Source organism: Peromyscus maniculatus, chromosome 3, assembly GCF_049852395.1.
Source record: "Peromyscus maniculatus bairdii isolate BWxNUB_F1_BW_parent chromosome 3, HU_Pman_BW_mat_3.1, whole genome shotgun sequence".
NCBI classification, from domain to species: Eukaryota; Metazoa; Chordata; class Mammalia; order Rodentia; family Cricetidae; genus Peromyscus; species Peromyscus maniculatus.
The window spans coordinates 163,410,166-163,554,344 of record NC_134854.1 but is presented as its reverse complement, the minus strand read 5'-3'; the positions used below and the strand labels follow the sequence as shown (position 1 = coordinate 163,554,344).

Genomic DNA, 144,179 nt, shown 5'->3' with positions numbered 1-144,179 from the left:
CTAGCCTCCAATTTACTGTGTAGCCAAAGATGGACCTTGAACTCCTGGTCCTCCTATTTCCTCTGTTCAGGTCAGACTGGGTATTGTTAATGTTCTCAGAACACTTAGCAGTGTCATTTCCTTCCCACCCAGGGAGGTATGTGCTAGCCTTCCTGAATCCTCTCCCCAGCTCAACCTCTCCCCTTGCTAGGTCCTCATTAATTAAAACTTGCCCTTTAAAATACGGCTCAGTCTTTGCTTCTCTGAGGAAGTGATTTTTTTGTCACCATCAACCCCCAACTGGGTGAGATATGCTATTATAGTATTTTTACATCAGTTTTAATTGTTTGTAGACCTATTTCAACAATTATTTGTGCAATTGGTATTTAACTGGTAGTTGCATGTCTGTAACTTCTGCTAGAATGAAAATTAAATGATAATTTAGATATCCACTTTATTTCCACGGGTACAATTTCTATAAGGTGTGTGAAGTCATGAATAATAAATAAACTAGATAAATAAATAGAATTACTCCTTTTGACTATAGACAAGAGATATGTCATGCCTCCTGTGAATTTTATGTTATTTAAATGTTTTATAGGGGTCAGAAAGATGGCTTAGTAAACAGAAATGCATGCTATGCAAGACTTACAACCTGAGTTTAGCCATGTAAAAAAGCTAGATGCAGCAGCACACATCTATAATCCCAGACCAGTGCAGTGAGATGGGAACAGAGACAGGAGAGTCTCCAGAAGCTCATGGGCCACCTATGCTGAGCTACACAGCAGAAACAAGGCACCCTGACTCAAGGAAAGGAAGCTAGGAAAGGGGCTGGAAAGATGGCTCAGCAGCTAAGACCCTTGCTGTTCTTACACAGTATTCAGGTTCAGTTCCAGCATCCAGCTGGCAGCTCTCAACCATCGATAACTCTGTTCCAAGGGGGCTCTTCTAGGCTTCGATGAGGGCTGAAACTTTGTGTTATTTGATGCTATATCCTGACCGGCACCTGGAACATGGCAAATTCACAATGAATATTTGTTAAATTAGTAACAAATTAACAAATTAGTAACAAATTTGTTAAATTAGGGACAAATAGGGAATGCTCAGTGCCATTTTGCATATGACAGAAATGAGTATGAAGGAGAGGCTAGAGAGATGTCTCAGAGGTTAAGAGCACTGGCGCTCTTCTAGAAGATTCTCAGCACCTACATGGCAGCTAAAACTCTCTGTAACTCCAGTTCCAAGGGATTCTGGCTTCTGAGGGCAAAACACACATCTGATGCACAAAAATACATGCAGGCAAAACATCCATCCACACAACATAAAAATAAACAAATGCTTTTAAAAGATTATGAATGTCTCCTTGCTGTATGATCTGTAATTTACTGAAACCTGTGTCAAACCTAGGGCTTTGTGGTCTACAGCATGCATCTTTGTGCACAGACAAGAACTCACACTTCCTCAAAAGGCCTTAAGTAGAAATGTCCAATAGATCAGACTGAGTTTGCTCATTCTAGTGTGATTTGAGGTTGCTAGGATTGCAAAATGAGAACTCTGAACAAAGCCTCCAGCCTTTACTGAGAGACCAAGCTGGAACTCAGTCAGCAAGGCCCTGTTCCTTCATTTCACAAACAGATTAGAGGATGGTGGAGGAGAGTCCATTGGGAACTTGAGTTGAAGATGACAGACTGGAGGTCGAGGGAAGAGTGAAAGTTGGTGAGGAAACAGCCTTACTGCTAGATTGCTCTTGGTTACAGGACGGTGCTGAGATACTGTCCATGAGTGCCTCACGGTCACTTCTCACCTTTGAAGGATTTCTCACAGGCTGGACTCTGGATCGCCTACATCAGAAGCAATTGATGAATCACAAATTCATAGCTCAAACCTATAAATATTCTCTTTAAGACTTATTTCACTGTATTTATGTGTGTCTGTACACCTGCCCAAAGAGACCAAAAGGGAGTACTGGATCCCCTGGAGCTGGAGTTACAAAGGTTTGTGAGCCATTCAACATGGATGCTGGCATCTGAAGACCACTCCTCATGACTGAACAGCATGCTCTCTGAATCACTGATCCATCTTCCCAGGCCCTAAATATACTTTTTTAACAAGCATCTTAGCTTATTTTCTGCATCTGAAAGTCTGATCACAACTGGCTTTAAATTAGGATAATTACCATATCAACATGGTTCCTCCAAATATTAAAGAACAGAAAAGACAGGACTGATGTAAACATTCCTAGCCCAGGGCCAATGTGGTTAAGAAAACAAAATTAATGGACTTGCATATCTATGTGTGATTTTTGTATGCACACAGCTGAACACAAGCAGGATAATATTCCCTAAAACGTTCCCTTTTTTTTTTTCTTTCCTCTCCATTCATCATGAAATCTCCTATAAGAACAGTAGGAATAAACTTTAAATATCTGCAAGTTGGTTATCTACAGTGTTAAAGATAACAAATAAGCCTGTTTCATTACTAATTAGTAAGCAAATGGAAACAAGGTTTATTTTTAACTTTTGTGACATGGAGGTGTGTGGTTTGATTTCATTTTATTACATTACTCAGGACATGGGATGACCAATTCCTAGAAAGAATTAAGCTGAAACTATATTATGTTGTGCAAATACTAACGCCTGCTTTGTGAAGGTTCTGAGAGAATTTTTTTTTTTTAGGTTTTTCCAGACAGGGTTTCTCTGTGTAGCTTTGTGCCTTTCCTGGATCTCGCTCTGTAGACCAGGCTGGCCTCGAACTCACAGAGATCCGCCTCGCTCTGCCTCTTGAGTGCTGGGATTAAAGGCATACGCCACCACTGCCCGGCTCTGAGAGAACTTAAGGTAACATGGAAAAAGTTCCCAGTCCATTGCCATAAGACCTGTAGAAACTCCAGAATAGGAGCTGCTTCGCCTCAGTTGTGAAAACACACACATCTATGCTGGAACATATAACAGAGGGCAAAGCTTTGGGGTTTCTACTGTTGCGTTGTGTTACATTGTTTTTAATATCCTAATGGAGAGTTCATTTGGGTTCCTGATTTCAGGGTATGGTTCCCTGCAGTGAGGAAGGTGTGATGCTGAGTGGCTGACAGGAACGTGTGGCCACTTGCTCACATTTCTGTGGATCAAGAAGAGAAAGATGAGCACAGCTGCTCGGCTGCCACCTTTTCTTTAGTCTAGGACTCGGCCCATGGGATGGTGCCACTCACATTCAGGGTGAGTCCACCCCCTCCCCATTTACTCTCTCTAGAAGCATCCTCATAGTTACCCTCATAGTTACCCAAGGTGTGCTTCACTGATGCCATTGGTTAATCCAGCTAGGTTGGCAGTGAAGTTAGTCAGCACACTCTCCAAGGAGCAGAGCTGTGGCTGACTCCAGATCTCCCCTTGGCCTCTTCCTCCTGAGGTGTCGTCAGCTCTTCAAACATGTCTTGATTGACTCCTTTCCTTATGTGGATGCCAAGCCTGCCTTCAGGAGAGTAGCCTGTAGCTACTCACCAATCACCAGAAAAGAGCATTGGATTCCAAGGTATTTCAAGAAAGTTAATCTCATTTTTTTTAATAATAAATAATGTCACAGGAAACTTTCCTAAAAGATGACTTTCCTATTTCTTAAAAGTCTCGATTTCATCCTTAAATTAAGCCAGGACTCAAGGGCTACCCACCTGGGTGGTGTGGGCTGGGGAGATGGTTCAGCAGTAAAGAGCACTTGCTGCTCTTGCAGAGGACCAGAGATTGATTCCCAGCACCCACACTGTAGCTCATAACCACATATGATTCCATTTCCAAGGGATCTGACACCTTCTTCTGGCCTGAAGGGTACCAGGCATATACATGGTACACATATATAAATACAGACAAAACAGTCATAAATATAAAATAAAAATAAAGATTTTTGAAAAGTAACCACACTGGCCATACCTCCTGTGTGTGTAATAGGAGGAAACCAGCCCTGGCTGACATAAATACGAAGCAGATACTTTTCTTAATTGTTTTATTACATTTATTTATTTGTTGGGGCAGTGGCACATGCTACAACATGTATGTGGAGATCAGAGGACAATTTGAGGAGAGTGGTTCTCTCCTTCCTCCATGTGGGGCCCAGGTACTGAACTCAGCTCGCCAGTTTGGGCCGAAGGTGCCTTCACCCTCTGAGATGCTTTTGGATGAGTGTACAGTAAGGCAAGACTGTGTCTTCCCAGAACAGTGGAGGGAGGATAGAAATCAATTTATTAGCAATTGGCTCACTAAATAGTCAGGAGGTTCTTTATTAGTCTGTGTAATCTGTCACAATCAAGGGAATTAAAGACAACAGGTGGGCAAGTACCCAAAGGGAAGGTAGGAGTGTGTTTCCACAGTGACATCAATCATCACTCTGTAACTGGCTCTTGGGATCTGGGTGCAAGTTTCTGGGTTCTTGGCCTCTTACTCAAAGGGTAAGAAAGAAGAAGGGCTCACACAGATCTGGAAAAGTAGCATGATAATTTGGAGAAAAGCGGTAGAGCAGGTTATAGAAGGATGCACTGTCAGGACAGACAGGACTGACAGCAGGCCAATGGATGAGGATGTTCAAGGGTCCCGGGTCACAGCTTTGGGGTCTCTTTTTATGGGGCCTGAAAGAAGGGGCGCTACTTAATAAGTGGTGCAGCTTTTGCTTCTCAGCTTTGACTGGATCGTAATTTGCTTTTCCTACTGTACATGTCTTTTCCCATAATGCATCTGGTTTTGATCATATCCATACCCAATGATGGTCCACTGCTGTGCCTTCACTATATGATGCCATGGTACCATGATACCATGACAGGCTTCCTACATACAGAGCTGAGGACCACCAACCGCACAAGCAAGCTATTCCCTCTAGCAGATCCTAGCTCTGTGTCCCACCCTCTGCTGTTTGGGAAGGAGGCTGCTGCACACCTGTATTTCTCAAGCGTCTTCCCAACAGATCAGCTGCCTCCGCTCACTCACCTCAAGGCCATTGATTCGCTAGATTCTGGTTGCTGGTTGAATTGGTTGAGGCACAGCATTCCTGTCTGGATTCCTACTGCAGAAGCTACTTGCATGGTCTTGACTGATGTGTGATTGGGAGATCTTTCTTGCCGCCCTATGTCATCTTACTGTACAGTTTTGTAGAATGCACCAGACGCTTTCTGATGCTGGAACAGCCCCGGAGAGCAGCCACAGTGGCACTGAATATTAGGTTTGGTGTTGTACCCATAATCTGCGAATGCTAGCTCTCACATCTTCTGCCACTCAAAATAAATGGCATGGAGGAGCACTGAGCCCATAAACGACATGGCCACTGATTCTAGAAGCCAAGCCTTATTTCACTTTATACAAATAATAATAATAACAACAATAACAATAACAATCTTACATTTCTGTATCCTGGGACTGGCCAGAAAGCTCAGTCAGTAAAGTGCTTGCCTTACAGGATCCTAAATTTGATCCCCAGACCCCAGATTTTATAAAAGCTGGGCACTGGGGTATGCTTTTATAGCCCCAATGCTGGGAAGGCAGAGGCAAGCAGGTCCCTGGGGTTCACTGGCCAGACAGCCTCACTTACTTGATATGTTCCACACCAATGAGACCCCCATCTCAAAAAGAAAGGTAGAGAAGGAGGGAAGAATGTCACCCAAGGTTGTGCTCTACACACATGTGCACACATGAACATGTGTACCCACACACATGGACATACACATACAGAAGAAAACTTTGACATCTTCCTATTCTCGGTACAACTGGCCTTTGAACTGATTATCTCAGAAGCATCTATTAAATGTTTGGTACAAGCATTCAAACCTGTTTGAATACCTGGACAAGCCCTGGGTGTCCCAAGATGAAAAAAGAATATGTCTGTACCCCCAGAAGCTCACACACAAAGAGAAGAGAAGTCGAGTGTGATTGAAAATAGACCCATCTATCTCTTCTAAACACCCCGGAGCTGTCTCGGGAATCCCTTGATATTGCGATGTTCTTTTATGAGTCTTTTTTTTTTTCAAATCTATTTTTACCACCTGCTTGTCTTCTTCTTTCCCAGTCAAAGTTAATTGCTTTGCAGTTGCTTTCTAAAGAACACCCAAAAGCGTTTTACTGCAACGATCAAACTTCCTAAGCGCAGTGGCATTTTTTTTTTTTCTTAAAATGCTGGGTACCTCTAGTTCTAGGCACTTGAAAACCCAACGAAGTCAAAACCTTCCCTGGGGAATTAAAATAATACATCAACAGCACCACACCTAGGTTGAACCAAAAGCCTGAAGACTGGCAGAGTGGTGGAGCTCTCAGTTACAAAGAGACACAATATTGAAGAGAAAGGAGGTAAGCTTTGAAGGAAATAGACGAGAATGGATTTAAACTTGAAACTTTCCAACTATGTGACATTAGGAAAGTTTCTGATGCCTCTGAAATTTATTTTTCTTTTTCTTTTCTTTTCTATTTCATCACTGGGAATTGAGCCTAAGCGAGCACTGTTCCGATGATCCACAGCCCTAATTTTCTGATGTCAAAGTGTGTACATAAAAATGTCCCATGCCCTCTGTGATACAGGGACTAGAAAAAAATGTTTGTGACATGTCTCACACTTAATGGGCTCTTTATATTTGTAGGTATTGCTAAATTATTCCTAGCTCAATTACTTCTAGAAATTACATTATTAACTACAAGTTGGATAATTACACACCAATAAATTAGCCAATTTTAAAATCTGGTTAAATAATGAAAATCTAGGGTAGAATAGTTTTGTTCTTTCAAATAAATAGCTTTTCCTGCTCTATATACTTAAATACAGAAAGAGAAAAGACATCAAGTTGGGTGCTTAGGGGAGTGGGGGAGGAGCTGGGAGGAGGGGAGGGGGAGGAGCAGGGAGGAGGGGGGAGCTGGGAGGAGGGGGATGGTAGGGGAGGTGGGAGGAGGGGTTGGGGGAGGAGTTGGGAGGAGGGGGTGGGGGAGGAGCTGGGAGGGGGACGACTATGATAAAAATATACTGTCTGAACAAATTGAACTTATATATGATTGTTTAGCCTCCTTTTATCATTACTGGAAGGCTCTCAGTCACACTGAGGCTGTCCTAGAAAGAACAAAGTCACCCACCCAGCCTCTCACAGATGAGTCTGCCCTGCCTGGGTTCTGTCCTTCCTTCCTTTTCCACTCAGTACTTATGCTACAAGGCTCTCTTCTCCCTGTGCTCCCACCATGAGGAGGAACTGTGGCTACCATGTGAGGGAACACTAGTCTTGTGCCAGTCAGCGGCCTGTCACTCAACAAGGACGGTAGAGAGAACGGAGGCTGCTTGTGGCTCTCGGTTGGGGTCGATCCAACTAGATCTCTGTTCCTGTTGCCTTTAGTTCAGAGACAAGGCTGCACACTGCAGAGAGGAGCGAGGTCGGGAAGGGAAAGCCCATCCTGGTTAGGGTAAGTCACCATTGACCCAAAGCACGCCCACTAGGTCGCACCTCTTGAAGGCTCCACCAGCCTCCAACAGCGCTGAACTGGAGAACCAAGCCTCTACCACAGGGGCCTGTGGGGGACAGGCCAGACCCAATGCACAACAGTCAGGGGCTAGGGAGAGGCTGTCTGCAGCGGGAAGGCTTCTGTTGCCTAATCTCAATTTTCCACATTCCCTTTACATTATCAAGAACTGTTGTTTTTTTGTTTTTTTTCAATCACAGATTATAGAATTACTGTGAGATACGATGAAACTTTGAATACTAATGAGACTATAATCCTTTGAGTTTAAGATCTTGCAGAATCCAGGACTGCTCTTCAGAATCCTGAGTCTAAATGACTGAATGATTGATTGAGTCATGATACATGAGAAGGCTGAAAAGCTCAACAAAACGACAGACTTAACTGTTTCTAGGGGCTGAGAAAGGCACTCACTGCCTCTCTTGCAGAGGATTAGAATCCAGTACTCACCACCCAGTCAAGAGGGTCACAACTACCTGGAACTCCAACCCCAAGAGAATAAAACACATTCTTCTGGCCCCTGAGGGCACTGTACACAAGTAAACATGCATACACACACACACACACACACACACACACACACACACACACACACATATATATATATTTTCCAAAATTAACAGAAATAAAATTAAAATGTTAAAAATTAAAGAGCAATGAAGGAGAACCTGGTTTCAAAGTCTAGCGTTCACATACATGCATGTGCATGGCCTGTGGTACCTGCATACACAAACATGCATCATACATGCAAATTTAATAGTACAATAAAATGTATTATCACAATAAAAATGTGAGATATATATCAATAGAGTGAACCATTATGGAACAGCTCATACTTCTTGGGAGTTTTGATCAGACTTGTAAGTAGGAGATAAAAAAGTGGATAGATGGACAGACAGAAAGGGGAAACACCGAATTTTAACAACAGTGCCAAAGACATTTCAAAATAAGAGACTGATAGAAGAAAAAGCAGAGACTCAGTGGCAAAGTTCTGAATGACATCAACCTTCCCTGTCTGTCTAGACTGAGAAGTTTGTTCAGCACAGTATTTTCTCACAGCCTCCCTGCCCAGCCAACATCACACCACAGGAAGGATCCTGTATCTAGGAAGAGCTCAGCCTAGCCCTTTGGCCTGTCCCTGGTAGCATCCAACAGCCTGTTTGTCATTGGCTAAACCATGAGCCACCACCACTCCATGGATGATTAATAAGGAAAACTGAAAGAATTAATGAATTTCACAAATCAAATGCATTGTGTTTTCCAGAAATGCATTATTTATAACAAAAAAATCAATTAGTACAACTCATTCCTTGTACTATATTTACAGAATACCTCAAGAGCTACAGCTGAAAATAATGGGTATCACCCTAAAGCATGGAAGGCCTGTGAGTTTCCAAATGCCCTCTTGTAAACCAAGCTAATTATTGCAACAAACCTGCTTTAATTGATTTTATTTATTTATGTGCCTGCTTTAACTGCATTACCCTCACAGTACTCACTTTTGTAGCACTGTGTGGTAAGATAAAATATAAGCTGCCTGCCAAGAGCAAATGCTTGCTGGGTGGTTGCAGCCATTTTTGTTGATGAGACTGGTAACTTGACTTGCTCAGCTAATGATCTCATCTCTCTGAAGGAAGAAGAAGTAGTAGAGACACGGGAGCTGGAGTCAGGCGGGGGTTAAGAAGTGAAGCCAGGGCTGGGGAAACGGCTGCGTCAGGAAAGTGCTTGCCATGCAAACATGAGGACCTGAGGTCAAGTCCCAGGCCCATAGGAAAAGCTGGGTGTGGTGAGTGAACCTGGAATGCCAACACTGGGGAGGCTAGGGGACATAGGTGGATCGTAGGCCAGCTTCCGGTCAGCCTAACTGGCAAGCTCCATTCTCAGTAAAAGATGTTGTTTCAAAAAATAAGATGGAGGACAATTAAGGAAGACATTCAATGTGGATTTCTGGACACATAAATGAGCACGCATTATACAGACACAGGAGTAAAGCTGGATGAAGAAAGGAAGATGTTTGGAAGGAATCGATACTTTCAGTCTGGGGATAGAGTTATAGGGTAGAACACTGGGATAGACTGTGTAAGGCACAGGGTTGCAACCCCAACATAAAAAGGAGGAAAGAAGGAAGACAGTCGGGGAGAAAATAAAACCATGTTTATCTTGGGAGATGCTGTGGCCACTAAGAAAAAGATCAAGTCCTAAGAAAGGTGATTTCAAGTAAGATCAATAAACGGATTTCTCTGGAACTCTGGAACGGGAAATGGCTCAAGAGAGAAAGACTTTGGCTGGCAAATTCTGCCACACAGTTGTCAAATAATCCCACTGAGAAAGAGGAGAAAGTAGACACATTTCCACAGGCAAATGGCATGAAGCTGAAGGAAGAGCACCAGGCAGGCTAAAATCCAAAAATAAGACCAAGTTTCTAAACACACTAACAAGTGACAAAAAGAGTTTTGTGTGTGACCACAGCAAATGAAGACACTAGGAAGAAGAGATACATGGTCCTGGGCCACTGAAAGTGCAGAAATGACAGAAACTCTGGGATGAGCACTCTGTACATGTTTATTTCCTGTGAAGCTGATACTGATAAGCCAAAGATGAAAGGATGAAACTCAGAGGTGGACCAAGAGACCAAGATTAGGTGAATCCTGCTCAAAAATGGTAGCCTCTGTTCTGATCAAGTATATCCCATTTTAACATCCACAAAGAAGGGACCATGAAAGGAAGTGACTGGACCTCAATGGAATTTGTGCCAAGGAAGCTCCTGGAGAAGAGAAGGTATTAGGAGTGAGAGAGGAGCTAATATTGACTTAACACACTTTAAAGATGAAGCGTGGGACAGGGTGAGTTTCATTAATTAAACTCAAAGTTCTGTGTTGATTCTGGGCAAGGAAGGAATTGAGAAAAAAAAATCAAACGATCTATTTGGAGCCAGCATGGATTTGTGATAACAATTCAAGCCAGACCTAACTCATTTTCTCTCTTGATAAAATTACTAGAGCGGGAGACAAGAAAAATGCTGAGGACATATGTGTCTGAATTTCAGCTAGGCATTTGACAGGCTCTCTCTTTACCCTTGCAGAGAGTACAGTATTTCCCAAATTGGTATCTGTGAAGAACAGACTTCCACAAGATATTCATAGGTGTGCAAGGAATACACACAAATACATTGGGAAAGGAGTTAAACAAGATGTAAATCTGTCTCAGCATTTTGAAGCACTGTGGCTCTCCAAAAAGACAACACAGTGCACAGCACCTCACAAACTTTTTTAAACATAGCATCAACTTTTGCTTAGGAACATGTACTAATATCTTCTAGAAAATTCTGAGAAATGCTTCATTGGGATAAGAAATACGTACTGAATAACACGAGCAGTGGAACTCTTCCTCATTGTCAGACCTATCAAACTCATAAACGGAGTGCTGACCTGAAGAGAAGTCTCCAGTGGGGTACCACAGTCCTTAATTATGCCTTTAACATCATCATTATTGAGTTATTTGAAGAATCGATGGCCTTTTCCAAACTATGTGTACTGTAGAATGAGAAAAGATGGAACCTGGGGAGATGGGTCAGCAGCTAAGGCCTCTTCCTTCTCTTCCAGAGGACCCAAGTTCTTTGATGTGTGAGGAGGTAGCTGAGCAAGCCAGAGGGAGCCCAGGCCACCCGCCTAGGAATGGTACCACCCAGAGTAGGCTGGGCCCTCCTGCATCAATTTGCAATCAAGAAAATTCCCCCAAAGACATAAGCCAATCTGATGGAGGCAATTCCTCAACCAAAGTTTCCTCTTCCCAGGTGGGCCAAGTTGACAAACAAGATCAGCCATCAGAATCTTCAATTTATAATTTCAGATTCAACAACAGGTTTTTTACATTTCAACTTTATACTTCAGATAGAAAAATGATTCTCCCAGCACAATGCAAATTTTAGTTCACTTTTATTTTTATTTTATGTGTGAGTGCCTGTATGTGTGTGTGTGCACCACCTGTATGCCTGGCGCTCCCAGAGGCCAGAAAGAGGGAACTAAGAAAGAATTGTGGGCCACACAGTGTGGGTGCTGGGAACTGAAGCACAGTCCTCTGCAGGAGCAGTGAGTGTTCTTAACTCCTGAGTCATCTCTTCCAGCCCCACATCAACAAGTTTTAAAAGGAATAGAGCAAGCTAACCGGAAAAGTGAATAAATGGATTGAACTTGATGAACTGACTACATCATGCACAATTACATCACATTTCAAAACAACCAAAAGAGCCGGGTTATCTACCATAAAGAACAATGGCGGACAGCCATGACTAACAGGAGTGCCAAGAGGATAAGCCCTCTGTGGAGCGCTTTCCTGCCTCTCACAGGTGTGGAGACCAGCCTTCCTCAGAGGCCCCAACGAGCAACTCTGAGGCTAAGGTGTAGAGAAGTGAGAAAACCAAGGAGACTGCAGTAGAGGTGAGATTGTCGGAGGACAACATCTAAAGAGCACAGATCCAGAGTGGAGAGCGCATTTAAGGAGAAGAGACAGCCGGGACTCACAGTGCTGGGGTTGTGGGAGAACAGACATCTCATATGCTGGCGGTGGGAGTATAAACTGATATAGCATTTCTAGACAGGAATGTGGCAAGAAGATGCCTTAAAAATATCCATTCTCTTCTTCAATCCAGTAATTCCACTTCTGGAACTTCTCCTAAGGAAACAGTAAGTGTGCGAACAGAGATTTCTCCCCAGGATGATGCACCATGTCACTGCTTTTAATGAGAAACAAATTGTTTCAGTAAATTATGACTAAAAATACTCAAATGCAATGCAGTCTGTAAAAATGACACAGTAAATATGTCTACGCACATGCAAAGATATTCCCAATATTTTCTGAGTAAAACCGAAAGCAAGTTTGTTCTGAGAAAAACATGTAGAAATATATGCATCTGACGACAAATGACAGCTCATCTAAGAAGGGGTGACGAATCAACATGACTTTCTTCCTTTGCAATTCTCTATATGTTCAGATGCTATGACAGGAGCTCTGTACATACAGAATGGTCAAGAGCCAGCTCTGGGGCCAGCGCAGAGCTCAAAATCTCACATCAACTGTCACTTTCCAAGTGACTTACCTCCTCATCTATCAGATAGGGATAAAAGCAGCAGTTACCCGGGACAGCAGGACGTATCGAGTCGCTTGCTGTCACGCCTGATGCCCTGAGTTCAACTGCAGGACCAACTTGGACCTACATGATAAGAGGAGAAAACTGATTTCCACAAGTTGTCCTCTAATGTCACACGTGCAGCGTGGCACATATGTGCCCCACACACACACATAAATAAATGTATTTTAAAACATATCCATCTCATAAGGATGCCATGAAAAGTAGATGAATCACTTTATGAAGTAAAGCATGTGAACAGCACGGAAAACAGTTACCTGGACTCTGGCGATTACCATAAGGAATCAGTAACTCTAGAAGTTACTTTTCTATTGTTGTGATTAACCCACTATGACCAAGGAAACATATAGAAAAAAAGGGTCTACTTGAGCTTATGCTTACAAAGGGCTAAGAATCCATCACAGCAGGCAAGCAGCAGGCATGGTGGCTGGATTAGCAAGCTGAGAGCTAGCTCACATCTCAAACTGCACGAAGGAGCCAGAGAGAGACTAGGGAAGGCAAGGGGCTTTGAAACCTCAATGCCGGTTCCCAGTGACACTCTTCTTCCAGGAAAGCCACACTTCCTAGCCCTTCCCGAACATTGCCATCAACTGGAGACCGAGTGTTCAAACACCCCAGTCTATGGGGGCCATTCTCACTCAAACCACCACAGTAACTATTGCTGCTTTCATAATATTAAACAAATTCAGCAAAAATAATTTGTCAACCAAATCCTTTCAGCACACAACAGCCTCAGCTCTGACAGCAGGACAGGTATTCTGTGTTTGTGTATCCATTAAAGTAAATTTCATTTCAATTTTAGAAAGAAAAAACACAGTCCACTTTCTTACCAAGAGCTGGTACAGACGGGCACACCGTCACTTCGTCTCAGAAAGCACCTGTTTGTCGTGTTGGCATCTGGTTTGGAGGTATTTTATAGCCATCCAGCTATTATTAGGCAATCATTTCTAAGCCAAAAACAGCAAGCTTAAGATAACATAATAAGAGGTATAAAACTATGATGAAATTGAAGGAAGAAAATATTTTAAACTCAAAAGTAGTGGGAAAATGACAGAAGGTTGCATGTAGTCATGAAACTGTTCACTTGGGTTATAAGCAAAAGATTTCAGAAAAAAGAAAAAGTCATATGACCTTTCGAGAATGCCTGATGCATTCAGTATATGGTCAGCAGCATCAGCGGAGATGAGATTGGGTAAGGTCAGTGAACGGACGCCCAAGGGATAGGTATGAGAAGCTGCAGGGCCAGAACCTCATGGTACTTCCTACGACTGGTTACTTGTTGGAGAACATAAGCAGTTAACTGTGGCAGTGTGCACTGGGTATAAAACCTGTCATGGTCCATAAGTGAGTCCACTAGTCGAAGCCTTTAAGTTGGCCGATTTCCCGTGGACTGGAGAGTTAGGAAAAATGTTTCAGGAGCATGAAGATGTTCCCTCTACATTATGCACAGATTCAGGTAAATTGCTTTCAAGAGCTTCCAGGTTTTGTGATGGAGACAAACTCATCTATGTGAGGATAGTGTGTGTGACAGGCCACGCACAGGAAGACTAGAACATCTTGTTTCAATCCTTCAAAGTGATGTTTATGGGAATGCCCTAGGGATGACATGCTCTTACAAACAGCATCATGGCTTTGCTGTTGATGATGAAGCTAGTTCTCAGAGGCGGGAGATATGGCTCCATGGTTAAGAGTACTGGTTGCTCTTCCAGAGGTCACAAATTCAATTCTAAGCATGTACATGGCATTTTACAACTGCCTGTAACTCCAGTTCCTAGGGATCCAATGCCCTCTCCTGGCCTCAGTGGGCATTGCATGTATGTGGTGTACATACATAAATACATGCAAGCAAGACACACGTATACAGAAAATGATTTAATCTTTTTAATAAAACTTATTCTAAAGCCTGTTGTATTTCTCATGTGTGGAGTAGTTTATGTTGCTCTGTCACTGGGCACAGGAATGGCTTATATGCAAGGTGAACTTCCACACGTCAGTGAGTTGCCCAGAAAGTTTGGATAAAGTGAACATAAAACACTGAGAGTCACACCAGGCACAGACACACAGAGTTACATTAGAGGAGGAGAATGGTTCCTAGGACTGAAGAGTCAGGGGAGGTGTATTAACTGTCCTAGCAAATCAATACAAAGATGAAATGCCAAAAAGGGAGAACCCATCCAATGGATGTCTAGCCAGAGTTACTGAGGCCAAGGATGGTAGGGTGCATCCTCACATCGTCAAGGAAAAAGGGGTGAGACAGAATGAGTCCAAGGATTTTTATCTCACACACAAGGACAACACTAATATAAAGAAGGATATTATCTCACTGTCTTGGGCCAAATCCACTGATCACGCCACCCAGGCATCCCAGCGCTTAAGACATAGCAGTGGGAAGAGGGAGAGTTCAAGGCCATCCTTGGCTACATAGGTCAGCCTGAGGCTATGAGAGACTGTCTCAAAAGCCAACCAACAAACACATATGATCCATCAACTCTTCCCTTTCTGATGACTCTCTGTGAGCTACCTTCCTTGGCCTGTCTCCTTCAGAGAGACAAGATGAAGGCCACTGTTGATGTCCTGTAATTGTATATAGTTAAACTGACTGGTGACTATTTTGTTTTCTGCCATCTTTGCAACACAGAAAAATTATTGTGAGCCCTATTTTCATACATATAAAGCCATGCTTCATTGCATTTTTAATTAGCATGATTTTCTTCTATTTATTATTACTACATGTGAAGTATGTGTGTGCATGCTCTTTGTAGGTATTTCTGCCACGGCATGAGTGTGGAGTCAGTTTTCTCCTCGCACTTTTAAGTGGGTTCCATGGATTGAAGTCAGGTCACCATGCCTGCACAGTGAATTATCCACTGAGTCATCTCACCATGCCCAACTAACATTTTATACACCAGTCTCTTAAACGTGATTGTGAGTCATCCCTGAAGGCTCCAAATGCAGTTTTCTTATATAAGCAATGTAAGCCCAAGGAGGTGCCTAGCATTGGGCAGAAGTAACTCAAACAGTCCCCTCTGTCATCGGGGTTTGCTGTAGGCAAATGTTCTACATGTTTACTAGCAGTAATTAGAGGGTTCTCTCTTTATTCAGCGGCGCTCATTTGGAGATTTTCTGGAGGATTTGTGAACTGAAGAGGAACCAGAAGGAAGCAACAAATATGATATTCTGAGTGACTGCTTAATTCTAGAAACTTTGGTACAAGGGCAAAGTGGTAGGAACAGCAGAACAAAATGACCCTAGACATCCCTGAGTCAAGGCTACATTCCACCTGCGACCTGTGTTAGGGTTAGCTTCAGTTAGATGCACAAAAGAGCGGACTGCATGTATTCAGATTCTGTGCCTCACGCACAGCATGTGCTGCATGTCTGCGACCAGTACTAGTCATTGGGAAGCCACTGTGTGGGTGACACAATGGTCTCATTCATGTCAAATCCTCCCCCAGAAACCTGCATCTGTCCCAGCAACTCTGAATGACCTGGTCTGCGCATGTAAGCTTAGCTTTCATCCTGTCCTCAGAGTCCCTGGGATGCCACCTATGATCTGTTCAAGAACCAACCCTCTCATTAAAGTCAGATTTTTAAAAAATTTTACTACAAGAATGTAAGTAGGCAGCTAATGCTCCTCCAGAGGCCCGCAGCAAGGAAGTAGTTAAAACGATTAAAAACACAAAACGCTATGCAGAGCTGTGTACAATTAACCAGAATTCAAATCTACACCTTGTTCCAATCCCAGCCGTTTATCAGATAAAAATAGTCTTCTACAAGAATGTCATGATTAATGAGGTGAGACTCCAGCTAATTACTGTTTCCTCCAGAAGTAATTAGGTTGGCATCGCTAATCAAGATGAATGAACACTCTGACCCGCTTTTTTAAATGTAAAACTCAGAGCTCCGGCTGCAGCCACATCATTTAGTTCAGGCAATGTAGTCTTTATTAGGCTTGTAGTTTGATTAAATTCTTTTGTTACACTAGGCCTTCCACACATGAACACATGAATGCGGTGATGTTCAAAGAGTTTTTCACCCTTAATTAAAGATCGCAAAGCCTTGTTCCATTCACAGGGCAATACATGGGACAGGTCTAAATTGATAGCTTTTAAGTAGAGAATAAGGGAAGGCGCTTTCATGCTTTCCCAGCTGAGAGAAGTACCCACCTAGCCCTCCTAACCCCCCCAGCCCTCCCATCCCTCCTAACACGCCCCCCCCCAGAACAGCACTTGTTACTGTGGAGAAATGAGTGGAAAATAACTTTACTATGTTTTATTAAAAAGCTTTCTCACTTCATCACAGGCCCTCTTAAGAAATGCAAGGCATGGGTCTGGACTTTTTTTTAATGAATTTTGTATAAGGGAAGGAGGAAACACGGTAGATTCAATCCCATCAATAAAGCACTCCACAGCGTGGACCAGAGGTGCCTTTAAAATCAGACCGTGTTGCCGACGTCTCCTGCCATTGACATGAGCGTGAGTTATACCCATTCCCAACCAGTGGTGACAGTGAAGGGAAAACATTTGTTTCCAGGATGTGGTTATGTTTTGTTTTCTGTTGAGCAAAGAAACTAACTCAGTTAGCGCTTAAATTTATCCAATCAACTCTCAACACGATCATGTATCAATCTCTCACAGAACATGTCAGTGTCTTCGCCCCCAAATTCGATAGCCAGAGGCTAAAGCAGGTCTTGGCAAATTCATCCTCCCCTCACACTTAATAGGTTTCCGTCTCCCCCTCGCCCTCTTCTCCTTTGCCGACTGCTATCCGTTTTCTGTTTCCTCTGTGTTTCTCTGTAGCTACTCCACAGGAGTGGGACCATCCTCTCTACCCGTCCTCTGCCAGTTGGTTTATGTTTCCACTTGCCAGGTTGGGAAATCCTATTTTTATACCCTCTACTTAATTATATTCCCAGTCTAGAATGTGCTGTCTCCTCTATGATTGATGTGCTTGGACCGCCCGCTGTTTTGTTTTTTCCCGAAACTCTGCATACAGGAGGATAAAATCATCTTAAATTTTGACACCTTGCCTAGGTTTAGGAGTCTGCTTCCTTTTCGGGGGCTTTTCCCTGTTGTAGAATTTCATAAATGGCTTTGGCATTAGTGATTCAATTTTTTTTTTAAATCATCTTCATTTAGAAAGATAGGAACACAGCCGACCTCCAGGTCTATCTACCCTGCGTGGGCTCCTAAGGTACTGCTGACCAACCACAAAAGTCAGCCAGTCTAAGTACGGGACACAGGGGGTGGAAAAAAATGGGCCACAGAGGCACGCTGTTCCAGCAGAAAGCCCAGACACCAATGCCCACAGCACAGGGACAGGTAACTGTGTCAGGACACGGCCCGCTGCTCCAGGGTGATTGTCAGGTTGTCATTATGCACGGCACTTGGTTCTCTTTCTCAACCTTCCAGTTGGGCTTAGAATCCGTCCGTGTTCCATGTCATTTACTTTACCCCATCATTATTCTACACCAGGCTGCCTTTCTTAAATGTGGCTCCCTCGCATCGCTGGGGAGCGTTAGATTTTTGTCCTAGGATGAATTAAATAGCTCCCAAGCTTTTTTAGACTGTCTCTCGGGTTCTCTCTTTTCCTTGGTGCCTGTCTGTTTAGTACAAGGATCGCTCCTGTTCTGCCTGATAAACCCAAGCTGGTATCTTGTGCTTTCTGCCATGTGTTATGTAATTAAAACATGTAGTTCTTTCTTGGTCTTCTAAACACTTCTGGCACCATAAGAGCTGCTAAGACTCAGGGCAGTACAGGACTCCATCTAAGGCTCTTGACCTTAATCTAGCCTTTTAACGTTACACAGGTTCTTGATTTTTATTACATCGCCCTGAGAACTAAGGGTAGGCTCTCAGAGTTGAGACACAATGTCACAGACATGTAATATCTAGTCCTAAGACTCCATTCATATGCGACTGAATTATGCTTCCTTAAAAAAAAAATCTTAGATGAATTTCTTTTTTTGGCAAGTGATGAAGAAAATCTCTTTCAGTGCCCTGCTCCCTGCTAACCTAATAGCTGAGCTTCCACAGAACAATCATAGCTACATCTTAAACATTTAGTAGCATGTTATCAATAAAGCAAGTCGCTGTTTCTTCTTGCACCTGTTTTAGTTAATATTGTGTTTAATTGTTATGACTTCTTCTGCATGCCATACTTTTACACAGTCTGATAGATATTGCACAATAATAGTTAATTAATCCAATCTTGTCCAGCCACCCCTTTCTCACTTCCTTGTTCATTTGTTTCTCTGTGGTGATACTTTATCTGTGTCCCCCAATAAAGTTTATCTGAGGATCAGAGGACAGAACCAGCCACTATAGTAAACATAGAGGTCAGGCAATGGGTAGCACACACCTTTAATCCAATCACTTGGGAGGCAGGGATCCATCTGGATCTCTGTGAGTCCAAGGCCACATTGGGAACAGAGCCAGGCATGGTGGTACATGCCTTAAATTCCAACACTAGTTAAACATAAAGGTCTGGAGGTCTGTACAGACAGATAGGAAGTGGCACAGCTGGGCAGGAAGAGGAAGTGATGTAGCTGGGCAAAGAGAGAAAATGAGTTAGCAGAACAGAAAGGAATATAGGATATATAGGAAGTAGGTCTCTTTGGAGACTGAAGATCGGTAAGGTGAGGTTGGTTATGGCTTGTCCTATTCCTCTGATCTTTCAGAATCTAACCCAATATCTGGCTTCATGTTTTTTACTAATAAGAACTTTTTAAGATTCATGTTACATTTCTCCAAATTTGGGTACCTTACCCAGGACTACATCTTTTTTACTTGATTTTATTCTAATTTAAAGGGATGGTTTTCCTGTAATTATTTTTAATAAAGCTCACTTTTGCTAAGTTAATAAATGGCATGGCAGTATACACCTGTAATCACAACACTTGGGAAGTAGAGTTGACACAGTTGAGAGTTCAAGGTCACACTCGGCTATACAGCAAGTTTGAGACTAGCCTGGGCTACATGAGGCCTGTCTCAAAAAACAACAAAAAAAGACTTTCATGAATGTAACTAGAGTTTTTCTCTCCAGCTCCTGCCAGGCCCACGGTCAGGACAAATCTCTCTCACCCACTAGTCCCCAACCAAGAAAATACACAGAGACTTACATTGTTTATAAACTGTGTGGCCACAGCAGGCTTCTTGTATCTAGTTCTTATATATTAAATTAACCCATATCTATTAGGCTATAAGTTGCCACGTGGCTCGTGGCTTACCGGTACCTTACATCTCATTTTCCATTGCTGCGGCTGGCAGAGTCTCTCTGACTCAGCCTTCCTGTTCCCAGAATTCTCTTCTCTGCTTGTCCCACCTATACTTCCTGCCTGGCTACTGGCCAATCAGCATTTTATTTATACAGAGCAATATCCACATCACTTCCCCTTTTCTTTTTTTTTCAAAAAGGAAGGTTTTAACTTTCACATGTAATATGCTTTGTATTGCTTATTACAATATAAAGCATGTTACAGGTATACCACATAATCCTACAGGTCAAGCAGTTATAGAAAGATCAAACAGAACTCTGAAGGATATGCTAAATAAACAGAAAGGGGGGCTGGAGAGATGGCTCAGAGGTTAAGAACACTGACTGCTCTTCCAGAGGTCCGGAGTTCAATTCCCAGCAACCACACGTTGGCTCACAACCACCTGTAATGATATCTGGCGCCCTCTTCTGGCCTGCAGACATACATGCAGGCAGAACATTGTATGTATAATAAACAAATAAATCTTTAAAAAAAAAAAAAAAAAAAAAAAAATAAACAGAAAGGGGTAACAAAACCCCCCAGAAATAAACTGCATAATGCTCTATTATCTTTGAATTTTCTCAGTGCTAATGAGAAAGGAACAATAGCTGCAGAGAGACATTGGATAATAGAAAAAAAACTACAGAATTAAATCAGCCTATATACTTTAAGGATGTGCTGACCTCAGAATGGAAACCAAGATATGTGTTACATTGAGGACAAGGTTTTGCTTTTGTTTCTACAGGAGAAGATAAGCTGTGAATACCATCAAAACTGATAAAGTTTCGATTTGAACAAGAGAAACATCTTAATTAGAGGAGGTGATAGTTCATCAACCAGCATGACCATCCAATTTAAACTAACTTACACCATTAATACCTGCCTTTTCATTTAATCAGATATAACTTGCCAAAAGGGAACCTCCCCAAAATTAGTCTTGGGGAAAGGTTTTTGTTTTTGTCTTTTAGGAGAATGAATGCTAAGGAATCTGAAGAACACTGGACAAATGAGACAACTGAAGAAAAAGGACAAATCATCTGTTCCAAGAAAAAGAGTAAAATGGCCTATTGGTATATCATCTACAAAATTTCATAAGTCTTCCTAAATGTTTGTTTCTGCTCTTCTCTAAAGAAATTTAACACTATTGGTCTTCTTGTAGTCCCAGTTCAATTAAAATTTAAAGCTGGCTTTAGAGTTGGAGAATGGCTCTCTCCATCTTTAAACTCACGCATGTTGTTAAAAGGAAAATGCAAACTCCCTGTATCATGCCAGAAGAAAGAGCCATCTTCTGATATGGGACAGGAGAAAAACCAAATTAATTAAGGGACTATTCTATTACTACTAATCTCAATTCTTTGATTCTATTCTGATTCTTTAAACTTTTCTTAAAGTATGAATTTTATATCAAAGTTTACAAGATTTATATATATATATACATATATATATACATACACATTTTAAACTTTGTTAAGATATGAATGGTCATATAGAGTACTAACTAATTCTAGAAAAAAAGGCCTCAATTAGCTGCCCATACATGTCTTTGTGTTTGAGTCTCTTACCAGTTTTCTGCAGGAAATCACGGCCAGGCCTAACATCAACTGAAGTCTCCAGGAAAAAGATGGGGCCCCACAATAACAATAATTCCACATGGACAATAATAATATCACTAAGCTGACAAACATCATCTATGGATCAGCTTTGGACTACAAAGTGCTCAGAGCAATTTTGAGAGGGCTAGCTGAGATGATCCAGTTTCAAAGATTACTTGAATAAAGACTTGAGATAAACCCTGAACTTTGGCATTTTGCACAGACTGGATAATGAAAAATATAGTTACCTTTCCTAGAATTTGACAATTAACCCAAAATTTTTATTTTCAGAATAAGGATACCTTCACCCATACCCAGCAGGAAGCAATTTTAAGAATACAATGCCCACATTCCCAAAGAGGTGGTGTGGGGCAGGTGGTTTTTTGGTCTTTTAATGGGTTTTGGGTCTGGGATAATTTTCATTGTTTAGGAGGGTTGGTTACAAGTTGTTGTTAAGGGTTAGGAAAAGGGCTAAGCAAAGGAGATTAGATTTAAGGTTGTTTTAAAAAAAAAGAAAAAGATAATTACTAGTTTTAAATACTTTACATTAGATTGGATTGTTTTATATTGTATACAAATTATATATATTGAGATTGATATTATTAGAAAATGTCATACATATATTTCTAATCTTGTTCAAGATATTGTACTTATACTGTTCATTTAACAATGTAATGCAATTTGCTGATCCTTGAATGCTATCATTACCAACTATTAGGATATAAAGAAATGAAAGTTAGTAGTTAGACATTACAATCAAACTTGTAGTTATATTAGTTTTCAAGATTGAGCAGATATATTTTAGATAGACAGGTCATCTTCAAACCCTTCAGAGATCTACAGAATATGGCATTTAAAATGTTTTAATAACTTACAAATTTTTTCCTTTATTTATGACTATAAGACATGTCAGCTCCTGGCAGTACCAATCTACTTCAGAGAAAATATGGGCATTGAAGAAACTGCATATGGAGTTAACTTTCATTGTGGCAAACGTTAGCCACTGGACAACAAAGTATCCTCGAATCGACTGCTGACAAACAGGACAAAATGAACAGACAGGACATGAAACAAAGGACTACTGCCGATTTTTGCCAAAACAAGTGTGGTTGTGGCTTTAACAAAAGGCATCTTCTGAGGCCAGGACAAAATGGCACCATCCCTGAAGTGGCCTTCGCAATCCGGAAAAGGTACAGTGCCCTTTTCTTCAAAGGCAACTGAATAGGCAGTGGGCCGATGGCTTCTGATGTGCAATGGGACAGCAGCTGAAACAGTTATTCTTGAAGAGTAACTAAGCTCACACCTCCCAATGGTAGACTGGCATTTAATAGAGGGATGTGGAGAAGAATGGGATGCCAAGATGAAGCCACACACACACAGCCAAGAAGAATGGGCAGCTGAATTCAAAAAACATCAACAATTTCCAGAACTTGAAATCCTGAATCATGACATGACACTAGTAGAATTCAGGTGTTTCTGGTACATGGACTGCTCTCACCCAATGTGAGGTCAAACTGTTGACCTTGTGTACATCCTACTTCACAAATGAGTCTGTCAGATACACTAAGCCTATAGGCTGAAGATGATGCCCCAACACTGCGGAGAAACCTCGGGTGACTGCCAAGGTAGCTGGCTGTTTCTGTCAACTCACATTTTTTTTGGAAGCTGCTTGCATGCACTTCCTGTTTTTATTTTTTATTAGGTAATATTTCCTTTGTGGGTCTCTGAGGGAGTTGAAGATTAGTTAGAGTTGAAAATTAGATAGTTATAGTTAAATTTAGTTATAGTTTTCCTTGTTAAGAATTTTAGAAAAGAAACTCACTAAAGAGTAAGTGTATAAATTTGAAAGACGTTATAAGATAGTTCTGTTAGTAATATAAGTTAGGATAGAAAGTGAATCAGATACACTTTGGACTTACCAAAATAGGATAGATAATGGAATTATTTTCTCTGAATTTGTCAAATGCAAATGGACTAGACATTGTTTAGGTATTTATTGCTTATATATATGGTATATAGTTATTGTACTTTTGTATATAGCTTTTCTTATATTAGTTATAACTTTTTTTTCTTTTTTCTTTTTATTAAAATAGAAAAGGGGAAATATGGTGATATTTTATTTGTACTGAAATGTGATTTTATTTGTATGTTAATAAATAAAGTTGTCTGGGGGTCAGAGCTAATAGCAAGCCATAGCAGAAGCTGGGCGGTGGTGGTGCACGCTTTTAATCCAGATCACATGACAGGCAGATCTCGGTGTGTTCAAGGATACAGCCAGCATGGAGACACACGCCTTTAATCTCAGTACCAACCAAAGAAGACCTGGAGGCCTGTATAGACAGGCAGTGACAAGGAGATCATGTGGTTGGGTTTACAACCAATGAGAAGGCAGAACAGAAAGTCAATAAAAGGACAGACACACAGGAAGTAGGTCTCTTTCTCAGGGGAAGAACAGCAGTGGCAGTGAGGGGTAAGAAGGAGGTTTTAAGTGTCAGCTCTTAGCTACTGCTCTGACCTCTTGGGCTTTTACCTCTGTATTTGGCTCTGTGTTTCTTATTTAATAAGACTGTTCATCTACACATGAATAATAATAGATAACAGCTAAGCTTACAAGTCATGAGACTATAAGGCAACAGCAACAACTTAGAATCCTTCTCATACATTCTTACTTGAAAGATAAACTGCAGATGGACAAATGGGAGTGATTTCAGTAAAATCTGAGAAAGAGCTTTGCATAGGACCAGACTACCACAGCCACGGTGTGAACACAGGACCAGACTACCACAGCCACGGTGTGAACACAGGACCAGACTACCACAGCCACGGGGTGAACACAGGACCAGACTACCACAGCCACGGGGTGAACACAGGACCAGACTACCACAGCCACGGGGTGAACACAGGACCAGACTACCACAGCCACGGGGTGAACACAGGACCAGACTACCACAGCCACGGGGTGAACACAGGACCAGACTACCACAGCCACGGTGTGAACCCCAGCAGGGGCTCCTGCAGTGAGGCCAGGCACCTATCCAAAGAGAGGTAGACTCCATGTTGAGTTAGGTGACTGTCTGCACTGGGTCTACAAGAACCAGGCCCAGTGGCAAGAGGTTCAGGGACCATGGATATTTGGAAACTTCCTGAACAGTCATTTCTAACCCAGGGCCAGCTACTGTTGAACTGAAACCTGTGAAAAGAAGGTGGCAATCCGTGAGCAGATACCCAGGGAGGCCTGTCACCAAGCAAGACTCAAGAGAAAGGTCCAACTGTCTGGAAGAAGCTTCAAGACCAAATCAAAGAAGAGCATCCAGTCACTGAAGAATGCAGAAGAGCTATAATGCAACATGCAGAAGAGCAGCATGCAGAAGTGTGGTGATATTTTGTTTGTGGTTGAACAAAGCTTGCCTGGAGAGCCAAGTGCAGAGCCAGCCACTAGTTAAACCATAGAGGCCACTAGTTAAACCATAGAGGCTACTAGTTAATCCAGCACTTGAGATCTCATGCCTTTGATCCTAGCACTAGGGAGGATGAGACAGGAAGGGATATGGCTAGGTGGAGTGAGGAATATAAGGTGGGTGAAGACAGGAACTGGGCCCGTGTCAGGCTGAGCAGTTGGTGAGGTGAGAGGTGGCTGCGGCTTGCTCCTTTATCTCTCTGACCTTTCAGCATTTACCCCAACATCTGGCTTCGGGTTTTTATTATTAAGACCAATCAGGATTAGAGCTACACAGAAGAGCCATGATGCTTTGGAGCAGCAGCAAGCACAGGGAGTGTACGCCCACAGTGTATATGGCAGAGAAAAAAAAAACCAACTCACAGAGCAGGCGGGGGAACAGAATAGGGCAGGAGACAGACAGAAAGCTGTGGGACATGGGGAGAGAAGGAACCCCTGACCCTGTCAAACCATGCCTGCTGTGAAGACCGCCAGTGGAAAGTCAACACTCCTCATGTGTACAGATGTGTTAATGCACAGATGTTAAAGCAACAATGAGCCTGCTGAAGAGCAGCGTGCAGATGACCTTCCATAGGGCCTCACTCCTTCTCCAGGCTTCACCTAAGAATCTCAGCTAAAACAGTTACCTTAGGTTACAGTAAGATACCTACCTGCCTGTGTCCCTATGAACTAGTTTACCTTACAGATTGTAACCCTGTCAGATGCACCTCAGAATCATGGTGACCTCATTCAGGGTTTCTTGGCATCCCTTTAAAGAGGAGAACTTCAAAACATACTAAAACATTACATGTGACTATTATGAACATCAAAAACAGTGAGCTATTTGTCCCTAGAAGAGCCAGTGCCCACACTTAAGAATGTCTTGTTCTCTGTGATACCCTGGCTCTCGGACATGTCTTAATTTCTGAGAAAGTCTCTTTTTCTTACTCTCTACACTTATATCCTTCATTAAACCCCACTCTGCTTCATAGAGTGGCTCATTGTGAAATTCTTTTCTGCCTCAAAGCCAGGAATCCCAGGTTATTGCAAGACAAGATACCTGAACATTTGTGGGGCCTCCTCAGGTTGGTGTCAGTGACAGTGGAGAGTCTTGCCTCTTGCCTTATCCCTCAAAATGCTGACAGAAACATCACCACAAGTCACCTGCTTTAATAAGCCTGAAAAGTACTGAAAAATAACAAGAACACCGAGCTGGGGAGGCCAGGCAGGGATTCAAAATCAGAGTTCTCAACCTTCCTAATGCTGTGACCCTTTAACACAGTTCCTCATGTTGTGATGACCCCTTCCCAGCTATAAAATTTTTTATTGCTACTTCATGATTGTAATTTTGCTACTGTTATGAATCATAAATATCTGTGTTTTGCAGTGGTCTTAGGTGACTCCTGTGAAAGGGTTACTTGACCCCCAAAGGGGTCTCAACCCACAAGTTGAGAACCATTGTTCTAGAAGGACCTTACTGCTGTGCCAATTCCCGACCCACAGTTTTATCTGAGAACAATGCCAGAGGCAAGAATTAGAGGCTAGAACCTCTGCGGCCAGCCCAGATCCACAAAGGAGATGAGATGAACTGGTTGGTGCCTCCTACCTGTAATTCACACACTTGAAGAAGCTAGATTGCTCCAAGTTAGAGGCTGACCTGGGCTACATAGCAAGTTCCAGGACAGCCAGAGATACATGGTGAAATCCTGTCTTAACAAAAAGAGGAATGTACAAAGAAAATATGTAATAGCTCATACTATTGATTCATAATAAGTATATGGATACTTCGATTCCAAGAAACATTTTTGAGCAGGGAGAGATACTTCTTGGGTAAAAGGTGATCTAAGGGAGCCAGACATAATAGCACATGCCTTTAATCCCAGCACTCAAGAGACAGAGGCAGGCAGATCTCGGAGTTTGAGGCCATCCTGGTCTACAAAGTGAGTTCCAGGACAATCAGGGCTATACAAAGAAACCCTGTCTCAAAACAAACAAACAAATAATAACCAAGCAATCTAAGGAATCTAGGCCAGCATATATCAACATTTTGTTCCATGGATCACTATTCTCATAAAACCACAGTCCTTGTCAAATGAATATATATGGTCAAATGCCTTAACACTTAAACCACTAAGCCAGGTGGCAGTGGTACACGCCTTTAATCCCAGCACTTGGGAGACAGAGCTTGGCGGATCTCTGTGAGTTTGAAGCCAGCCTGGTCTACAGAGCGAGCTCCAGGACAGGTACCAAAACTACACAGAGAAACCTGTCTCGAAAAACAAACAAGAAAACAAACAAACAAAAAAAAAAAAACTTAAACCCCTAGAGCTGGAGGCCCTCAGCAGTTCAGAGCACCAGCTGCTCTGCCAGAGGACTGGTATTTAATACCCAGCACCCACTTGGTGGCTCACAACCATCTGCAGCTTTAGTTCCAGTGGATCGGAAGCCCTCTTCTGGCCTCCACTGACACCGGGCACCCAAGTGATGACAAAAAAGGTTTTTTAATTTAAAAAAAAATTACCTTAAACTATCGTCACCATCTCAGAGATTCACAAATCCTTCCATGCATACTTGGTTAAATGTTTTTTATTTAAATCATTCAACATTATATCCTTTATAGCTATAATTTTCACTTGGATAAAACATCTGTGTTAGGCTGGAGTGATGGCCAGCTGCCGAGGATTTGCTCCTCTTCCAGAGAAAGAGAATCCAGTTCTCGGCACCCACTTCCCAGCAGTCATTTCGTTAATGCCCGTGTTGGGCTTCCCAGGGCTTCGACTATGGGGGAACACAGCTCTCCATGCTGCCCATCATTTTGTCAGAAGTCATCTGATTTTTCTTCATTACACCAATTAGACATTGTTGCTGTTGTTGTTTACTCGTGGAACATTTGAATCCAGTTTCAGAATTTTTCCCAAAATGTATTTCGACAAACATAAACATCCCACTTCTGTAGACACCGGCCATCCTAGTCACCTTTTTGAATGATGCTCAGTAAGCAGGTGAGAACCAGGAGACGCCATATGCAAGGGCACCTGAAACCTGGCAGTGGGCAGGTGGCACAACATGTTGCAGCCCCCCTCTTTCTGCTTCACAGAAAATGGATTCATTTATGTTGGGGACAAAATTCTACTTTCCCAGATCTTGAAGAAGAGGAAAAATTTGTTAGAGTATGCATTAAATACCAGTCACTGTATCTACACAGCACAGTGGTTCATGCCTGCAAGCCTCTGGAGGCTAAGACATGAGACTGTCACTCATTGAGTAATCTATGTAGCCCAGGCTGGACCTTATCTCAAAAAAAAAAACACACACAAAATGCAGGTTGAAGATGTAACTCAGGGGCTAGCACTTGCTGAGCATGGGTGCAGGTTCAGTCCCTAGCACCGGGTAAAGTAGAGTGTGATGGTGCATGCCCATAATCCAAGCAATCAGGAGAAGAAAGCAGAAGAAACACAAGTTTAAGGTTATCCTGGGATACACAGCATGTCAGCACTCAGCGTGGACACAGGAGACCCTGTCGTTCATGAATGAATGAGTGAAGGAAAATATTAAAATTTAGCAGCTTAAATACGTATTTATTAAATCCTTGTTTCTATGGCTGAGGGATTCAAAAGAGTTTGTTGAGTGATGTGGCTCAGGGTCTCTCAGGGAAATCCGGGAAAGACATCACTGGGCTGCAAACACCTACATACATAACTAGAAGTTCTGTATCAGGTGACCCATACACATGCCTGTGACCAAAGGACTTCTGGTCTTTTCCTCTTTGGCGACTGAAGTATCCTGACAACATGGCTGTGGCTTCTCACAAGTCATTTGAAAGAAAACAACAGCTTTAGATCTTGTTCTGCTGATTACACAGAAGGAAGACATGTTGTCCAGCTCACACACAAAGAGAAGGGGAGTCACCTGTGCCCCTTAAGGCAAAGGACAGTAGAAAAGATGTGTGGACATTTTTTTTAATTGTCACTAAAGCTGGGGGGGTGGCTCACGTCTTTAATCCAGCACTAGAGAGGCAGAGGCAGGCGGATCTCTGTGAATTTGAGCCCAGCCTAGTTACAGAGCAAGTTCCAGAAGAGCCAGGGCTGTTAAACAAAGAAACTCTGTCTCAAAAACAAACAAAAAAAAAATCACTAAAACTCTAAAACTCTCCATTTACCCACCTAAGGAATAACAAGTTAAATGCCAGGGCAAATTTGGAGATTTTTTTCCAAATTTATTTAATAATGGATCATGACAGTGTTATGAATATCATTCATACCTTTGGGCCTAGAGAAAAATACTGAAAATATGTGTATAGGTAAAAAGATCACTATTATTTTGCAGTATCATATTGAAACATTGTCAAAGAAGTCTGTGCAAGATTTATTTAATTTCTTAGGTGAATATATTGCTTTTGAATTATTACTTAATGTTCATTTTAGACCTAAATATACAAATCAACTCATGTATTTGTAAAAGACGATTTCTAGCCAATAGAAATTACTTTTCTCTTTAAAAAACTAAATTTTAAAGATTTTATTTCTCTGTAAGATGTGCCTGTTTCTCATTAGCCCTGTTGAGATTTTTTTATTTTGTTTTGGATTATTTTAATTGTGTGTGTTAGGACAAGCATATGGGTGCAATACCATAAGGAGCCAGAAGAGGGCATCAGACCCCCCCCTCTGGAGCTGGAGTTCAGGTTGCCAGCCACCTGATGAGGATGCTGGGAACTGAACCTAGATCCTCTGCAAGAACCCCAAGTGTTCTTAACTGCTGAGCCACCTCTGAAGCCCCTTACTTTATGTTTTAAGAGTGCCAAGGTCTAAAAAGCATGCTTAAATATCTTGTGAGGTTTCTCCCTGTGAGATCCATCAGCTGGAACCTGTGATACCGCACTGTCCAAGAGAAACATCTTATAAGATCTTCCCTAACGCAAACATCTTTTGGGATCCATCTCCTTTTTACCTCAGGCTGAAACCTTTCCTTCACTGGTTTCCTGTTTCTCATGCGTGGTTGTCTGGGACTTCCCCAGAGGTGAGTCCTACACAGGAGCCTGGCCTCTAACAAACATCCAGTTTTGTAGAACGTACATTTGGAGACTGCTGTCAACATAACAACGCCCCATGCTTTGGGGTCGGAGACAACAGGAGATCTAGATTATTTGACTATTCGGCTGTTTGTTTTTATATTTATCAGTTATACTCGCTTAGGAAAAACTTGATGCCCTCTAGAAAAAAGAAAAGTCTTGGCAGTTGGGACTGGTGGGGTTTTGTAGTTTTGTTTGAGGCCTCTGTTTGTAGACACCAAATTGAAGCTATGAGCTTTCTAAGTGTCTCTGTTTTATAATGGGAACAAACATTTTATTTTTCTTTTATTGTGTGAACATTAAAACTTTTTAAATTTAATTTTATTTTATTTTACAGTATAATTTAGTTTTACACATCAGCCATGGATTCCCTTGTTCTCCCCCTCCCACCACCCTCCCCAAACATGAAAACTTTTTTAAATTTTTTAACATTTATTTTATGTGTGTGTGTCACATGAATACCCACTGAGCTTCTTGCCAGCCCCAAGATAGCTTTTATACTTTTAGACACAAAACTAACATTAAATTGAGTTAATCAGAATAATAATTCTTAGAAACTACATAATTTCAATATATGTACATTTGAGCTGGGCATTGGTGTTGCATGTCTTTAATCCCAGCACTCGGGAGAGCTCCAGCTGCCTCTGCCTCTCAAGTGCTGGGATTAAAGGCGTGCACCACCACAACCAACAACATAGGCACATTTTTTGCTGAATGTCTTAATTTCTTTCCTACTGCTGTGACAAAACACCATGACCAAGATAACTTATAAAAGAAAACATTTAATTTGGGGCTCACAGTTCCAGAAGGTGAGTCCTTGATCATTATGGTGAGAAGCAGGCAGGCAAGCACGGTGCTGGAGCAGTAGCTGATAGGTTACATCTGATCCACAAATACCAAGTAGAGAGCTAACTAGGAATGGAATGAGCTTTTAAACCTCAAAGCTCGTCCCCAGTGACACACCTCCCCCAATAAGACATTTCCTAACCTTTCCCCAACAGCTCCACCAACGAGGAACCACTTATTCAAACACAGGAGACTACGGAGGCCATTCTCATTCAAACCACCACACTGAGGTTGGTCTTGATCTCATAGGTCCAAGTGACTCTCCCACCTCAGTTTCCCAAGTAGCTGGAGTTATAGGTTAAGCATCATCGCACCTTGATATGTACCTGTCCATCACAGAGAGGCTCTGAATTCTGCTGAACATATTAATCCGTGCTGCTTTAAGAATTAAAAGGGTGTTTGGTTACAGAAATCACACGTGCTCAGGTTTTTCATATGTGACAGATGCTTCACATTCTCCTGCCACCAAATGTCCCCCAATTGGTAGAAGGTAGTTTTGATCAGATACAAAGTGGTCCACACTGTTCTTGGACAATATGACAAGCAGAAATACATATGCAAGAAAATGGGATATGTGGGGGAAAAAAGAGCACCTTCATTTTAAAAATAAAGTGACTTGCTTTGGTGTCTGGAAAGCAAAGCTCACGGATTACAGAAAGCCATGGGCAGCAAGCAGGATCCACTCAGATCTTGAACACCACATTATCATACATTGGCAAGAGGAAAGGACGCAGGTGAATGCACTCCCATAAACAGCGGACTGGAGAACAAAGCCTGCAGAGAAGGCTGGACTCGGGCCATCATTCACAGTACAGGGCTCAGAATGACTTCTCCTGTCAGGATGGATCACTCCTCTTTAGAGTAAGTAATCTGATCTTAAGAAATAATTTTTTAAAAGATATCCTTTACACTTCCTGTTATCTACCCAGGAAATAGGAAGTCTGCATCTTATGAAAAATGACTTTCTCTAGGGCAGGCAAGATGGATCAGCCAGTAGTGACACTTGTCACCAATGCTGGCATGACAGCCTGAGTTCAGTCCCCAGAACCCACATGGTGGAAGAGAACCAACTCCTAAAAGCTGTCCTTTCACCTCCATATGTGCACTTACACACACACACACACACACACACACACACACACACACACAGACATACACACACAGACATACACACGCACACACACATACACACAAACACACACACACATACACACATACATACACATACACAGACATACACACACACACATATACGTACACACATGCACACAAACACATACACACATACACACACACATACACACACTCACACACACATACATACATATACACACACATACACAAGTAAATATTTAAAAATGGATAACTTTCTGTTTTATGTGCTGATTATTTTAATTTAAAAACAGAACTGGCAACCTTAGAAGACTGACAATAGGAACTATCCAGTCTGGAAGGAAACAGAAGGAAAGGCTGGGGAAGAACGGACAAAGTCTGTGAGACAACATGCCAGTGTCTAAGGTGTGAAACTGGAGAGCCAGAGGCTAGACAGAGGCCTAACTGCAGAAAACCTCACCACCACTACGGCTCATTGTATGCCAACTAGACCAGTTCATTCAGCCTACACCTTGATCCATTAATGGGAATGTGCGATGTCAAGATACACTGTAACTTTCTAAGACTTAATTTAATCATGTGTTTGGGGGTGTGGTGTGGTGTTTGTGTGTGTGTGAGAGAGAGAGACAGAGACCAAGAGAGACCCACAGAGTCCAGAAGAAAGCGTTGGATCCAATAGAGTGAGAACTACAAATGGTTGTGAGCCCCCCGACATGGGTGCTGGAACCAACCCAAGACCTCTTTCAACACAGGAGCTGCTTTTAACCCTGAGCCGCCTTTGCCGCCGCCTTTGCCGCCTTTGCCGCCTTTGCCGCCGCCGCCGCCGCAGCCGTTTTTTATTTCACATCTATGTACATGTTTTGCCTATGTGTTGTCTGTGTACCACTAGCACGCCTGGTGCCCATGGAGGCCAGAAGAGTGTCATGTCTCTCGGAACTGGAGTTACGAATGGTCATGAGACACCGTGTGAATGCTGAGAATCAAACCTGGGTCCTCTAAAAGAAGAGCCAGTGCTCTTAACCTCCGAGCCATCTCTCTAGCCTGTTTTTGTTGACATAATATTTGTACATACTTATGAGAAAGAGAATTGTAGCATGAATCTTAAAAGGTCTTATCAATAAAAACAAACCCGGAGCCAGGTATTGGGGTGAACGCTGAAAGATCAGAGAAACAGAGCAAGCCAAAGCCACCTCACCTTGCCAGTTCCTCGGCTGATCCTGTTTCCTCAGACTGGAAGTGTCCTCATCTGAATGGATCTCAGCTGAACTGCTGCTCAGAAGCCTACAAGCTTAACCAGCTCTAGTTCCTGATCCTAACGCCTTATATACCTTTCTGCCATCACTTCCTGGGATTAAAGGCGTGAGTCACCATGCCTGGCTGTTTCCAGTGTGGCTTTGAACTCACAGCGATCCAGACAGATCTCTGCCTCCGGAATTCTAGGATTAAAGGTGTGTGTGCCACCATTTTCTGGCCTCTATATCTAGTGGCTATTCTGTTCTCTGACCCCAGATAAGTTTATTAGGGTGCACAATATATTGGGGGACATAATGTTACCACATTGAATAATGTTTTGATTCATGTCAACATCCAGTATTGATCAACATAGAGTAATTAGCATATGTAACACTTCATAAAAATATTCAAAGTCCTCTCATGATATATGAAATACTGCTGTTTGTAGTGGGTAGCTATTCCAGCTTGGATCTGGAAGTTCCAACCCCCATTGAGACTCTGGCAACTGTCACGCCTACGAGGCAGGGCCAAGGGAGGCGTCTGGAGACCCAAGACCTGGATGGGCAAGCGCTCTCTCTGTTCCTGGACCCTAGACGGTGGAGGTTGACTGAGGAGAGCTCCAGAGAACACTGCTGGACTGCGATACACCTTCCCCAGACCCCCGCAATCTATCTATTCCTTCATTTGTAAGTCACCCACTAAATAAATCTTCCTTTTAACTACGTGGAGTGGCCTTTATAATTTCACCAATACCTGTTGACTATACCACAGACACCTGAGCACATTCTAAGATTTTAGCAATCAAGAATAATCTTGGGCTGGATGGCAGCTCATGCCTGTAAGCCCAGAACTTAGGGAATGAACAGGAGAACCATTGTGAGTTCAAGAATAGCCTGGTCTACACAGTAAATTTCAGGTTAGCCTGAGCTAGAATGGGACCCTTCAAAAAACTGAATAATTTGTATTAACTGAAGGATACCATTAAGAAAAAATTTATCCAAAACTTGAAAATAAAGCAACAGAGAGACCACTGACCATTTTCAATGTCATCCTGAAGCATTTGCTAGCAGGTCTGTCCGAAGTCTGCCTGGTCTTCCCCATGGTGTACTCAGCTTAACTTTCAACTCACTGTTGACCATGAGTCAGGCTCTGATGGACTTACTACCTCACTAAATTAGTCAACAGTGACCCAGATGACTTCTTCGGTCCCTGTTCATTTCATATTTGCATAAGTCAACTTTCTAATGTTTTGAAATATGGAATTTTTTTGACAGGGTGAAATCACTAAAATTCAGTTTGTGAAAAGCGTCATATGAAGCCGTAGCTATAAGTAGAGACTGATAGCCTCTTCTCCAAACTGCTATTTTGTATGTTTTCAGAGGCTGATCAACCTAGCCTTGGACAGTTTCATGGAGTCAACTATTTCATGAGGCAAAGCCTAGATGCATAGGATTAAATGCTACCTTATAAATCTTTAAAATCAATTTGAAAACTGACCAGAAGCCACTGCACTTTGCCCCAAAGGGGATGGAGGGGGGCATGCTGAGTAAGCAGGTCAACATTCTTCTCCAAATTGACCTGCTAGGTCAGCATGAGGGCAGCTCCAAGTCCTGTGGACCAAGGACTTTGACAGTCAGTGAGGGTCGAAGCCAGCACCACCTACAGTACAGAAGTCAGAGCACCAAAACCCACGGAGTCTGTGAGTGGGGACACCATTATACCGGCAGGTCCAGGGAAATGGTGATGCCAGGCTGTGGTCACACATGCACGCACGGATGTGTGCACACACACACACACACACAATTTCGAAAGCAACTCTAAGGAAAGAGAAGTGCCGCTGATTCCCATGGGTAAAGTCAGCTGGAGATGGCAATACTGCAGGACATCTGTACACTGTGTGAGGATGCATTGCTGTGATTGGTGTTATAAAAAGCTGAACGGCCAATAGGTAGTCAGGAGATATAGTCAGGACTTCCAGACAGAGAGCAGACACTCCGAAGAAGAAAGGTAGGGTTGCCAGCCAGATGCAGAGGAAGCAGGATGGGCAGTACAGAGATGAGATAACGAGCCATGTGCCAGAACGCAGATTAAAAAATATGGTTTAATTTAAGTTATAAGAACTAGTTAGGAGCAAGCCTAAGCTAAGGCCGAGTTTTCATAATTAATAATAAGTCTCTGTGTCATTATTTGCGGGCTGGCGGTCCCAACAAGAAAGTTCTACAACATGGTAAGTCCCATGAACACTGGCAACAACTTCCCCTGAAGCCTCCATCTTTGAGCTCCTGTCTCTAAAGTTTTTTCTGAGCTTACCAGAATGTCTCCAGGCTCGCTCTCTGACCATGGTACTCACATCCTGTGATATCACTGTGGAGAGTTTAAGCATAGCCTTTGGGAACCTCCAAAAGTTAAGCAGACTTGGATGGATTTAATAAACATTCAATGACTGCTTGGCCTCAAAAAGAAAAAACCCTGAAACAAGGAAAACTCCAGAAGATGACCTTGTATTAGTTACTTCTCTCATTGTTGTGGTCAAATGCCCAACAAGAAGCAGTTTAAGAGGGGAAGATTTTTATCTGTTCACAGTTAGAGGAGAATACACTTCGTGTGGGGAAAGTACAGTTCATGAGGCTTGTGGGGTTTACCCCTTGGTGGATCAGGGAGCTGAGAAAGACTGCGTCTAGGAAGTGTGCCTGGGCTATACCTCTCAAGGCCCACACTCTAGCACCTGCTTCCTTCAGCCAGCCCCTGCCTCCTAAAGCTTTCACAATCTTCCAAAATAGCACCACCAGCCAGGAACCAAGTGCTCAACCACATTGGGGGGACGCAGTATTAGTGACAGAAGATAAAATACATGACTCAAAATCATCTGGTTGTGGGGTTGAGGAGATGGGGCTGGGGAGAATATGGCTCAGTGGGTGTAGTGCTTGCCACAGAAGTACAAGGACCCATGTAAAATCCAGGGATGGCTGACCAATCTATAAACCCCACACGGTCATCGGCAGGGACCGGAGGACCGCAGGCTGGGACCCAGTCTAGCCAACTGGTCAACTCCACCCACATTCAGTGAAAGACCCTGTCTCAGAAAAATAATTGAAGACACCAGACATGGCGCCCTGGTCTGCACATGTGCATATACACATGCATGCTTTCACACACACACACACACACACACACACACAGAGCAGGGAGGATGGTGGAGATACTATCGACTGTCTCAGAATAAATTAATGCACAGCCATCAGTTTATCCAACAACGTTGTGAGTTGAGGTGAATCAATCCCATCTGTAACTAAATAGTTAATTCAGAAACCTTTGACTTAAAACTTGGTGACTGCAGCCTGTGCCCCTGATCCTGCGGCTCTAAGTAAGGTGGCTCACGGACTATGTGTCCAACTAAACACGCACAGGTTCACCATTTTCACACATTCTATCTTTTGACCTAGTTTAGAACCAGAGGAAACGCCTCTTAGCCAGGGACTCGGGCCGTCCATGCTCTTACTTCCAGAAAGTTCTTTTCACCAACAGTCAGGCAACTGAGAGCTAATTGTGGCACATCTCACAAACTCATTTGGTGTTCCCTTTTTAGAAGAGCAGATGAAGGACAGAAAGACTATGAGAAACCCTGAAGAATGATGCGACAGAGGGACAGGCTTAAACTAATGTTTTGTTTTCTTTTGTTAATAAATAACAATAGCTCTGATGAATTGGCGGGGTTTTTTTTTCCCCAACAAATCAGAGATTTTTCAACATTCTTTAAACATGCCAAAGTAACTTTTTGTCTTGGGTGAGGAATGAAGGAGAAGGACGACATAAAAAGTTAAATAAGAACAAAGCTAAGAAAGAGCTCAACAGGAAGGAAATGCTAAATGAAACAGCATAAACCACCTTCCTACAGGTCAGTCGTGGAGCCACATACCTGCAATCCCAGAACTCAGCAAGCTACAAGTCCAGTAGCAACCCTGTGTCAATAAAATAAAATAAAACATCATTTTCCCTGAAATGCTGTTGAAAATACAGCGAAGTACAATTAAATATTGCTACCATTTCTTTCTCGGGGTGATGTAAAGAACATCTACCCCTTCTCCTGTGGTCCCAATGACAAACTGAGGCACAATCCCACCGAAATTCATCCTGGGGAGCCAATGAGTACATTAGGGTTACTTACAGAGAGTGGCTGAAGAGCAGGAGCGTGGGTGACCTTAAAGCGGCCACCGTGGACGGTCTGTCCCCACATGGATGACTCCCGAGGCCTGAGTGAATGTTCCCCTTCTAGTCCCTCCACACCTATATCCCCTGGCTCCTGCCCCCAGGTCTCGTGCATTAGGGCAGAATTGCTTACAGTTGGTGGGGAGGAATGGCTGGATGCTTGGGTAATGGTCCCACGTCCCTACCCTCCCTCTCCTTCCAGGAGGAGAGGCAACCTTCAACAAGCCCCAGCTGTGATGATCATTTGCAAGTAGACACAGCTGCATGAGGATGTGGCTCAGAGTCCTGTACAACAAACGTTATAAACATCTGAATGTACTGTGCAGTTTTAACTAACACTGGCATTTTTAACATACTAACACTTTTCTTTGAAAGAGAAAAACCTTTCACATAGGAATCAGAGAGATACTTCCAAAGTTAAGAGGGTGACAGCACCCACACCCACACTGGGTGGCTCATTGCCAGTGACTCCAGCTCTAGGGGATCTGACACCCTCTGGCCTCTACAGCTATTGCACTCACATGCACAAACCCATGTGTGAATACACACACACACACACACACACACACACACACACACACACACACACACACACATTTTTTACTGATTAAGTCAATTTATTAAAATAGTTGACTTGGGCATCTCCAGTAGTGACTTCACCCTCCACTCCTGGCTCAATACCACTGGAAGTAATGTATTTAGCAAACTCAGAAGGACTGTGTAAGTCAGGGGTCGCCTGTGGATTCTCATCTGGAAACAATCCCACTTCTTGGAACGTTCACCACAATAGTGACTTTTGGTGTCTTGGCAGGCATGCACACTGCTCCTTCACATTCAGATTCTTTTCCTTTGCTCCTCTGATCACTTCTGCACACACCTTCTCCATAGACTTGGCTGATGTTGCAGCTGGTGAGTGTGATTCGAATCCAGTGAACCTAACAGATCTGGAAAAGCTATGGCTGCGGCGCAGCTTCATGACGGTCTTGTTCCCCAGCCAAGTGAACTACAGATGTCTGGACACAAGAGGACTGGACAAGCTCTGGTGTTCACACCACCATGTGTCTCAAAAAGCCATGAAAAAAAAAAAACTTAACATATAACCAGGTGGTGGTGGTACATGCCTTTAATCCCAGCACTCACAAAGCAGAGGCAAGCAGATCTGTGAGTTCAAGGCCAGCCTGGTCTACAGAGTGAGTTCCAGGACAGTCAGGACTACAAAGAGAAAACCCTGTCTCGAAAAACAAAAAAACACACATACACACACACAAAAAAAAAAAAAAAAAAAAAAAAAAAAAAAAAAACAAGATACAGATGTTTCATCTATTATCATTTCCAATTTAGTTCTTCCTTTCTCCCTAGGGGCAAGCATAATTTGAGTGCTGTGCATTTGTTATATTTGTAGGCAGAAAGCTTTTGATTGCTCAGTTGATTGGTTGATTGATTATATTTGCAATGCATACTCTTCATTGTCAACTTGACTGGACTTAGAATCACTATGGAAACGCACCTATAGATGCACATTAGTGTTTCCAAAAAGGTTCAAACTGAGGAGGAAGATCCATGCCAATTTCCATTTCACGGGCTGAATAAAAAGAAGAGATCAGGCCGAACCCCAGCATTCACACCTCCCTCCCCCCCTCCGCTCCCTGACTGAAGATGAAATGTGACCAACTGCCTCACACTCCTGCCACCATGACTTCCCAGCCAGAAGGGCTGTACCCCTTCTTACCCCTTCTTACTGTGGCCTGAAATAAGCCTTTCCTTCCTGGCTTTGTCAGGAGCTGACAAGTAACTAATAAACTTGTCATATTTTATGACATAGTGTATATGTAGACTACACATACATCGTGTATATGTAGACTACACATACATCGTGTATATATGTGTATATATACAGCATAGTGTATATGTAGACTACACATACATCGTGTATATATAAAGAATACATAGTATCAAGGATCAAAGATCTACCAAACATACACATCTCAGAAAATTCATCTTTTAAAATACAATTTTAAGTTTCCTACTAACACTGACAGGTTTTGAGGGCAAATTCCATAGAGCATTTATTTTATACAACCAAAATGAATGGCCATGTCTTCTTGGAAAACAATTAGATACAAAACAAACTGGAGCAAGGATACTTTTTATAACGAATTCTGAAACCCATGTTGCAAATTCCAAGCAACTCCTGAGAATGGGGAATGGGGAAGAGTTCTCAGCGGTAATGCGATTGAGGTACTAGCAGGCAGTTTATATTTATAGACTTCAAATCAGAGGTGACACCAGCCCAGATTAGATTTCAGGGGTGAACCCGGAAGTGGTAACAGGTTGTGACCATTGGATTCTTTCCCATTTGTGCTAAGTAGAACTTCACATTCACACTTCACGCCCCCAGGCTACCGTTTAATAAATTATTGTCTGATGTGCTAAATTTCCCTTGCGCTCAGATTATTCTCACAACGTAAGCTGCTCCTGGGGTTTCAGTGGTGGCCTCTATAAACCACAGTTTTCTGATCACTGAAGAAAGACTTCATGTGGCTCCCAGAAGAACTCTAATTAGTCACAGATGTGACTTAGGTCACCTGAAAAGTAACTAAACAAGTGAAGCCCGCTCTGGTGACATTGCATGCATGGGCTTAAAGACAACAGAGCAGGAAAGGTCAGTCTGAAATATTCAAACTATAAAAGAGAATTCGTTAACTGCACAGCTGATCCAAATGGCCGTTATGATTGCCAAGCCAGTGAAATGAAGAACGGCTCACTTTCTGGTTTTATGCAGAATTTTAGTAAGAAACAAATGCAGATTAAGTCTGGCTCGTGGTCAGGGTTCTTTGGATTGTTATCAGCCCCTTGGTAATTTTATTTAAGAGAGAGAGAGAGATTGATTCTAGTGCACCCCAAACCCTAACTCAGAATTACAGTCCACTCTTCCCAGACTCCCTTTGACAGCCCCCTAGACCAGCAAGCTCTCCATCACCAGTGTCCACAGAAGCCAAGGGACGCTCCCTCTGCTAAACTCAGCACACAAACATCTCAGTAGGCTCACATGACCTCTTGCCCATCATATATTCCACCATATAAGCGTTCATAGTTTTATCCTTTTTCAGCAATGGATAGATCTTCAGTCAGTCCCTTGGCAAGATCAACCGAATAGGACACTGATAGATGTTTATTTACAATTGTCTGATTTCTCTACAGATTATCCCAGAGTGATGGTGAGAAACACAAAGAGCAAAACTGTATACAGGACTCCTACAGGAAAAAGGAAATGAACAATTAGCCTTATGATTAGCAGGATGGTTCAAAAATGGAGATTTGATGTAATTCCATCATTTTAGACAATTCACAACATGATTATTATTTTTTCCCTAAGAAGAAATATTCCATACAGTGTGAAAACTAACATGGCATCAGGTGGCTGGGCAGGGAAGGGACCTAAGTGTGGTAGCCCACCTGTTCACAATGCATGCTGGAGTGTGAGACATGATCTAGACAAAACACCAAGCCGACCTCTGATTTACAACTGTGTCATTAGGAAACTAGGTATTTCTTTGATTTCATTTGAAAACTTAGTTGATTCACTGAGGAAGAAAATGAATTCAAGATGCGGTTTGAGGGGTTGGGGATTTAGCTCAGTGGTAGAGTGCTTGTCTAGCAAGTGCAAGGCCCTGGGTTCAGTCCTCAGCTCCGGTTTTAAAAAAAAAAAAAAAAAAAAAAAAGATGTGGTTTGATGGGTGTCACTCAAACACTGATAGGTTTGCAGAACTTTTAGAGAATTCATAAATTGTATTTTCAGGTAAGTTTCTAGAGAAGGGCGTGTGAACATGAGTGCTGGTCCCCCCGAGGCTGCAGACGTATCTCTGTTGCGAGCAGCCCCACATGAGTGCTGGAGTCCTTTGCAAGAGCAACAAACACTCTTGACCACTGAGCATCTCTCTCGCCCAAGGTTTCAGTTTTATGTTTGTTTGGGTATCCTGTGTATTTACTCAAGTTTATACTCCCTATAAACTCCAGGGAGAGATTTCTTTAGAAATAAGGTTAGAGGCATTAATGGAAAACAATAAAAATGACCAGAACTCAGAAAGTATTGATACCATTTCCTGTATTCCAACTCCAGTGAAATCGACTGTGGAAAACAATACATCTAGGTAGCATATACTGAAGTCTAAAAAAATCATCTTTTCTCTCTTTAAGCATTGCTGACATTCATTAGCACCTTTGGATATAATTTCATGCAATTTATTTTTTTATTTATAAAATTGTTTCCAGGTGTGATTGCATCCATCACAAGATATAGTTTAAAAATAAAAAATGACAGCATTCGCTTCCAAAATTTATGTGTGCTCTAATTATACAAAAAAGTAATTTGTTAATGTAATTTCTCTCTCTCTTTTTTAGTATGATGTTATGCTCTCTAAAGAGGTTTGTAAAGTGAAAAAAAAAAAATGAATCCCATAGTCCAGGTATTTCCATCAGCCCTATCACTGTTCTTTAATGGGTTTTAACTATGTAACCTAATGTTATGTTTGATAATCCTTTCTTGGGCTTATTATTGTTTTAATATGCTAACGGGAAATTCCAATGACAGGTGAAGTATCTTTGGGGGCTCACTGCTGCCAGAGTGGACTTTGGCAGTAGGAAGGAGGTAGGGTACTAAAGTGGAGCAGCCGAGGAACACCGAAGACAACTCTTGTTACCAGTCATTCTTCCCGTCGCCGCCGAAGTGACCAAACGCTGCTGAGGAACAGCATAAGCAGGCAGAGTTCACGGTCACTCTCGGCTCAGGGACACAGACCACGGGTGGAGGACGGCGGCGGGAGTGTCCAGCAGCTGTCAGAGTGGGAGCTGGCTTGGGTTTGGGTGGACCAGGAAGCGCAGAGCTGTGAAGAGGAGCGCTGAATGAATGCCCAGCAAGCTTTCTTCCTTCCCCCTTTTTATTCAGCCGTTGAATGCTTCCCATCACCACCTGCTGCTGCTGCCACCCAACACTCAGGGTGGATCTCTTTCCTTCAGCTAAACCTCTCCAGAGACATCTTCACAGACACGTCCCAGGCTATGCGTCCAATCAAGTTGACAATAAAAATATTAACCACTCAGACTTCATTTATTTGGAAATCCTGATACCAGAAGTGCCAAAGAGCTGGAGACATGACTCAGACAGCGGGGTTTGTGGCCAAGCCTGGTGTCACGAGTTCGATCCCAGGGAACCGTGTGGTAGAGGGAAGGAGACAACGCCCCAAAGCTGTGCGTGGCACAGGCGTGCACACACACTCACACGTATGCAAATAAATAAATGTAATTTTGAAATGTTTTTAAATACAACAAACCGCCTAGGGTCCTATGGAAACTTAGAAAAGTATTCACTTGAGGTAGAGATGTGATCGTCAGCATTCATTAAATTCTTTTCTAGCACTAACTAGATAAAGGTGGGCATCGTGGTGAGAGGATGAAAAGGAAGGTGTTCGAGCCAGCACCTCGGGAGAAGCAGATTCCTGAGGGATTTGTCTGTAATTAGGATGGAGCAGGAGCACAGAAGGAGAGCCTGTCTTGGAGATGTTGTCACTCAGGAAAAACACCAGCAGGGTCCACTCTGAGGAAGATGGCCAGATTAAAGCACCTGAAGAGGCGAAAGCCCTCTCAGGGTTCCTCCTCTGCAGCCCCCGGCAATCCTGGAACCTCCAGCATTCAAGGCTCCCAGTACCGGAACTGTAAGTGCCCCAGACAGCGTGGTCTATGAGACCCACCTCGATGTAGGGCGGCACTGGATTTTCTGCCGCTGTCTCACCGCTAAACCTCCCTCTGCGCCTTTAAAGTTATAATATTTGTGGATGGAGGATACCTGACCATGCAACTCAATAAATTTCCCAGGCTTCTGGAGGAAGTGGTGTTCTAGCCCAAAGGAATCTAATCTACCTCCACAAGTAACCTGGCCCGGCTACAGAGGTTAAACGCACATTCAGCACAAGAAAGCAGGAATATTTCGTCCCTGTGTGTGCGTGTGTAATCACAGAATTCCAAGCCTGTAGCGCGTGCTTGGTGTCTATATCATATGTTACCAGATACCAGTTGTATATTACAGGCTGCATATGCAATACCATATGGACACTATAAAATATCACATGTGTTGTCGGGATAATTTTACATTTAGTGCATGATTAAAATGCCCTATATTGCATATCTAGCCTTTCTGCATGCACATGGGTTTGTCTAGCAAATCGCCTTCGTGACCAACCTCAGATAAAATCTGACTTAAGGTCTCTTTATGTAAGCTTTAAAAACACTATGGAAACGTGGCCACGGTTTGTTTTTCCTCCGCTGGGTTCGCCGCACAGAGCTAGCACGTGCGCAGCTGTCAGGACTCAATTCATCTGCTACTGGGCGGCTTCGCCTTTCACTCACTGTGACATTTTTAAAGTGGCAAAAAAAAAGAGCTTAAAGCAGCATATTTATCACTTTTTTTCTTTCTGGTGACCTTTTAAGCACTGAGGAAAATTACTCTGTATGTACAAAAGCCTTTAATCATTACACACACATTTCACAATAGTGTTTTATATAGCCATGTCATTTAAATGTAAGAAATTCACATTGTACTTTCTACGGGCTGCTGTTTATTTAATTATGCAAGAATTTAAACATAATAAAACCTCATACATAGCTCTGAGCGGTGGCCAACACGCACTGCAACTGTCATACGTCTCATTTTTAAAGTGGAAAGTCAGAAATAACTTACACACATCCTCAGCTTCCAGCTTTTAAATTCTCATAAGGAACTGAAATAGACGTATTCAATACATTTATATTTCAAAGGGGGGTGTGATGATAGGGCTGTGGCGGTTTGGAGAAGGAAGGCGAAAAATTGACTACCAACTATGTCCAGATCAGCTGTGTGGGCTTGAGGACATCACTGGACATCTCTGATTTCATCATGTGTGAAGACTGAATTAGGAGAAGGAAATTAGCAAATATTTTCACCTGAGCTCTAACATCCACTAGAAATCTAAGCTGTTTAATAGGACTTTGAGTTCAAAGTGTATCATGTTACCTGGAAATATCAATGAAATGTTTGTTTTAATGTACCAAAAAGAGATCGGATGTTCCAAAGAAACTGATATCAAACTTAGTGGAAGACTGTTTAACATGTTTGTCTTTTCTAAAAATAGAAACAGAAATATGCTACACCTGGTATTGAACAGTGTCAGCAATGGCAGGGGATACAAATGGGTTGTGTTTAGAATTATTTTATTCTCATCACTTTGCATACATTTGAGGCCAGCCTGGACTACGTAACAAGACACCATCTATAGGTAGGTAGGTGGATGGATGGATGGATGGATGGATGGATGGATGGATGGATGGATGGACGGACAGGCAGAAGGGAAGGAAGGAGGGAGTAAGTAAAAGACGGAAGGAGGGTAGATCAAAACAGAACGTTGTGGCTGGAGAGATGGCTCTGTGGGTAAGTACACATGCCACATGAGCATGAGCAGAGTTCAGCTCCCTGACAAGCACTCCTGTAAAGGTTGGGTGTGGCCATGCACACCGGCGTCTTTAGGGGGACAGAGACAGGAGGACTGCTGAGGCTTGCTGGCTGCCAGCCTAGCTACAGGTTCAGGGAGAGACCCTGACTCAAAGGAACATGGCAGAGAGCCGTAGAGGAGGACACAGACAATCCCCTCTGGCAGCTACGTACACTCACCAGCGCACACACACACACACACACACACACACACACTACATCACAACACAAACTAGACAAACAAGTACAGAATATAACGTCTCCTGCACATGGGGCTCTCTGTGGGTCCTACTAAGGAGCCGGGAGTCCTGTCTATAGGCAGCTCTTGCTAGCCACCTGGTAAGTGGTGTCTCTTACTAGAATTCTGGCAAGACCCTCTCTCCAAGCTTTGCCATGACAGCAACATAGTGACTTTAGCTCTCAGCTGTGGCCAACATGCACTGCAACTGTTGTATGTCTCAATTTTAAAGTAGAAAGTCAGAAATAACTTGCACACACCCTCAGCTTCCAGCTTTTAAGTTCACATAAAGAACTTAGAGTTCTGGCATTCAGAGAAAAGCCAGGCAGGGATCTAAATGAACTGTCCTCCCCTTCCAATAGTGGCCGTAGAGACCTCCTCCCCCAGCATTGGCCAGCTCGTGAGGAGGGGACAGAAAAGAACAGCCCTCCAGTCAAGGCCAAAGAACATGACATCTCCCCTCCCTGCTCAGTCTTCTAATGAGGCTGGGGCAATAAAGAAATTGGGGGTGTCTGGAATGATAGAACTGCCCTAAAGGAGTTCACAAAACACTATAGTAAAGATGAGTGTGTGGGATCATTTGAAATCCTGTGTATCAGGGCAGTTTGCAACAGGAACTTGAGGGGGCCGTGATGAATAAAATTCTACAGCCAAGAGGAGTAAGGAATTAGATTCCTTATCAAGGACAGCAGGAGGGGTCTGATCCTCAGAGAAGTGAGGGAGCTGTCATGATGTGGCCAGTCACTCAGGTGTGGCTGGAGCAAGGGGAGCTGGGCTGTGACCCTATCTTGGCATCATTACAAACCAATGAGGTCTTCAGCAAGAAAATAACACTTCCAAGTTTGCGGCTAATGTGGAGAAGGGGCTGGAGTGGACGAGGCGAGGCGGCACAGTGAGGGTTTTGCTGGAATAGTGCAGTCGGGAAAGCATGAGCCTCTGCCGCACTAGTGTAGGAGGGAAGGGGAGTGTGGGGAGGAGGACCTCAACATGAGTGTGGATGAGTGTGAAGACGACAGCGAGATGCAGATCAGTGTGCTGGTTTCCTGGCTCATTTGCCAGACTGAATAGGTGGCTATTATTTCATTATAGAAATTCTTTAATACAGTCAACCAGATAATAAAACGGTGGGTCTATGTAATTGCTCTTACTCACAATGAACATTTGTGTTTAAGAGAAACCTTTTTGTTGTATTTGACCCTGCAGAATAAAGAACAGCGACCCACAGACCACAAGTAACTCTGAATATGTAACAGCTACCAATATTAGGTTTTCTTATCAGTGATGAAACTCTTTCCCAAACCTGGAGATAACCCTGAAAGGACATTATATAACTCTCTGAAATATTTCAACTTAACAGACTACAAGTTTACGTAGTTCACACAGCACCTGCATTCTTAGAATATTCTATATATCGTTAAGTGGTATGAATTTATTTTATGTGCATAAGTAAAATGATTACAGTCCAGGCTCAAAAAACTGGTTAAAAAAATATCCACCTACATGCATAGCTCCTGGGAATATATGAAGTTGCACAGAATCATCCTCGGCAATACAAGATGTTCAGCATCCTTTCCTTGCTTGTCTGTGCTATGACAGCTCCTGTGCTATTGTGACACTTAAATCATGAGGATTATGGTCTCCCAAATTTCCAGAACATTCCTAGACCCCAGTGGAGTGGGGGGAAGCTGTGCTTGAAAAAGTGTTTTGGAGAAAAGACAGAGGCTTCTTTTCTCAGCAGCTGCAGAGTCCGCTGCATCTCAGAAGTCCGCAGCCAAGGTCCTTCAAAGGAGCTGTGCTCCAGGCCACGGAGCACGTTCTTGGTGGGGCTCACAGTGTGTATGACACACGGATCACCAACAAAGGAGAGGAGGGTAAACAGCACACAGACATGTTCATGGGTCTTTGGGAAAGCCTTGTCTCCACATCTCTGCATATCCTGAGACCCCACCCCCCACCCCTCACCCCCCTATCCCCGCACCCCCAGGCCTTGATGAATTCCAACAGGCATTTCACACCCTGAAAACATTTCACACCCTGGAGTTAGGTTGAGGAGAAGAGAAGGAGCTGGCCACCTCATCTAATGTGTTTGTCTCCCCACAGTTTGCTGGATCCAGGATTGTGCTAGAGCTAGCTCACCTGGGCTTCTGAAAGCTGATCTCCAGGATGAGATGAGCCAGTTGACAATGTGTTGGAGGCTTGAAATTGGCTATGGTGAAAAATATTTCAACCGCAGAAACTGGCAAGCACTGGAAGTCCAGGCCTTTTATTCCCCTAGAGCCGATTATTAAAAGTTCACCAGGACACCTGTGCTTGAAGCCATCCTCCAGGCCTGCAGGGAGGTGGAGAAGGTCATTGGGGAAAGGTTTCTGCAAATGCCCAGCATCCTGCCTAGCTCCACACTGTGAATTCGTGCTTGGTGATAACGCCAGCATTGGCACTTATGCACACACGGACACTGTCTCTCTGAAGCAACCATTCCAGTGTGTCATGGGTAGGATGTGCAGACTGCTAAATTGGCTCACCTCAAACAGACAATCCTAGGAAATTCTAGCACCCCCATCTGTCAAGGAATGCATTTCTGCCCTCCTCTAAATCTTGTAATTGCTAAATTTTCCCTAAGATCTTCAGCTTGGACGTAAACATGGATTCACTCACTCATCTATCAATCTGCTACCCCTGCAAGACCAAGTGTGGGGAAATGCCACCACAGCCTCAAGAGCAACTTGAAACTGACAATTCCCTGAGCTTCAGTTTCTGGCCAAAAAGAGTTAAGACTTTGTCAGCTCCAAGCCACCAGGGGCTCTAGGAGTCAGTCAAATCTGCAGACTCAACACATTTTAGCTCTCAATCGAAAAGATGCCAAATGAAGCAAAATGGGAAGACATTCCAGGGAGTGGAAAAACTCAGACGAAGGCAATAGGGAGAGATGGAAATCATTTCTATTCCGAATATCCCAACAGTACTGTTACTACATACCTTGTCGACCTGTCTCTACCTCATCCCCTCAATGAAATATTACAGTGGTCATTTTACAAATGGCGTGATGAGAGCTAAATCAGCTAGCTTTTCAGAACCATCCCCCTGCTCTCCCGACATCTTCCCCTCCGTCATTTCTGCTACATAATGTTTCCCATCTGACAACCAAAGAGAAAGAAGTAGCTGAGGCCTGCCTGAGCCACACCAGCGCTTTACCTTCTTCTGCATGTGAGACTGATTTTCAGAACTTGATAATCGTCAGCACGTAAAGTTCAGTTAAATGACTTCAGTGCAATTAGAATTTAAAAAAGAAGAAATACAGTATAGGTGGTGAATATGGCACAGTTGGAAGAGTGCTTGCTTAGCATTCTCAAAGTCACCGGTTCGATCCCCAGTACTGCATAAATTGGGTGTGTTGGCGCAAGCCCTTCTCCCAACTCTCAGGAAGTGAAGCCAGGGGCTTCAGAACTGCAAAACCATCCCTGGCTACATTGGAAGTTCAAGTTCAGCCTACACTACATGATACCCAGACTCAAAAATGTGTTTTTAAATATACATAATTTTAATTTATTAAAACTTTACTATAAAGAACTTGTAAATAAAAAAAAGTCACACAGCAAAATTAACCAGACTCTAAATCTATATACATTATATACAATCAGCATATCTCCTTATGCTATCTGCTCATGTATTTTCTTCTTTTCTGATTTTAAAGGTCTCTTTTAAAGGTGTTACAGGCATATACAAACATACATGACAAGTTTTGACAGACATATAAACCCATGAAATCATTACCATGTTCAAGCTAGTGAATATATGCATCACCCCAAAACATGCTCACACTGTTTGTCCTCTGCCTCACCTGCCCCCTCAGTCCAACCCACAGGCAGCACCTGATCCACTTTCTGTAAAACTCAGCTAAGTTTCTGTTCAAAGCTGCATAAAAACAGATCCATACGATCTGCCCTCTGTAGCTGGCCTCTTTCACTCAGAATAATGGTTTCTCTAACATTTATTTATTTATTTTTATTTTGTGATGTATACGTGGTTTGCCCCCATGTGTATCTGTGCCAAAGAAAGTAGAGAAACAGTAAGACCAGCAAAAACCTGCCAGCAGCAGCAGAGAACAAGACACCAGCCCACAGAGCTCTGGTTCCCTGTCCCTGCCAGGAGGAGCCGGTGAGGACTCACTCTGTGACCTAGAACTCACTAGGTGGCCCCAGGCTGGCTTCAAATTCATAAAAATTCCCCTATTCCAAAGACCCACCACGCCCAGCTCATTCAATTGCTGTGCCGGACTTTCCTGACAGAGGCACAGTCTCCCGTTCACGGCCGCTTGCCTTAAGATGGTTTTAATTTGTGATGGAGTGATCACCATACCAACCTTTAAATTTTGACTTTTGATATCCCCAAGATGGTCTTGTAAGTCTGGACAGTGGGGAGGGCCTCAGCTCCAGCGGGCAAAAAACTCACTGTGCTGTGGCTCAGTGGTGATGTTTGGAAATGGGTTTGGCAAATGTATTTTGACCTAAGAGATTTTCGACTTTCAATGGCTTATCAGGAAATAAGCCCATCATAGATTAAGGAACATCAGTCTTGGTGATCAGTTGAATAGAGGGAGCCAGGTGGGGTACTTTGGCTCTGCCCTGTGGAAAATCACAGAATCTTCCCTCAGACAATGCTGCCGTGACTGGAGACAGTCATTGCGTCTGTCCTCACCTCTCAAACAGACCTCGGCCCGGAAAGAGACTTAAGCACAATAAAATTCTGCTCCCTAGTCCTCCCACTCTCCACTTTAATTTGCTACAGAGGGTGCCTAATCTAAAATTCTCATCTCGTCAGAACACAGATAAATGTGGCCTGCTTCAAGCCTATAGGTATTCCCACCAGCCAAGAGGTCTGCATCGCTATTCAGTTGTCAAGAAAACACATTAATGCTTCTAAATCAAGGACAAAAATAAAACCGCTCAGAAATAAAGTTTAGCATTTCATTTTTTTTTTTTTGGCACTTAAAATATCCTTCTATTTGTGCTCCCCTAACTGAGCATATGACTTGCAAAGTGAAGTAGCCATAAATCAGGATGCTATAACACCCTCCTCAAGACATTTGTCAGGAAAAATAATTAGCTTGCTGGCTAAGAGAACACTAATACAGCAATCCATTCCCTTCCATTTGGTCCTTCTTCGACCATTTCCAAGAGTTCCAGAAAACTAGACAAAGAAAGCGAGAATGCTCATGTTCCTACCCTGGGCCTAATGAAGAGTATTTCTTGATGCTGAGAGAAGTCTTGGACCTGATCCTTAATTCTGAACCTTTTGAATCTTGTCCATCAGTGGCAGACTTATTCCCACTGCTGCAAGGGATGACTTTCCAAATTGGCCTGAGGGACACATGCGGGTTAGAAACAATATTGTCGTTGGCCTAACATTGGCAGGATTGGTGGAAAGTCAGACAACTGTTATGTTCTGGAGTTGTGAGCTAATAGTGCCCTCTGTTTTCTATTTCTGCTCCCATCAACACAATTACCAGATGGCCAAAAAAGCCACCAGAACAGAAGTAAAGGCCCAATACAGCAAAGACCCATCCAGTAAACTGAACAGTAACATCTAGTGGTTGAAAACGTCAATCTGGAAGCTCAAGAGGGAAACCCAGCAGAAACCACCAGCTTCGTGCCTTTCACTAAATACACGGTCTATTTAGAACAGTAAATTTACCTCAGATTCACAACTCTCAAAGTAACCCACTCATCCCTTCAGGAGCCAAGCCTTATAGCCGAACAGACCGCAATCGACTGGAAGACTTAAAAGATTCTTCCTGGGTCTTCCCAAGATTCACAGATGATGAGTCCAAGGTAGAGGACAGGTCTAGAGAGTCTTTAAAAATCTTTCCAGAGCCAGTGAGATGGCTCAGCAGGTAAAGAGGCTTGCCCTCAAAACTGACCACCTGAGTTCAACACCCTTCACAAGTAGGCGAGAACAGACTGCCATAGGTGTCCTCGGACTCCACACCACACTGACCACGCTGTGGCGGGGCACATGTGCACACACCACACTGACCACACTGTGGCGAGGCACATGTGCACACACCACACTGACCATGCTGTGGTAGGGCATACATGCACACACCACACTGACCATGCTGTGGTGGGGCACATGTGCACACACCACACTGACCACGCTGTGGCGGGGCACATGTGCACACACCACACTGACCACACTGTGGCGGGGCACACGTGCACACACCACACTGACCACGCTGTGGCGGGGCACATGTGCACACACATTTACTAGCTATTACATCAATATTAAGCAAACAAATATTTTTTTAATCTTTCCAAGTGATTCTGACAATCACAGAATGCTGAGTCTGCTTGCAAGAAGCATTTTCAAATGCTGAACTGAACACACAAGTACTCAGCTGGGTAGCTCTTCAGCTTCCCACTTCCACCCCAGCTTCCTCCTGCACTGGGCAGAGCTGAGGATCCTCCTGACTCTGTCTCCTGAGTGGTTGGGAAAGCACATGTCATCACAGTGGCCTTTTTTATGTGGGTTCTGGGGAGTCACAACCGGGTTCTCATGCTTGACATGGCTGAAATTCTAGTTACATGAAGGTCAGTAGGGAGTTTCCATCAGAGGTTTGGAGCAGGTCCCTCGTCCAGCTGGCTCCGTGACGCCGAAGTCTGGGCAGACTAGAGGGTCTCCTTGGCCAAGGCACAATTGCTTCTGCAATAATTAGGTCTGAAATCAAATTGCTTGTTTGAATGAACAGCAGTCATCTGCACAAGATAACATTCACCCAGTGCAAGCAAGGAAAACTAAGTAGACAGCCATGTGTCTTCTGCCAGGTACAAGGCTGAATTTCAGTCAGTAAAGACGCCGAGAATGCTGAACATCAAAACACTACAATCATAAGAATCCTGAAGAGGTTTGCAAATTAAAGTCAACACTTGGAAACATAAACCAAAATTTTTATTATTTATACTATAGTAGAAAAGAAAAGGGAATACTACAAGGAGAACGAACCTCCATGGTAAAGTGGAAAGCTGAATCGTGAGAATGAGTTACAAGGATTCTAAATGTCCGCAGGTGCAACAGCTTCTCTAACAGCATAAGAGAAGTCTGTTCTCCCACAACCCAAGAATGTGAGTTCCCGGCAGTCTCTTCTCCTTAAATGTGCTCTCCGCTCTGGACTCAACAGTAACTAGTGACTACCGAGCGTTACTCTTTTAAGTCCTCTGTATCTATTACATTTGACCATCGTTGATGGCTGTGGCAGATTACATTATTGTTTTTAGGTTCTGATTGTTCTTTTGGTCTAAAAGTCAAGGTCTCACCCTGTTGTCCAGACTGGCCAAGAAATGATTCTTCACTGTGTAGTACAGAGTGGCCTCAAACTCACAGCCATCCTCCTGCTTCGGTCTCCAGAGGACTGGGAATACCGACAGGCGGCAGCACACTTGGATTGCATGTCGCTCTTTCTGGTGGGTAAGCTGCAGTGCAGTGATGAGCTCCCTGACCTTGGGTCTGGTCATGTGACTTCTGTGACTCAGAGGATGTGACAGAGTGGAGGAGCCAGTTCTGATTTGTGATCAGATTCTTTTCCTTTTGACTTGCTTTACAAATGTCTAAGCTATGTCATTTGGCCAAATAATAAGTCAACTGAAGCTTAGTGCCAAGGTGTAACCCACAACAGTTTTGTCCCAAGGAACACGCAGGCCCATGAGCTAGGAAACTGGATGCCTGAGGTAAGCCACTGAGCCTCAGCAACAGCTGACTAAGACTCGGGCCAAGAATCAGACGACTTCCCATGCTTCATTGAGACTGAAATAAATCTCCAAATATTCCATTGTCCTTATGGTACCTTTTGGTCTCAATTTAGATACCTCAGCTCCTGCTATTGTCACTGCAAAAATTAGATATTTTATTTGGAAAAAGAGTTCTAAAAAGAAATCACAAAAATTCTGAATGGCTAAAAGAGCTAAAAATGTACAAAACATGCTTGAGCATACAAATACACATGAAATGCACACACAAAGAGAGCACATGTATACACACAGTCTCACACACACACACACACACATTATTTTTGATATTTACTGTCTGAAATAATCAGATAACTAAAAGGCAAGTATGGGCTGATTCAAATTATATGTCAGTTTCTGGATGGACAAAAATCACCAGGCTAGAACGACCAACTCCCTCCATTAGAAACATATTTAAAGAAAACACCCTTGACCTTGATCAGTGGGTGTTTATTGGGTGTTTCTGCCACGTCAGGATGAGGATGGTAGCTGAGAACAAAACTCTGAAAGGCAGAATTCCCTCTGAGCAATGCTATCCCCGTTCTGAAGCTCCTCCTGGGTCAGCGCTTCAAACCCAAAATAAACATCCAGAAGTGCATAGAAAGTCAGAATCTGCTTCAAAAATAAACGTCAAGTTGGCTAATAAAAGCATCCATGCATCCCTCAAAATACAACCTATAGCAAACATCAACTAAATGGTAGAAATTTTGAAGTACTTATTTTACAACTAGAAATAAGATTTCTAAAATGCCTGATGTCATGACTCACGTTCCTATTGTAGAAGATAATAGAGCCAGAAAAATAAGAGCCAAAAGAAACTGAACCAGGCTAGGGAGATGGTGTAGTGGATCAAGAGAATGTGAGAGAACTGGAGTTCCAAAGCCCCAGACCTCCAGTCACCCAGCACTCGGGAGGTGGAGACTAGATCCCAGAGATGTTGGCTAACGTGAATAGTCAATGGCTAACTCTGGATTCAAGTGAGAGACACTTGAATACACACACACACACACACACACACACACACACACACACCCCATGAGTAAAAACAAGGAGCTGAAAAGCTGGCCCAACAGTTAAAAGCACTGGCTGCTCTTGCAGGAAACCCCAGGTTCAGTGCCAAGCACCCACATGGCTGCTCATGACCACCTGTAACTTCAGTTCCTGGGGATCTAATGCCCTCTTGCTTACATGAGCATGGCATACACATGGTGTACATACATACATGCAGACACTCATACACATAAAATAAAAATAAATTATCTTTGAAATAATGATATATGTGAATAAACTTAACAAAAGCTTTGAAGATTTCTATCAAGAAAAATGTAAGTTAGATAAGCAATATTTACCATGGCCATAGATTATATCAATACATGTATATTACAGCAATAACAATTATTCCTAACTTGTTTATATATTCAAATTAACTTTAATTGCAGTCCAATAAGTATTTTCTGGGAATTCAAAGGCTAATTTTCAAGAAACACATGAAGATTAATGAATGAATGGAGAAACAGCTGTATGGCAGAGCAGTATAATTAAAGTGGGAAGTCTAGGAGTGTTTGTCTACTGTACAGTACCTTAGGAAAAAAAACTGTCCTCATAATCTCATTTTTAAATGAGTCATAATATAAACCAAAGAAAAAGTCTTATTAAAACACCAAAGGCTAAAATTAAGGCAGACAGTCCCTAAAAGAATGAAGTGTGTGTTGCATGAAGAAACTTGAAATAAAAGTTGCAATAATTAAGAAGGTGTCGTAATGACGTGGGAGCAGGTAAGAGTCACTGACACCAAAGGCCATCTGTGAAAACCTGGCTTATGTCTGATCTGAAATTATAGATCACAGGGGAAAGAGTGGACATTTCAAAATTGTATGAGAAAAACTGTTACAGATATTGAAAAGAACACAATAGTGAAGCCAGAATGTTAAAATGTAAGTGATAGCCACCAGGAAAATGCAAATTAAGAAACTATATGGAAATTCCACATTACCCCAGTCAGATGCTTATCACCAAAGCAAACGGGGCTGAGGGATGGGGTGGCTCAGTGACAAGAGCACTGGCCGAGCAAGCACGAGGGCCTAAATTCAATCTTCATAACTGGAGGAGGAAAGGAAGGAAGGAAGAAAGCAGAGGAAGGCAGATGAAGAAAGGACTCTTGGTCAGCGCTGTGAGCTGCAGCAGCCGCTAATGTGGAGCTTCCTCAAGCCCCTGACAGCAGTCACCACACAACCCCGCTACGCCGCTCCTGAGCAGCGCAGGAGTCTAAGTCAGCCTGCTTGCGGGCTGGGAACTCAAGGCTCTTTGGCTATGTGCCCACCCACGCTTACGACTGTACTATTCACAACGGCCAGAATAATGAACCAGCCGAGGCGCTCATCAACAGATGGGCAACAAGAATACATACACACATACACAATGACGTCGTTTCCGTCCATAAAGAAGACTGTCATTGTGTCATTTGCAGGAAACTTGGCTGAACTGGAAATCATTGTGTTAAGCAAAACAAGCCAAACTCGGAAAAACAAACAGCGCATGTGCTTTCTTTCATATATAGAACCTAAATTTAAATACAGAGTTACGTGCATGACATGAAATACATATATACACATGACATGAAATACATATATACACATGACATGAAAGAAAAATGAAAACTATTGGCAGAAGGGAGGGGACCGCTAAAGGGCGCCGATGAGGGACACCGGAGAATTGTGTCAAGAACATGAGCAAAATACAATGATGTTCATTTGGATAAGAAAATGTAATGATGAAACCCACTTCTGTATGCTACCTTGAAAAATTAGAGTGTGTTTTAAATATCTTTATAAAATTGTAAGACTTTTTAAAAAATATGACACAAAGAGCAAAAACCCTAAAGTAAAAGACTAGTCATTATGATTATACTAACGTAAACAAGAAAAAGAAACTGCTACGTACCGAAAGAGAGCAGTAAACGGAGTAAAATGCGATCCCGCTCAGAAGGAGTTCTCGACACACACAACCAAGTTTATATCTATGTTTTACAAAGTCTGCTTATGAACTCTTGACAAAAAAAAAAAAAAAAAAAAAAAAAAAAAAAAAAAAAAAAAACCTTACAGGGAAAACTGAGCACAAGACACATGGAGGCATCTCTCAGAAGATGAAGCCACCAACAGGATTGATTATTCTATAACCATAAACTGTAGGTAAAATGTAAATTAAAACCACAACAGGATTCCATTCCATACAGGACAGAAAGGAAACCACTTACAATCCCAACAGGAAGAGTGAAAAGCACCCGGAATTCATGGATGGCCGGAAGCAGAAATTGAGACGACCACTTTAGAAAACAGCGTGAAGCCACCTAATGATAAGAATCAGGCACATCCTTTGTAACCCAGTGTGACAGTTAGTGGTACCTGTCAACTTGACAAAAATGCCTGAGAGTTGAGCCTCTGGACATGTCTGAGAGCGTAAGCCATGCGGGTGCTAGGAACCAAAACTCAGCAAGAGCAATGAGTGCTTTTAACCTATGAGCCATCGCTCCAGCCCTATGTGAGGGGTTACCTTGATCACATGATCATATGGGGGAAGACCCTGCTTAACTGAGACTTCTGACTGATATACTGGAAGCAAACTGAGTGCTAGCTTGCATTCGCCCCTCTGTTTCCTGAATGTGGATACAGTGTGACCAGATGCTTCAAGTTCCTGCTGCCTTGACACCACCCCCCATGATGGGCTGTACCTCCAACTGTGACTAAAATAACCCTTTTCTCCCATAAGTTGCTTCTGTTGGGATATTTCATTGCAACCAAAGGAGAAACCAAGACACAGAGAAACCCATCCCTAAGCATACATTCTACAGAAACTATTGCTCATGGTTTATGTTCATAAGCATCACAGCAGCATTGCTTGGACTAATAAAATCTTAGTTCCAAGGGCTGGAGAGATGGCTCATCAGCTAAGAGCATGGGCTGCTCTTGCAGAGGACCTGGGTTCAGTTCTCAGAACCCACATATCAGTGCAAAACCACCTATAACTCCAGTTCCAGCCATCCAATACCCTCTTCTGGCCTCCATGGCAATCAATGCACACGTGTGGTACACAGGAATACACACAGGTACACACACATGTACACATAATAAATAATACACATAAATATACATAATACACATAAAATAAAAATAAATCAATCTTTTATAAAAAAAAAAAACTCAAGTCCAATGTAAAAAACAAAAAACAAAAACCTAAGTCTGATGGTTATTAAGTAGGATAGTTAAAAATGGTGACTTTTCATATACACATGTCTCTTAGCAAAGGGAATGTTTGGAAACTATGTTGTTGGGTAAATGTCCATTGTGTAAATTAGTATAGTAATTACACAAATGGCAGGGCCTGCTGCACACCCAGGCTGGATGTTACAAATATAACTAACATCCTGCATACCTGACATAGCATGTAATACTATAGAGCCATTATTCCACAGGAGGAAATAATGGGAAATTAAATCAAGAACAAAAAAAGCTGCTATCAATGGAAGGGGCTGATGAAGTGTTGCATAGTATTGCTGTGAGATGGTCTGTATGTCAAATTACTCTGGTCAATAAATAAAACACTGATTGGCCAGTGGCTAGGCAGGAAGTATAGGCGGGATAACAGAGAGGAGATAAGAAAGAACAGGAAGGCAGAAGGAGACACTGCCAGCCGCCACCATGACAAGCCGCATGTGAAGATGCCGTTAAGCCACAAGCCACGTGGCAAGGTATAGATTTATAGAAATGGGTTAATTTAAGCTATAAGAACAGTTAGCAAGAAGCCTGCCACAGCCATACAGTTTGTAAGCAATATAAGTCTCTGTGTTTACTTGGTTGGGTCTGAGCGGCTGTGGGACTGGCGGGTGACAGAGATTTGTCCTGACTGTGGGCAAGGCAGGAAAACTCTAGCTACATAGTGTGCTGTTTCTAATTGTCTTTTTAGTCTTCTCCTAAGTGTCTTTTTCCTTTTCTAAAAAATGTGTGTGTGTGTGTGTGTGTGTGTGTGTGTGTGTGTGTGTGTGTGTGTGCAGTGTCTGTGGAGGACAGAAGAAGGCACTAGGTCCTCTAGAGCCGGAATTACAGGCAGTGGTGAGCCACTTGATGTGTGTGCTAGGAATCAAAATCCCTTCTGCAAGAGCTGCATGCAATCTTAACCACTGAGCCATCTCTCTACAAGAACCACATGCAATCTCAACCGCTGAGCCATCTCTCCAGACCCTTCTAAATTTCTTGTCAGCAGAGGTGGATGCTAAGGTAATGATGAAAAGTACAGCACAGTAGGCAAATGATGCAGTGACGTAGCATCTTAGGTAGCTCCATCATTATTTACCAGGCTAGAGAGGACAAGATGGCACAGCCATTAAAGGTGTTTGTGCCCAGACTGATGACTTGAGTTCAATCCTCAAGTTCCATATGGTAGGGAAAATGACTTCAGAGAGCTGTCCTCTGCCCTCCACACACGTGATGTGACATGTGCAGACTCACACGCATAAACTCAATAAAAAAAACACACATTTTTAAATAATATGGGCTGGAGAGATGGCTCAGTGATTAGGAGTTCAGTTCTCAGCACTATGCTCAGCAGCTCGCAATTGCCTGTAATTTCAGCCCCAGAGGACCTAATGCCTTCTTCTGGCCTCTGTTGGGAACCACAAACATACATACAAGTAAATAATAAATTAAATATTTCTGTTACAATAAAATGATGATGATGATGATGATGATGATGATGATGATGATGATGGCGGCTGGCCACAGTTATATATAAAGAAAACTCTTGACTGAAGCCTTGTGCCATCTGTGAAAATTGAATACTATGAAACTGTGAAAATGTATAGGCTATGACCCATGTGTATCTGAAGAAATAGAATATTGAGCCAACAGTAAACCAAGGCACAAAAATATAGGTTCTAACTACCTGCAAAATGTTCCTAACTGATTAAATTAAACAATACAGAATTAGGGACATATAGAAACTAAAGACAAGCAAGATGTTATTTACACAAAATGTATGGGGAACAAGGATGAAAAAAAGTGTGAGATGAACACACAATGAGCTACACAGCTATTGATAATGGTCTTTTAATTGGGTTGTGCACCTAAATGTTCATTTTATGAGCACCTTGCTAAGTGAGTACATACTATTCGTATTTACCTTACAGCTTAAAAAAAAAAGACAGGTACAGAAGAATGCTAAAAAGAGAAAGACAGAAATAAAAACCTAAGCAGTTTACCAAACCAGTTCTGGGAGGATGGCTTAGCAGATAAAGCCCTCACTATGCCTGCACGAGGACTTGAGTTAGGATTCTCTAGGCCTCACATAAAAGCTGGACTGTGGAGTGCACCTCTGTAATCCCAGCACTTCACCCAAGGTTGATCTCCACACAGACCCCTGGTGTGTGCACACACACATGAATGCATATGCACATACATGTGCACACACACACACACACACACTAAAATAAAAGTTTATCTAAGAGGAAAAAAGAAGATAACTCCTACAGATGCAGTGATCCATGACTGGGTCCCAGGCGGAGCTCCAGGAGTCAAATCAATGAGAGAGAGGAGGGATTCTGTGAACAAGGGATATCGAGACCATGACTGGAAAAAGTACAGAGACAACTAGCCAAACTAGTGTAAACACATGAACTGTGAACCAATAGCTGTGGAGCCCCATGGTACTGGACTGGGCTCTCTGGATAGATGAGACGGTTGTTTGGCTTGAACAGTAAAGAGGCCCCCAGACAGTGGGATCAGGACCTGTCCCTAGTGCATGAGCCAGCTTTTTGGAACCTAGTGCCTATGGTGCACTTTGTGCAGCCTTGGTGCAGGAAGGAGGGGCTGGTGAGAGGTTTCAGCTCTCTCCCCCAAGCTCCTTCACTTCACTGGCTGGCAGAGTTTGGCTCCTGTGGCTGTAACTGAGCTCCCTAGTTCTTGCTGGGCTTCCCTAAGGGTCACACTGTCGGTCCCCAGAGATGACCTCAGTGCCCAGCTCCACAGGCCTCCTACAACATGCAACTTCTTCCAAGTTCACTGAGACTCCCTTTCCTGTTCCCATTTTCTCTCACGTGGTGTAAGCCTTGCAGTTGGGTCAGGTCCTCTTTGGATAATCTCTCTTTTGATGAACACGAAATCAACTGATCCAGTGCCTTAAAGACAGCTAGAAACCACAAATGATTCAACATGCTTGATACAAACAGTTGACAGGTGGTACTGAGTGGGAGAGAGCGAGAGAGATAAAGGCCGTCCCATAGGACTCTAAACCACATATGGAATGTAGCCTTTATCCTGGCAACAGTCAGAAGCCATTGAAGAATTGAAGGGGTTTTTTAAGAAAAACTTTGGACTCAAATGAACTGAGTCTGCATTTTAGAAAGACGGCAAGGGAAGACAGTAAGAAAGGAGAGAGAGAGAGAGGTTGGCACACTTAAACATCTGAATAAAATAGCCCACAGATACTATGGCATGTGCTCAGAAACCTTTTAATTTGAATTCATTACTGAACATGTATTGTAGGTCCAGAAAAAAAATTATAATCAGAAAGCAAATAACCTGAGACTTTGCTTCAGCCAGCCATGACATACATGCATGACTTCTCTCTTCCTGGTTTCATTTTGGTTCTGTTGAAACAGGGTCTCATGTACCTCAGGCTGGCTTGAAGTCACTACATAGCCAAGGATGATCTTGAACTCCTGATTCCTCTGCCTCCACCTCCAAAACGGCAGGATTACAGGCATGTGCTCTGACGCCTAGCTACACCCATGGCAAAATAGTTAAGATGCAGCCAGAATGAAAATGCAAAACAGGCTCAAACAAGGGGAGTCAGACAGGACTGACATCCATGCTATGCCTTCAAACTGTGACTTTCGGTTAGGACAAAATGCCACTGCTTCCTTTCTCTGAAATCCAAGTGAGGGTTTACTTGTGTTTGTGTTCTTGGGATTATTGCTCAGGAGAAGAACAAACATTCTTGACAGTGAGATTGAGAGACACTTTTCCCATGGATCTGCCATGTTATCTCAAGCAGACCCCTACAAGCCAGAGAGGTCAGAACTGTGAGTGACTAGTACTTTGTTGGCCTTCCCCAAGAGGTCCCTTGATAAAGGCTGGAAGGGACCACGGCTAGTGATAAATCTCTCTCTAGTGGTGGCATCTGATTACTGCTCATTTGATTTGTCAAAGGGCTTAGGGGTGACTGGAATCGCCCACAAGCATAATAAATTGCTACCTTCATCTCTTGACTGACTTGTAAATCATAAACCCTTTTCTAGGACTAACCACTTACTAAATTCATTTATCAAAATTAAAACTAGGTTTTCAGAATACTGCCTTACAAATCCCAAGGAACTCTGGAAGATTAACCTTTCGAAGATCCTGCTAGGCCAAACACCAGTGGGTGACAGCACCAGGGTGATTAATGGTGGATACCCACGGTCTGGGAGAGATGCAGTCAGACATTTCCCCTACGTGGTGGCATAAGTCAGCTACTGATCAAAGTTAGAAAATGCACACCCAGTGTTCTCTGTGTGAACGGGACATTCCCAGTGAACAGTTAAAGAAGCCATAGGAATTCTCTTTTCCATGAATACCAGAAAATTTCATAAGTGTCAGAACTCTTCAGTACAGTGACACAGAATTCATAGTGTCCGTGTTTGCTTTAGTATGAGTGGGCAGTGTATGTGTGTGCAAACATGCATGTTGCAGGTGCATGGGTGCATATGTACAGATACCACCAACTGGCACTCTTTGGATACAGTCTCTCACAGAACCTGCAGCTCACTAGTTCAAACTAGATTGCCTGGTCAGTAAGCTGCAGCAACCCAGCTGGCTCTGGCCCTCAGCACTGGGGTTACAGGCATATGTTGCTTTGTCCTGCTTCTTATGTGGGTGCCTAGGATTGGAACTCAGGGCCTCTTGCTTGTGAAGCAGGCACTTTACTGACTCAGCCATCTTCCCCATCCCTGTTTCATATTTTTAAAAAGCATTTCTGTGGAATCCATAGCAGCCATAGAATAAGACCTGAAATCCAGAATAAACTGACCATAGCTTTTCTATGATGCTGTTCTGGGGAAGAGAAAACTTTGGTTAGCATTTCAATCCCAAGACCCTGTACCGTTTTCACGACTCTGGTTCTAGATCCCATCAACGAAGCCTGCCGCTCTGCCTCCCTTCTCCCCTTCTATTTATAGCCTGTGGTGTTATCTTAGGGCCTCAGAGGCATTCCATTCCAATAGCCACGTTCACACAGAATGTTCCGGCACCTCCCCAGTACAACCCTTGACATTTTCCCTCCCCCTTCCTGGAAGATGCACACTGTGAACCCGTTCCTCCATGGGAAACAGCAGCTGGGCGAGTTAATGGTCCCCTCGGATCTTCTGCCCCTGAAACAGAGTACCCCTGGGCTCAGAGCAAGTCTGGTGATATTCTCAACAAAGGGCCACCTTGACTCACTACCCACTCAGAGGCACAGGTTAGACCCAGATGGAGCCATAAAACAGCACGTGCCCTACTCGAGTGTCCCAGACTCTCTTAACTACACTTGGTGAAATTGCCCCTTCAGATTCTTCAAACTGGTGGAGAAACAGCTCTCATTTTCCTTTGGGGGCCACTAGCTTATGGGGTGACCATTAACTGGGGGTCATAAGAATGTGGGCCACACAAATCCTATTAGTTTCATCAGCCTCTAGTAAAGCTTGCGTCTTTACACTTATCGGATACTACGTGAAGTGATTAATTCACCTATTTTTGTCAGTATTTACAACTAGGGGATGCACTCAGTTACTGGTATCCACTGAAAGCTGACCCTGGGAAGACAAGCTGCCCAGAGCTAGTGGTAACCAGGTTCCGTTACACCCTGGTCTCCCAGATCCTGAGCTGGACTCCTTCAAAGACTCCCTGCTCCATCACCACCAGTGAAGCCTGGATGAGTCCTAGGTCAGAAGGAGGGCATGTCACATAGCTTCATTGGACAATATGTCCATCCCACCTGGGCTTCAATTCCAAGACAAAGATATTCAAAGCCATTGGAGAGCTGAGTGGGGGGTCTGCATGGGCGCTGTGAAGCCAAATGGGCAAGAAGAGGGTTCGAGAAAGTGTCACTGAAGGAGGGGCACCAGGAGCAGCCCCACGGAGAGGATGCCCAGGCCATGCATGGAAGCGCCATGAGAAGGGGACACAAGATATGGAAAGTCGAAACAAACAAACAGAGATCTGGGGAGATGGTTCAATAAATAAAGCCCTTGCTGCACAAGGACCTGAGTTCAAGTCCCCAGAACCCACGTAAAGCCAGGTGCAGTGCTGCTCATCAGTACTTGGAGCTGGGGCAGGAGAATCCAGAAGCGAGCAGGACAGCCGGCGTGGCGTGTGCTGTGGTGAACGGAGTGTCTCCTTCAAATCAGGCCCATCGTCGAGGCTGTCCTCTGCCTCCGCCCGTTCCTTGGCACACATGCACTCGCACTCACACGCGTCTTACACACAGCGAGGAAGGAGTGGACGAGTGGAGGAGGGAAACGGTGAGAAGGGTCAGGAAGTTGACATGATAGCAATCCCGGCTGAGAGCAAAGGGAGGGAGGTGTCGGGGGGCTCACAAGGGAGCATTGCTGCTGGTATAAGGGAGTCCACTGCCTTTGTCCTTGTACCGCACTGTCAAAAGCTGGTTTTTGCTGGGGGCAGGAGAGGTGGTGGTTGGGGGGGGTTGGGGTTTGGTTTTGTTTTTTTAATACTAACCAAGTGGAAGTGTGAGGATGGACTGGAGCAGAAAACCCTGCAAGAGCACGTGCTTAGAGGCTGGAAAAAAAGTGACAGGAATCCACAGAGAGACCCTGGTCAGAACCAATGGCAGAGCAAAGGGAAAGGCCAGGCTACCGTGAGAAACAGCAGATGTTCCCCGTGTCCCTTGTATTAGTTAGCCAACATTCCTGAGAGAAAGCTTCACACTCTCAAGCCCCAGGTGGGGCTGACCTGCAGGGTTCTAGGAGCACAGAGCAACCTCAGCAGATCTCTTCCAGACTGCCAGGAAGCAGAGAAAAAAAGGAGTCAGGAAACAGGGCCCGGCCCCAGTGACACACTTCCTGCCGCTGGGCCTGGCCTCACCGAGTTTCCACCAGGTCCCAGAAAGTGCTTCTAGAAAGGAAGCACTGAACAGAGCCTATGGGGACATTGCATATTCAGACCATACACGGATTACTTTGTAATTGATTTACTGTTACTACAACATAAGCTCCACGAGGGTAGAGCTTTGTTTTGTTTTTATTTTCTCGGACAGCATCTCGTGGCATGGCCCAGGCTGACCCGGAACTCTTGAACTTTCTGTAACATCCCCACCTCATTGACAGGGCGTGAGCTTTCGCGGAATACCGACTTCCCAGGACACGACCTCACAGAAGCCCCAAAGTTCGTTTAGAAGGAATGGAGCAAACCTGAGAGACCAGAGAGAGTGGGCTGGCTGCCTGAGAGGATCGCTGACTTAGTTCAGGCATGCAAGACAAAGGGTTCCGAACCGTCGGCAAGATTCCAGAGAGACTGAGGAGAAACTGGGGCTTAAGGAGCAGGGGACGCATTTGAAACAAGGACAAATAGGATGTGCTCGAATGAGCCTGTTCTGACACACTGTAAAGGTCTGGATCATCCCCCTCCCCACCCCCGAATGTTTAGAAGCCCAGCAACAGGAACAAAGAAAGCGAGTGCTTAGTTTCAACTTAAACTTTATTTAGAAAATTACCAAATGTTTCACTACCCGTTTTAAGAGTTGACAGCAATCACAAAAATCTAGACTGCGGAAAACTTAAAAAAAAAAAAAAAAAAAAAAAAAAAAGCCACACACAACTTATTTCTCTCAACAAATAAACTGCGAGCAGAGGACGGACGGAGGGAAGGAGGGAGGAACCCCACACAGGCTGCACCCAGACAATATCCCCGCGGAGTCGGAGGGGGTGCACAAGCTCCACCCCCAGCCTAGGAGCTGCTCACATCCATAGCTTCAAGAGAGGAAGCTTTAACCTTCCTTACGGGTATGGCCCCTTAATCCCAGCACTCCTGAGGCCAGGGCGGGTGGATCTCTGTGAGTTTGAGGCCAGGCTGGTGGTCTACAGAATGAGTCCCAGGACAGCCAGGGCTACAGAGAAACCCTGTCTACAACCCCGCCCCACCCCCACACCTACAAAAGGAGTTGGTATGATCCCAGTACACACTTGTAACCCCAGTACTCAGGAGGCTGAGGCAGAAGGATCCACATGAGTTTGAGGCAAACTAGGCTATGTAGTGAAATCTTGTCTCACAGATAATAGTAACAGAGAAAAATTAACCAATCGCAATATGTGGGTTTTATTTAGATGCTAATTCCAAGGATCAAATTATAAATTAATTTTTTTTAACTTATGAGCCAGTGGTGCTTTGGATGTTACCTTCGTAATTTGTAATATTAAGGAATTAATGATAATAATTTAGGAATGATACTGGCATTGTAGTTATGCTGAAGCATCTTCATGAAAAAGGGATGGCCTTACAGATCAACTTGAACAAACTTCCAAACATGGGAAGTAGGAGTGTGAGGGTGGGGCCCAGAGCTGTCATGAGTTGGAAACTCTAAAGCTGAGTGATGTGCATGGGGGGATTTGTTCGGCTGTTCTCTGCACTTTCACACAGACCTCTCCTAATGTTCTGTAACAAATTTTACTGAATTTAAAATTTTAATGCATTCTATTCAGTGAATAGTGTAAAAATCATCATGAAAATTTTAATGGACAGCTAAAGAGAAATTTAAAAGGAGAAAACAGTTTGAAAGGGTGCAAAAAAATTAAAAGGACTAAAACACAGTCAAAAAAGCCTTAAATAATAACAGAAGTGTCCAGAATGAAAACAAGATTTCCAGACAGACTTGTGACATTGTATCGCCACCTTGTGGTCTACTAGGATATTGCCGGTGAGTACTCAACATTGGGATGTCTTCACCTGTTAGTTGGCTGTGTTCATAACCTAGACACCCACACCGAGTGGACCTGAGCCTTATCTATGACACAAACTCCCTTGACTCTCCCAATCAAATCTCATCTCTGTGAGTCTCATATTGACTAATCTTTATGGTCCCAATTTCCTACCTCATTAGCTCCTAATTTGGCATTTCAGGATTCCATGAACAAAACCTTGCTCACTTTGTACAAACGTTGATGGCACTTTGCCTTTGGTCTTAGACATCCCCTGGTCACTTCAAGCCTGATTAGCTTTCAATTATTTCACCTCCTGGAGCATTCTGTGCACTGAGGAAAAGGCGCACCTGTGCCAGAGGTGCTGCCAGACTAGAACTTCTGCGATTGGAAAGACTTGGAGCGTTGCAAGTCTGGAGTCAATTCCTATTGGATATGAGCTATTTTCAGCCCCTTAACAGGCCTTCATTGCCCACTTCTGTGTTCGACCTAACATCCTTGTGATTATCAGGTGAAATCCTTTTGGAACATAAAACAGACCACTGGATTCCAGCAACGAAAGGCTAAGAATATCAGTAGATAATATCCAAGGCCCATCACAGAGATCTGCTGCTTTTCTGTAAACCACTTAGCAAGGGCTGGGGATGCAGCCCAGCTGTCAAGTTGCTTCCCTAACATGTGGACACACACATACACACACACACACACACACACACACACACACACACACACACACACGGTGGTCAGAACTTTCAAGAAGAAAACAAAATACCACTTCAGACAAATATCTTTCATGCTAATTAACCAGTATTAACCAGTATTGACCAGGTGTGATCGTGCACTCCCTTTACCCAGCAATCCGGAGGTGGAGGCAGAAGAAAAGAGTTTGAATTCATCCTCAGCTACATAGCAAGTTCAAGGACAGCCTGGATGTGAGGCCTGAGACCATGGCACAAAAAGGAAAGTTCATCAAAACTGTGCACATTAGAACCCAAACTGCAAATGGCACCGTATACAGAGATTTAGTTGCAAGAACTTCTCACAACTCTGGCACTACAATGTCGTGTAGATGTAACCGTCTTGTTAAATATGAAACACAGAGCCAATGAAGAGATGAAAGCCCAAGAGGTCAGAGCCATAGCTAAGAGCTGAGATTAAAAACCTTACCCTTCACTGCTGCTGCTGTCCTTCTCAGCAAGAGAGCTACTTCCTGTGTGGCTGTCCTTCTCAGCAAGAGAGCTACTTCCTGTGTGTTTGTGCTTTTTATTGACTTTCTATTCTGCCTTCTCATTGGTTGTAAACCCAACCACATGACCTCCTCGTCACTGCCTGTCTGTACAGACCTCCAGGTCTTCTATGGTTGGTATTGAGATTAAAGGCGTGTGTCTCCATGCTGGCTGTATCCTTGAACACACAGAGATCTGCCTAGCTCTGCCTACCAAGTGCTGGGATTAAAGGCATGCGCCACCACTGCCCAGCTTCTGTGATGGCTTGCTACTAGCTCTGACCCCCAGGCAACTTTATTTATTAACATACAAATAAAAATCACATTTCAGTACAAATAAAATATCACCACAATGTCGGGAGTAGACGCTCCACTATGAGCTGTGGTGTGATCCACAGTGGAGCTTAAGCAGCTACCCACAAGGAAATTCGAAGGCAGGACTGCACGGAGCTCAGTGGCTGAGCACTGCTTAGGGTGAACAAAACCTTTAGAATCACTCTGAAGAAAGGAAATGAGAAGGGAGTGGGGGAGGGGAAGAAAATGGAAGGGAAATGAAAACTGAAAGTTATCCTTTGAAAAGGGAAAAAACAGGTGCTAAAGAGATGGCTAAGTGGTTAAGAGCATGTACTGTTCATGCAGAGAAAATGAGTTCTGTTGCCAGCACCCCATCAGGCAGCACATGAGTGGCTGTACCTCCAGCTCCGGGAACATCCCAAGCCTCTGGCCTCCATGGGTGCACACACACACACACACACACACACTCACACACTTATACACACTTGCATACATATTCTCACACTTACACACATATACACACTCATATTCTCAAACACACACTCACACATACACACTCATACACATACACTCTTACATGCACACACATACACTCACATGCCTGCATACACATACTCTAACATTTGCACATACACATATATTCTCACATTTGCACACACATACAATTTAAAATAATTTTTTAAACTTTAAAAAGAAAAATGCTAGTATGAAATAACTGTGGTCATTTTTGAATTTGTGTGTTTATTTCTATTAACTATTGTGATACACACACTAATATATAGATGCCTATGCATAATGAAAACTTGAAATATACATATGTTATTTACAGAGGGCTACAATTGAACCTCTGGTTTCTCTATAGTTCCTTTTCTGTAGTGAACAGGTATGGAGTCTGTGTCCTGGGGGCCATAAGAGAGAATACAGGAAGCTGGCCTGGGTTTTAAAAGCCCCCACCTCTTCCCAAAAGGCCTGTGGAGCTGAAGAGAGGTTAAACCAATTGGTCACAGGTGCCTGAGTGTCAAGTACTCAGATCAATGTGCATTTGAAGTCAATGTCTGAGAATGGAAATTGCTTGGAGAGGAGGAGGCGGAGGAAAAGGTGTTATCTGTGCATATCTTGGGTCAGGCTATTCACATAACCTTTTTTCCAGTGTTGCCCCATCAGGGCTGACTGCAGCGACCTGGAGAATTCTGAAGGACATCCATGGGGGAAACAGTCACAGGGGAATCCATGCTGTGTGTCCCCCTTCTATAGGAACTTCCTGCCTTTAACCAGACTGACTCTTTTACCTCAGGTTAGATTTCAGCAAACATTCTCATGCACTGGTTTACAAGGAAAACTCCTCGGCTGGGGTTGGGTGATGGCTCAGCCGGTAAGTTGCTTCCTGGGAACCCCAACTGGAAGCCAGTTTGCTGCCTCTTCCGGCCCCTTACCAGGAAATGTACATTCTGAGAGGACCTTCCCGGCAATAAGCCTATGTGTGTCCAGACAGACTCTTTCTTTACTTAGTTTTCATTTCCTTTTTCTTTCAATTACTTATCTGGTGCAGGATCTCAAGTACCTCAGGCTGATTCACTAAGTAATCAAGGATGAACTTGAAGCTCTTACTTTCTTTCATTTTTTAGCTTTTATTCAGCATGGGGGTAGGGGGCACGCACACGCCATGATGTACACTTATCCATCAGAGGGCAACTTGTAGAAGCCAGTTCTTTCCTTCTGCATGTGGGTTCCAGGGATTGAACTCAGATCCCCAGGCCTGGCAGCAAGCACCTTCAACCATCTTGCAGCCCAGCCTTGAACCTCTGATCCTCCTGGCTTCAGTTCCCAGGTGCTAGAATCATAGACATGTGCCACCATATCCAACTTTCTCAGTGCTAGCAACTGAAACCATGGCTTGGTGCATGCTCGGTAGGCATTCTACCAATTGAGCTACATATATAGTACTATACAAACTGATCTTTAAAATAGCATGCTTAGTAAAAAGAAAATGAGAGTGAAATGAATAAAATAATATCAATTAGGTAAATTAAAAGGAAAGCAGGGGGACGGAAAGATGGCTCAATTGTTAAAAAAGCACTTGCTGGTGTTGCAGAATACCTGAGTTCAGCTTCCAGCACCTACCATGGTGGCTCAGAAGCATCTGTAACTACAGTTCCAGAGCCAACATCCCCTCCTGGCCTCCAGGGGGCACTGCACGAATGTGGTATATAGGCATGCATGCAGGCAAAACACCTATACAGATTGTTTTAGTGTTCTATTGCTGTTAAGAGAAACTGTGACCAAGGCAATTCTTATAAAAGAAAGCATTTAATTGTTGATGGCTTACATTTTCAGAGGTTCAGTCCATTATCATCATGGTGGGGAGCATGACAGCATGCAGGCAGACATGGTACTGGAGACTTCCTTCAGAGTTCTACATCCAGATCCACAGGGCCAGAAGAGACGGTACTGGGCCTGGCTTGGGCTTTTGAAACCTCAAAGCCCACCCCCCGTGATGCACTTCCTCCAGCAAGGCTACACCCACTCCAATAAAACACACCTCCTAATCCTAATCCTTTCTAATCGTGCCACTCCCTGGTGACTAAGCATTCAAATAGATAAACCTGTGGGGGCCATTGTTATTCAAAACACTATATTCCACTCCCTGGTCCCCATAGACTTACAGTCATAACATAATGCAAAATGCATTTAGTCTGACTTCAGAAGTCCCCATAGTCAATCACAGTCTGAACACTGTTTAAAAGCTCAAAGTCTCTTCTGGGACTCACAGCAATCTCTTAACTATAAACCCCAGTAAAATCAAAATTAGCAGATCACATACAATGGCACAGGATATACATTACCATTCCAAAGGGGAAGAAAAGGACATAGTGAGGAAATACTGGACCAAAGCAAGACTAAAAATCAGCAGAGCAAACTCCAAACTGTGTATTTCCATGTTTGGTGTCAGAGGGCCCTTCAGATCTCCAACTCCTTTCAGCTCTGTTGACTGCAGCACACTTCTCTCTTAGGCTGATCCCATACCCTACTCGCAGCTCTCCTTGGCAGGAATCCCACAACTCTGGCATCTCCAACATCTTGGAGTCTCCAAGGCAGTCCAGGCTTCACCCTCACAGCTTCACACAGTGGTTAGTTACTCTGGGCCTTCATGAAGGGACACCCCTGACACATACCTGGCGTCAGTGGCTTTCCTTAGCAGCAGAGGGAGGTTCCACAACCCCTTTCTTCTATCCTTGACTCTAAAGCCAGAATCGTGTGGCTGGAGCTGCCAAGTTCTTCTACTTGTTGGAGCTGGAACATGGCCTTCTCTTTCAAATATATTTTCATTTGCTTTGTTTTCGATGGTTTCCTTCACTGCTTAAGTTTTTCTAAATTACTTTTCACAAGTTGGAAGCCAAACTGAGTGGGGTCTTGCCCTGAGGTCATCACTCCCTTTATTTCATTTAGTATCAGGCTTTTGTTTAAACTTTTTATCTCCTTGAGCACTGGGCTTAGCTCCATTATACTTCCTGGTGTTCCTTTTCTCCTCAAACCATACATCTTTTATTTTTCCCTGCTCAGCTTACTTCTTTTCATTATAGTCTGCCTAAGAGGGACCACACCTACTTCAACAAAGCCATACCTCCTAATCTTACTCAAATAGTGCTATTCCCTAATGACTAAACATTCAAATAAATGAGTCTATGGGGTACATTCATGTTCAAACCATCACACATGTACAAACAATAAATCTTTGAGGGAGAGGATAAATGACCAGGCTACTCAGCTACTCAGCTGTGGAGTACAGGCCTTCTGTGCCTAAGGCCTTGAGTTTGTTTGTTTGTTTAAAGATAAAAATATGACCATGAAACTATGCACATTATAAAATCATACTAAACACTGTAAAATGGTTGCTCATGAGGAATAAGGAAAGAGAATAGGGATGAAAAAAGAATGAGTTGGGTCGGGGGGTAAAGCTTGGTGAGCATTTGCTTAGCATGTACATGACCTGTATTTAAACACAGCACTGCTTCAAGAGACAATAGCCAAGCATGGTGGTGCACACCTTTAATCCCAGCAGCACTCAGGAGGCAGAGGCAGGCAGATCCCTGAGTCTGAGGCCAGCAAGGTCTACAGGGCGAGTTCCAGGACAGCCAATGATGTTACACAGAGAAACCCTGTATCGAAAAACCACACACACACACACACACACACACACACACACACACACACACACACACACAGTCAGCTGCCTACACAGGAGTAAATGGGGAGACATTGTATCCATCCAAGCTTACTTTCTAGATGGCAGTGGGAAACATCGGGAGTCATGACTTGTTAAAGACCCTGGCAGGAGGGCCCAAAGTGACACATGGGAGTTCAGGATTCCTAATAAAGGCCAGAAGAGGGAAACAAGTGAGTATGTCCCTAGGATGGAGGGTCTTAAAGAGTACTTACTGAGGTGGGGGAAGAATGTGGCCAAAGCTGGATAAGCCAGAATGTGTAGACAAAGATTGCAATAGTGAAGTCTTCACATTTCGGAGATTCACACAACACCCTGCCCTGGTGTTTCATTTTTATTTTGAAAGATAGATGAAATGGTGCTGTCAACACTCGGGACAACTGAAGACAACAGGATTCTGTTATACTGATAAGGAAGTGAGCGCTGGCAAACGATATCAAGTACTTAGCATTTTCCTTCTCGTTAAGTTCCGTTAGATTCCAAAGTTGAAACTCACAAATCTTTGAGTAGGATGGCTTTAGGCTCTTGTTAGGGATGTCAGCAAGACAGCCTTTTTCAAGGCACCTACACAGCTTCTGCTACCATGAGAAAAGAAATATGCAAGAAGCACAATAACATTTTAAATTCTCTCCTAGTGTTACAAAATGAGGAAAAGAGAGCAGTTTGAATTAGCATCTTCGGTGTGGTGTGAAGATTGAAATAGCATTCTTCAGCAACTAATTACTAAATATAGCATTTTTGTAAAAAGGATTAATTTCTTCAGCTATTAAGATTCACAGTACAAATGAGAAGTTGAGAAAACCAACTAGAGTGATCTTAGTAGAGACGGGTGTTTGATTTTAATTCATAGTCTTACACTGAATTTAAGTAATTCGAGAAAAATACCTGATGTGTCCAGAGAAATTGTAGGCTGTATAGCTAACCTCAGTTGTCAGCTTTGCGAGATGTAGGATCACCTCTGGGTGTATCTATGGGGAGTTATCTCGATTAGGGTAAGTTGGGAAGACCTAATCACTATGGATAACACTATTGCCTGGGATGGAATCCTAGGTATAAAAAGGAAGTGAGCTGACAAGAGGCTTTATCTCTGCCTCTTAACCAGAGACGCCCTGTGACTGGCAGCCTCGGCAGCTCCCACTGTGACATCACTGCCATGAACTGCACCCCCCGGCTCTGAGCCAAACCTTTCTTCCTCAGGTTGCTTTTGTCAGGGCACCTTATTGTAGCGACAGAGTAACAAAGACAGGCTGGCTCCCCTTTTTGTTCCAAAGGTGATACACAATGCAAGTCATTACTGACAGCTATTAATATCTTTCAAGATAAGAGTTTTAGTGTAAGTCATTAACATCTGCTTTGGGTTTTCCTGAACTTTATAAAATATAAGAAAACTGACTGTAGGCTTTAGATGTAGCTTGAGTGAAAAAGACCATTTACTGCCTCAGTCACTGTTACCAGCACAACTTTTTAAAAACTAGGCTGAGCCAGCCATTGGGGCACACTTCTTTAATCCCAGTGTTTGTGAGGTAGAGACAGGGATCTCTGAGTTTGATGCCAGCTTGGTCTATAGAAGGACTTCTAGGACAGCCAGGGCTGCATAGAGAGGCCATGTCTCAGAAGTGGGTGGGGGAGATGGCTCAGCAGGGCCAGCGCTGTGTAAGTCTAATGACCCTGAGCTTGATCTCTGCAAGCCATGTTCATTGTCGGGATGAGACACCATGGCCAGACAACTTATTAAGGAAAATTTATTTAGGCTTATGGTGCCAGAGGGATGAGTCCACCATGGCGGAGAGACAGCCATGGCTTCTGAAGCTGCAAACTGGAGCTCACATCTTGAACCATGAGCAAACAGCAGAGAGCAAGCACTGAGAACAGTGTGAGGTTCTTAAACATCAAAGCCTACCCAGAGTGACTACTTCCTCCAGCAAGGCCAAAGTTCCTAAATATACCCAAACAGTGCCACTAAGCAAGGACCATGTAATCGAACGTCTGAGCCTGTAGGGTGGAGGTGGTGTTCTCATTTAAACATCATACTAAACACCATACCTATGGAAAGGTGGAAGGAGAGAACTCACTCCACAAAATTGTCCTTTGACTGCAGTGGGCAGCCATTCCAGCTTTGGTCTGGAAGTTCCAACCCCCACTGAGGCTTCGGTAACTGTCACACCTACAAGGCAGGTCAAAAGAGGACCCTGAAAACCTGAGATCCCGAAGCGCTGGCTCTCTTGGTTCCTGGACCCTGGACACTGGAGGTAGACCAAGTAGAGTTCTCCAGAGAACACTGCCATACCTTTTCCAGACCCTGTAAACTATCCCTTCACTTGTAAGTTACCCCACAAAATAAACCTCCCTTTTAACTACATGGAGTGGCCTTAATAATTTCCCCAATATTTGACCTCCAGAGTGGCACCTCCACCTACATCACACAAACACAATACTTAAAATTTGGGACTTAGAAAGCTTTTAGGATACCTGCTGTGGGATGTTCTGTATGGCAAGTGTGTTAATAAATAAAACACTGATTGGCCAGTAGCCAGACAGGAAGTATAGGTGGGACTAACAGAGAGGAGAATTGAGGGAACAGGAAGGGAAGGGGGAGACTGCCTGCAGCCAACGCCAGGATAAGGAAGATGTAAGGTACCAGTAAGCCACGGGCCACATGGCAAAGTATAGATTAATAGAAATGGGCTGAATGTAAGAGTAAGAGCTAGACAATGATAGGCCTGAGCTAATGGCCAAGCAGTTTAAATAATATAAGCATCTGTATGTTTATTTTTTAAGTGGGCTAAGGGACTGCCGGGGCTTGGGGGGACCGAGAGAGGAAACTCCAGCTACAGATACCAAAATCTAAGAACGCTGAATTCTGATCACCTGAAAAAATTAACTGCAGTGTATGTGTGTGTGTAATATATAATATAATATAATATAATATAATATAATATAATATAATATAATATAATATTAGTATAATTTCCCTCAATTGAAGTCCAAACAAATAATACCAAACCAAATCAAGGGGAGGAACAAGAATATAGTATTGATTTCTACTTCCAAGACAACAGACTAGGTTTTCTCTTTGTGGGCATCACCCTGGCTCAGGTAAGTTACCCTGGACAGCTTTGCCCAGATGTTAGCCTCCCTGCAATGTCAAATGCTGCCTGTTTTGTATAAAAATGTTTCTCTACTTTCCATACTTTCCTTCATGTGGGAAGTGAAAAGTTCATCTTGTACCTCGAAGTACTATAATGTTTTGAGACTGGAGAAATAACGTTCATCTTGCTAGGGAGCATGGGTGCCACAAAAGACTGATCCCTAAAGCAGAGAACTGTTAATGATGAGTAAGTACCCAAAGAGATGCCCAAGGGGTACTGTAGTGAGGCAGGGAAAGGGGACAGAAGCACAATTGGCTAAGCAGAAGGATGGCTTTCTGAAAGTGAAACTTCCCAAGTCTTTTGCGTACAACTTTTAAAATTAGTCTGGTGGTGTCTTTGTGTTCTATTGCTGTGATGAGACCATGATCATGGCAACTCATAAAGAAAACATTTAACTGGAGTGGCTTGCTTATAGTTTCAGAGATTCAGTCCTTTATCATGATGGGGGAACATGGCAGCATGTAGACAGATGTGGTGGTGGAGCTGAGAGTGCTAATCTTGCAGGCAACAGGAAGTCAACTGTGACAGTGGGTGGTATCCTGAGCATAGGAAACTTCAAAGCCCACTCCCACAGTGACACACTTACTCCAACAAGGCCACACCTACTCCAACAAAGCCACACTTCCTAATAGTGCCACTCCCTATCAGATTATGGGTGCCAATTACATTCAAACCACCACAGGTGGAGACAATTAGCAGCAGATATCCAGAGGCTAGGGGTATGGCTCAGTTGGCAGTTTGTGTAGCACTCGAAGTGCGGGGTTAATATCCAGTATCATGTAGGGATGGTGGAGGCACACATCTGCAACTAAACTTCCAAAAGCAGATTTCAAAATAATGTTTCCACAGCATACTGCAAACCAGAGTAAGAGGATGGTGGTTTGAATGAGCTATTTCCCTCCATATACTCAAGTGTTTTAACACTCTGTCCAGCTGAAGGCTATCTGGAAAGGTTAAGGAACATTTAGTAAAGACTTGCAGGAAGAAGTATATCACTGAGTAGACTTTGAGTGTATAGCCTCACCCCACTTCCAATGCTCTTTCTATGTGGCTGAAGTATGATCAGCCTGGTGGGCGATAGTGGTGCACACCTTTTTAATCCCAGCACCTGGGAGGCAGAGACAAAGGAAGGTGGATCCCAGAGTTCAAGGCCAGCTTGGCCTGGCTGTCAAGGAAGGGAGGGGGGGAGGGAGGGAGGGAGGGAGGGAGGGAGGGAGGAAGGAAGGAAGGAAGGAAGGAAGGAAGGAAGGAAGGAAGGAAGGAAGGAAGGAAGGAAGGAAGGAAGGAAGGAAGGAAGGAAGGAAAAGGTGATCAGCCAAGCAAGCTTCCACCTTCTACCTCCACCATGCATTCCCATATGAATGTCTATCCCTCAGGAATTGTAAGACTAAATAAATTCTGAGGTTGCTTTCTGGCTGTGGTATATTATCATAGCAACAGAACAGTAACACAATGAAAACCTTAAATTGTCCCATATATACATTTACATACCTTTTTAAAAAAGAAAACAAAATTACACATACAACATATGCGGGTGAATGTCTGCATGAGGAAGCCACAGGTATCCTGTCACGCTTCACCTGTTCCTCTGAACCTGGGCTCACACTTTCTTGGCTAGGCTGAGAGCCAGCAAGCCCCAGGGAGCTGGGGTCACAGGTGTGTGGAGCACCTGCCTTGTTATGTGGGTACTGGGATCCCATCTCCAGCCTCATGACTGCTCAGTAACTACTCTCCTAAGCAGACCACTCCCCAGTCCTTATTACTGACTCTGGAAAACCTTTGGTTTTCCTCTAGTGTGAGGGATCAAACCTAAGACAGGGCACTTGCTAGGCAAACAATCACCACTAAGCTCCAATCCTTTAAAGTCTTGTATTTCCATATTCTACAAGAGACAATTTCCAAATTGAGTATGAACAACATGGACACATTAGTTAGAACTCAACTTTATTGTTACAACCGAGGTTTATTTACAGAATATAAATCTCTTCAAAAAGATACATTCCTTCATTTAATCAATGGTAGAAAGCCTTATTAAACAGAAATAAAGCCTAAGCCGCACTTTGTATCTTAACAGAAACACGGCTTCATTGCAAGTTCATGAACACAGAACACAAATGTCACTTCAGCAGCTACATGAATGAGGCTGTTGATTTCACTGGCAATGCCATTTTATCCACGGAACAAATTTTACTTAAATTAACAGTAGTAAAACTTCAAATTCAAACATAAAGATATGTGACAACAAAGGAAAAAGCAGGAAGTATCTCGCTAGCAAACAGATGAGCAAGTTCTCTGGCACTCAGACCCTGGCTGAGGCATAGGGAAACCTAGGACAAAAGCTGCATTCATCTGCGAGGTATCGATGCATGTTCAGTGCTGAGACTATCCGTAGCACTTACAGTCTATACAAAGCAGCATTAGACTACAATTCACATTTGAGAACACAAATTTAAGATCTATGCCACAGCTTCCCAATTCAACAGACAGCTAACGCAACAACAGTTAACTCATTTCAGCTTTTTTCCCTTGTGTATGGGTAACACCATGTCTTCCTTCATTCAGGACATTTGACCTTGCTGTACAAAAGCTCCTAAATACAGAAAAGTTCTTGTAGGTTCCATTAGTTTACAGTTACTTTAGTACAGGTAAATACAGAGGACAACTTTAGATTATTGACAATGAACACTACCTACAAACAAGCAGCAGCATGCCACAGTGCAGGCATGGCGAGCAGGTACTCTGTCCCTCCACTGCTCGGCAGGTGTCACTGGGTTTCAACCCAGCTCTCAAAGTTCCTGGCTAGGAAGCCTGTAATTTCCTGCTCCACTTTCACAAACTAGTCAAAAGACAATGTGATGTTTCAGTTCTGTAAGCATCTAGTGTTTAATTAACATATTAATGGGATCCAAATCACCACAGGGGTAAGGTAACTGAGAGATAAGATTTTAACTGTTTTAGGAGTGTTTCTGCACGTACACAGGCTATGCAATGCACAATGGGCAAAGATGGGTTGGTACCGCAGCGCACAGTCCAGGAGGGAAGCCTCCAATGCAGGAGTTGAAAGTGCTTGTGGGTGAAGCATCAGATTTGGTTCTAATCCAAATACTTTGGGTTTCTTCCCATATCAAATTGAGCCAAAATTGAAATTTTTCAGCAAAAAAATAAACTATTCAAACAAATCTAACTCATTGTATTACGTGTCACTGAATTTAGCCTGCAAGAATTCAAGGTAATACAAAAACCTCAAGTATTTTCTTTTATAGAAACATGGGCTGAAGTTCCCCAAACAGGGATGTTTTATCTGGATCAGCTGATAACATTTGTCAAACCCAAGATTTAACACTGCAGTCACTATAGGGAAAGGCAGCGCACCATCCTTCATCTTGCTTTTCAGAACAGAAACATGCCTGAAGATGGAGCTCAGCTTCACAGTAAAGGCCATCATGAAATCTGTCAAGAGGCTCGTCTCCACCTGCACTCACCTTCTGTGTGAGGTAGCACACGCAGCTGCTACTAGGAAAACCCCAGGACAAAGCACTGTCCACTTTGTCAACAGGATGACAGATTCATAGGAAAATAGCTAAGTCTACAGTACTCTGGAATGCAGTATAAAATGCTTAAAAGCAAGTCAGGAAAAAAAAAAATCAACCCAACACACTGCCCTTTATACATCAGCTAGTGAGATCAAGAGGTACAGGCAGCTTCTGCTTAATACAGAAAACTGAGTACTGTTAAAGTAGAGGTTTCTAACGTTTCTTTAGAGTGTTTGGGGAATTCTTTAAGTCTAAAGTCTAAACTCATAAAGTTAAAACAAACATGGGGGGGGTTGTCACAAAAGACCCCTTTTTCTCACAATCCCAAACTGAACTACTCCAAAGAAGCCACCTGACAAACTAAGAGATGCCATTTGCCCTATGACTTGTACGGATGGGATTTACATTCACATTGAATTTCAAGTTTTTGTTGAAAGTGTCAACAAACTCTGAAAATAGAAAAGGGGACCACACTTCTGTTTACAAACACCAAATAATATTTTTAGTTTCCTTTATCTTCAAATTGTGACTCAAAGAATGAGCTTTACAAATTCACTGCTTCCCAGAATCTAATTCACAAGAAATTAATAGCTAAGTAAAATTGGAGAAAAGTCTTATTAGGCACTGAGAGGCTAAATAAATAAATACCAACATTAACTAAACCCAATAAACCTTCCTTCCAGTTCTTGCTATCTCACCGCACAGCTGGAGGTGTGCACTGTTCCCAGCCAAACATCAACAGGCTGGATCATCTAATGACAGAAAAACTTCCACAAAGGAGAATGCAGAACGACACACTCTTGGATGCAGGACACAACTCACACTAATTACAGCTGCTTATTTACACTGTCCTATTTACACTCCAGGCAGACCTAGTTGATGAGGTTTGTGCTCATGTTGATCTCAGGCGGATCATGTCAACAGTAAAATGTGGCCACCACATCTCATTTCTGGAAAAATGGTGGTAGCGCAGGATTAGAAGAGGGAGGGAAATCAAATATCATTGGTCAGGTTCAAGATCATACAGGTGTGCCAGGGAGACAGGATCAGGGTAGAGGGCAGAAATGAGGAATTTTGCTTGTTACAGCATCCAGGCCACTACGGTCTATTGATTAACATTGAACATCCATGAATGCCACTTCTAACATTCACTTTCCTATTTACAAAATGAGCTTACCACCAGTTGAGTGATTAGGTAAGGCATTCAAGTTCCTTAGCTTAACAAAAGAAGGCAACTGATATCCTAGCAAGCCACAGGACACATTTGAGAGGGATGCTCTTCAGAGCTGTCCCAATGCACCCTCTTTAGAATCCCTTACATGGTCAATACAAAGGAAAGACATTTTGAAACCTGTTGATAGTCTACACCATGATCCCCAAAAGCTGTATGGGAAGCAGGCGCATCAGAGCACCCAAATCTGGCCAAGGAATGGGGACAACAGTTTACATGGGCTAGTCTTTTCCCAAGATCTCTTACATGCTGGCAGGGTGACCCAGGAAGCCTCGCTGCATTCACTGCCACAGCAGTCTTAGGCAACTGTGTCTCAGCCGGTGGCTAGGCAGTCCACCAGCAGCCGTAGCATGGTGAGCCTCCATTCAAAGCACTCTCAGGTAAGAACAGGAACAGACTAGCAAACACTGTCTTCTCCAGTGTTTTCACATGACACATCCTCTTGAATTTTGAGAGAAGGAAAGCAAAGAATCAGGAGGCTCACATCTTTATCATTCTATGACAATGTTCCAACCACGAATGAAAATTCCACTAAGCCAGTTTCTGTAGGTTTGCTTTAACATTGAAAAGAGCTAGTCATTATTTGTTTCCATTCAAGGAAGTCGGCAGAATTGTAATGATCTTACAGTAATGTGGTTCGTAAAAACAAAAGAACATTACAACAGTGGGGAGGTAGAAACCAAATCCAGGTCTAACACTGTTAGAAACACATACTTAGGAGTCTATTTAGTGGCTAGAATTTACCATCTCAAATGGCCATGGCTGTTAAGTGTTCCTACTTACTTTATTAGCTTTGAATACAATGAGACAATCCAAGTATTTTAAAGCACTTGTCTGAGAACATAAGTCATGTGGACAATATACCAGACGATGTCTTAGATCTGCATTGCATACTTTACATAAGCAGATCCATGGAGCCAACTTTGTACAAAAGCACTTAAGTGACCAAAGTGCAAAGCCTGTCTGCCTAATCTAAGTTAGCTGTGACTGCTCAAGCTCAGTCTTCAAAGACTAAAGCCTTCTTGTCTACCTCAAAAACCTAACTTCCTTCCATATAACAGTTGCCTCCCTCTTCCACCTATACAAAAATAAAAACTAGACTAACAAAAAACAAGATAAACAAGTCCTCCTACCACGACTACTATTTAATTCACATTTCCTTATTTGTTAAGAGTTTAAGTATTCAAGCTCAATGACCTACCTAAATGTTCCTTACTGATTCTTCTAACTGCTTTAACAATATTACTCTGAAATTACATGTATAAGCAATCATTTGCTGACTCTACAGACAGAAAACCAACCTAAGGAATGAATCTGAATAGAAAGCATCTAAATGATATTCCTTGCTTCCAAGTATGATGAACTCTGTATGTTTGTTTCAAATACTAACAATATAAGCTATTATTTAATGAAGAAAAACAGAGTCTCTCAAGTTAAACAAAATTCTGGGTTAGAAACAATTTGATAGGTAAATTCTAAAAACTGAGACTATTACCTTCAATGACCATATCTAGTATTTTAAAACATGACTTAATACAGATTTTAACATTAAATTGTTATACTTATATTCCAGGATTATACAGTAAATATATTTTATATTGTCAGGCTATGTAAAGAGACAATTTAATTCTAAGTTGTATTCTTCAAAGGAATTATTTCCAATTTCCAATTCAAAAAAGTATACCCTAGAGACAGGGACTGCCTTGCTCCCTCCTCGACGGGCACTTCTCTAGAAATCTCTAGAACACCCTAAGTTACCACCGAGGCAGTGACTGCCATGTCAAGAGTAAATGATTCATTTTACAAAGGTTACACTGAACAAGAATGTTTTTCTAAAATTAACCCTATTAACAAAACTTATAAAAGATTTCTACAACATTCTCATTGCATACACTGAACCAACAAATGAAGAGATGAAAGCAGTCAGTCATGTCAAATCTGTAATAAATAATTCACATGTAACATGGACTGTATTGCCAAAGGCTAAAGCCGACTCCACTCTTTCCACTGATGGACACATCTCTAGCCTGCAGCATACTCACAACAGTAAGCAGATTTTTAACATCATTCTATTTAAAAATAGACTGGTTGTTTAGAGGCATAATTTGTAAAGCAAGATAACCAAATTAAATGAGTGTTAACAAATCTTGGCTTTTGGAATTTCTCAGGAAACATCCACAAGCACTGCTCAGCTCCTGGAGGACAAGGAGGCCTCTTCTTTACTCAGGCATCTTTAGTGCTGTGACCTCGGGCTTCATTTTAAAGTACTGCTTAAAACGAACAACGGCATACCTAGTGAGAAAAGAAGAAGGAAATCTCAGAGCTGACGCAGTCCCTCAGCTGCTTCCACAAGTTTAAGATTTCAAAGTGCACACAGCCTGCTGCGCCACCTACTGGACACTTCCTATGCTGAGCACTTGCCAGCCTAGAAGCTTCCACATGGCTTAAGTGGATGTGGCCTTCAAAGTGCTGCCTGAGAACAGGAATGTGATGCTCCTGTCATTTCTACACACTAGTTCAACCAAGAAGAGACAAAGAGCACCTCCAGTCAACATCATCTTACCCAAGGAAATCAAACTCAATTGTGGAGTACTTGGCTTGGATCAATGCCCAGAGTCCCCAGAAGAAATGAGAAGCCTTAAAGAGAAGAAAAAGGAAGAATTATGAAACAAATTTTTGTACACAATACAAAATTGTTAATTCTATGCTTTTCATCAATTACATGCATGGTACTTTCTTGGTAAATACTGAGCTTAGAACTACTGAGTTCCATTCACTCTCTAGCCCGAGAAGCACCTTCTTCCTTCTGTTAATTTTTACAGAACACAGCCAGAAGAGAACATGTGGAAGCAGGGTAGCTACTGATGACTGTCTATACTAGGGTAGTTACTGATGACTGTCTATACTAGGGTAGTTACTGACCACTGTCTATACTAGGGTAGTTACTGATGACTGTCTATACTAGGGTAGTTACTGATGACTGTCTATACTAGGGTAGTTGCTGATGACTGTCTATACTAGGTAGTTACTGATGACTGTCTATACTAAGGTAGCTACTAATGACTGTCTATACTAGGGTAGTTACTGACGAATGTCTATACTAGGGTAGCTACTGATGACTGACTGTCTATACGAGGGTAATTACTGACGACTGTCTCTACTAGGGTAGTTACTGATGACTGTCTATACTAGGGTAGTTACTGACCACTGTCTCTACTAGGGTAGTTACTGATGACTGTCTATACTAGGGTAGTTACTGATGACTGTCTATACTAGGGTAGTTGCTGATGACTGTCTATACTAGGGTAGTTGCTGATGACTGTCTATACTTGGGTAGTTGCTGATGACTGTAGTTACTGATGACTGTCTATACTAGGGTAGTTGCTGATGACTGTCTATACTAGGGTAGTTACTGATGACTGTCTATACTAGGGTAGTTGCTGATGACTGTCTATACTAGGGTAGTTACTGATGACTGTCTATACTAGGGTAGTTGCTGATGACTGTAGTTGCTGATGACTGTCTATACTAGGGTAGTTACTGACCACTGTCTATACTAGGGTAGTTGCTGATGACTGTAGTTACTGATGACTGTCTATACTAGGGTAGTTACTGATGACTGTCTATAGTAGGAAGCGACAAAGTCAGAATGACTGAAAACTCAAGCCTAGTAGTTCCTATAGCCTTTGCCCAATGCAGAACGCAGCACTCCACACAGCAAACAGACACGAGTAGTGGCTCACACCCCCCACCTATTTTATTGGTTCATTATACACACAGATGACAACTCTGATTAACAAGTTTATCAGTGAAAATTAGATCCTAGAACTTAAAACTAATGTGATTAGAAATTGAAACGTAATTGTATGCATGCCTTACAACTATTTTTTAAATGATTAACATTTTTATTTTACATGTTTGGTTGAATGACTCTTGAGGGCGTGAGCGCTTGCGCACACACACAAACACAAAAATGATAAATTAGAATGTTCAACTTTTTTTTTATTCTGGTAACATGGGGATGTTCTTCCAGAGGACCCAGATGAGATTCCCAGCAACTACCACCTACCCACACAGAAGCTCATAGCCATCTGTAACTCAGGGGATCTGATGTCTTCTCCCTGCTTCTGTGGGCACCAGGCATACAAATGGCACAGGCAAAACACTCATACACACTTTTTTTTAATGCTGGTAACAAAAATGAAATTTTACTTTCCCAGAAATATTCTACTTTTACTAGAGATGCTCTAGAAAAGTAATGGTGTTAATAACCAGGTTTTATTTCTGGTGTATCCTCTAAGACAAAAAGCACCAAAAGGGCCAATGAGATCGCTCAGAGCAGTCGTGCTGAACCTATGGATCGAGACCACTTTGGGGTAGGTAGAAGTAAGCCTCAAACAACATTGTTTTCACCACGCAGATCCTTATGGCAAGTCACAGGGATGCTGCGAAACAGGGGCTAAGGAGATGAGACTGACCATCATGTTACTGGAAACCCTATGCGTGCCTCTTGGCTCTGCATCAATGACGGAAAAGACACCTGGAGAAAGACCTTAAACTCTAAGGCAAGAAGAACTGAGGTCACCCATCCATTCAAACATCTCTGCAGTCCTCGTATAAATGACATTCTGTATGCTGTAGCCACCATGGCCAACTCTACCCGTAATCCTAACACGAGGGGCCTGGACAACAAGGCTAGAGGACACATGGGTCCAAATAAATATATTTAAAGTACAGTAAGCTTTTTATTTTGGTTTGGTTTAGTATTTTAAGGTAATATAGTCCAGGCTAGCCTTCCTTGCTGTGTGGCCAGCCTGGTGGTAAACTCTAGATCCTGCTGCATCTGCTTCTCAAGAGCTAGAACTGGAGGCATGCACCACCATGAAGGTGTTTTTCCCCTTAAATCACATTTAAGTTTATTTCTAATTACACTTTGCTAGGAATTTAAAATAGATATGGGTGCTAAGTTTTACCAAAATATGATATCTTTTCATTCTAAGCTATAAGCATTTTGAAGGACTTTAATGGTATACTTCCAATCCACCTAAACTAGCATAGCAGTACATGCTTAGCATCTGATTAATAAACCATATACAGACACAATTCCAGAATCAAAAAAAAAAAGCATGTGAACACTGCAGGAAGTCTGTGGATGAGTATCGTTACATAGACATCAAGGACTTCAATGGCAGCCTCATTAGCTGCCCAGCAGCTCTACTACATAACCACAGACAGCAGCTACCACATCTGAACACATCCTCTCATTTGAGTGCTCTGAGTGTATATGGGGAATCTGTGCTGCACAAAACTATCAACAGTCTAGCTGGGGGCCATCGCTGCAGTCTACTTGAAAAAAACAAGGTGGCCAATGCTCCCAAAGCCAATTTTACAGTCATATTAAAGCCTATAACATAGCTGAAGGAATTGATTAAGTTACTCAGGAATGCTTTAACACATTAGCTGCAAGCTATGCTAATGAACTACAATATTCTCAGAAGATAAAGTATTTTCAAACTAAACGCACGTAAAGATAAATAAGTGGATAAAACAACGAGTATGTCCTTAAAGCAAGGTAATAAACTAAGAGGCAAACTGTAAGGAATCATGTTTTTTCATTATTTGAAACAGAATTGAAAAAACTAAAAAGTGATTTATACAATGATCAAAATTTAGTTAGGTGCATTAGAAAATTGTCACTGATTCCATTTGAACTTACCAATGCAAACTGGTTGACTTGAATGAAGAGTGTCTCTACTTCCTTTTCAGTGACTTCACTGCCAAAGCCCTTATACTCCTTGTAGGCTTCAAGGTAAGAGCGCAGCCACTGGCCCTGGAGTTCTCTATCTGGATAAAGACTATAGTCTACATCACTGACACCTGGGGAGAGACAGACTATTGAGAAACACCCTTTAGAAGGCCTAAGTACTACCAGCCAACGTTTTAACTGAAAAGTAATGAAACCTTTCACTTCGGCTAGCAAAACCTTATTATTAAACAATGGACCAGGCGTTCAGAATCCCAGCTTAAATCTAAGGCACACAGCTGCTGCTCATCTTAGGAAACTGATAAAGTTCTCAGCAGTAGCCCCAATCTACATTTGAATAAGGCCATGGGTGGCTTTAAGCATGATGAGGTGAACAGAGGTACAAGCCCTGCCTCTATGCAGTTTTTGATCACACTCAGGGTAAACATATCCCTATGTTAAACTGCTATAAAGTTTCAGAAAACAATATATTTACTCTCATTTATCATCCAACTCTGGTATTTTCTATTTCTATCTTTTCCATTTCACTTGAAAGGAGAAGTAGAGAAAGGGAAAAAGAAGGGAATAAGGAAGTTAGGTGGGCCATTATCACAGTCTACTATTCCTGACTGGCATCTGGGCTCTTCATGAATACCCTAAACCCGCCTCTCTAATGTAACCTTTGCTTCTCCATCCAGAGGTTTCTATCCTAAAGATAGCAATCTCATCGTGGTGGTTGGAAAAAAAGAAAAAAGAAAAAAAAAAAAAAAAAAAAAAACAGCCCTCAAAGGGCGTAGCACTATTAGGAGGTGTGGTCTTGTTGGATTGGGTGTGGTCTTGTTTGTGAAGGCAGGCTTTGAGGTCTCGTATATGCTCAAGATACTGCCCAGTGTCTCAGACTACTTCCTGCTGCCTAAAAGATGTAGAGCTCTCAGCTGCTTCTCCAGAACCATTTCTTCCTGCATGCTGCCATGTTCCACCATGATGATAATGGACTAAACCTCTGAAACTGTAAGCTGCCTCCTCAATTAAATGTTTTTTTGCTTTTTTGTGGGAGTTGTGGTCATGGTGTCTCTTCACAGCAAGAGAAACCCTAACTAAGACACTCATCTTAATGCTGCCTCCTTCCTCTTCCATTTGCACATCCAAATACTACCTAACATTCAGGTTTTAATTCAGCTTTTCCCCAAAGAAGTTCTAAGACAATTTTGGCTTCCTCCTTCATAGCTACAATAGTGTATCTGTCATGAAAGGTGAATTCTTTTTTGTGGGTGAAGTCAGGGGGTTCAAGACAGGGTTTCTCTGTGTAGCCCTGGAACTTACTTTGTAGACCAGGCTGGCCTTGAACTCAAGAGATCCACCTGCCTCTGCCTCCTAAGTGCTGGCTTGAAAGGGTAAATTCTTATCCTATACAAACCCATTCCTGCCTATGGGACAACATGTGAAATATGGTAGCATTTTATTTGTACTGAAATGTGATTTTATTTGTATGTTAATAAATAAAGTTGCCTGGGGGTTAGAGCTAATAGCAAAACCATCGCAGAAGCTGGGCGGTGGTGGTGCACGCCTTTAATCCCAGCTCTTGGGAGGCAGAGCTAGGCAGATCTCTGTGTGTTCAAGGATACAGCCAGCACTGGAGACACATGCCTTTAATCTCAATACCAACCATAGAAGACCTGGAGGTCTGTACAGACAGGCAGTGATGAGGTGGTCATGTGGTTGGGTTTACAACCAATGAGAAGGCAGAACAGAAAGTCTATATAAAGACAAACACACAGGAAGTAGGTCTCTTGGCTGAAGAGGATAGCTGCAGCAGTGAAGGGTAAGGCTCTTAGCTCTGACCTCTTGGGCTTTCATATTTGCACTGGCTCTGTGTTTCTTATTTAATAAGACGGTTACTTCTACAATATACATAAGCTCTGGCACATACATGTATGGTGAATTTGGTGGAACTAAGTAACTAGAAACAAAACTTTCACCTAGCCTGGTAACCTGAAATATATAAAAAGACAGGAATCTGTTACAAGTGCAAGTTCAGTGATGAAATATCCTCACTAGAAAAAAAACACCCAAAGCATTTTCTAATCTTTACTTTTAGGAAAATTCTAAATACAGTCATGTTAATTATATATTAATTTCATTTACATAGAAAGCACCTCCTGTTCTTTAAGTAATGACAGAATAAAATTCACATGCACATGTGATAGGGAAGCAGAGCTGAAACCCCAGCCCCAAAAGAAGTCGTCACATGATCAAAACCTGGGTTCTTTCCCTGCAGTATTAGTGAGCTCTTCTCACACAAGCCATGGTTATCTCCCCCTTGTGCAGTATCTCCTGATGACAAATAAAGGAAAAGCTCTTTTCTCCAAGTAAACAAAGCCAGCGGGTCAAGATGGTGGGCAGATGGGCCACTCCTACCCAGGTACTCATCCTAAAAACAACATTGTTAGTAGGAGCCCCCAAAGTGATGTGTGGGTCTCACCTGCAAATTCATTGAAATGATTTCCAATATCATATGCCAGGTAGTTGTATCCAGAATACTCATAATCGATGAACTGTACGTCACCTATGTGAGACACAAAAACAAAGCAGATAAGAAATCATATACATGATCTGAAGACCCCTATGCTATCTGTAATTCAATCCTTCTCATACTTTGTCTCAATGTGTGTGCTTGGTTACATGCACTTCTGAGACAACACAGGGTGAGGCTGTGAATTTTATGGCAATGAGCTTTACAAAACTCAAATTATGTCTCTTGATCAACAGCATTTCAAGAACACTACTGTTCACTTGTTTAAATGAAAATATAGTCATTTCTAAGTTCTAATAGAAGGAAGATGTTTTTCGCCACATGGGGGCATCAGTAACTTAAAAATTCATGTTTAATTAGAAATAACTCTTTGAAATTGTTAAGAGCCTATCTTCACGAAATATCACTTATGACACACTGTAAGACAAGCTTATCTACACATGAAAAATCAAACATAAACTCTGAAAACCTGAATTCTGTGACTGACCAGTCTAAGAAGTGAGTTGCTATCAAATTCTTATGTTTGGCATAATTCCACAACTGAGTGTTCCATGTCTTAGGGGTGTTACAGTAGTGCTTTCACCTTTTAAAACGAGTAATGACACAGTTTCTAACATTTAAAAATTTTATTTTTACATGAGTTAAATTAAGATTGTGTGTGTGTGTGTATATGTGTGTATGTGTGTAAAGACAATTCTGTTAGCCTTTTAAGTGAATACTACTACACGTAAATTTTTAAGTACTCATTATGGAGGTATTACATGTAAATATACATGTTGTATATGGACAAAATAAACAAAAAATAGAAGTTAGAGATATTAATTTTGAGAAAAGAAAATAACTAATGTACGTCACTGTCTACACCAGAGAAATGTGTAAACCATGGAGCTACAGCTACAGCGGACACAAGAATGGTCACAGCTCTGAGAGTCATTTCCAGGATGCTCAGGTTGGGAAAATTTGTGTCACTCCATCTTGTCACCCGTGATGGTGACAAAACGGACTCTTGGTCTATACACAGTGGCATTTCCCAAATAAACAGCATCTGAATTTTAATGTCTTAATAGAGATTTGTATAGTTAAGCCAAAAAAGTATACTGAGCATAGTCAATCATAAGAAAACCAAAAACATGTGACCAAAAAATGTTGTGGTAAATGTAAAGTTTTTTTGGGCAACAATTATATTTAATATAATTCTAAAACTTTAAGAATGGCAGGCAAGGGGCTGGGGAAGAGCTTGGTGGTGGGGTGCCTGCCTAGCTGGCACCAGGCCTGGGGTTGATGCTCAGTACTAGGGAGAGAAAGCTCTACTGCAAAAAATGACGATGATCAGAGCATATTTCAGTTTGCAAAATTGGACATATAGTGTTACAATAAATATAAGGTTTCTTAAATATATATTAGTGAGAATAAATCACACTGCAATTTAGCCTCGAGTGTGGCCTGCTGCAAGCCCAGGACTACTGGACAAGCACACTCCTAACTGAAGGACTTCACTGAGCAACAGAAGGGAAGTGGACAAGGCTGGCAATGAGAGGCTGCAGACAAGTGCCATGGCAAGCCTTCGACTCACACAAAGCCGTTAAACAGCTTTCAAACCTAACGGCCAAAATATAAGAGTCATGGATACTGAATCAACCAATACACTGTGACACAATTGATTAAAATACATCTAAAACAAGAAGAGTACACTGAATACAGGGCAAGGATGAATTGAAATAAACCCTAACAAATGTTCAGCTCCTTTTGCCACAGGTGATAGACAAGTGATTTTTCCCTTTAACTATTTTTTTAACTTCATTACAATGAGGATTTCTGAAGGAAAAATGTGACTCTATGGATATGCTATATGAAACTGCCAACAAAGAAAATGGAATAGAATGGTCCAGAACATGCCTATTCCTCCACAAGCCTTCTAAGAACAGAATACATATCCCAGGGTTCCTAACTGAACCCAGCAAACATGTTTAATACACATCACTTTACATGCAGCTGTTGACGGCTCTGACTCGTTAGCACAACTCCTTGTAGAGCTCATGTTACAGTTAAATGCCAATAAAATACACAGCCCAGTCCTGAAGCTTACAACTTCAGTTTTCAAAATTACATTTAGAATTTGGCAAATACAGTTAAAACGGCAGGTAAAAACAGACCTGCTTATACACATAATTTACTTATAACATAAATCATTTTAAGGAAAGTTAAAATCTGTTTCAGCATGAAAAGTTTAGCAGTGGCTTTGTAGTAGTGTTATCTCATTAACACTGGCCTTTATGTTTAAATGCTATGCTGAGTTTACAATGACATCTAAAGGTAAGAAAATGAAGCTAACAAAGTACAGATGGGGCTGTTACCAGGCTCCGTGCATGGGAACAAGTGAGGCGACAAAGCTCCAGGCAGTGCGTTTAAGAAGCACGGGTGCGCCGCCACATGGCAGCAGCAATGGCATACCTAATCTGTAGCAGATGAAGAGAATTTGGCAAACTCACATTGTACAAGACACAAAGCTTTAAAGGAAAGAAATTTTTAAAAATCTGCATTAACTATTCTTTTCAAGTTATACAAAGTGGAACTCAACCTTAAATTTAAAATTCTGCAATAATGTAAAATTACAGATGTCTATTTTAGGGTGCCAGAAAAATCAAATTACGGTATTGGAAATGGCTCTCCTAGCAAAAGAAACATGAACATGCTATTTCTTTATCCAGCAAGTTTAATTCTTATTTCTAATACTTCCCAATACTAAGAATGTTCATATCACTATTGATAATTCTTTAAGATAAAAATTTCTTATTGGGGTCTCAGGGGTAGACAGATAATGAGAATACTCCCTAGAACTGTATGTGAACACTCACTTCCTACGAAGGGGCTTCTCGATCATCCAGATCTCAAGAAATCCTTAACCTTTAAAAACAACAACCAGCTTAAGGGCTAGCATGGATTTTATTACCTTAGATAGTTACATCAGTGACACACATACAATGCATAAAGCAAATGATGGATGAATTTGAATTTTTAAAGCTATATTTTTGTTTTTTACTCATTTGAAGCCCTTCACTACTGCAGGAAAAATCCAGTTATACTGTTCAAATCTCGATACAAGAAAAAGTCTTCTAGTTATAAAAGCAAAGCACTTTAAAGCCAAAACTGAGTAACTACCCAAGGCTATTTAATAATAGCAAGACACATTTGTCTTGACTTTATTTTGTTAAAAATAAGATAAAAATGAGAAACTAAGTTATCAATATGAGAATATGAGTCCCTTCCAGCTCCCTCCACCTGCTCTGCTGTTAAACACACAGCAACATCTATACGGAAAAGCACTGACTTCACAGGAATTCTGCAAAAACACTGTCTGTCTCACACAGACCCAGGCAGGAAAATCTAGGATGGGAAACACCCAGTTCTGCTGTATCACCTGGTCCATCAGAGCTTAAATCACTCTAAATTCGAGGGCTAGGGAGTGGCCATTGCTGTGTGATATAGAGCCTGGAGGAAGGGACAGAAGAGCCCTCCTGGCATGTGAGAAGGGGCCAAAGGCTAGGGGAGAAATGGAGTCTACAGAGAACACTGAGACACAGGAACGTATGAGGAGGGGTTGCAAAGAGCATTCAAAGAAGAAAAACGTGGTCTTTCATGTTAACATCCCCATTCAAGGATGAACCAAATCTAGTGGACCTGAATCCACGCTGTAAAAAGGCTCTAAGCCTCTGCCCGTGTCCATGCAAACAGCCCTTAAGTTTAGTGGGCCACACACAAAGAGGAGGGGAGGGCTGAAGAAAGGGTTCAGCAGGAATGATAAAAGAATGAGAGAATAATGGAGAGGGAAATGACCAAAGTACATCATAAACATGTATGAAACTAAGAGTAAAATAAACACTGAAAACAAAGATCTAGTAACATCTTAGTCCTTAATAGTTCAGGAATGGTTTGGCTGGTTTTTAAAACAGGGTCTTGCTATGCAGCCCTGAGTGGCCAGGTATTTACAATATAGACCACACAAGCCTCACATGGCAATCTTCATGCCTTTGCCTCCTGGGAGTTAGGCACCTGGCTAGGGTTCAGTTTTACAGCTGCTTGCCTGACTCTGGGGTAGTTTCTCTTCCTACACAGTAGTCTAGAACCAATCAGTACAGGGTTAGTATTACTCGTCACAGGAACACAGGGCTCTCTCCAAGATGGTAGAAATGTTCTACACTTCAGGCGTTCCAGTTGTAGGAGTGTAAACACCTGTCAAATTCACCAAGTAGCATGCTTAAAACTCCTTTTTGTTTTTAAAGGCAGGATTTCACTATGGTGCCTAGGTCGGCCCTGAACTTCTCAGGCTCCAGATATCCTACACCTCAGTTTCCCAAATGGCTGCAATTCCAGGTCCACATCACCACACCCAGTTCAGTGTGCTAAGCTTGGCACGGAACACTTCAGTGAAAGGCCGGGCTCTAGAGATGCTATGTTGCTAAAGAGCTTGCGCATGAAGGCCAATCATGTCTGCAACTCATTAATACACATAAAAGAAAGTAAGATGGACTGATGGATGGACAGATGAGGTGGGGTGAGAAAGCACAAACTTGTCAATTCTAGATTCTAGGTGGCAGGTACATGGGTAATCACTATACATCAGATATGTGCTATTTATTAGATTTACTTTTATATCTGTATTTGTAAATATTTAAATAAAATAATATATAACCAGCTTTTATTTCAATGAGTACAGCGGTACTCCAAGAGGGTAAGCAAAGCTGTATATGATACATTGGTTTTTATAAGCAAACATGTTTATATGATTATATACCTATTTCTAGTTGTTTCATCAATAAATGTTTACATTTGTCTGTATATGAGATTATCTTTCAAATGAAGACAGGATTTGTTTTGTTTCTGCTGTTTTTTTTAAAAACATAGAAACTCAAGTGGCCCTCAGGATGATGGTCTTGAACTTCCCATCCCCTTTTCTCTACCCTCCCAATACTGGATTAGAGGGACGTCACACCCATATGTGCAATACTGAGGATGGCACCCAAGGCCATGCTTTGAGCATATCAGGCCAGCAATACACCAGCTGAACTCCATCTGCAGTACCTCAGGGACAGTCTTCCTAAGGAGCCATGGAGAGCTGTCTCAGTCCAGCAAGAAGGTACTAAAAGAAATCTCTACAACTCTCCTAACAAGTCAGATTTTTGTTGAAATTTTAAAATAAAATCAACAGAAAACTATCTTCTAAGTCATTAAAACAACAAATTAGTAAGAGCATTAGTAAGAGCAGAATGGATCTGGCTTAGAGGCAATCAGGTAACGCACAGTAGTGGTGACTTTCCTACCTGCAGCGTGTACAACTAAAGAAATTCTAAGAAAAGGGTCTTCATTTTCTTCTACTACTCTAAACTGCCTAAATGCTTACCAACCAACTTCTTTTATTTTACTCAAGAGAAAACAGACAATGATTACTAGAGATATAGTAAGCCTCATATGTAGGCTCTTACGAAGAAATGAGAATGAAGAAAGAAATGAATGAACTACCAGAAGTCATCGTCAAACCAAAGAACGTCATCTGACAGAAGTAGAGACATGAAAGCAATCTCAAAGCTGACATGTCAGCAACTAAAGAATTAGTTAGGATCAAAATATTACATTGGAAGCCAGTCAATAAACAATATTCCAAGTTCCTCACTCCAGGCTGGTGAAATAAACAAATTAACAGATAAATGCATAATGCTGCCTGTGGCTCTGGAGGAAGAACGACTGCTTTCCATTTTATTTATTCCAAATTCTATCTCATCAGTATGCACTGTCCCCACTTTGGGGAACAATGTCACTTCAGTCAAAGCCAGGAATGGGCCATTGCTTAACAAACATCTGAACTCTGGGGCTAACTTTTCAAAATCCCCATACCAATTCATCCCAGAAGGACACCTACCCTGTCTTGTGTCCCCTAAGTGCTGTCTTCTGACAGTGTGAGCATCAATACAGGGTTAGAATTACTCTTCACGAGAACATGAGGCTCTCTCCAAGATGGTAGAAATGTTCTACACTTAAGGATGTTAAGTGTGCAAATTTTTTTTTGTTACGATACCTATGCATTCCTCTAACATTTACAAAGGAGAATGCCAAATACATTGGGTGCACTTAAAAACTGAGTGTCATCTCTCACACACAGGCCACAGTGCTTAAAAACTATCCTTCATTCTTTTGATGAGATACATTGTATAAAATGCATGCTACAAACAGATATAAGGGCTGGCAAACTATGTATGCATATTAATGCAAAGCCAGCTCATCACATTATCATTTTTAATGTATGTAGACACCTCAAGATGATACTGTACAAATTTACTAAGTCAGCTTCAAATTTACACTTCTGAGAAATTAAGTTACAGCAGATGACCAAGACAGCTCGATGACATCAAGGCCAGTCCCTTCACTTCATCCATTATTATTATCTATTTGTATCTCATAACATAACCAGAAAACAGTGAGGGCCTGAACTCAAGTTACATGAGTGACTTTAGAGCAACAGATCAAATGTGTATGTGAATATAATGCAAAATTTAATTCATTATTGTATGTGTAAGTTACCCTCCCTTTCATAAGCTCAGCTTAGCTTTCCTTTGCTACAGCACAGGAAGCAGACAGCCAAGATGTGTAGTCCACTCAGTCCTCCCTTTCTTTTTGCCTGTGAGCCTAGCCTTTAATGGCTGAGCCAGCTCCCCAGTTGTGTGTGTGTGTGTGTGCGCGTGTTCTTGTGCGTGTGTGTATGTACACACACATTTTCTGGAGATGGAGACTCACTATGTAGCCCTGGCTAACACAGAACTAAGTAGACCAGGCTGGCCTCAGAGATATACCTGCCTCTGCCTCCCAAGTGGTGTGATTACAGATGTGCACCACTACACACGCTTGGCTCCCACACTGCCCTTTCTAAGATCACCTCTGGAGTGTCAAAGGAATGCTCCAGGGGCAATCGCATCATTTCTTATGCATTAAGCTTACCCAATTGTTGGGAAAAGGCATGGTATCTTCTATTTGTAACTATAGATTCAAACAGGTCATATAATTTCATTATCTCAAAACTACCAGCTCTTCACCTGGAACACCATCAAAGGATAGTAACAGTATAACTTCTGGTCAGATGTTCATAAATTTTAGAAATTATCTGAACAGTTCAACCAAGAGTGTGTGTCTTAGTGTTTATGTATCAATTATTAACAAAAATCTTACAAAAGGATGCCACAAGATCCAAGTAGCCTTTCGATTAAACATAAAACAACTTACTGATAAAGGGGAAAACATACACACAGCCTTTCCATTACGAACACTCAAACACCCACGAAGATAAGGAGCAAGCAATACAACATGGACTCCTACTGAAAAGAGAAGGACAGAGAGACAGAGAGGGGGCACTTTGACCTCTAATGCCAAATTAAAGTCTAATTGTTCTCATCGAAATATAGCACTTTACATGTAAATATCAACAGCTGAGATTGACAACTGTTTAAATGAAAAGTAAAGCACCTATGACAGAGTAATCTGATTTTTTTGGTCCCTTATTTTTTAGTTTTATAAACAAGTTTGTTCTATGAAATGAATATGCAAAAGAAACATAAAAATAAAAATATGACAAGTTAAAATTATATTCCAAAGAAGTAACAAATTCCCTTTAACTTGCAGTTAAAAATAAAGCTGAGTGTCCACTTCAAATGTAAGATGAAGCCCCTTACTTCAAACTCCATCACATAAGTGTGGTATCAGGTCTTGCACTGAACTTAAGCTAGCACACTCTTCGGCATACCAAACGCTCCTGTCTCATATGGCATTGAGATTTGGTCACCACTATTTACTGTAACAACTGCATCATCAGGACAGTAAACCCATTAAAAGAAACTGTCATAGTTCATGCTTTAGGGCATACCTAAGGTTTAAATAAAGTGATTCCACACAAGAATTAACATGATCCAAAACAAAGACTTTAGCTTGGTATTTTTTAAACCATCTCCACACATTAAAATATGAAATATGAAAGACAAATGTTTTTGAAAATAAAGCTTAAGGCTACCATCCTTGACCCTTTAGTTGGGTTTCAGGTTAAAGTTAGCCATAATTACTAACAATTCTTTTATTAGAACAGTTCCAACTTTGAGTAGGTCACTAATGGTCAATCTAATATATAGATGACAGTATCAATAGTAATTCTTTGGCTTTAGCATATTCACAAAAGCACCTTTTTTAAATTTAAAACATGGTCTTCCAAATATGACTAGTTTCAAAATGGGCTTCCTGTGAAAGTAGCAGCTTCACAGTTTCAAGCATACTTTTCAAATATTTATTTTTAACACGAATTGTACTTTTAAATTTTAAATTAGTATTTGAAAGTGTTTATTGTTTAGCAACCAAACCTCAAACCACTTTACCCAGTGAGCTAATAATGCAACCAATGAATTTTTGATACGAACACAGAGAATCAAGATATGAACAGTCACACAAAAAGTTACACCAAAAGTATCGACTTTTGCCTCCGAATATTTTAAATCTATTTCCCAAGGCTATTTTCTTTATTGTTACTTCATTTGCTATAAATATGAACAAAGACAGTATTTTCTACCTCTGAGTCTCTCTCCTACGTCAGCATATACATAGGAATTGAAAAGCCTGGTGGTATTAATGCTGCTGAGCTCACAGCACTGCGAGGGTTCCCACAGAAACCAGCAGTGCAGCAGCAATCTGTTGATCCCACTTCCTCCCCATTACAGCAGACATGCTTTCAACTCAAATATCCAAACAGCTTTAAAGAATATATACATTTACATGTATATATTTATAAATATGTATGTACACACAATCATGTCATCATTTTACACTTAAAAAACAAGCGCCACCAACTGTTTCTAATAAACCAACTTATAAAGACATTTTATCCATTTATGTATATATCCCTAATAGCAATTACAATGACTTTTATAACTTCAAGAGACAATCTCTGTGTATGTTTTTAATCCTTATTTACTGATACAAAGACAAGGAACCATTAAGAGCATACGGGCAATCAACTTCCTCACTGCTAAGGTCAAATGCCTACCTTGTTTCTCGTTGTAGATTATATTCTTACACAACAGGTCATTATGGCAAAGCACCACAGGGGAGCCCAGGTTGGACAGAATCTCCTTCATCCAAGTCATTTCCTCCTGAAGAAGCTGAGGGCTTGGGATATCACTTAGGAACCTTTCCATTTTAAAAGAAGAGTTAGAGCTTCGTTTATCTAATTGAAACTTCTTTCAAGTTAAAAATCTACTTCAAATGTTTCCAGTGAATAAACATATATTCCTGAATTCAACAATAGATCAATGTGTTCCAAAACTTGAATAAAGGAAACCTTTATAATAATTTAAACATAAGACAGTCACCCTTTGATCCCAGCACTTCGGAAGCAGAGGCAAGTGGATCTCTGAGTTTGAAGCCAACCTGGTCTACAGAATGAGTGCCAGGACAGCCAGGGCTACACAACACAGAGAAACCCTGTCTCAAAAAAACAAAAATGCAGAGCCAAAAAGAAAAACTCTGATACTTCAGACTTGGGGGAGGAACGGTGTAAGTCATTACCAGCCACGCTGTGCCGTTCTGAGCACCTTACTTTACGTCACCTTATACAGGAAAGGGGCTGAGACAATGAATGCACTAAGATGTAAGTGTAGTATGTAAAGTTACAGGCTGAAAATACTTATTTTAAGCAAGGAAAGATGAATGCAAAAAGAATTCTGTTTTCAAAAAATCCTAGACCAGGGTCTGAAATGGAGATGACACACTCATATTGCCTAGTTATCTTAACAGCAAAGCTCTACAGTTTGCCTTAGTAAAGTGGGGATAGAGTTTTTTTAAGACCTTTTAACACAGATTTTAAGCATAAGGGTTAATAAAAAGGTGCCTTGGAAAAAGTAAGAACCCAAAAGTATGGGTGTGGGTGATCTATTTGTACAAATCTGATGGAAAATAAAATGATACATAATGAGCTACCTCCCCCATCTTACCAAGAGCACCACACCAAGACTCAAACTGCTATTCAAGTACCCCTTGCCAAAGAGCTACCTGTTCTCTTTGTTCTTCATCCGAAGTCTATCAATGACTCCTTACTCCCCACATGGGGAGTCTACATGGGGAGACCACCAGCACACCCAGCTAATAACCTACAGTATTCCCTTCACACAGACGATGACAGAGAGCTGAGCACTTACCAGGGGACATGGCAGGGACAATAACTGGTAACCCAGCCAGTCTGGACCCAGAGTCTGCTGTCCCCTGCTCCACTTACATTTATTCTTTGTGTGTGCATATGTATGTGACACACTGTAAATTTATTTTTTAGATTGTGTGTGTGCATGTCCATGCGGGTGAGCACACTATGAACTTTAGATAGTTTGCCTCTGTCATTCTAGAAACGGACTTCCTACACAAAGATGCAGCCTTAACACACTTTAGATAAGACATAAAAAATTTTCAATTTTTATATTATTAATAATCACAATATTCATGATTTAAATTCTAAAGACTAATCTATAAAAATCTCATATAAAAAATAATGAAACACTATAGGCAGTTTGAACTTGGGAGTCAAGCTAAGATCCCAGAAAGTGAATTTTCAACCTGCAACCAGTCATTTAAATAAACACAATAAACTAGGATAATCTACGTTTTTACAGTCCCAATACACATCTCTAGATGTTTATAGATGGAAACACTTAAAAGGTCTCTATGGTCAATCATAATTGGTACCATTGTACCCTTTCACAGTATTCTTTGTAAGTATTCCTAAATATTCAGTATTTATCTCATCTCCACCCTCCCTTTAATGTTGTAGGGACATTTTTTCAGGGGTGGCGACCTTCAAAATGATAGGGAGGCCATTTTTGCAGTGTTTTCAGAGAGCCACAGGGTCAATGCTTTTGTTCACTTTCGTGTAGAGAGGAAAGCAAACCAGATTTTATATAGGCTTTGTGATCTTTCAGTACTTACTAAGGGCAAAGCAATGAAATACCTTAGTAATTTACCTTTTATTAATGTCTTCATCAGCAAATCCTGTGGGAATGAGAGAGAAGTATTTTCCCATCTTTAGCCATAGGTTAGATTTGGGGATCCAGCCATTGTGTGCATGAATAGCATGGATTTTAGCAAGCTGACGAGCTATTAGCCTGTTCAAAAACAAAATAGCACAAAAACGTTATAAGTGTAATAAAGCCGACCCTCACTTATCACCGTCAGTCAGGTATCACAACTGTCTCCACATCTTTGTGGCATTTCCTTCTGAGTTCTCACTGTAACAGTGACTCTGCCAGACTGGCCAACCTGCACCCCTGCTGCAGCGCCCCACACCAGGTTGTATGGCCAACATCTCTGCCTCCTGATGCCACCCTACAGAAATGTTGACTTATTAACATCACATCCTGCTCCTAGGCTACAAATTCCCACTGGCACACTTCCACTCATGTTAAATCCAGTTTCTCTTCTCCCTCTGAAAAATAACATCACCACAGTCAAGATACTTATTACAGTAAGATACTACAGTAATATGAACCCAGAAGTAAAAGCTATCCTCATCAATGGTATTTCAGAAATAAAAATTATCCCCACAAAATCTGATTTAATGGGCTTGGCTGGGATCTAGCCAATGAATGAGAATTAAAAAGCTTCCCTGATAACCTTACCATACAAAAATATTTGAGAACTCCAACTAAGACACAGAGAAGTAAGTGTCATAAGCTTGTGATTAAACACTTTTACTGAAAGTTTCTACTACATTTATTGTTCTTGTCTGATTTTTTTGAGATGGAGTGTCCTGTACCCTAGGCGGTCCTTGGACTATGTAGCAGAGGATGCTATTGAACTTCTGACCCTTTTGTGCCACCGTGCCCAGTTTAGCAGTGTTAGGGAACCAACCCAGGGCTTCACACATGTTCGGCAAGCTCCTCACAAACTGAGCTACACATCCCCAGCCCTCTATCAGGAATATTCTTGAGTTTTATTCATGTGGCTTATATAATGCTGACCTTAATCCTAAAACTCTAACCCATTCCATCGCCAAATTTAGGAGCACAGACTGACTCAAGCCTGTGGGAGGAACACAGCTCAGCAGTATAGTACTTGCCCAGGATGTATGAAGGAGCAGGATCCAAGTGTATTATAGTATACTTTTTAAAGCAATAAAGCAGAACCCTCTTTTGCTGAAGTTTTTGACTTATTTTTCCATGCTCGTGACCAAACCTAGGCAAATATTCCTACACCCTCAATCTTTTCTGGTTTTTTTGGAGACAGACCACACACTGTTATACAGATTGACTTAGAACTCAACTGTAACCCAGATTGGCCTTGAACTTGCTGCAATCCTCCTGTCTCTGCCCACTGACAAAACAGGCATGGGCCACCTTGCTCAGTTTTTGGATTTTTTTTAAGATTTATTTTTATTTATCTGTATATGTAAATGCATATGTGTGGCTATGTGCCTGTGAGTGCCCAGAGGCCAGAGGCCTTGGGTCCCCTGGAGCTGGAGTTACAGGCAGCTGGAAGCCGCCTGATATAGGTGCTGGGAACCCAACTCAGGTCCCTCTGCAAAAGGTACATGCCTTTAACTATTGAGTCACCATCTCTAGGAGCAAACTGCTTTAAAAAATTGTGTATTTTGTTGTTGATGTTCATGTGTGCATCATATGTGTGCATGTATGCATTTCAGGTGGAAGAAGTATAGACAGGCCTGGAACTTCCTATGTAGCTGAGGATGACCTCTGAACTCCTGACCTCCTGGTTCCACCTCTCAAGCCCAGGTGTGCTCCATGCCAGCAAGGCATCACTCCTGTTCTATTTCTTCTCTTGTTGGGTGAGGAGGTTGGGTCATCCTCATTAGCCATTATTTGTTCTGTTCTGCTGGGTGTGGGAATTTGGCTTATCCTTCACTTCTTTCAAGTTCAGTAAAGATGAGCAGAACTTCCCATCCATAATCCTTTTCAAAATAACTTATGGTTCAGACATTATTAGTGATTCAAACATGTCTTTTCTGATTTTTGTAGTTTCTTTTTTTCTAGTGGTTAAGAAAACCTGATAAGCACTTAAAAATGCAATAGAAGAGTTACAACACTATCTGAAATAAACTGAATAGCAAACCAAATAGCAAATGTACTCCTCGAAATACCAACTAACTTGATTCCTATCAGGTTCTTTTGCTTTTCCACCCTCCTTTTCAAAAAAGGACAATCAATTCAATACATCACTTACTGCAAGCCAGTTGTCACACAATACACTTGAAAGAGTCAAGTCCATGTCTGGTTTCTTTCTGAGACAGGGTTTCTCTCGACGTAACTGCTTTGGCTGTCCTGGAACTCACTCTGTAGACCAAGCTGTGCTCGAACTCAGAGATTCACCTGCTTCTGTTTCACAAGTGCTGGGATTACAGGCATGTGCCACCATTGCCTGGCTGATGTCTAGTTTCTACCAGTACACAATCTACCAACGTGTTGAGTACATGACTTCTCTAGTATCATTCACATATATTCTAAATGAGTAGATCTAACTAAAAGTGTAAGACCATTTTAATCAAACATAATTAAACCTGAATACAAACTGTAATCAGCCCCTCTATCTCTATAGGTTCCATATCCATGGATCCAACCAAGCACAAGCAAAATGACTGAGAAAACAATCTCACCATGTCATACCTTGCTACACACCAAGTCCTACAAAATCTCCACATAACACCACTGCACGGAATGCGGTGATGGAGCTGTCCCCATCCCAGCTGCTCTGTCTCTGTCCTCCAGGCACTGCTGTCACTCTGTCACATACTGTGTGCTGGACTGATCCACAATGGCGGTTCTGGACTGAGCGTGGAGCCACCTTGTTCTCAGATGCAGAAGAGTAAAGCGTAACAGCTCTGGAGTGTTCGCACTCCCAGGGATGACTGCACTGGGAGGCACACTGTTCTCCATACCTATCATCTCACACAAGGGACCACTGAGGACCCAGACTTAGAACAGTGGAGAGGAGGGATCTTGAAATGAGTCTCTCAAGGACATAAAGGAACAACTACGTAAACATTCTACTCTTTCCGAGAGGTTGCTCACAAAGATCACTAAGTTTCCTTGGTAAAAAAGAAACTCTACAGCAGGCTCAATGATTACGTAATTATAAATCCCAAGGCAGTAACAGAATGGTCTGCATTCATTTCCTCTGGTCACTTTAAGTCTAACAGTGTCATGTTTTCTAAGCAGTACATACAACAAAGCCCTATTTTCCTTTACATTCTATTTTAGTACATAAGGACTCAGTCACCCATCAATGGTATTTTTTCAGCATCTACTTGTATTAGCCCTGTGGATCAAGGGTTAATGACTGAAATGTCTTTATAACTTAGTTCTTCATTTACTTAAGCAGGCTTAGTAACATCTATCCCTTAGGGTTATTTTGCATCAATTTTATTAAATTAGATTTAGACACTATAAAGTTCCAATTTTAGTAAGTGCATTCTGACATTTTTAGAATTGTATCTACCTGTTACAAATTTTATACTGTTACAAAATAAATTTAAATCTCATAGCATCCTCTGTGAAGATTTATTTTTAATTAAAAAAACAAGAACAAAGCTGGGAGTGGTGGCGCACGCCTTTAATCCCAGTACTCAGGAGGCAGAGGCAGGTGGATCTCTGTGAGTTCAAAGCCAACCTGGTCTACAGAGTGAGTTCCAGGACAGCCAGGGCAGTTACATAGAGAAACGCTGCCTCAAAAAACAATAAGCAAAAAAAAGAAAAAGAAAATGTTTTTCTCTATTGTTTACCAGAACTTCAGCACAGGCAAATGATTTGGCACACTTCATCTCTCATCAGCTCTCCCTTGAAACTGTTTACGTACAACCCGCGGATTCCTTTCAGGAAGGCTCCACCGTAAAGCTCTGTCCTGAGACATGATTTACCATGCCCACCCTTGTTCTCTCGAGTGCAGCTGAGTCTGTCTACCTGCCAATCACCATACTGACGATGAAACAAGATGTCCACCTGGTGATATTCTTAATATTCTAAAGTGTTTCAACTTCTAACATAGATATTGAGAAACAGAGATCAGGCAATAAAACAAGTCTGCAGGGTGTTCAAAAACTTTCCTTCTGCAGGAGGAGGGGCACAGGGTCTCATGTAGCCCAGGCTGACATCAAACTCTCTAAGTGGCTGAGGATGACCCTGAACAGATGCTCCTAGGATTACAAGTGTGGACTACCACACCCAGCTGTTAAAAACTTGTAAGAGGCCAGCAAACGGCCTGAATCTGACTCCAGAAACCCACAGTGAAGGGAGAGAACCCACTCCAGCAAGTTGTCCTCTGACCACTAAGAATGTGCTATGGCACAAAAACACCCAAACTCATACACACATACACCTCTCCCCCTCCACACACATATAAATGTAATTTTTAAATTTTTTTAAATGTATTTCCTTAGTGCACATAATATTCTTTTCTAAGGGAAAAATTTAGAAAAGTGCCAGGCAGTGGTGGCACACACCTTTAATCCCAGCACTTGAGAGGCAGAGGCAGGCAGATCTCAGTGAGTTCAAGGTCAGCATGGTCTACACAGAGCTCCAGGACAGCCAAGACTGTTATAGAGAAACTCTGTCTCGAAAAACCAAAAAAATAAAAATTTTTTTGAAAAGGAATGACCTGAAAATGGCTGGGTTGCAGACATGCTGTGGGTCCAAGGCTTCACCTTGTATAAACTCATAGCACAGTCCATTGTTAAAGGTACAATAGAGTTGAGGTGCACAGCCGTGAGCCTGCAACACACGGAAACTCTTCACTTCTTCATCTCGGTCGACTAACAGTTCAGTCTTGTTGCCGTAAATTCTCACCAGAACCACATCTTCCATGGTGTCACCCACATAGCAGGCAATGAGCTTGTTTGTGATCCCATCTGTGAAGAGCTGCCAGGGAACACAGAAAAGACAGAGAAATTCAATTATACATTTATAAGGATGGGACTGAAGAGAACTTGATATGTGAGTAAAATGGTAATTGGAACACCAGAGGTTTGGGTATAGCTTAGCGTAGATGGTATACACCAGACCCTGAACTCAATCTCCCAAACCCAGGAAAACCACAAGAAAAACACCTACTATTTAATCATCAGAGATTCTTTTGGAGAACATGAGACCATAGCTTAGAAGTAAAGTGCTTCCTTAGCAGGTCAGTCCTTCTTTGATCCCTAGCACCACTGGGGAAAGAACCTGAGAAGCACTAGTGAGTGAGCTCACTTGCAGAAGACAGACAAGCTTGATATGCAAGTATAGCAATAGGACAAAGGAGGGGAAAGAAGACTCGGTGCTTAGAAGCTTAAAAAAATGATTAAAAGAAGTATGGCTCTAGTCAGCAAGATGGCTCAAAGGGTGAGAACATTTAACAGCACGTCCTGACAGCAGAGTTCAATCCCAGAAGCTAGTAGGGAAAGGAGAGCGTACTGACAGCTGCCCCTGACCTCTCTCTACTCATGGGTGACAGCATGTCTGTAACCACATATATACACAAAAAAATATTGTTGCATGAATCCTAACTGGTCTTAATAAAAACCCAGAGCCAGATATCAGGGTGGAAGCTGAAAGACCAGAGAAGCAGAGCAAGCCACAGCCACCACCTCTTACCTCACCAACTACTCCGCCTGAAATAGAAGCCTAAACGGGAATGAATTCCTGTCTCCTCTCGCCTTTTTCTCTACCCAGCCAGATCGCTTCCTGTTTCAAGCTTCCTAGTGCTGGAATTAAAGGTGTGTGCCACCACTGCCTGGCTCTGTTTCTCTTTTAGACTGGATTAATCTTGTGTAGCCAGTGTGGCCTTGAACTCACAGAGATCCAGACAGATCTCTGCCTCTGCCTTCGAGTGCTATGACTAAAGGTATATGCCACCACTGCCTGACCTCTATAGCTGTCTCTGTCCTGTGATCTTCAGGTAAACTTTATTTGCTAAGAGTACAAACAAAATATCACCCCAAAATATAATAAAGAGTATTGCCTCAGATGCCTAAGAAAGTCCAGGTGCGATGATTCACACTGTAGGAAGATCCTGAGTTCAAGGCTAGCCTGGGCTACATAGCCAGGGTGAAAGTGTGCAGTCTCCCACCTACCCTATAATTAAGAATGTCAGACTGAGCAGCAGTAAACACACTGTCAAGCAAGTGGCATGTGTCTCCTACCATCAGGGGCACAAGTCTGAGGGTTAGTCCACTGTATCCTGGTATTGGTGTCACCACGGCCAGCAAAATGAAGAAGCTCTTCAAAGAGAAGAGCAATGTAAGCTTCCATAGGGGCTGTCAGCCCCCGAACTCGGCAGGTACCTCCTAGCGGCAGATACAATGGACCTGCACATATCCCTATCTCAGAGCTTGAAGACCTGTCACCTCCCAACAGAAGACAGACTTAGGCTGTATCTATCCTCCTAGAAGTTGGCAAGATGGTATGACATACATGCTTAACAGCATACACGAGTACAGATGAGTCTGAAGTGGCACGTCCAGGACAGGTTGTGTGGTCTGTGTAAGGATGGCAGGCCCATGGCCAGTTTTTACAAGATGAGAACGGTAGAGAAGACGACATGAGACACTGACTGCAAAGTCTATATAAGTAAAATAAGTGATAATAAGTAAGTTTAATGTATTAGAAAAGGACAACTAACCACAAGTGAAGGGTATAAATTAGTGGTATACTATACATCTAACATGCAGATATGGCCTAGAGTCAACCCTCCAGACATTACACTTACACACACACACAGAGAGAGAGAGAGAGAGAGAGAGAGAGAGAGAGAGAGAGAGAGAGAGACAGACAGACAGACAGACAGACAGACAGACACTGAGACCGAGCCTTCCAGCTCAACAAGCTAGGAAAGTAAACTGAGCATGGCAGTGTGGTGCATACCTGTAAATTTCAGCACACCAGAGGTTGGCAGAAGAGATCCCAAGTTCAAAAGCAGCCCAGGCTACTGATAAATGAAACAAAGACAGACTGGAAGAGAAAGAAAAACCCGGAAGCTAAAAAAAAAAGACATTGCAAAGGGAAAACAACACAAGGCCCTTATGAACCGTCCTAAGATGGGTGTGACAGCACAAGACTGGGATCCCAGAACTCAGGAAGGTGAAGCAAGAGGACCATCGTGAGTGGGAAGGCCAACCTGTCTCAAAAGAAAAAACAACACAAAACCAAAAATCTTAAAATTATTAATAACCAATACAGAGACATATCAAAATAATATGACATCTCAACTAAATTTGATTTACTCTAGGAATGTAAAGATGGTTTAATGTTCAAATTTTCAAAATTAATGCATATACCTCAATAACAAAGTATGAATGCACCGAATATATTAAGTTTCTCTGTCTGTGTTTAAGACAAGGTCTAATGTAGCCCAGGTTGGCCTTGCACTATGTGGCTGAGGATGACCTTGAACTCCATCATGCCACTTCTGTTTCATCAGTGTTGAGGTTACAGACATGTCATCATGCCTAGCTCTATCTGGTTTTCTTATTTTTAGTTATTTTATATGTATGAATATTCTGTTTACGTGTATGTCTATGCATCATGTATGTGCCTAGTGCCTGTAGAGACCAGAAGAGGACATCAGATCCCCTGGAACTGGAGTTACAGACGGTTGTGAGTTGCCATGTGGGTGCTGAGGACTGAACCTGGGTCCTCTGGAAGGGCAGCAAGAGCCCTGGACCACTAAGCCATCACTCTAGCCACATCTTACTATTTTAAAGAAGGAAAATACATGTGTACACAAACATATGTATTTGTATATAATTTATACAGAGATAGAGTAGTCTGCATCTATGAGTTACATATCTGTGGCCTCAAACAATCTTAGATCAAAAATACCTGAAGAAAAGAAACCACACCCACACTCAACAGACTTTGTAGGGCATCATTCCCTGCACATGACAGCATTACACTGTAGTAGACATGAATAACCTAGGTCAGTTAAAAGTAGAAGAGGAAGTCCACAGGTTCGTTACATGCAAGATCTTTACACATCTGAGGAACCCTGAAACATCCCCACAAAAATTGGAGAGGATGCATGGAAGGAGAAAAGCTTCATTCCTGAAGGGCAGAAATTTTTCACTATTTCAATGGTTTGTGATTCTGAACACAACCTTGGAAATGATCAATTTGTATGAAGAGAAAACCATGTCACTGGTAAAGCTGTCCTATTTATCTAAACCAGAGAGTAATGGAACCCATGGAACCCTGCTGCTATGAGTCAAATGTCTAGGTCAGTAACACAAGCCCAGCCTTACCTGGGAAAACAGGGGCAGAGAGAGCTGATCCTGAGCACCGAGGGTGTCCTGTGGGAACACTACCAACTGCTAACAGACTTCAAGGTGAGCAGAATCCAGCAGTGACCGGACCAACTCCACAAGAGTTGGGTCACTGCATCTACAAAACTTGTTCACAGCACTGACAAAGTGCTTGACTCCCTGGCTATTAGCCATACAACTAAGAAAAAGGACAAAGGCTGACTAGGAATGGACACCAAAGGCAAAGCAGGAATGGATGGGGACCTAGCCAAACATAATCCGGAGCTGCTAATCTCAGAACCATCACAATGGAGAAAAACTGCACTTGGCTGACAGCTCCCTGCTAAGACTACTGCATCTGGGAGGGAGGCGTGTCACTAGAGAACAGGCAACCAAGGGTAAAGGAGCTGCCTCTCTAAATCAGCTGGGACAAGGGAAGTGACACAAGTCTGAGGCCAGCCTAAGCTACACAGTGAGCTATAGGCAAGCCTGAACTACAGAGTAAGATCACTTCCACATATATACATGGATGTGTATAATACACACATATATGTCAGGACATTTTTCATAGTTTACAAGTCATTTATGGCTGGGATAACGGGGAATCCAAAACTCACTACTGAAGTATTGACAGCTGTGACACGCCAACATGCTGCAATGTCATTCCAAGAACTGAATGAATAGGACCGGCCAGATTTTGGAAAGGGACCCACCTGTGCTGCTGCTTCTGTGCACACAATATGGAACACCCTGTCTAGGTGAAGTAGCTGAGCTGTGTACACAGGTATCAGCCGGGCTTCATAAGTATCAAAAATTCAGTTGTTTCCTATGGCCCACATCTTTGGCAGAGTGAGCAAACACCACCCATCTTTTAAGTGCCCCTGTGAAAATGCTGTTCATGGGGGAACACACACTATTAGCTTACTATGTAACATGGGTGGATCTCATCTAATCAGCTGAAGGGCCATAAAAACAAAAACTAACATTCCTAAAGAAATTCTGCTTCAAGACTGCACTACCAACCCACACCTGAGTTTCATGCCGCCATCTTAGGAACTACAGACCTGCCAGTTTTCACATAAGCTACTTCATCAAGGGATCCAGAGATCCCTAACACATAGTTTATCATCTTTCCCATTCCAGTAAGAACTTACCCTATGGAAATACTCAGAAAATTCATCCAAATCACATAAATATACATCTAAGTAGTCTGCTAGAATACTGTTTTAACTGCCAAAAAACTGAAACAGCTTCAACGATATTAAAGGAAAAATAAATAAATGAAAGGACAAGCCATGGATCAAATGCTTGTGATCCCAGCATTTGGGAGGGAGAGGCAAGGGAATCTTACACTCAAGGGCAGTCTGGTTACATGAGACCCGTCACAAGGAAACAAAGTAATTACACACTTAGTCCCCCACCCCACTCCACCCCCATCTTTTGAGAAAGGGTCTCTCTACATAGCCCTGGTTGTCCTAGAACTCACTAGGTAGACCAGGCTGGCCTCAGACTCACAGCTTCTGCCTCCAGTGTTGGGATTAAAGGCATGCACCAACCACACTTGGCAAATCACATGTTTTTTTACATGATCAAATGTTTGCAGCTGAGTCGGGTGGTGGTGGCACACGCCTTTAATCCCAGCACTCAGAAGGCAGAGCCAGGTGGATCTCTGTGAGTTCGAGGCCAGCCTGGTTTATAGAGCAAGATTCAGGACAGGCACCAAAACAACACAGAAAAACCCTGTCTCGAGAGAAAAAAAAGGTTTGCAGCTGTCACACATGAGAGAATTCTTGTGAAAAGGCCAAGGGAATGACAAGATGACTCAGTGGGTAAAGGTACTTACTGCCAAGCCTAAGGACCTAAGTTTAATCCCCAGGAACCACATGATAGCAGGAAAGAACTGATACTCTTCCCTTCCCCTCATACAATAAATTCAATGTCATTGAAAGTTTTTTCTTATTGTTGTTTTATTTTTTGTTTCTGAAGACAGGGTTTCTCTGTGTAACTGCCCTGGCTGTCCTGAAACTCACACTATAGACCAGGCTGGCCTCTAACTCAGAGATCCACCTGCCTCTGCTCCCCAAGTGCTGGGATTAAAGACCTGACACCACCGCCCAGAGGGTTTTTCTTTTTTTGTTTTTTAATATGAAATCGTATACATGAGTATAGAGTTTAACTCTGTAAAGTGTTTGAGTAGACCACAGTTAAAAAATCCAGCAAAGAAAGATTAATGGTGTAGGAATGCAGGAAGCAGGCCTCCTTCCCACTCTCACGGTTTGACACTGGTCTCTTTAGTGAGATGACATATTGATTTGCACTCTTATAAAATGATATACATCGGGCTTACTATTTTCTCTAAGAGCTCCACTTGTGAAAAGGGACTAATCCAAAACAGTTCATTTTCCGGAAGAGGGGAAGAGAAAGAGCAAGTGCTGCTACCGTGGACACCACTGGAGGGAGGAAACAGAGGAAGTCTAAATTGGTGGAAATGTTTTATCACTTGCCCAGAGTCTGGGGCTACACAAGTCAATTTGTTTCATGAATTTTTCTCAAACTAATTTTTGAGAAAGAATCTTGCTGTGTGGCGTAGCCAGGCCTTGGACTGAGTCCTGAACTCAAGCAACCTCCCTACCCTCCCATCCCCGAGTTTAACCCTATAGGTGAGCATGGCCATGTGCTAAGCTTACTTTCAATGGCATATACACAAAGACACTACCTGATGAAGCATATACTTTAATGTAAATATAAAACAAGCCTCTCAGCGCAAAATACCTAACATTATATGAAGTTTTCAGACGCACCTTCTTTTGTTGCATGAGCCATGTACATGTATGCGTGTTCATACATATGCAGGAGCACATGGAGACTGATCGTCTTCCTCAACCATTCCCCCTCTTAATTCACTGAGGCGGCGTCTCTCAACTGAACCAAGAGCTAGCCCATACGGGTAGTCTAGCTGGCTAGCTTGTCCCAGGACTCCATCTCAACCTTCTGATTGCTGGGCGCACAAGCAGGCCTACATGTGCACTCAACATTTCTACCAGCACTGGAGGGCAAAGCTCCAGGCCTCACCCTTACCCAGCAAGCATGTCAGCCATTTTACCTGCTGAGCCGTCTCCCCAGCCCTGATCTGATACTATCTTGTCTTCATTTTAAAAAATGTATTGACCTGTACAGTGTTTTGCCTGCTGTGACTGTCTGTGCACATGTGTACCTTGTGCCCACAGGAGGCCAAAAGACAAGTTTCAGATCCTCTGAGATTAGAGTTACAGACAGCTGTGAGGTGCTGTGTGGGTGCTGGGAACCAAACACAGGACCTCTGGAAAAAAACAAAAGAAAAAAAAAACATGTGCTCCTAACAGCTGAGCCGTCGATCCAACCGCTCTTATCTACCTTACAGTAACTCATTGTTTTTCAACAACCATTTTTATGATTACCTGTCTGTGTGTGTGCAGGACTCAGCAGTCCTCCCCTTCCAGCCGCATGGACTCTGGGACTGAACTCAGTTCATGAGGCGTGGCAGCAACTAAGTGCCTTCTTTACCAGCTGAGTCATTTTACCAGCCCTTAACGAAATTTGCAAACTGTAGCTGTCAGGACTGGAGACAGTTCAGCAGTTAAAAGCTGCTCTTCCACTGAACAAGTTTGGTTCCCAGAACCCACACAACTCCAGGGATGCAACACCATCTTCTGCCCTCCCCAGGTACCTGTACACACATGCCATACGCACACAGAAACATGCACACATAAATAAAATTAAATTTGTCTCAGCCACAGTATCTACTCGACATTCTATCAGTGTATGATAGTCATAGCACCCCAAATCCATCCACGGTAATCACTTATTCCCCAAATCACATTTATCCTGCAGCCTCAGTGTGTAGGAGGCACAGAGGTCCCTGTGCTCACAGGTAAGCACTTGGGGGACCTGGAATGTTAAACTCGAAGGGTTGTTCCTTCAAAGGAAGGGATGCATAACCTGGTATCTCCCCAGGAGGCTGGCCGGCCATGACCTTGGTGCTATTGGTACAGCAAGAGACCACACCGGATCCTCCCCCAGTCCATTACTGTAAACTTGTTTTTCCTCAATCTACAGAACACATCTTTATAGGTATCACATGTGGTCAATCTACGGAGCTCATCTTTATAGTTGTCACATGTAATCAATCTATAGAGCCTATCTCTATGGAAGTATCATATGTAGTTTACAAAGAGTCTGGATGAAGTCATCTCTGATCTTTATTTGGCTTACTTTGTGCTTTATTGTGCACGTGGGATTGAGTTATCACCAGGGAAGTTTTCACCAAATTGTCCTGTGCTTAAATAGGCCTAAAATAAACTACTCAGGGTCATACTCCCCAAGTTTGACAACTCTTAGATACAATCCATCACGACCATGTGTGGTAGGAGGAAGACATTGGGATTACAATGCTCTGAAGCCTCTAATGGTAGCATGTGATCCGAGGAGAGGCACCTCCACCAGGATGGAGAAATATGATGCTTTTCAAAGACTTGAGAAGGAATAACCTACTGGCACACAAATAGTTTTCTACTAAGCTGAAGTTCTCAAGTGTTGGGCAGAGTAACTTCCCAGTCTGCTGATACACACTTTGCATGTGCACACAGGTATGCATGCTACTCGGGACATAGGTAATGCAAGGCACACCCCGCTCTGGTATTTTACTTTAAAGCCATACAAATTTTTCTCAACCAATGGTTCTCTGCACTGTAATGTGACACTTCTCTTAACAACAAAGAAGAGGGTAGAACTCAGCTGCTAGAGACATTCAATCATTTTCTGCTGTGCCTAGTGAGGCACAGATCCTATGTGCCCACCTCTCCTTTCAGAAAAACTCCCGCTTCCTCTACTCTGCCCAAACTACTTAGGGCCTAGCTTAACTGTCCTTGGGAGATACTTATTGCTTGCCTAGAATCACATCTTTCCTTCAAAGCTTAGCTCAGGGGTTGAGGGTAGCTCAAAGCACAGTGTTTGCCTAGTATGCACAAGACCACAGGTTCAATCTCCAATGTGGCACCCCACATACACGCACCCACATACACACACCCCACCAAGGCTGAGACTGGGTTCCCCCACATCTATGAAGCGTCTTCCCAATTCTCCTGGGCCTGCCTTGTACTCCAGCTCACAGCACAAAGGAGCCCAGCTAAAACTTAACATTATCTTTAGTTTAAAAGTACACTATCAATTACTGAACTTTAGGAACTTAGGTCTTTAATCCTTTTGTGGTACTGGGGACTGACCCCTAGGTAGCACACACTAGGCAAGTACTCTACTACCAAGCTACATACTGATCCCTAAAACATGATTCCTTCTGTTCAATCTCCCATTTACCAATGAAGGGAGTGGGAGATGAGATAGGAAATACCATACTGAAACACACTTATTTTTAGAATTTTGTATTTACTTTCCTGAGTGCCTTCTAAGATACACAGTACCTCTTATGTTGTGTTTTGTTGTTTTCATTTGGGTTTCTTTTAGGTTTTGGGGGCTAGGTCTTACCCTGTAATCCAAACTGACACGGAAGTCAAAATCCTACCACCTAGAGCTCCCATATGGTGGGATCACAGGCATGTACCACCTCTCCAAACAATTCATTTTATACAGATTAAAATACTTGCCAAAGATTACAACATCATCCTCTTTCCACCACAACAGTGATGACCCAAGGAGAGGACACAGTTTGCTTAAGCCAGATCACAGGTGTTAGTATCTGAGAAGTAACTAGTAATTAAGTCCCCTAACCACAGTTAAATCATTACATCAAAAATGCATGGATAGTTTTTAAAAAACAAATCAACTGCACCTATCTCTCCCACCCTTGTACATTATTTTTCTAAGATATCAAAAACAGAATAGGAAACTAGGTGGTGGTAGTAGATACCTTTAATCCCAGGACTCAGGAGGCAGAGGCAGGCTGATCTCTGTGAATTCAACGCCAGCCTGGTCTACAAAGTTGAATTCCAGAACAGCCAGAACTGTTAAGACAGAGAAACCCTGTCTCAAAAAACCAGGAAGGGGGGGGGGGGGTTTGGCACAAATAGGAAACAAACAACTGAACCTGAATAAAGGCAGAAAAATGAGCAATGTTAAAAAAAAAATGTGTAAATGGAAAGCCATAATTTTGTGTGCTGGAATTATAAACCTGATTTATGCTTCAAAGTCAGAGATTTCAAACACAGAGGAATATGGACAAGGCTGGGGGTGCGGTGCGGCTTAAGGGAAGAGCTTAACAGTAAACACACTGAGCTCAGCAGCACGGAGGCACAGACCTGTGTCACAGGAGTCGCTTCCTAGTGTTCTTGTGTCATCTTTGCATGTGAAACCATTTGAATAGTCATTCAAAAACATCACATACATATTCTGATTTGTCTCAGGCTGGGAATTTCAAAGAGCAGATGTTTTTGATTTAGGCCCTATACAGCCTGTGCTCAGCAGCGTAATTATCATAAGCTAGCATTTATTCCCCCCTCACAAGCCTCAGGGGTAAGGGAATTGTTTATTGGATCCATTTTACAGCTAAGGATAATAAAGCTTAGAAAGGTTAAGAAAGCTGGCCAGAAGGCAGGTTTTGTAACTCATACTTGTAATACCAACATTTCAGAGGCTGAAGGACAGCCTTGTTAAGTTCCTGTCTAGCCTGGGCAATTGAATGAGACTGTCTCAAAAAGAAAAAGAACAAAACTTGAGCAGTGAAACAAGCTAATAAAGTGCAGGGCACAGACACAAACCGCATGTTTCCCATCTTCACAACAGCCAGCTACTAGAGGGAATAATTCCCCAGCAGGTTTCCTGAGATGCTATAGCAGGCAGATGTTAGGGGTGGTTAGGTGTGTGTCCACCACAACTACATTATGTATGAGCTCACATACGTGTGAGGGTAGAAACGAGCAGGCACAACACAAGTGTGTATGGAATTGGCATCAGGTGTCTACTTCAATCAAGCTCCACTGTATTCATTAATTCAGGATCCCTCACTGAACCCTGAGCTGGACGAGCCTGCTTGCTCCAGGAATCCCCCCTCTGCTTCCAAGTGCTGGGCTTCGAAGAGATGTTCATTTTACAACCTCTGTAACTAAGATGGTCTCCCTAGCCTATCAAGCCTTTGCTAGTATACTGTTAGCTACAAGCTAAGGAAGAACTTACAATTGCTCAAACACTGCTCTCAGGAAGCCCCTAAAGTGAACTAAGCCAGCTTTTTCAAAGGGGAAAAAAACTGCCTGGGCATGGTAACTTGGAGGCAGGAAGATCTAAGAAAATAACAATAGAAAGAAAAAACAATTAAGTTTCTGATCCTTTACACATAACTATCCCCCAAAATGTAGATACATCAAAAAGCCACAGTCAAATGAGGGAGATGCTGCATAAAAAAAAGGAGTCCTGCCTCTTTCTAAAACTGTAGCGTATGTGGAAGGAAATGCAAATGTGTTCAGGAGAGCTCAAAGCAGTCTTCTTCTGAACCATGGCAGGTTTTTAAGAAATTACTCTTGCACAGGCAAGGCTTCCCTGCCTCGATCATCACACATAACCTTCCTAGGTCAAGGAGCAGTAATTCCTGAGATAAGTCCCTCCAGATCTGTCACCTACACACAGGCTCAGTTTCACTATAATACCCTCACAGGACAGTTGGAGAATGCAGGGCAAGGGCTTTTTAGAACAAGACAGTATGGAGCAGAAAGCATTTAGCTGGTGCTGTCTCAGAGCTACTACTCTACCTAAGCAGAAATCTAACTCCCCAAAACTCACGAAAGCCCTCCTTATAGTGTGTTTTTACTTCTAATGAGGACAGCTGCATCTAAAACCCAGTGAGTTCTGAGTGGAGACTAACTCTATCACTTGGACCACACATCTAACTCTTTTTGGGTCTTGGCCTGTTTTTACATGTTTTCATATTCTACATGTTGCTATTAGAGGAGTAACTCCCAGGAAAGATAAGGGTTGTCAAAAAAAAAAAAAAAAAGCTTCTAAAATATATTTAGAGAATATTTTTAGTATGCTTTTGGGGGAGAGGGGTTGTGCTAAGACAGAGTCTCAAGTAGCTCATGCTGGCCTGGAACTCCTTCCTAATGTAAAGCCTCAGGAAATACCTTGAACTCCTGATTCCGTCTCCACTACATGTAGCCAAGAAAAATGTTAGTTTGGGGGAAAAAAAAAACAGGTGAGGACTTGGGGGCATAGGCCAGCGGTAGAAAGCTTATGTAGTATGTACTAGGCTCCAGCTTCCATTCCCAGAAGCACACACAAAAAGGAGAGAGAGGAACATACCCCCAATAAATGCTATTATTGATTCCAGCTGCCCTGAAATTAGATTTTTTTTGGCTACAGGATACATGCTTCCCTTTCTGAAATGAGGTAGGATTATCATCTTTACAGTGCAAGGGACAAAAGTCTCAAAAAGAGCTATATCCATTAAGAACTGCAGGCAGGCTGCAGTGACAAAACCTTTGAGCCAGCACTCAGGAGGCCAAGGCCAGCCTGGTCTACAGGGCCAGCTCCAGACCAGATGGAAACAACAACAAAAACAAAGCCCCAAGGCATCATTATTTTATAATGCCCTAGTATGTGTAAAGTCCACTCTATTGAGCTGGGAGGTAGATAAATAACCATAACCTTGGCTTACTAATGGCTCAGCTTCTGATCCATGAGTCCTGCTTGTACAGGAGGAAATGAATTTCTAATTATCAATTCTAGAGAGGAAGTGAGTGATGTCATCACTTTCAAATATACAGGTTACATGTTCAGATTATGAACCCAAAGGTTAAAGTTAATAGTCATAACATAGGCCAGCAATCGTGGCAAAAACCTACATCTCATGACAATGGAGGCCTGAATCAGGATTGCCAATTGAGTGAACAATCTAGCCACCTTGTCTCAAAAAAAAAATTGCTACATATAAATTATGATTTAACCTGATTTCCTGTACAACAACCAAAATAGTTTTGTGTCTCCCCCCCACCCTTTTTTTACATGTACCCTGGCTTTCCTTCATTAAATTTCACATGAACTGAGAGGTGGCACCTACCTAATATGGTTTCCTAGGCAAAGATTTAAAAGAATATAGCTCAATCGGGCACACAGCACTCCATCCCAAAGCTATTACCACTATTCTATACACAAGTAAATCAAAGGAGATGCTAAGCTTCCAAGTTTCAAACTTTAAAAGTCACTGCTAAAAAATAACAGTTGCCAAAACTGCAGTTTACCAGGAAGCAGCACTGCCTTTAATTAGTAAAATATTTTCCAGAAAAAAAAATTTCATTAAATTTTAAAACCCTCTCAAATAAGTGAATACGCACTATTAATAACAGTGTAACATGAGGGCTACAGGACAGACCAGCTCAGTGGCATCTGCCTAGAACTCAGCCTCTGCATTCCCAGCACTGCAAAAAACACACAAACATGTTTCCATTTGAAAATCACTTCCTTGAAGGAAATGTAATAGTTTTCCAAGTTATATATAAAAATCATTCTGAATCCACTATTTCCTCTATACTTAGCTAACAAGCATGCCTTAAAATTCAAAGTCTTTTGTCTAACAAGTTTCTTCCCCACAACATATGGGTCCCTTTAATCTGCTCAGAACCCTTCTAGCAAGAACCGAAACTAAAACTCATGAAAGTCCCAAGTGTCAGGAACTGCTCTGAACCCTAGATACTGCTCATGTTTTAAATATACTAAAAATAATTCAACAAAAAAAATAAATTAATAAACCTTGTATAAACCCCACAATTTACTGGAGTCATCAAAATAAAGATGACTTGAATAATCCAAATAAATGTTCCCCCATTATTGCTCAAATCTAAAACAAGCCCCAGCCGTTTAAAAAAAAAAAAAAATACTAATTTGGTTTTCTGTTTGTTTGCAAGAAAAAAAGGAAGTTCATCTTGGTAATTCCTAAAGAAGTGTACTGTAAAAACTAAAACCAAATCACATCAAATAAATCCTGGGTATGAGGAATCATAACTTACAAGTGTTTTGTTTTGTTGTTGTTTTAATCCTAGATTTTTCGGGGTTTTTCTCCTGAGAATTTTTGTCTTTAAACACACTGGCTCACGAAAATATCCCCAGGTCACTCTAACCTAAGGCATTAATTTTACTAAGACTTTACAAATTTAGAAACACCAACTCAAGCCTTCAAATCAACGTAACGAACAGCGTTCCCTAGCATCCTCGGTGTGGGCAGCAGGTCCACGGTCACTCCGCTTTGGAATGGAGTTCTCCCTCGGCTCGGAGGATGTGGGAAGATCCCTGGCTGGATAAGGCAGGGATGGGAGGGAAGCGCAGGGGAGGAGGGAGGGCAGCGCCGTGAGGACCGCGGGAGGCGGATGGGCAGCGGGGTCTGGGGAGGAGGAGAGGAAGGAACCCTCACGACAAGGGCAGGGGCAGCCATCCCCGGGGCCGGCGTCGCTGACGCGGCGGCTGGGGGAAGGAAACGCCGTACCCGCCCGGCCTCACCTGCAGGGTCACCTCGCGGGGGTCCCAGTGCGGCCGCAGGTGCCGCAGCAGGCTCAGGGCGCCGTCGCGGCAGCGCTGCTCCTCCTGGTCCTGCACCGTCACGTCGAGCTTCGGCACCTCGGGCGAGCCGGGCGGGACGTGGATGTAATTGGCCATGGCCCAGGCGACGGCGGACACGACCACGACGACCACGGCGACGGCGACCACGAGCGCGGCGGGCGCCGGCAGGCTGCTGGACCCTTCCGTCCCGGGGCGCCCTCGGCGGAGGGCTGCGGCCGCTCGGACGCACGGGCGGGCGGCGGGGGCGACGGGGCGGACGGCCGGGGTGCGCAGTGCAGCGACGCGGAGGATCGGCCGCTCTCGGGAAGATGCCCCAGTGCTCTCGACCGCGGGCAGCCGCGGAGCATGCCGGGACTGGCCTGACGCTGGCGTCACGCCGGGGGCGGAGCCTCGGCTGCGTCAGGCGGCCGGCGGGGTGGCGAACCCCGCGGCACAATGGGCGGGCCGCGGGGCTCTCGGGGGTTGGGGTCTCGGGGAGCGCGCACTGCCAGGCGCTCCGCTCCGCTACTGTGGGGCTGGCTGGGCTTCTGCACCCGAAGGAACCCGAATGTTGCCGAGCCCTGCCGGAGCGCTCACGAGCCTGGCCGAACTCTGCCGAGCCCTGCCGGAGCTCTAACGAGCCTTGCCCGAGCCCTCCCGGGGTCCTGCCGAACTCAGCCGAGCCCTGCCGGAGTCCTGTCGAGCTTTGCCGAGCCCCGCCGAACTCTACAGATGCCCTGTGGAGCGGTACCCAGCCCGGTCAGGCCTTAATAGAGCGACACCTTTCTAGATCAATAGGGTCCTGGGCTCTGGCCTTACTTAGGGCTGAGGTTTTTAGGGGGTGCAGAAGGCATGTCCAGAAATAACCCTAAATTTAGGCTGTGAGCTTGGCCACAATCCGGCCAAGCTGGATTAATTTGTTCGTCTTATTCCTGAAGCTGTGTACACGAAATCCACATGCTAGGTTTAGCAACCAAATTCCCCGGCGGTGCATAGAGATCACAGTATTTAGGACAACTTTAAGTAAAATAAGAGTAAACCGACGATGGTGGTGTGATGACGTACACCTGTTATCCCAGCTCCCAGAAGGCTCAGGCAGGAGGATTGCCACGAGTTCGAAGCCAGCCTGAGCTATATAGTGAGTTCCAGGTCTGCCAGGGCTACTTAGCCATCAAATAGGGTAAGACAACTGCAACACTCATTTTAAGGGTCGGATACTTGACCTTGCTGAGAATTACTCACAGCCTGTAAAAACAAGGTAGAGGCTGGGAGAGTGATGGAAAGAAAAATAGACGACTGTGGGGGATAAGTCACAGTGGGCCCTGGGACTGGGCGGGGCTACGTGAACCCTCCAGTGTCTGTTGGAAACGCCTCTCGCTGCCTGTTAGAGGAATGTCCTAGTCGGAAACCGCATCATCTACAACGGTCTGCACTTCCCCAGTTTCCTTTTATGACGGAAACAATGGAGGCGAGTTTCACCCAGGCTTCTGGCTTCCCTGGGGCTGAGAACAAAGGGAACACATTTGTTCGTGAATGGTCAAAATGTTTTATCATCTACTGGGATACATGTATGTTCTCATTGTTCTGAATGAGCCTACTTACCTTTGTAAGTCACAAAACAAATGCATCAGGGATAATGATAAACTTCCTAAAAGGAAATCCACTTTTGCATTTTTGCAGCATAATCAGTTTATTGAACATTTTCCAGACAGGTATGTTGGGTTTTTTTTGGGGGGGGGGGTTGTTTGCTTTGTTTTGTTTTGTTGTTTTGGGGGGGGTTGTTTTTGGGTTTTTTGGGATTTTTTTTTTTTTTTTTTCAAAACAGAGTTTCTCTCTGTGTAATTTTGGTGCCTGTCCTGGATCTCGCTCTGTAGACCAGGCTGGCCTTGAACTCACAGAGACCCGCCTGTCTCTGCCTCCTGAGTGCTGGGATTAAAAGCGTTGTGCCAGGGCTGCCCGGCCAGGTATGTTGTTTTAAAAATCACTATGGAAGGCCCTGTTTTCAGTATCCTATTACACACACACACACACACACACACACACACGCACACGCACGCACGCACGCACAAACGCACGCACGCAAACACACATGCACGCACTCACAGATGCACTCCCGAGAAAGGGGGAAAAGTATTACAGGAAACACTAGATTTTGCATTCTATCTAGTTGATAAAAAAGAACACACTAATAGTCCATGTTTTAAGTAGTAACTCTTGGATGTTTTATTAAACCATGACATTTTAAGAATTATATGGAAAATCTTTATAACTAAAACAATTATCAACAATTTAACAATTAAAAATAAAACTTTAAAAAATATTTTAAAATTCTGGCACACACGCCTGTAATCCCAGGGCTTGGGAGGAGATGAAGAGGGATCAGGAATTCAAAGACAGCCTCAGCTACATGGGCTATATGAGAACCGATTTAAAAAAAAAAAAAAAAATTCTTTTGAGATCAGGCTGGCCTCGAACTCACAGAGATCTTCCTGCTTCTGCCTCCTCTGCCTCCTGAGTGCTGGAATTAAAGGTGTGTGCCACCACATCCAGCCGAAGACCAATTCTTACTGACTTACATCTAGAGATACAATGCACTTCCTATCAAAATCTCAATAAGTTATTTTATAAATATCAAGAAACTAATTGCCAGGGCTGGAGAGAAGGCTCAGGTTAAGAGGCCATGCTGCTTTTGTGGAGGATCTCCACAGAGGACTTAAGTTCAGGTCCCAGCACCCACAGCAGATGGCTCACAACTGCAGATCCAGGGGACTGACACCCTCTTCTGGCCTCTGTGAGCGCTGCAGTCACAGGCACAGAAGTATACAAATACAATTTAAAATAAATCTTTTTTAAAACTGAAACAATTGCCCAGCTAGATGCAAAGATAGGAGACCAACAGCCAAAAGAACATTTTTTTTTTTTTTTTAGAAAAGTTAAAAGACAGACAGTATACAGCTGCAAGATTTCCTGTATGGTAATAGTAACTGAGAGAGTGTGGTATTGTTAAGCAGATAGAGAAATGAAATCAGAGTGGAGAAACAGAACTGTGTGGTTCAGTTACCTGAAGACAGACAAAGAGCCAAGGTGCTTAACAGACAAAGGGTCATCTCTCCAGTGGCCAGTGACGGGCAACTGGGCTTGTCTCTGTAGAAAGGAATCTAGATACAGACTTAACAACCCTCACAAAAATTAACTGACTGGATCATAGATCTAAAGAGGACACATAAGACAAGATTTGTAATAGATTGTGTGAGGCCTTGGGTTGATCCCCAGCACTAGAGAATATAAGTGTGTTTGCACATGTCTGTGTGTATACATGTCTGTGTACGTGCCTATCTATGTGCATGTGTGTGTATGCACCTGTATGAGCACAGGTCTGTGTGTGTACATTCATGTGTGTACATGTCTGTGTATGTGTCTGTGTGTGCACATGTACGAGCATATGCATGTGCACATATGTGCTCTTAGAAAGTAACAGAGCAGAAAATCTACCTATGTTTGGGATTGACCATAACATTTTAGATGTAAGAAATCAAAATCAGAATCCATGAAAAAAACCTATTCCTCAAAAGCACAATTCATGAAATATTGTTATGTTGTACTCCATAACAACTGAAAACTTTTACTCTAAAAATCTCATTAAGACAGTGAAAAGGTAAGTCTCAGACTAAGAGAAAATATATACAAAAGGTATATCTAATAAGATACTTGTCTCCAAAATACACTGTGTAGTCTTTAAACTCCATAGAGGGCTGGGAATGGACTACAGTGATGATAGAGCACTTGCCTAGCACATGTGAGGTCACAGATGCAGTTTTCAGATTCCCAGCAAACTCTATAGAAAACAAACCCATTCACCCCTCTCTCTCTCTCTCTCTCTCTCTCTCTCTCTCTCTCTCTCTCTCTCTCTCTCTCTCTCTCTCTAACTGGCCTGGAATTCACTAGGTAGACCAAGCTAGCATGGAACTCACTGAGATCCATTGGCCTCTGGCTCCTGAGTGCTGGGATTTAAACCGTGCAACCACATCTAGAAAAAACTCATTCTTTAGAATGTGCAGGGGAGCATAGTCAACACTTACCAAGAAGTTACACGGACTGCAAGCAAGCATCTGCTGAGAGTATGTGCAGCATCCTCGTCACTGAGGATTGTAACTTTAAACAGTGAGATTCGGCTAAAATTCAAAAGACTGAAAAGACCAAATGCTGGTGGGACAGGCATCATGTGTCCATTAAAGATGGAATGCCGCCAATTACTCCTTGATACTTACCTAAATGAGGTGGAAAGTTATATCCACATAACCGGATTATGAGTGTGTATAGGAACTTTTATGCATAAATTGGAAAGCAATCAAGGTGTCTTTCAATAAATGAATGAAAAAAGAAGTGATACATTCATGAACTAAAACTCAGTTGGCAAACTCATGTCTCTGCCTTTTCTTTCAGCTTGGTGTGGGTTTTGGTTTTTCCCTCATGATTTCTGCCTGCTGGTTTCTTGGTCGCATCTGCTCAGCTCATCAGGAAGGCCTTATACACAACTCGTTCCCAGATGCTGTTCCCACTGCTTCCATCACAGAAATCCATGGGGTCGGTCGGTTGGTTTGTTTGAGCCAGTCTTGTTATGTAGCCCTAGCTTGGGGGAGGGGGGGCGCTGATCTTGAACTTGCCGTTATCCCCCTGTCTCTCTGCCTGTCTCTCTGCCTCTGCCTCCTCACGTGGAGTCGGTGTGTTTACCTCCTGCAAGTTTATCTTTTGTACTAGAAAGTTGGCCCCAGGAGAAAAAAGGTACAGCTTATCTTATCTATTGCCACATTTCCACTGCTTAAAATAGCAGCCATGACATAAAAGATGCTAATCAACCTGTAAGCCAGGCTAGTTAGCTCTTGAAACTCTGCCAGCCCGATGCAAGGACAGCCTTCCCCAAGGATTGTATTGTCTGATCCCCTGTAGATTATACTGAGTGCTTTGGTGGCTAGCCCACTTACCTTTGGGCTGGTCTTAGTTCCAGTGTGTCAGTAAAACTGTGTAGCATCTTGTAAGACAGTTGTCAAAACATACATCACTTGGAAGCATCCATTTCACACTAGTTGCTTCCTGTGTGTAGCATGGCATAGGTCTCCCAGTTCTTGGAATCATCACCTCCTCATCTGTTCCTTGAAATCTCACTCATTCAATCTCACTTCAAGGACTGATGCTCCAGCAATGTCCGTCATGAGGCTTATTCTGGTTCTTCTGTGGCAAACTTATTTCTCCCTTTTATTTTCTTTCTCAATTGTTGCTGCTGCTGCTGCTGCTGCTGCTGCGGTCAGGGGCAAGCTCAGGTGCACCCTGGGCAAACACTTTATGAGTTACCTATAATCCTGGTGTCTTGCTTTGAATTGTTTTATTACATCACATTTATTTTGTGAGGGAAAAATTGCTCATAGCAGAGGACAATTTGTAGACGTCTGTCCTCTCCTTCTCCCGTGTGGATCCTAGGATTGGAACTCCATTCATAAAGACTTTTAGCAAGTACCTTTGCCTGCTGAACCATATTGCTGACCCCCATTTTTTGCCTTTACACATGTTAAAACATCTTTAAATACCTGCCTTGTGACGCCTACATTGTGCTGTTAAGTCATAACAATTGTACCACATATAAGAGATGAGAGAGAGTATTTATAGCTTGTTATATAATAAGCACTCTGTATGAGGGAAGGAATGGATGACCAAGTAAACCTAGAGGCTCCAGTGATAAATATTTTTATTATAATGGAGCCTGATTTCATTCCCATAGAAACAACATAAAGCATCTACTGAGGAAAATACTCTGTGAAATAAAATTATGCAGGCATGTCTAACAGCTGGATCATCTACTCAACTGAAAACATGTTTAATTGGTTATTACCCAGAGGATTCTGAATCAACATACCACAGAGGCACTCACATATCCGTGTTTATTGCTGAGCTAATCTCAATACTGAGAAGTGGAACCAGCCTAGATGGCCATCAAAAGACAAATAGAAGATCTTTGTGAGTTCAAGGAAGAGCCTGTCTCATAGTAAGTTCCAGGACAGCCAGAGCTACAAAGTGAGGTCCTGTCTCCAAATAAATAAATAAATAAATAGGGACAAAAAGACAAATGAGTGAAGAAAATATGGGGACATACACAACCCATTTTGCTTAGCTCTTATGAAAAATGAAATTGTAATATTTGAAGAAAAACATAGAACTGGAGATCATTGTGTTAAGCAAAATAAGCCAGAATGAGACATAGTCTGTGTTTTCTCGTGTGTGTGTGTGTGTGTGTGTGTGTGTGTGTGTGTGTGTGTGTGTAAACTGGAAGATCATAAGATGGAAAGAAGAGATAAGGGAAGGAGAAAGAGAGAGAGTAATTGGATTCCTATGGCATCAAAGCAAAAGAGCGGCTGAGGGAGAAAGGGGGCGGGGCAGAGGGGGCGGGGCAGAGGATACAGGCTGGGGAGTGGGGGAGGGGAACAAATTAAACACCACGAAATAACACATATGCATGAAGATTCTGGAATGATACCCATTTCTTTGTATGCTAACCCCCAAAATTTAATTTTAAGTGGGGGGAAAAAGCCAAAAAAATGCTTAAAATAAAAACTATTCCCATATGCCTCAGAGAACATGAAGGTTTGCCATTGTCACAAAACTGAGAACTCAGGAATTCAAAACATCTGCAACACCAAGCAATCCGTGAGAAGCAAAAACAAAAGAGAGGAAGAAGCCTTGGCTACACAGGCTGCACCTGCTCCGCTGAACAACATGAAGACTGCCTGAGGCATCCTGCTGCCTCTGTCTGCACACCCCACACTTGAGACAGCCCCTGTGAGGACCGCTGGCGTGCACAGTCCTACGTGCTAATACCGCTTCCCTGGAGGGCAGGCTGGGCCACGCAGGTCCCGTCTTGTCTCTCCCTCATATTCTCAGCATCGAGCATCAAAGGATAAATCTTCTCCTATCAGATTGCCCCCTGAGAACAGAGTCTACCGTTTTCCGCTCTCCCGTCCATGACCCTAAGCAGTGCCTGCATGTCCAAGTTATAATTGTGGATTGGCAGAACAAAGAGGAATAAACTGTCCCCCGATTACATCACATAAATCCGCAGGGGGCTCTGCGTGCTGAGATGTGCCTGCAACTCCAGCACTTGAGAAGTGGCAGCAGGAGGAAGCCTGACTCAAAAAACAAACAATAATAAATTAAATATATGGGGGCAAGCTTTTCTGGTTTTGTTTTCTAAGATTTATTCATTTTTAATTTCTATATATAAGCACTTTGCCCATCTGTATGTCTGTGCATTACGTGTGTGTCTGGTGTCAGGGAAGGTCAGAAGAGGGCATGGGATCCGGAACTGAAGTTACAGCAGGTTGTGAGCTGCAGAGAACAGGTCTCCTGCTGGAGCAGCCAGTGCTCTTACCTGGAGTCCTCTCCAGCTGAAGCTGTGACTCTGCACACGCTAGGACGGTGCTCAGCGAATGCTAGGATCGTGCTGCACTGCCTCGATCTCCTGATGGGACAATAGATATCTTTATACTTGGCTCACTATAGATAATACTTTAAATCAGGGGAAGGAGTGTGCATTATTCAAGAATAGTCATTTTTCAGATATTTCTAATATATTTCAAATAAAATTGTTTTTCAGAGAATTTAATAAATTTAGCTTAGCAGTCCTTACTGTTGTCATTTAAATGCCAGTGATAATCTAGTCATGGCGACACAGACCTGTAATCCCAGAACATGGGGGTCAGGAGTTTAAGACCATTCTCAGCAACATGGTGAGTTCAAGGCAGGCTTACGGGAGATCATATCTCAGAAAAAAAATTAAAAATTTAAAAACCAATTAACAAAAAATAGTGATTAAAAGTTCAAGTACAGATTAATTTTCATCTTAGTTTTATATACAACAGTAGCAAATATATCACTTAAAACTTAATGTGTCTCCATTCTTATGTCTACTTGGTTCTCCAAACGAGTGCTTGCACCATTTTGATATTTTGAAGAAAGGTTTCAGAGAAATTGTGTATGTATGTGCCTGCTCCCTAGGGTGAATGCCCTATGGCTGAGTGTCCACCACCATGCAAAGCCCATGGACAGGGCTGCTCTCTCAAGCCCCAGCCATTGCTCTGCTTTGTTCCAGAAGACCCCTGTGCTCGCTGAGAATCTTTGTCATTGTCCTGCTATGGAACTGAGTTTACTTCGTCTGTTCACCTCAGGAGCCTGGTCAGTAGTGCAGTGACAACAAGGTGGATTAAGATTTCAACGTCCAGACAACAATGGTGGTCTTCATTCAGGTGTGCTTGGTTGTTGTGTGGAAAGACACAGTTTAACATCAAAACGCATAAGCACACACACTCACACACACACACACACACACACACACACACACACACACGAGTCGAACACTTTCACACACACAGTCACACACTCTCACACAGTCACACATCTCACACACCAACACACACACACACACACACACACACACACACACACACACACGGTCAATGTGTCAAATCTTTAGAATAATAACTAGGCTAAACAACAACTTTGGGGTTGGTTTTTGTTAGGTTTTGGTCTGATTTTGGTTTTGTGATTTGTTGTCATTTAGAGACAACGTCTTGCTTATGTGGCCCTGGCTGGCCTGGTACTTGCAGGGTAGCCTGGACTGGCCTGAAATCCATACTCATCAGTCAGCCTTAGCCTTGAGTACCAGGATTACAGGCATGAGCCACCACGCCTGGCTCTCTCATCTGTTGGTTTTTAGACACAGTCTTATGGACATCTATGTTGGCGCTGTGTAGTGGGGAATTTCTGATCCTCCTGCCTCCACCTGCCAAGGACTGGAATTGCAGGAGTGAGCCACCACACATAGATTATGTGGTGCCTCAGGTTGAACCCAGGGTTTTGGTGGGCTAGAAAGGCAGCCTCCGACTGAGCCACATCCCCAGATCTCCAAGTGGGTTTTAAGAACTTACTGAGTTTTTGTCTTAAGTCAAGTGATCCATAGAGCTTGAATCAGCAATGTTGTGCTGTTACTACTATGTAGCGGGCAGTGGTAAAAGGCATTTTCATCCAGCCCAAGGGGACCATTGCAATGTCTGAATCTTCATTCAGGGAAGGGACTCAAAGGCTGGACCTGAGTTCCTGCCTTTCTCAGATGCTAGTGGGGTAAAGGCAACAGGTAGAAGGGTACAGACAATATCTAAGGCCTTGCTGTGGGATGTCTTTCTGTATTCTGTAAATATGTGTGGCTCCCATTGGATAATAAATAAAGCCGCATTGGCCAATGGCAAGAAAGCTTACAGCCGGGCAGGAAATCCAAGCAGAGATACAGAGAGAAGAAGGGTGGAGTTGAGAGAGACACCAACCCACCACCCAAGGAGCAACAAGATGCCAGCAGACCGGGTAAAGCCATGGCCATGTGGCAACATATGGATTAACAGGAATGGGTTAATAAAGAGCTAGCTAGCAAGAAGCTGAAGTCATAGACCATACAGTTTGCAATTAAGCCTCTGAGTGATTATTTTATAAGTGACTGCAGGACCATAGTTGGGAGAGTTTGTCTGGACCTCAGGGCGAGCAGACCGGAGAAACTTCCATCTATAGGGCCTGCTTTCTCTGGCCCTTTGTAATGGATTAAATGGCTCATGTTACTCTTCTTTCCTTCCCATTGTGCTTTCAAGCTACCAGTAACACGACCCAAAAGAGCACAATAGCAAAGGAGGAGGAGTGACCAGAAGCCTGGTAGCTTATCATGATACCTGCAATGTCACCCGAAACCAGAGTAGATGCAGGAGGGTCATTGTTTTTTTGTTTGGGAGGAGTCTACAGACACATGAAAGAAAACTCTGCAGATCATAAAGAGTTAAATGAGATCCTAGGGCTGCTGTTTTTAATTAAGATGAGCAGAGTGTAACCCTATTAATTGTAGACTCGCAAGACGAACTGTCACCATGTCTAGTTAACTACTACGTAGCAGACTGTCAAAGGCTCCGATAGGGCTGCTCATGAGCGCTTAGCACACAGCAAGACAAAGTGCCAGTGGCCGGACCTACTATGCTACTTAATTCACTCTTGTGCGGTGTCAGGCCATTAGCCACGGGGAAACACCGGATTCCATCTCTTTGGACTCCAGTGAGACACCATTCTTTCATTGCGCCTGTGCACTAACCCCACGTGGCTGGATAGCCGCTATTCCTAATTAGAAGACTGACTGCAGATCTCTTCCAAATATAACAGACCTCTGCTGATGACTCACATCAAGTGTCTTATTTAAGGACCAGCCTAGGGGATTTTTAACATATATGTAGCAAAGATGAATTATTCTAGAAAAAATCAGGAGTTTCTACCCATTCCTACCTCTCTGGGATAGTGCTCAGAGAGACTGTACATGTTCTTGACCCAAAACCATGTATATTGGAAACCAATACATAAAAGGTGGATGATGTTTAGATCTTCAGGTGGAAGAAATAAAGATTCAAGAGATAAGAAAACAATACAGAGGGACAGAAAAAGCCAAATAACAGAGCGTTCTAATGTACTGTCAAATGGTGAAAAAATAGGTGCTGCATGTGGAGAGGTACTTCTCAGAGCTGAACACAGTTGGTCAGGCTTGGTGACAGGCCCTTTATCTGTTGGCCATCTTGCCAGCTCTTCTTTGTTGTTTGTTTCCTTCAATCTACTAAGGGTTTGTCTTTTTGTGTCATTGATTTATTTTTAGAGTTTTCTTTTTTTTTTTTAAATTTTAGCGCACACAGTTTGTGTGTGTGAGTGTGTGAATGTGTGTGTGTGTGTGTGTGTGTGTGTGTGTGTGTGTGTGTGTGTGTGTAAGACATTTGTATGTGGGTATGGTTGCTTATATACCAGGACATGCTTGTATGGAAGTCAGAGGACAACTTTCAGGAGTTTATTCTCTGCTTCTGTTGTGGATTCCGGGGATCGAACTCCAGTCCTCAGGCTTGCAGAGCTCAGGCTTGTACCTGAGAAGCCACCTCCACGGCTGTTTTGTTTCTATTTTATTTATTTACTTTGCACATGAGTGTGTGTGTGTGTGTGTGTGTGTGTGTGTGTGTGTGTGTGTGTCTATGCGTGTGTGCGTGCTCACACATGAGTGAGAGAGAGACAGACGAGACAGACAGACAGATGTGTGGGTGCTAGAGGTGAGTTGTCAGATGTGGGTGCTGAGAACTGAACTCTGGTCCTCTGACAGAGCAGTGTGTGCTCTTCATCACCGAGCCATGCCTCCAGGCTCTGTTTCATTTGCAGCTGCTCCGACCATCGCTGCTGACTCCTTCACTCTGACTGTAGTCCGTTCTCTTTCTAGCTCCTTTCAGTGTAACGTTAGCTTGCTAATTCAACCCTCGGCGCTGACACACAAGTGTTTAGACATCTGAGATCGCTTCTCTGACTGACACGCGCCCTGTGGCCCTGCGTCCATCTGCCTGCAGTAGATTGTGTCTCCGCATTGTGTTACTCGTTTGATTTCGTCTCTGGTTGCTTGTTCCTTAGCATGTTAGTTAACTTCCAAACATTGGCCGATTTTCTAGAGTCCTCCAGTTCCATGCTGCTGTGGTGAGGGGAGTCATCTGAAAACTGTGAAGTCTTGTTTGTCACTGAACATTAGCCCTCTCTTAGAGGATGTTTCGTGTGTGCATTGAAGAAAACAGTTCTCTCCTTGTCGGGACACTGTGCATGTCCATTAGGTTCTTTTGGCTGAAAGCAAAGCTTCTTAAGTCTTCTCCACTCGCCACCCCTTTTTCCATGACAAGTTTTGACTCCAGGTTTACTGGACTCACTCACTGAGTAGCCTTGAGTTTCTGAAACTCCATCTGCCACCTCCCAGGTGCTGGCATCAGGCCCAGCTTCTCTTGACCACTTCGTAAGTGAACGTGAGTGTTATTGACTACATGCACACCATGGCTCCGAGCCCCCAGCTGGGACTCTCAGTGACCTTCTGAATCAGAACTGGAGATCAGCTCATCAGGGACATAAAGAGGAGCCACATTATGACCATTTGCATGACTGACTCCTTTATCAGAGCATCGCCTAAATTAAGTAGAACATGTAACTCCCTTAACAGGGTCTCAATAACAGTCTCTACTCAATAACGTTTGCTATTAGGTTGTTTCCCCATCCATAAAAAGGAAATACTGTCTGTACTACCTCCTCATGTTTTAACTTTAAACGATACAGTCAGCAGGATGTAGCTGCTATCTGGACTGGTGACTGGGTAGGAGATTGTTTGAACCCACAGCTCAAGGCAAGCTTGGACAGCATAGTGAGGCCCCACTCCAAAATTTAAAGAGGGACATAGCCGAATGAAACCTACATTTCTATACATTTGTTTATTTCCTTATCTAATGTGTCTGCATTTGTTTGTTTGTTTGTTTAACGAGGGTGCGTGTGCCCCTGCACACGCACTTGTGCGCATGCCAGATCGTGCAGATGTCAGAGGACAAGCTGCAGCAAACAGCGCTCACTCTCTACCATGCGCGTTCTGGAATCTGAACTCAGGTCACCAGGCCTAGTGTGAAGTTCCTCTTTTCTCTGAGCCTTCTCCACAGCCCCAAACGCATCGTTTTCACCCACCAGTGCAATGTCTGATGCAGCCTAGGTAACCCATAAATATTTTTTTATCCTGTGTTTGGTGCTCAGATTGACTCCTGGACTTTGTGTGGTAAGTACACAGTCTGCACAGAGCCACACCCTCAGCCCCTAAGTTTTTTTTTTTTAATGAATAATGTTATAGCGTTATAAACAGGCTGCCACTTGCTACACATTGCGAAATGTTTATTCTGAATGCACTCAGGAGGTATGCCATTGAGAGTTTGGCTGACAATGGCAGATAATAAAATCTTAATGACTTCCCGGAGACTAGCGAAGGAGTCCATGGTCAACACCACCGGAGTCTCCTCCTGCTCTTGAAGATCTTGAAGTACTTCTCTGGCAAGATCGCTGACCAGGAGGGAAAGAACCCTTTTCCTACTCCTTTGCAGTCCCTGGGGCCACCAGCTCCCCAACATCCTGTGGGGGAGGTGCACTCGTGTGGGCAGAGAAGTAGGTCAAACTAGGCTGAATTTTAAATAACTCAGTATGATTGGAAATCCTTGGGATTTGTCCAAGATGCCCTTAAAAAGTGGCCCAGTGGGATTAGGTAGAGCAGAAAGAGTAGAATTTGAGTTAGGAAAAGACATTTTCTATTTCTATTGAGCAAAGGCTGCTTATGGAATCAGTTATGTGTGCTTTTCTGGCAAAATGAACCTTTTTTTTTTTTTTTTTTTTTTTTTTTTTGCAGTTTACAGGCCTGATTGCTAAGGACTGACACTACTAACCACCTAAGATATCTAGCTGGACCTGGAGTACAGGCCTGTGGTCCTGGCTGTTTGGGAGGTTGAGGCAAAAGGATGAAAAGGTCAAGGCCAATCTGGGCTACAAAGTGAGTTCAAGGCCAGACAGGGCCGTTTAGTGAGGCCTCGAAAAGAGGGCTGCTGGTGTAGTGCACTGGTCAGTCACTGGCTTAGTGGGTAAGAAGCCCTGGCTTCCATTCTCAGTACTGTAAAAAAAAAAATGTGTAGACAAATAAAAACAGAAAAGTGAGATTTCTGAGTATAGGCCCTACCAAAGAGAACAGTGTTGTTGTACTTAAGAATAATGTTGAATGTGTGTGTCTGTTTGTTGAATGTCTGTTTTGTTTTTTAAATACCCATGCCTAACAAGATGCTTGACACATAGTAGGAATTTTAAATATGATGGGGTGTAGTTCAGTAGTAGATGTGTACCTAAAAATGAATGTGTTTGTGAATTCAAGACATCATATGTTTCACCTAACAGAAAGGTGAAAGTTGGCTAGCATCCTAAACGATGTTGGTGAAGACACTGTCTGAATGTGTGGGGTGACAAAGTCACTTTTCGGTAAGGTTATGTGGTTACCAAACTAATAATCTGCTTCGTTGTCCACCAAACTGCCTCCACAAACACAGGCATTGTAACTTAAAAAGCATCATCACTTGTTTTTAAAGCTCACTGTTTGCAGCAGGCTGCAATGCGTTTATTGCCGAACACGAGAACAGTTGCAAGCCGCCCTTTACTTCCCTGGGCGTCACGCTGAATTGGACCGTGGAACATGACCGCAGGCTGGCTATTCTACACGGCTGTTTAACTTCTTCCAGTAACTCATTAACTATTTGTATTCCTGAAGTCATGATCGCGTGCGTGTGTGAGGCTCCTGAAATAAGTACGTAGACTCCCAAGTCTGTTTGGAGATGGGAACCTTTTTGCCCTCTCGGACCAAGAGATGCCACCCTGCTGGTGAGCTGTCTTCTATGGGCATGGTACCTCCAGCGTTTGGCTTGGAGAGCAAACTCTGGATTTCAAATTTGTGCAAAAGCTTTCAGCTGAGCTTTGTCTTGTGATTCATTTCTCATAACAACTTGGCACCCACTCAAATATGCACATGGAAACACAGTGGTGTGGTGTTGAATTCTAAAAGTCTATTTAAAAGGCAAATGTATCACTGTTTTGTTTATACTTGTGTGTGTGTGTGTGTGTGTGTTTGTGTGTGTATGTGTGTGTGTGTGTGTGTGTTTTTCAGGCTCCAAAGAACAATGACATTGGCACTGAGGTGGCCTTACCTCTGAGTGACAAGTTTGTTGACTTGAGTACAGTGTCTAATGTCTAGATACAGTTTCTTCAAAGAAACATGGAGTATTTTCATAAGTTCTCTAACACAGAAAACTCAGTTTGAGCTGTGCTGCCTGGCTCAAGCCCTTAGGAAGGTGAAGGCATGAAGATCAGGGCCAGTCCAGGCTCCAGGAGATCCTGTCTCAAAACAACCACAACAAAAACAAAAGGTGTGGGTGGTGGTGGTGGTGGTGGTGGTGGTGGTGGTGGTGGTGGTGGTGGTGATGATGGTAGGGATAACCCACTTGGCAACAATCTAAACATTTGTTTGAGTCTTGTATATCTTTTGTTCGCTGGCATATGAATACATGAAGAGAAAAACAGAATACCCTGTAATTTAAGAATACTTAAATTAAACTACAATTAAAGAATTACAGGGTGTCTCTTTGCTGCCCTGGCCCAGGCCGGCCTGGAACTCACAGATCTCTGCCTGCCTCTGTCTCCCGAGCTCTGACATTAACGGCGTGCGCCACCAGGTCTGGTTTTCTTTCCTTTTTTTACGTAACTGTTTCCTAGCTATGGGTGATAGATTTTATTTATTTATTTGTTTATTTATTTATTTTGGTTTTTCAAGACAGGGTTTCTTTTGGTGCCTGTCCTGGATCTCACTCTGTAGACCAGGCTGGCCTCAAACTCACAGAGATCCACCTGTCTCTGTCTCCCGAGTGCTGGGATTAAAGGTGTGCGCCACCGCTGCCCGACAAAAAGATCCCCTTGTTTTTATTTTTATTTTGTTTGTTTGTTTTTCAAGACAGAGTTTCTCTATGTAGTCCTGACTGTCCTGGAACTTGCTCTGTAGACCAGGCTGGCTGGAACTCGGAAATATGCCTGCCTCTGCCTCTGGAGTGCTGGGACTAAGCGTGTGTGCCACCACACTGCCAAGCCCCCTGCTTCTTATAAACCAAATTAGTGATTGTAATCTACAGTAAGAGATCAAGAAAAGTAGCCAGGTATGGTGTAGTGGATAAGCCCTCAGCCAGTGACTTTGGGCTACCTGGCCGCATAGAGGTGGTGCTCCTTGTCCGCCTATGTGACCTCTTCAAAGGGAAGAGAAAGGAGGGTCCGGAGCTCTCTTAGATGTGGAAGGCTTCCCGACCCACAGGTCAGCGGCCCGCTCTGGAGCTTTCCCCGTCTTCCCCTGGAAGGTAACGGTATCAGTTCATTTAGTGCTGGTGAGTGTGTGATCCCTATCTCATCCCTTCATAAGTCTTCTTCCTAGACATCCGTGGATTTCTCATATTAGTATGGTGGCTCATTCTTGTAATCCCAGGACTTGGGAGTCTGAGGCTGGAGAATTGCAATGAGCTTGAGGCCAGCCTGAGCTACCCAGTGAGTTCCAAGACAGCCTGACTCTGCTTTAAGAACAAAACCAAAAAGATCCCAAGAAGAGTGCTAGTATTTAATGTAGTTCACATGAGACTTCTGCATGACTACCATTAATTTACAATGTAATTTAAATAATTAAAAAAGAATAAGACATTTTTGATGATGTTGGATATAAATATAACCAGAAAGTGTGCACTAACTGTATCTGAGTGTTCCAGAACATATCAGTTAACCACCAATACACAATTAACACTAGTCTAAAACTACTGCAAGAACAACTGTTACTACAAACACCATGCTGTGATACATTGTTCTAAGAGAGGAAACCCTTTTTAGAGGGTCTGAGCAGTGTCAACCAATAGTGTGACTCCATTCCAAAGGATAGTTCCAACATAATGCACAAGTATTTTTAGTTGTGTGTATCTAGACAATGTATAATGCTGCCCTATAAAACGTGGTCACTTCTGAAGTAAACAGTTGTCCTGAGAAAGCCTCACAGGTTAGTGAACCACTTGGGAATATGTCACCATGGACAGACTAGCGCCACTGTGGGCTCTTTATTCCAGAGCTTTCCAGAACAGATTAGACCTTATTTTTGCATCTCTGAGTTCTCTTTACACCGTGAGACACACTTGGTTATCGTTGCCAGGAAAGGGCTTTGTTTCTGTTCTCTTTAAAATTTTTCCAAAATAAACATGAAATTTTTTTTTTAATCAAAAAGAGAGGGAGAGATGAGAGACAGCCAAGAGGCAGGAAGGTAGGCCAGCCAAGCTGGCAGGCAGGCAGGAAGGAAGGAAAGAAGGGGGAAGAAAGGTTGAGGAAAACAAGATCATTTATTAAAGATCTTTTTCTAATGGGTAAATGCAATTTAATTTGTCAGTCTCTAGTTCCTCCTTCCTCCTGAGAACAGGAAAGTTATTCAGTGTGTGACCTGGTAAACATGTCAAAAGTTATCAAACAACCCTACAGTGACAATCCCAGGGAATAAGATGCCCAGTGCTTTTTTTTTTTTTTTCTTTCTTTCTTTTTTTCTTTCTTTTTTTTTTTTTTTTTGAGACAAGGTTTCTCTATGTAGTTCTGGCTGTCCTAGAACTCGCTCTGTAGATCAGGCTGGCCTTGAACTCACAGACATCTGCCTGCCTCTGCCACCCAAGTGCTGGTGCGGGGATTAAAGGCATTCGCTACCACCACCTACCTGGCCAGTGTTTTATTTTATCTTGTTCTGTTTTGTTTTTGTTTTTTGTTTGTTTGTTTTAAATCAGGACTAGGCCAGGTAATCCAGGAGACCAGGCTAGTCTCCAACTATTAATCCTCCTGAGTATTGAGATTACCCAAGCTCAGCGTTGATTAAAGTACAGATAATGAGTCTTCTTGTAGATTTCTATTGGGAGCTGTGTATTGAATTCATACAGTAAAACCATTTTTTTTGACAGTATAAGATGTGTAAAATTTTAACGGTTTAGCCGGTGGTGGTGTCACACACCTTTAATCCCAGTGCTCAGGAGGCAGAGACAGGTGGATCTCTGCGAGTTCGAGGCCAGCCTGGTCTACAGAGCAAAATCCAGGACAGGCACCAAAACTGCACAGAGAAACCCTGTCTCGAAAAACAACAACAACAAAACAAAAAAACAAAAACAAAAAAAAATTTAACAGTTTAATTCTGTATTTGTGAATTCATCATAGAAAGAGTCTTACATAAGAAAGTTAGAAATAATATAAATCCAGTTTTAGGAGAATAGTGTGTCAAGTACAGTACGTTCATTAAACAGAAACTTATGCTAGCTTCAAACAGGTATTTTCAGAGAAGGTACATGCTTGCAGATAACTGAAAAGTTTCACAGGAGTGCCATTCCAATGACAAAATCATTTTTTTTTAAAGAAATTTCAAAATTTCAAGGCCTCTGATTGTAAATCAGTTGATAAAGTTTCTTTGTTTTGTGTTTTTCTTTTGTTTGTTTGTTTGTTTGTTTGTTTTGTTTGAGACAGTCTCATGGAGCCAGCCTCTCTCAACTACATTGTGAGCTAGCCTGGGCTATGTGAGTGAGACCCTGTCTCAAAGAGACATGACAGACAACAGCAACAAAATTGTTACGACTTTTTAAAAACCTCACTGTGTACACCAGGCTGGCCTTGAACTTACAGAGACCCACCTGCCTCTGTCCCCTTAGTGCTGGGACTAAAGTCATGCATTACCATGCCACACCCCATAATACTTTTTTTTTTTTTTTTAAGAGACAAGGTCAAGCTGCAGCAGGAACACAGGGCACACTCACGGGTGTGATTATTATGATCAGCACGGGCACCTTGGAGACTCCTGGCTACAAAGAAGACCGATGCCGTGCCTTAGGAGGACCCAGAGCAGCGCGCCACACTCCGCGCGCAGCCTGAGTTCTTGCATTCGGGGTATCCTCTTGCTCTGCCCTCTCAGGAAGTTGTGTTTAGAGGCACCAGTCACTGTGCCCGGCTCCCAATGTATTTATAAAAACGGAGACCTGCAGTCCTAACGTATTAACAGAAGCGGCTGCGGTAGCATGTAAAGGACTGGAAGTTCTTGAGGCAGACGGACAGGGCAGGAGCCTGCTGTCAGGTGAGCAGTTCCTGTTAATTAAGTCCCAGAGGCCTGCCGGCTCCTTGCAGAGTTAACAAGTGTGAGTTACCTTCTGCCGGGTCACGCCAGGGACAAGGGAGGGCTGAGAGGTACCCAGCTGCTCACGGGGAGTCCAAGAGGAAGGGAAGGAGAAGTCAGGGCCTGAAGAACTCAAAATTGCTTCCATGGTTTTTGATTTAAAAAAAAAAAAAATCCCATTTCTAAGCATAATTGATATAACTTGGACCCTGCTGCTTTCTTTGATTAGAAAGAAAAGATTAATTGCTATGCTTTGCACCTCACAAGACATTTCCTGAGATATCCTGTGCTTTGTTAACCAGCTATTCAACAGCTCAATTAAAAATAAGAGTTATAAATATGTGAGATGAATTCTCAAGAGGTCTTAGATTTAGATTTTTTCCCAAATAAATGCTAATAAAACAAAGCCAGAATGCTGAAATAATTTAAAAAATCTGAACAATCCATTATACTAGTGGCTTTACTTTTGTGAATATCTGAAAATGTTCATAATGACAGAAAATTATTAAATTGATTTTTCTTTTTAAAAATTAATCTTTAACCCAGCATACAAAGTAGTATGTTTCATTATGACATTTTTATACATACTTTGCTCTTAGTCATTGAATGAAAACAAAAAAAAGGACGTGACTGTACCTAGATATGGTGGAGGAGAAGGTTTGTTGAAGATAAAAGGGAGAGCATAGCCAGAGGCAGAGACATCTGGGAGAGTCCAGAGTGGACATGACCCTGAACCATGTGAGAAGAGGGGGCAGAGACATCTGGGAGAGTCCAGAGTGGACATGACCCTGAACCATGTGAGAATAGGGGGCAGAGACATCTGGGAGAGTCCAGAGTGGACATGACCCTGAACCATGTGAGAATAGGGGGCAGAGACATCTGGGAGAGTCCAGAGTGGACATGAGCCTGAACCATGTGAGAAGAGGGGGAGGGGAGAAGGAGGAGCTGCCAACCAAGACGGGTAGCCTGGGCCAAGAGACTGGCTGGATTATATAGGGAAGGGCAGCCCAGCCCCTGGGCTGGAGAAATGGGTAGGGGTGGGGTATGCCAGCCATACCCTGTAACAGGTAGGGACTAAGGGATGCTGGGAGAACCTGGTAGCCAGGTCCAGTTTGATACCTTAAATAGGCACCTTAGCCATTTGTTTCAGGGTCTCAGCCATTTGTTTCAAGTTCTGAGACCTGACATCCATCCCCCTCTCCCCATCCTGCCCCACCCCTTGGCTTCTGTTCTCCATCCCCAAAACCATCTTTAACCTTACATTTTTTACCTACCGCTGTTTATCTTTCTTTACCCACCACTTTCCCCTCCCCTAAGATCTCTTTCTACCTGTCATAGTCCTCTTTCTAATTCTCTCTCTCTCTCTCTCTCTCTCTCTCTCTCTCTCTCTCTCTCTCTCTCTCACACACACACACACACACACACACACACACACACACACACACACGCATGCACACTCACGAGTACTCATACCTGGGTTCCGATCCACAGCCCAGGGTGGCTATATGAAAAGAACTAGCTGGCATTCATATCTTCCTTAATAACAAAAAACCTTTTATCTCACATTGAATTTGCTGCTGTGCTTATTATATTCACTTGAAAATTAAATGAAAATAATTTGGAGAGGGTTGAAATAGACAAAGCAGTCAGTAGTCCAACACCACAGAGGCCTGCTCCATGCCCCCAGATTTGCACATCCTAAATCCTGACTGTGTTTCCTTCACTCTTTTGTCTCACTAGCTCTCACTATTGTCCTCCCAACTCATGTGCGTGTACTCTTGTGTTTGTCTGTGACTATGTAACTCTGTGTGTCTGCATGCCCGTGTGTCTGTCTGTCTCATTCTTGAAATCCCTTGTTTCCATACTTTGTTACTACAGTTAAAATGCACAAAATGAAAACAGAACTTAGCTGAGAGCACTGCCCACGTTTCCATCCTGTCTGGACTGTTGAAGGGGTTAACACTGGCTTACAGTAGGCTGAACATCGACTGCAAGTTTGATTGGGACACGTGTGTGTCCTCTGGCTTCCTTTGGCCCTTTTTAGCTTAGCAACAGTCATGGACAATTGACTATGAATCTTGGGCTGTTACTGTTCTACCTGGCAACCATGAGAAAGCAACCTCTGAAGAGATGCCCTTTGATATGCCAATGAATGCAATCATGTCAATATCAGGTGCCCTCAGGTATACTAATGAACTCCATAGTCACATGTCAACTTCCGGGAGACTGCGTGAGTAACCAAGGCTCCATGGTATCAGCAAGAGTCACTGGCAGCCTTAGTCACATGAGGCAAACATCTCTAACTATTTTTATTGTTATCTTAAATTGTGTGTGTGTGTGTGTGTGTGTGTGTGTGTGTGTATGGAGGCCAGAGATGTCAGAACACCCTGGAGTTGGAGTTACAGGTAGTTGTGAGCCTCCCATGTGGTAGCTAGGAATCAAACTCAGATCCTCTGCAAGAGCAGTAAGCCCTCTTCACCACTGAGACATCTCTCTGGCCCCAACTCTAACATTTTAAACATGAAGCAACCACGGCACATGGAAGATTACCAAGAACCACATAGAATTCAGCAGGCACACTTTAGCTAGTTCTTTGAAAAACTAATCTTCTTCGGTCATTTTTCCTAGGAAATGAAGCTCTGGGAGTTAAAGCCTTTCCACTCCATTTATCACCCTCCCTTCCCAAGGAAAACCATGACCCTAAACTTGGCATGGATATGCTTTTTGTAAATGTTTTACCTATTTTTTGATACACACAATAACACTGTATAATATTCTGAAATTCTATAAATGTTAAACAGATATTATGTTATATGTAGTATTCTGCAAACCACTTTTTAAAATGAAAATTTCATTAAAAAGGAAATGAGTTCACAATTTTTAATTAAACTAATTAATTTGTTTTGTGTATTTGGTTGTTTTCTTTTGACACAAGGTGTTGCTGTATAGCCCTGCCTGACCTCAAACTTACTATGTAACTCCGGCTTGACCTAAAACTAGTAGCTCTTTCTGCCTCAGCCCCGAGTGGGGGACATGCCTCCCATGCTTGGCTTCTTTCTACACTTATTCATTGAAGTTCCACAGTAAAACAGAACATTCCCTTCTCCATCTATGATAAGAGGAGATATTTTGTCTCTGTCCCTGGTTCCTGGCAGAAAAATAAAACCATAAGCACTTGGGAGTATTAGGAGTGTCTCTTGGCCACTCCTGGCCAGGCATCTGGAGTCTCAGAATGGGGCATGATTTCCAGAAAGCCCAGGCCTCCATCAGAAAGTTGAAATAAATGTCCGGTGTCATCCTCAGCCTCCCAGGAGGAGTCAAGGTTGGAGACTGAGTTACTCGCCATTATCCATGACCATTCCCACACAATGACCAGCCGTGGATCTGGCTCAGCGGATGATGTGAGTGTGACTCCAGGAACCCACCATGGAAGGAGGGAACTAACTCCAAAAGTTGTCGTCTGACCTCCACTCACGGCACGCATGCCACACTCACACACATCATACATACTCACAATAATAATAGATGAAATTTAAAAATAAGTTTTCAAAGAGCTGGGTGTGGGGACACATCAAGGTAGTCCTCCTGGGTGACTTGACAAGATCTGTGAGAGCCAAAGTTACATTTTAAGTTTTAATTACTGTTCCTAAAAGATTCATGAAACAAAAATGCCTCTAACCTGTGAGCCCCTTGCCCAGGGACAGATACTTCCTGAGGTGTTGGAGGCTGTTGTTTATGGGAGATAACAAGCCACACATTTTTATTCCCCTAAACAAGTTTGTTTGACTTCTACACCAGACGTGCTTGATCACATGTGGGCAGGGGGTTCAGAGGCAGGAAATTCATCAGGATATATGCTTGCCCCTGACTGGACCTGAAGGGAAATGCGGTGAATTATAGTGAATTATGAGTTTTACTTTTTTTAAGCCCCTGCAAGGCATGACTTGTGGCCATTGTCTGGAAACCCAGAGATGGACTGGCCAGAGTCCATCAACCTGGCCAGTATTTAATTAAAGCTTGCTGCAAATCTGGCTTTAAATTGTGGTAGTAGTCTTATCTCCACTGGTGGTATTGACACTCTGGGAACCACAGCAAGATTCAGACCAGCCACCCAAATTCTAAAGCCTTAGCTTCACTTTGGAACCTCAGCTGAGAGACTGCTTCAGGAGGCATGTGCCTTGAGATGGTCCAAGGCTCCAAGCTGCCTTCAGTTCCAGGAGTATCAGGGTGAACTTCCATGCTGAAAAGAGTAACAAGCATCTACAGAGGACTCCACTGAACCATAGTCTGTTTGTTCTGTGGGATCCCCATCTGGAATGTGAGCTTTCCGTGTTCTGTGTTTTCTTGGTTGTATTTTTGCTGCCTCTGCTGCTGCCAGCTGCCGGCCACCACCACTGCCATGGCTTATCTTATGGGCAGGTGTCCTAGTGAGGGTGTTCTATTGCTGTGAAAAGGCATTTCTCTTATAAAGAAAGCATTTAATTGGGATGGCTTGTAACATAGGGTTGATAATTAAAAAATCTATGCATAAGTAATCTTAAAGAAACTATGTGACATGATTCTATTTTGAGATATAAGCAACCTGTGCCTTGCTGCCATCTTTAGGCAGTCACACAGATGGCAACTGTTTTTGTTAGGCTTGGAGAAAACGGATGTCATGTGACGTCACCACCATCTTGATTAAAGGTGACTACATGGTGTGGCCCAACCAAGGAGGCAATACCAGGACTCCAAGATATTTTGGATTAGGGTGGATTTTTATATGATAATTTCTGTCCCGAAAACAAGGTTTATGAAAGATAGGATTTAAAAACAATGCTTGTCTAATAAGATATTAAAGTTGCACCTTCATGCGTTCATATGCAAGAATATACCTTGAGTTGGCAGGCAAACTTTGGAACACAAGAGTCACCCAGGTGGTACTAGCTGAGGTTTGCAAATGTTTGGCAAAGAGCTTGGAGCAGTGGTCCTCGACCTGCGGATCAGGACCCTTTGGGTCAAAAGACCCTTTCACAGGGTAGCCTGGGACCATTTGCATGTCGGTGTTCACATTGCAACCAACCAAAGGCAAAAGCGCAGTTATGAAACAGCAACGAGGATGATTTATGGTTGGGGGTCACCACACCATGGGGAACTATGTAAAAGGTCACAGTGTTAGGAAGGTAAAGAACAACTGTCTCAGAGACCGTGCCTCCTTACTTAAGGTCTCCTCAGGCTAAGAATGTATGTCTAGCCTCCTTTGTCTTTGCTAACTTTGTTAAGCTTTGGCTGTTTTGTTAAACTGAGTCACATAAGAAAATGTGATCTTCTACAGTGGTGCACTATGTGAGGACTAGAAAAGTAAAGCTGCCAGTCTCCCACAGACTACATTCATGATTAAAGTTTTATTTTGATACTAAAAGGTGCTTCAATTCAGATATTGTTTTATATTTTTAAGACTCAAACTTAACAGAGATAAAGCTATAAAATCCTAATCTTATAAAAAGCTTAGAGTTGTAAACTGTTAGATAAAATTAACACATGCAAGCTAATGGTCAGTCACCTCCTAAAGGATCAAATTCTTTAATATGTTCAGAATGATACTTGTAGTCTTGTTAAGTATTGATGTAGTTAATTATAGGAAAAAGCTTTAATTAGTCTCCCATATATGTTTTCAAGGTTAAGCCTAAAACAAGTAACTGAAAACAAGCAAAGTTTGTTTAGCTCAGATATACTTAATAGATAATGGTCCTCAAACTTGTCAGAGGTCTGTTGAATGTGGCATTTAAAATGTTTAATGGAAAAATCATACTATGGCAGAGACCCCCAACTCCTAGCAGTAACCCCAAGGTCTCCAGAGAAGATGATGGGGCATGATAACCACTCTACCTGCTTGTGGTGACTTGAACCACTGGGGAAAATGCCCCAATGCCTCACCTGCCACCAGAACCCCACCAAAACTGTCGACAAATAGGACACTGCAGAGGTGATTGCCTCCTTTGCAGAAACAAAATAAGCTCAGTTCCCCATATTCTGCCTCCACAGGAAAGCCTCTCAGATCTTCTGGGCCTGGCTGCTGAAGACTAATGCTGTCCTGAAACCTCTGCCCCCAACGCCATGGAGACCACAGGGATCTGGATGACTGTCTAGGTATGGACTATGGATAGTCTCTGCCATTTTACTCCATACATAGGCCATTTGGATTATACTTCCTGCTATAATTTATGCTTCTCAGATCTCTGATGGTATTGATGTTTAGGCTAATTATAGCTTTGTTAGCTCAACACCAGGCAACCAGTTTCTTCCTCAAGGCTGCAGCCACCTTGTTAGTTCATTTCATATACAAAAATCAGGTCTTGCTTTTTTCTAGAGCTACTAGGTCTCCTGCTGAGAAAGACACACAGGTTTGTCTTGCTAACATGTTTCTTATTAAAGGGTAAACAGGTTTCAGAGGTAACTTTTTACTGTTCTTTTTTTTTTAAAGAACTTACTTTGCAATGACTGCTCAGTGATAACCACTCCTGTCTCTGGGAAATGATTAGATGCAAAGAAAAAGGGTTAAAGTATATGTAGATGTATAAAGGTCTGAGGATGCGAAAGATAAGTTCTGAGGGACTATGAAAATTACTTAAGCTGTGTAAATGAAAGTTGAAAAGGTATAAGAAAGTGATTTAAGGTACGTGAAAAACTGGGAAATGTTTCAGACCTCTTTCTTCTTCTATGCTATTGTTAGTATAAGATCTCAAAAGTCCAGAGATTTAGCACTGATAAATGGAGTTCTGATAAGCTAGTAGAACACTGATTGCTATCTATTATAGTCACAAGCTCAAGATTCTAAATTTCCTTTGGTTGTCTTCTAAGTATAGACTTAAAGGTGCTTCTCATCAGGCTAAAATCATCTTTGTCTAATCTATATGTCTGGCTCTTTGGACAGAGGAAAAAATGTCTATGCTTTTTTAACCCAAATCTATAGCTTTTGCTAGGACTCAAAGGTGTGTGTCTACTCCAGCTGTTTTACAGACACCTGTTACCTGGTTTTTTTGCAATGTGGATTCAGTATGGATTACAATAGTGGTAATGCTAATATATCTAAAACTTTTATCTCTTTTTTGTAAACTAAAAATTCATGTAAATTTCAGGGAGTCAAGGGAGTTGTAAGACTTGAATCCATCTCTCACAGGTCAAATGGACTCCAGATAATTACAGTCTAAGTTTCCCCACCTATCTATCCCTGAGGATGAGATTTCTCTCTCTCTCTCTCTCTCTCTCTCTCTCTCTCTCTCTCTCTCTCTCTCTCTCTCCCTCTCTCTCTCTCTCTCTCCCCTGGTCTTAGGACTCCTCCCTTCCCCTAACTACCAGAACTATGGGCCTGAGGGTTCCAAATGTAACATTTTCCTTTATGTTCCTAAATGTTAACTTCTATTCCTAGTCCATATCTGTCTCAGCAGTTTCCACTGACAGACACCATCCAGGAATCAGCTGCTGACTACAACCTGCTCCAAACAACTGTGAGCCCCAGACTTGCTGAAAGCTGATGTGAACCAGTCCAGCTGATGTGATTTCTCCCTGACTCTTCAGTTGAGTCAGTGAACCAGATGCTTCTGATGAATGCTTCATTGCCTGAATTCCCTCCCCACCTTTGACTAGCATTCTGGCCTCCCTGGGCCTTGACAAGGATCCCCTAATTTCAGCAGGAAGTAGTTACAGAAGAGAGCACAGCATCCTCAGCACTGAATAAATAAAAATGAAAACTGTGCTGGGGGTAGTGGCACATGCCTTTAATGTCAGTTTTTGGGAGGCAGAGGCAAGTGGATCCCCGTGAGTTTGAGGCCAGCCTCGTCTACATAAGAGTTCCAGGAAAACTAGAGCAACTACACACAGAAAGAGACCCTGTGCTATAAGAAAAAAGGAAGGGAGGAAGAAGGAAAGGAAGGAAGGAGGGAAGGAAGAGAGGAAGGAAGAGAGGAAGGGAGGGAGGACGGAAGTGAAGGAAGGGAGGAAGGAAGGAAAGGAGGGAGGAAGGGAGGAGGA

General features: G+C 42.8%; 1 protein-coding gene and 1 long non-coding RNA gene across 2 annotated transcripts; one reads left to right on the top strand and one right to left on the bottom strand.

Annotated features, from left to right (window-relative positions):
- Positions 1 to 76,622: 76,622 nt before the first annotated feature.
- Etnk1 (ethanolamine kinase 1) lies at positions 76,623 to 117,897 on the bottom strand. Its single transcript, XM_006990040.3, has 8 exons — positions 117,503 to 117,897; positions 103,411 to 103,670; positions 98,769 to 98,909; positions 96,806 to 96,948; positions 87,685 to 87,768; positions 85,176 to 85,336; positions 82,023 to 82,096; positions 76,623 to 81,751 (listed from the first exon to the last, which is right to left on the bottom strand). The coding sequence occupies exons 1-8, from the start codon at positions 117,656 to 117,658 to the stop codon at positions 81,679 to 81,681; spliced, it is 1,092 nt and encodes a 363-aa protein (XP_006990102.1). The 5' UTR covers positions 117,659 to 117,897; the 3' UTR covers positions 76,623 to 81,678.
- Positions 117,898 to 119,030: 1,133 nt separating this feature from the next.
- Positions 119,031 to 143,903, top strand: LOC121828167 (uncharacterized). Its single transcript, XR_013050228.1, has 3 exons — positions 119,031 to 119,109; positions 119,222 to 119,253; positions 142,194 to 143,903. It is a non-coding gene; the product is annotated as an uncharacterized LOC121828167 (long non-coding RNA).
- The last annotated feature ends 276 nt before the right edge of the window (positions 143,904 to 144,179 follow it).

Excerpts from the sequence above, each read along its gene's own strand:
- Etnk1 (XM_006990040.3), bottom strand. The coding sequence starts at position 117,658 with ATGGCCAATTACATCCACGTCCCGCCCGGCTCGCCCGAGGTGCCGAAG. Across the intron at positions 98,910-103,410 it reads TGCAACCCAGCCATTTTCAG|GCTAATAGCTCGTCAGCTTG; the intron begins GTCATTCCTTTT and ends GTTTTTGAACAG. Across the intron at positions 85,337-87,684 it reads TCATTTCAATGAATTTGCAG|GTGTCAGTGATGTAGACTAT; the intron begins GTGAGACCCACA and ends GTCTCTCCCCAG.